We start from the raw sequence: 142,760 nt of genomic DNA, 5'->3' as shown, positions 1-142,760 counted from the left end.
TTACTACATCAAATTAAGCTATCTACACTTAATTGATCGAGGTTAATCACCTCTATATATATATATTTAAATATATTAGCCTTGGCCTTTTAAGCAGACACTCTTTCAAGTCATGATTTTATCTCCTTTACCTTTATATATACCTCTTCCTTCTCTGCCTTACCTATAGCTTCCTTAATTAAATCTATATTTATAAACTTTATATTTAGATCTATAGCCACTAGCTTATATCTTTTTAAGCCCTTAAGGTCCTTAAACTGTAATTGTAAGCTATATATTTAAGCCTCCTTATATATAATATCTGCAGTAAGTTATTTCATTGTTAAGCTACTTTTTATAAAAGTGCCTTTGTCTTCTAGTTAGGTACATACTTAATGTAAGGGCCCTAAATTATATCATATATATTACGTGGTTTTGCTAGGGTAGTAAGAATATTAAATTAATTAATTTTAGGTTATTAAATGCTTAAAGCCTCTATTAAATTTTTCTTCTAACCTATAAGGATTTAAGACCTTTATATAGGTTTTAGGGGTAAATACTAAACGCGTGTCACCTAGATTTAATTATTCTTGCGGTAAGGCCTTCCTCCTATACCTTATAGTAATACTTAATAAAGCGGTATTTTTTAATTAGGGCTGTATTATTAATATATATAAGCCTAGTAATCTGCTCTTAATATTTTAATGTAATTGGGCAAAAGTACAATAAATCTACGGGTTATAGAATATATATTAAATAAGTAGGAAGGAAGATAAGCAATATATTATTAATCTTGTATTTATATAGAAATTCTATAGTATGGTGGCTTTTATAGCTATTAAGAATAAATAATTAAGCTTTATTACTAGGTGGTTTCGTTTTAAATAAAAGGGCTTTAGTAAGCCAATTAAATATAATATAATTAGCTATTTAATTATTTTTAGAGATTGTATATATCTAATTGGGCATCTTATTATAATAAAACTAGCTTAATTAGATATACTTTCCTTTAAAGATTACTAGAGGCCAAGTTAATTGGCTAAGTATTAAGATTACCTCTATAATAGATACCTATTTACAATCTTTAGGTAATTATATTTGAGTTATCTTTTTTAATATATTTCCTAGTTTTATTAAATTTCTATATATACCTAATATAATACTAAATTTGTCTATATTCCAGCTATTTTTTTACTTATATACTATTTACCTTTTGCACCCTTTATAAAAAATCGTAAATCTCTTAAATTTGCCCATATTATGCTCTATTAGCTCCAGCGGCCTTTATTAGTTAACTATTTAAAGATTTAATTTAAGGATTGTATTATAGGTAGCTAGAGACCTATCATTTTCTAAGAAGCTTAATATTACAATTTTAATTAATTATTTAAGCCGCCATTTCTTACAGTTGGGTATATAATGGGCCAAATCCTTATAGATCTTATTTAAGCACCCAATTGGTAAGAAAGTCTTCTTATATAGAAGTCAATCGCTGTTTATACTAGTAAGCAATTTGTTGTAGCTGCTTGCTACTTGTGTTATTGTAAAAAGTCGACTGAGGACACTGTACGCTCATGTAGCTTGAGTACCAGATTCAAATTTGCCGGCATTAATATCAGTGATAGCCATTTGTAGGTTCTGCCCCTTTTGATCCATATTGAACGATTGGTGGTGTAGAAAATAGGTGGGCAAGTGGGAGAGTTGATTTTGGTGTGGTAATCGAGTTCGGGGGGCGACCGAGTTCCGGGGTTCCGATCTTACAGTGATATTTATGTGTTACCTTAGTGCCAATCCTGATAGAATCATTGTATACCCACAAAAGGCTGTCGGCAGGGCGGTGAGGTGTTGGGGGCGAAGCGGCTTGACCGAACCATGGGGTTTATATGTTCAAGATAGTGCCACTCAGTTGAAGTACATGATAGTTCTAATATTATGCTCTGATTCCCCCACACACTTAAGTCACTATACCCGCTATGCTTGCGCAACGCTGCCTGAAATCATCTGCCTTGACGGCTCGCACCATTATTCAAGTCGGATGCCCGGTGGCCAAGCTTAGCCTTCGCCGCGTGTCCACTGCTCGCAAGGCTATCCCGTGAGCTCACTGATGGCGCGGTGGATTGACACATGCTGATGTCTTGGCAGACGCTCGTTGCTAGAGAGCAATGTCCAGAACGAGAAGCGAGCCTACGCCGGCGTCAGCCCTCCCAACTCTGCTGCAGCCACCGATCCCGCCTCCCAGTGTGACGCTACTACACAACTTAAAGTCGACGTTAAGTGCGTCGCGCGTGCCCGTATCCCCACACCTCATGGCCCGGCCTTCCTCCACCTCTACCACAACAACCGCGATACGAAGGAGCACTTGGCCATAGTCATGGACCCTGCTCAGCTCTCTGCCAGACCCATGGTCGCTCCCGCCATCCGCAGCGCCTCTTTGGACTCGGCATGGGACGAAGAGACGGCTGTGGACCGACTTATCCGCGGCGCATACACCGGCCGCCTCACCGAGAACGTGCGGACGCCCTCTGCTCCACCGTCAGACGTCTCCGGGACGATCGCCTCCGCCTCCGCCATTCCTCCCCCGCTCGTGCGCATTCACTCGGAATGCTACACTGGCGAAACCATTGGCAGCATGCGCTGCGATTGCGGCGAACAGCTCGACGAAGCCATGCGGCAGATTGCTCAGCCGATTACTATTTCGACGGCTCCAGGTGTCTCGCAGACCATCCCCGGTCGCGGCGCGGTCATCTACCTGCGCCAGGAGGGCCGCGGTATCGGCCTCGCGGCCAAGCTGCGCGCGTACAACCTCCAAGACATGGGCCACGACACGCTTTCGGCGAACCTGATGCTCGGCCATGGCGCCGACGAGCGCAGCTACGAGGTCGCTGCGGCCATCCTGCGCGACTTGGGCGTGACTGAGCCCCTCGGGAGCACCGTGAACCCCAGCCAAGGTAAGCTACCTTCCATCGCGCGATACTTGCTGGTCTCTCATGACTGTCTCCAGCAACGGGCATCCGTCTCCTGACCAATAATCCGGCGAAAGTGCAAGCGATGTCCGCTGCGGGCATTAACATCCTCGACCGCGTCGAGATGGTCCCCCGGAGTTGGCAGTGCGACCACGACCACTCCAAGCCCGGTGCGCTCCACGGCGCCCGCGAGGCTGCTGCTACTATGATCGGCGCCAGCGCGGCGCGCGGCGCAGATCTTGACAAGTATATCAAGGCTAAGGTTGAGAAGATGGGCCACATGCTATCCGTGCCTATAAGCGCTAGGAATTTGGAAGACAATACAAAGTAGAAAAAAAGCTCAAGCAGCGCACCAATCCATAGATATCGGACCAAGGACATGGGCAGTATTTTGACTTTATAGTAGAGAAGGCACTCACCATACGCATTTATTGCACCCTACCTAGACTGCAATCGCCATGCCCTCTTTCGGACACGACTGTTGAAGCGCGGCCATCACGTGGAGTGCGCCCGGTCACGGTGTGGACCGTTGCATGATACAGTATACCCTGTATATAACGAACTGATTAAGACAGCGCTTGGAGTTCATTATAAAGAGGTTTCGTTATATGAAGAAAATTGCTGTTATTGTACAAAATAAGCCCGAATATCTTGCTGTTGCCGTCTTGCTATCCGTATACTCTTCAGAGCTCTCTCATGCTTGTTCAGCTTAGTAATAAGTGCTTGATTTCTAACCTCTGCTTGCTCCTTATGCAGCCGTAGCTTTGACAGTGCCTCCTGTGCCTTATTAAATGATACCTAAGGGATTATCTCAACTTCCTCATCTGATTCCTGCTTAATTTTAGGCCCGAATTGAGAGAGAATATGTTCATTAATCTGCTCCAAGCTATCCTGTACAATTTCCTCTTCTGGATTAAGGAAGCTTTCAATATCCATTGCCTCATTAATATAAGCAGATTGCTCAAGAGTCTGGATATCTCTTGAGATATCAGCAATGATGCTTTGTAAGGGTGTAGCCGGAGGCCCATTTTCCTCCTCTTTTTCTTATATACCGCAATCAGCCTTATTAAAGCAATTCTTAAATGTAGACGCCGCCATATTAAGCTCCCAAGCTTAAATACCCTATCAGATTGCTTTAAGGACATTCATGGTGGTAACTGGATCTCTGCCTGCCTTATATTCTTTAAACATATAATAGATCTAATGCTTCTTCTAGTACACCTTCCAGGTCCTAATAAAACCTTAGTTAAGAGGCTGATATTTGCTTATTAAGTTGGGAGGGAGCTAGATAATGAGTGTATTCTGCAGCTGGAACATGCTGGAGTTGATATTCTATAGTGCTAGCGCATGGGCTGAAAAATTATCCATAAGAAGCACTACTTCCCTTCCAGCCATCTGTTTATCAAACCATCGAAGCCATTCCTCCATAATATTGCTAGTTATCCAGCTTTGCGATTGTGCCTCTAGACTACTTAAAAATTCTTAATATTAACTCTAGCAGCTTTAAAAGTAAGGGGATTCTTAGTAGTCCTAATAACCTAAATTGGAAGCTATTCTAATCCATCGGTATTACAATAGAGGTGTGCTATAATCCTTGACTTATCCTTTTTTCTCCCAGGGAGGCTGCAAGTAGAGAGACTCCGATCTAGTATTCGCTTCTAGTATAATCCAGTCATATCACAGTTAAATCGATCCTTTAGGCTATAGGCACTAATAGCCTGCCTAATAGCAACTATATCTTGTTCTATATCTTAGCTAATACTCTTAACTTTACTATACTGAGGGTAGTTATTAACTAAGTGCCTAGCCTGGAATCCTTGTAGCCAGCCGTTGCTAAATATCGGTATCTCTTTTCCTACGTATGCTAGTATGTTCTACTAGGAAAAATGTAACCAACTACTAGCCTCTACTAAAGCGCTATTGACTACTAGCCTCTGCTACAAAGCCACCCTATCTCGCTTATATATTACTCCGTTTTAGCTATATATTTAACCCCCCCTTTTTATCTTATTACCTACGCCTTTTCTCGTATATATATAGAAGCTCTAGAGCTACATTCATAATCAAGTCACTTACACAATTCTTCACTACACTATAAAGCTTACAGTTATGAGCCCGGGTCGCACTACCAGCTGCACTATCTATTAAGCAATTACTACCTCATTTAAAAAGCCTTCCAAACTACATTAATCACCTTTGCAGTGTCTTAAGCTCCTTTACCTATTAAACGAATATACGATTAAGCTAAGCGTATAAGCCCGACTGACGAACAAACCGATAAATTAAATTAAAAGCTTAGAATGTTAAAATAAAGTTTACGCTGAGACGCTAATTAGACCCTGCCTAACCTATTAAATTCTGAAAATAATAACTACTAATAAATTAAAAATCAATATTATCCTTAATAAGCCATCTAATTAAATACTATAGTTCTTTATTATATAAGGCACAGCTAAAACTAATAAGGTATAGTGTATGTCGACCTATTAAAGAAGAAATACGACCTTCTAAAGCTTAAACCGCCGAAATGACCTATATTAACAAACGTACTATTTATAGCTATAATGGTTTCTAACCTAAACTAATAATAGTTTATAGCCTATAATTAACTCTATACTAAATATAAGGACAATCTATAGGTATACTAAAAGTAGAAATAAGCTATAAGTGATACTAGTAACTATATTATTCGTACTATATTAATAGCCTGCCTTCCCCTTATTAATAGCCTTAATATAGTATATAAACGGCTTTAGTCATTAAAGTATATACTAGCCTTAATTACCTTAGGTTAAAAGTATAATATTCTTGTTTAATATATAGCTCTTAAGACTTATAATAAAAAGCAGAACATTAGTAAATAGTTAAATAGCTAGAGAAACACCTATAAACTTGCTAAATAATTAGAGTTTCCAGATATATAGGGATTTAGACTATATTATAACTTCATTTAGACAATTAGGCCCATTGCTTTTAGCTTTACAGGAGCACTAAAAGTAAACTTTATTAGGAGAGAATAGAAGGATAAAGCTATACTTCTTATTATTGATTTAATTAAAAAATTTAAAGAGCACTACCGTATACAGCAAACAGCATCCTCTGCTACTACCGCCAATAACTCCGCATTTATAACCCTTTAAAGTAACTCAAATTCCAATTCTAAATGGTATAAATAATACTTATATGGCCTCAAACATTAATATAGCGACTGCTACTATATTATTAAGCAGAAGCGCCCTTAAGGATTAAAACCAAACCTGGATGTTTAGAGAAAAAAATAGACAAAATGGCCTTATTTAAATATTGGGTTAAACCTATAATTAATTAAAAAAAAATAGGAAGTAAAGAAGAATATATAATCTATACTATCTATAATTAATTTTAATTCTAAAACGCTAGCTTCTATTACACTAACCTATAATACTACCGTATTTAGTATAGGTTAAATTCTATATAAACTCTAAAATACCTAAATACTTAACCCTAGCGTAGATATATATATCTATAACAATAAAGAAGACTTTATATTTTTTTTTTTAGTAGTAAAAGACAATTACCTAATTGCTAGTAGAAAATTTGAAAATATTTAAGCCTATAGAATAGTAATATTTACTATTAATATATTTACTAGAAAGAATAAAATAAAGCTATCCTATATAGCACTAGCACTAACCTTTTTTATAAATATTGTAGTATTATTAAGAGCTACCGCTAATAATATCTATTTCGACTTAGGATAAAATATACTATATTAACTCGTAATTAGCACAACGGTCTGCTATATAAAACAACTAGGGGGCTACTAGGCACTGATGTATAAAGAGCCTATAAATACTCTAGATTTAAACTATTTAATATTTATAAATAAAAGACACCAACTAAGCTATATGGCCTGTAAACTAATTAGAGTTATAGTAATAAAATGGTATAAAATACTGGGCCATGCTAGACTTAATACTATTAAGTAGCTTTTAAGGCATGTTAATGGTATAGAACTAATTAACTAATAAGCTCCTCTAAAAATTAAAATACAAAGTCTACTTAATAGCAAAGTATATATAACAGATCTCTTAAAGACAATAATATAAATTTCCAACTATTTAACTGTTTAAATAATTAGTATTTAATATAATTAACCTTATAACACTAGGATATAATAGCGATAGATATATTATATATTTCTATTATATATATTTTAAATTAAATTTTATATATACTATTAAGAACAAGGACAAAGCTACTATCCTACTTACTATTTTAGTGCTCTTATCAATAGCTACTCTCTTATGACTGCTCTCTTACCACTATCATCACCTTCGTAATCCTTGGCATAGTGTAGTAGATATTAACTGCTCTTTAGATTCTACTAAGGCCTCCAAAACCTCTTATATCATATTCGTCGCCATAAGCCTATATTAAACAGTACTATATTTAATTCTTACTATCGCGAATAGCTTTATAAGGGAGAGGATCGCGGGCAAGCTGCTATATAGAAGTAGCTAACCAGCGCCTTTTACGAGGCGACTTTAGGGTTACATTTAGTGTAGAGTCGCTCGACGCGTCGTCGTTGTCGCCGCTAGAGTAGGTAAATTAATTAAAATTAAGCTTAGAAATAGTAGAGAAGGATATATCATTGTCCTTAATTAATAATAATTCATTGCTTAACGTCCGATTCGGATCCCTATTAGGCCCACGCGGACTACTCCTTATTTACATATAGGGAGAAAACTTAACTTAAGAAAGACTCAACTTGAGAAAACCCCATAATCCATCTCCCTGCCTCTTGGGACTCGCCTATAAGGCGCCTGCGAGGCGCCTGCGAATCACCTATAGTGCTCCTACTACCTTACTTTTTAACCTCTTTGGGAACCACTGCTGCCGTAACTAGCCTACGGACGCGCTAGTATTATATACTTTACTCTACTACTATAGAGTTATTAGGGGGCGCCCGTTGCTTACCCCCCCGCCCTCTATTATTATTTCCTTTATAACCTAGAACTAGTTTAGTATATTTTAGCTAATAAGCCACTAGGTAACCGCCTTAAGGCCTTTTTATATTAAAAGCAGTGTCTTATAATTCTCTATGCTAGCTACTAAAAGTATTACTTTTTAGTTAGTACGTAAGGGGCATAACAGTATTACGTGTTTTAGTATCTGTCTTAGCCAGCTATATTTATATCTTAGGCTACCTACTAAAACACCTACCCAGTAGAGCCAGTCTTTTAGTCCTATTATTCCTATTCTTAAAAGCGTTACCATTATATTTTCTACCTTTATTAGGCCTTTTTAGAGCCCTAGGGTGTTTACCCCCTATAGCGTTAACTATACTACGGCTTAGGTTCCTCTTACCTTAGTTAGCCTCTATACCTTTAACTCCTATATACCTCTCCAGCGTTAGTCTAGCTAGTATTATATTATAATAGATAGTTTCCCAGCGTTCTTTTATGCTCTACTTTAGCTCCTTTCTCTCTCTTACTATTATCCTTGCTGGCCTCTTACGCGTTTCCCTTCCTCCTTTATATAGGCCTAGGCCCTAAAGCAGCACTATTCTTCTTCTACTTTCTTTACCTGTTTCTCTAATATATCTTCCCTACTTTAAGGTTATTAGTTTATTCTTCTATAAGGCGCCCTAGGGTCCCTCTATAGTTTATTTAGGCGTATCTTAATATACTTTATAACATTAGAGTTATATTCCTTTTACGCCCTTTATATTGCAGCGGCTTTAATATATAGTTATAGGGGGGGAATATTAGCTTCCTTCTTAAGCAGAGCTGTGGCCGTTTGCTTATATCCGCCTATTATACTCTAAAGGTAGGCTATTTAGACCTTTTAGAGTAGTTTAAGGAGCGATTTAAAGAGGCCTTTCTTAGATTCTCTAATAGCCTAGATACTAGACCTATACGTTATAGTTGGCTAGACAACTGCTATATATAGTAGGCGTAACCTCTAAAAGCATAAACCCTATATAGAATTAACGATTCTAGATAATATAATATACTATACTTAGCCCTTATAGGCCGCTTACGCCGTATATACGCTCTACTAGAGCTTACTATCTACCTATACTCCTAATACTCTTAGGCCCTAAACTAGTTGACCCCCAAAGCCTTAGATATGAATTGTGTGCTAGAGATCTGCAGATTGGTTACGTTTTAAAGAAAAGGAAGAGTATAGGCAAGAGGGGTGATTTTTATAGTATTCCTGTTGCAACTATAATAGGGGGGCTTTAGTATCCGCTAAAGACTAGTAATATTTCTTTTTAACCCGTAAACCCTTAAATAAATTATATAATCTATTCTAAGAAGCCTTTTACCCTAAGGATATATAGGAGACGCTTGTGGGGTATATTGTTATAGGCGCCACTAATATCTAGGCTAAGCATTAATACTACGAAGTCCCTTCGCATCGCCCATGTAGATTTAATAGTGGTAGCGAGTAGCGTAAGTGCTGATAGTGTTAAGCGGTTCTTTCTTGCCCCTATTTAGCTTTATAGTAGTAGGGCGTGTTCCTTAGCCATATCTACTATGCGGTCCGCTATTACCCTTTCTAAGATCTTGCTAAGGGTATTCTTTAAGGCAATAGGGTGGTAGCTTCCTAGGAGTAAGTAGTTTACTTTACCTTCTTTACGTAAAACAAACGTTATTATAGCTCTTCCAAGTCTTAGGTAGTAGCCTATTATAAAGTATACTCTAGCTACATCCGTAAGCTAAGGTGCTATTAGTAATCCGTAGGTCTTTAGGGCTTTATTTAGAATCCTATCTAGTCCTAGTGCTATATTATTTAAAAGGCGGCTAATAGTTCTAGCCATTTCTTCGGTTATTATATCACTGTTAACCCTTAGGCGAGTTACCGGTGCTTTGCCCGTAATATTACTAAGGTCTACTAAAGCTAGTTAAGGGAAAAATCTTTCTATAAGAATCTTTGCCTTCTTATTATTATTACTTATAGCCAGTAATTTACCTAGTCTTCGTAGGGGCGGAAGGTATAGGTCTTTTACTAGACGTCCCGCCTTTTTCTTTACCCATTTTGCTATTCTCTAAAGACCTTTGTTATAGGGGAGGCTCGGGTTAGTAGTATACTTATTTATAAACCATCTCCAGCTATTCCTTACTTCTTTTTTAGGGTATTCTTTAGCTGGTTTCTTATGTCTTTATATTATCTCTCGTCTTTAGAATTATAGCTACTTATATATTTTCTTCTTGCTCGTCATTAGCTGGTAATAAGAATTACGCATTATACAGACTATATATGTCGCGCGTAGGGGCCCGGTTTTGAGACCGGGCAGTGCTTTTTTAGCCTATTTTTAATTGCTGCTTAGATCCTTTCTAGTCTTTAGTTAATTTCCTTAGGGGTAGCTAATAAGCCTCACTCGTTTAGTATTAGGTGGATTTCTTCTAGGTCTTAAAGTTGTTATTTAACTATATTAAGGAAGCTATCTATCTTAAGCTTTCTTATTGCGTATCTTTTACTATTTAGTTACGCCTTAATATCTAAATCTAGCTATATTTGGATAGGGATATAGTCTAAGGCAAGTGCCTATTCTTCTTTAAGTTTGTACCTTTTAAGTCTCTAGTATAGGCCTTTGTTTATAAATATAAGGTCAATTATACTTTTAGCGGTGCCTTATTACTATATAATTGCTCCTAAGGGGGTAGCTAGCTTAAGGCCCCCAGTATCTATAGCTCTTAATAGGTACTTTACCTATTGTTTAGCAGTAATATAAATACCCCCTTATTATAGGTAGTAGAGGTTTATATCTCCTAATAGAATAGACTCTATGCCTTTAGTTTTTAGTAAGCTTATTACTAATATAATATTCTCTATTTATGGGACCCCTTTAACCCTAGGGTTATATATATTAATAATCTGTACCGGTCCCCTATATATCTAGATTATTATTACTATAATATCTAGGTTAACTACCTGCTATAACTATAAGGATAGGCTAATAGCCTTACTAATTATAAAGCATATATATATAGCTGCTTTTAGTTTATATAGAAGCTAGAATCCTTAGGGGTAGTATATTAATTATATATAGGCATTATAATACGGCTCTTATATAGTAAGGATATAGTATTTCTCTAGGTTTAGGCTGTCTAGTAAGGGCCTTACAAGACAGTGGTTTATATTGCCGCAGTTATACTATATAATAGATAGGTAGCGGACCCCCAGCAAGGGTCCTTCGCCTCTCCTTTATTCCTCGCTTCTTCTATTTCCACTTTCTCTAGGATATTTAGAACTTCTATCTCTTATATCTACACCCTAGTTACTACTTATTTTATATAGAGCTTTCTATTCCCATATCTTATGTTCCTACTAGCGCTTTTATATCTAAATCTGTTATTATCTCTAGTTCTTCCCCTATTCTTACTAGTTGGCTATATACCCTTTAAGAGTCGGCTATAAATATTATATTTACTGCGTTAAGTCTAATTCTTAATTGTCCTAGTCTTAAGCTTACTATAGCTGTCTATAAGGGTCTTCCTATAAGGCGTCCTCTCCCTTATATTCCCTATAACCCTTATATCCCTATATAGTCTAGTAATATCGCGCGGCGTCACTTCTAGCCTATTAAGGCTTAGGATAGCTAGCTTAGCCCTCTAGTATTAAAGGTAGGAAACGCTAGAAAGGCACCTACGCCCCCCTAGCTTATTGCCTATTATTTCCATTTATATAACCTAGCGTATAGTTATTCCCGTAGCTGTTAAGCCCTTACCTTCCGTCTCCTATATTTAATACAGTCTTCTCTCTCCTACGCCTTATATGTGCTTTAGTGGTAGTTTACGCATTTTATTTAGTCTTAATTTAAGCAATATCTTATATTATAGGGGCCTATACAGTGGCCGCAGCACACCTGTACTGCGCATATGGATTAGGTATATCCCTATTATACGCAGCAATAGCATTATTTTAGGCGGAGTCTATAGTTATAGAGCCTTATATTATATATAAGGCCATTTATAATAATACCTTTTAGATAAGGAGTTTTTGCATTTCTAGTATATATATGCTAATAATGAGGAAGCTATACGTTCGACCGGCGCCTCCCTAGCGAGTCTCTAGCGACCCTTATATTCTTTTATTATTCTTATTATATACTTAGTTTATATTTTTCTATTATAGCTATTAGATTCGGGTAATCTTAAGTCCTAGTATAAGGCGTTCTATTTGTTTTACTATCTTATATATAGTTGCTATATTATCTACCTAGCGTCCCTTTTTTACCCTAAGGCTTAGGGGAACCGCTAAGACTTTAACTAGGTAATCTTCGCGGAGCACTTTTATGCCAATACGTTCTCCTAGCCTATCCCCTACCTTTATAGCTCGTTCCTTTACCTATTAGTCCCTTAAGGTAACTCTAATATCTCTACTCCTAAGGTATTAAACTATAATAGCGTTGTAAACCTCTTTATAAATCTCTATAAGGACTTCTATTTCTAATTATCCCCTAAGCCCCTCTACTTTTTCTATATTTGGTTATATTATAATTATATACCCAGATATTATCTTTAGGGGGGTAGGTTCCCTATATTATAGAAGCGCAGCTACAGCGGCCTAGGTGCGGTTCGCTGGTAAAAAAAGGTTTTATTTATTTTTAATTTTACTTAGCCATTAGAGGATTTAATTAAGGGTTTGCTAGAGGGGCGCCTAAGGTTCGCTAGACTAGCGAAGCTATTCTGCTAGCTATATTAGTTCGTTATAGCTAATAGTTACTCCCCCGCAACTACGGATACTAGATACGTCTAATAGGCTTTATATTTTATTAGATGCCTTCTTAATAGAGGTCTTTCCACTTTATAGTGTGGTATTCGCCCGTTCTTATTATAGAGGGCCATTGCTGGGCGTGGTTTTAGTAGACGCGCGCGAGTACGAACTACTGTTGTTTAACGTGTGCCTTCCCTGCGATGCGTGCATCTTAGGGGGATTCTCTAGGTGTTTTTTCGGGGTTCTTTTAGTTGGTTTTGGTCTTTTTTGGGCCGGGTGCAGCAAGAGCTTTAGTTTTTAGTGCTTTTAGCTAAGTTATATATTAAGGACATTTATTGTCCTTAATTACGTTAGTAGATAAGGGAAGTATAGCGTTAATTAAAGGTAGAGTGTATAGGGGTTAAGCTCTACGAGAGGTATAAAAATTATACGTAATAACTAGCAAGATTTAATTTAATATTTGGTAATTTTTGCTTTCTATAGATTTACCTAATAAATTTAAAACGAGTACGTATTATAAGAAGACCTAAGAGTTATTTACCGATATATCTACCTTGTTTTTACCACTTTAACTTTAAAATATTTAATATTTAATATCTTTTAGTATTGAATATGTTGGTTACACAGGGTGACTTACTAATAACGACTACTTAAGTAGGTTACAGTAATATTGGTTAATAAAGCTTATTTTATTGGAATGAGGGAGGGCAAGGAACTTAAGACTCCTCGCCACGTTAGTGCCGCGGCGACACATAATAGCAACTTGCTATCACGTGACGGCAACTTGCCTTATTCCTAACACTAGCAACTTTTCTTTTATAGTTACCATCTATATATAAATCCTTCTTACTTACTATTGCCTTTATAATATAAGTCTCACTATTTTAAAATTTACCTCTTTAGCACGCGGTACTTTCTTACTAAGGAGTTATAGGTAGATATTATGTTAGGGCCGTTAGGGCCGCCAAGGCGCTAGCTATAAGCGAGCCAATAGCGATTTTCTATCCTAGGGATAGAAAATCCTAATTAGCTGGTTAGAATTAGGGTCCGCAGATTGTTATACTCCTACTCCCTTTTAACCTAACCTTTAACTTATATACGTAAAGTATTTATATTAACAAACATTTCTAGAGCCTTATTTAGATTTACCTTTATTATTATATCTACTAGGTTATCTTAACCATTAATCTATTAAATCTTAAAGAGTTTTCGCCGTTTATAGGATTAATAAAGTGCTATAATATTAATTATAAGGCGCTTCTCCTTTATAGTACTAAGCTTAACTAAACACTTATAAAGGGAGTATAAGTCGGTATATACGATTATAGGGATAATAGAAAGTTCGAGTCAATCTATAATTATCTTTAGGGTAGTTCCAATTATAATTACCATATTAACTCCGCCAACCATTCCATATATCTTTAACGCTAAAATACTTTAAGTAATACGCTTACTCTTAGTTAAGCTCCAATAGATAAAATTGCCGTAAATTATAAAGTTATTCTCTCCGGTAGATTTATTTGCGATAATAATCTTATATCCTAGCTAGGAGCTAAAATCTTTATTATTTATAAACAATCTATTAACAAATATAAAGAGCTTAGTGGTGGGAAGATTAATAGGTATATAGAGTAGTCCCCAATCAAGATGGTTTATTTACTAGGAGAGACGCTTATTTAAGGCAAGGACGTTATCCTTAATTAGTTCCTAGTATTAGGTAGTAACAGAGAGATTAAATAAAGCCTTAGGTTAATAAATAGAAGCAACATAAGCTCCGCAAGCGCATTGCTCCATATATCCTTATTTTAGAAAGTTAACGTTAATAACGTTAATCTTCTTGCCTTAACCCTTCTAGTATAAAGCAATAGAATCCTCATTTAGGGAGAGGATGCATCCATTAAAAAGTAATAGTATTATTAAATTAAGCTTCTCCTCTAGCCCTACCATAAGATCTACCTCTACCAGCCTACCTTCCCCAAGAGCTAAGAACCAGCCGCCCCCTAAGATAATTATATTATTAGTTTATATGCCAACAATTCTAAATAAAGTTCCTATAGTTATAATAAGGAAGCATAGATTAAATATAGAAGTAGTTATTAAAAGCTTCTCTTTATAGTGCTTGCTATAGGTAGCCCACTAATAGGTTTCTACCTCTACGATGCTATATAATGGCTTAAGCACAACTATAATTATATCCTTAGGATATTAGTAACGAATTTGCTCTAGAAGGTATACTAATATTAAGCGCTAAAGGTGCATCTCTAATTAGGTATAGGCCTAAGTAATATCTCGCAAATAGACCGCTATTCTATTCTTTATTAAGGAGGGAGCTAGCGCAATAATAACTCGCTAACTAGCTCATTAAATTATAGGAGATTGCGTAAGAATTATCTCCTTACCGTTATTATTATAACCCTAAATAATAAGCCTTAATTTTTTAAATGGGGCGTTAGTAGCTTTGCCTTTAATCTCGTTAACTATTCTTAACTTAAAGATACGAACTTTATTAAACTTAATAGGGTTATACTTCTCAAATTTAAAGACTTCTCTTATAATAAGGCCATCGATCTCCTACTTATTAGATACTTAGAAAGGAGCTCCTAAAGTTATAATATAACCTTCCTTTTAGAGCTATTTTGCGAGTTTAAAGTTAGCCTTCTCCTTAGCTGTTATAAAGGCCATTAATAGCTTAACTCTATTCTTAATAGCGGCAATAAATCGCTCCTTAAAATTAATAAGATATTAGCGATTTTGTAATCCCTTTAGGCGACCTTTACCGCGTTATAGTTACGGCGTATCTACTACAATTATATTAGAATTGTGGTTGCCTTCTAAAGCACGTTAATTATAGCTTTCCTCTAGGGCATTTTCTATAGTATCCTGCAAAGGCTTAAAACTGCTATCCTTATAGTAAGGCTTAATAATAGTTAAACGGAATTAAGTGGGTCCGTAATATATCTAAATAGTATAAGTCTAACTATTAATTATAATAAGTTAATATGGGCCTAACTATCCTCCCTTTTTACGCTATACGTGTACCTTAGACTAGAGTGGCAGATTAAGTATAGTTAAGGTGTTTAGACTATTTCTTATTTCTAGTATATTATTAACCTAGCGTATAGCGTAGAGACGTTATACCTCCTTCGTTACCTTATAAATAGCCTCAGCTTATTATATAATAGAGGGAGACGGTAAAGAATTATTAGTTATTTAAGGGTAGGCGCTAAAGACTAGTAACGTAGGTATAAGTCTATCTAGGCTAGCGGAATTATTAATGGCTTTAATAGCCATTTATAAGGTAAGTTCTTCGCTAGCGTCCTTTAGTTTTAAGGAGATAATCTTATATACGCGGCGTAATAGTATATAATATTGCTCTACTTTTCTAATACTATTATATGCCTTAATAGGGACTTCCTTAACCTTAATTGCCATTGCCTTTATCTATTATTAAAACTCTATAGATAAGAAGTTCTTTCCTATATTATAGATAATTTAATTAGGGGGTCCTAGGTAGATATTAATTTAGTATAATTAAAGGGTATCCTATACGTTTCTAGCTAATATATCCTTTAAGAATCGTGCGGCTTAGAAGAAGGTTAAGAGGTTAATAACTTAGAGTACTAGCTTGCCGCTAAGATATATAACGTTAACGATAATATAGAAGTTAAAGTTATAGTTATCTTTAAGGGTAAACTTAAATCGGCTAGGGGACTTCTGGTTTATTTAGCAGTAATAGTAGTACTTTATAAGATACTTAATTGCCTTAACCTTAACTTTATAGCCTACTTACTAAAGAACCCTAAGTAATTGGTAAACGGATAGGTGGCCAAAATGATAGTATAGTTGACGTAACTCTAACTTAGTTAAATGGCTCTAAGTGTAACGGCGCTATCGCACGTTACCTGCCAAATTCTGCCATATTCTGCCGACCTGCGATTGGCCCGCCTAAAGCTAGCGCCTTGGCGGCTCACCCTATATATTTGTTTACATCGGTCCTGGCGACCCCTTTTCCTTCTCTTTAGCTTAGTATCTTCGTAATACAGCATTCGTTCAAGCTTCGGTTCAGAGGCATTTGTTCGAGCCGTGACACTAAGTAATACTCTTTTCTAGTTATTAAAGGAGCAGCTAAGGGTAATCCTACTTACGTATAATAGGCACCTAATTGTCTCCCTGCACGAGTATATTCTTAAGGTTGTTAAGCTTAACGCCTAATTTATTTATATCCCTAATATAGAATAGAAACGGAGTATTTGCGGGAATAATGTGGAAAGTAATATATCCTAAGGGGGTTTGGACCCTAATTGTGCCGAGAGAGATTGTGGTACCCTTGCCAAAATATATTATATATTAGCCTGCCGTTAATTAGTTAATCTAGATAGAAGTATTAAGTTATTAAAGAGCTCAAACTTAAGGTTCTCCTACTATAGATACTTCTACGGCTTCTGTATCTGGTATAATACTATAAAAGATATTTACCGAGTATCTATTATTAAAGGAGAACGCGGAACTCTTCTTTGGCTTATTAAAGATATTTAACTTTATAGTAAAATGGAGCGTAGATTGGTTATTAAGAATAGTAACGGTTTATATACTATCTACCTTACCATACTTAGTAAAGTATTAGTTGGGTAAGTAGTCCTTAATTTCTATATCTATAAGGAGCTGTTTAGCCTTATTAACCTTACCCTTAAGATCTTTTACGCCTTTATATTAAACTAGGAAGCTTTAGAAGTAGGCTATAGTAACCTTATAATTTCCGATATTTCTTATACTCTAGCGAAACTTATTATATGCCTCCTTTTGCTTATTAAGAGAATGCCTAGTTAACTAGCAATTCGGTTTCTTATAAACGTAGCACTTCTTCTAGCGATTACTTTAAAATAAACCTCTATAAGGGCCTCCACCTTTACCTTATAGTCGTTAATTGTACCCTCTACTATATTATCTACCCCGGCCACTATATGTTTGGTTAGTTTAGTTATAATTATATTGGTTAGGTGGGTTAATTAAAGTAGGTTAGAGTTGGGCGTTAAATTGCTGTACTTCTTAAGAGTATAAAGCGGTGCTAATAGAAGATCTTAATTAAGTATATACTCCTTTATAAGTATTTACAGGATTAAAGAGAGTAAGGTTATATTCTTTAACACCTTAGCATACGCTAATAACTTAATTACATAGGCTAAAGTCCTCTTAATATAATTTGGATAAACCACGCTAAATCGTCTAAAGTTAATTAAAGAGCTTTTAAAGATAATTAAGCTAAGGGACACCTGGGTTTATAGTAATAATTCTTAAAAAGGTAGTCTCTCTCTATTCTAATATATACTACTACTTATTCTCTTCTGTTTTAAAGTAGTATTTTAACTTATATATTATACGGTTAAAATTATATCCTTTTCCTACCAAATGATTATAATAGAAGGTACTAGCTTAGCCCTTAAGTATAACGGAATAGGCGTTATAGTATTAATTAGACTCTATTTCTACCTTCTAGTAATAGTTATAGAAGATACGTAGTTTCGAATTAAGAATATTATATAATTCCCTACTAAACTTCTTCTCCTAATCTAAATAGAGCTTCGCAAGTTCTGTAAGCAATTTTAAACTACCTCCGATTTAAGATTAAGATGGAGGAGGTAGGAGTTGCATTATAGGCTATAGTGGGGACGTAGGTCTAGTCGGTAGAGTCTAAAGGTTATTAAATTGCGAAGTAATGGGATCCTATGCCTGCTCTTATTAAGGTATAATATTTAACATTAAGGCTACGGGTTAAATTAGATACAGAGGAGTTAAAGGCGGAGGTAGGTTTGTCTCTAGAGGTATATTACCTAAATTCCATCGTAAATTAAGCTTCCTTATAGTGTATAGTTAGTGCTTAATCTCTTATAGAGTTTATTTATGTTCTTTTTTTGTATTAATAACCTGCTCCTAAATATTGTTTTTAATAATACCCCTATTTATAGGTATAAACACTCTATACTCTCGCAAGAAATTACGGAAGTCTTATATAATATCCTTCTTTATAGGAGTCTATATTTCCTTTATCCATCTAATAAAGTCCTCCTTTATATAATACTATAGCATAGTATTATTATATTCGCTGTCTTTATAATATACTATACGGTATAATAGGAATCCGTTTAGGTCCTATTACTTAGCGGTTATAGGGCTAATGTCTCTGTTCTATATCTCTGGGTTAATATTATTCTTATACTTCTTTAGGTAGGTTAACGCTATAGTAGGTATAGAATTAACAGGGTATCATACGTTAAAGGTAGGTAGGATTTTCGGTTTTATAGGATCTCGTAGGTTTGCTGTTAAGAGGTAGGTAATTTAAGATGTTATTTGACGCGTTTTGGACGTCGTTTGACGCGTTTTGGACGTTAACTTAGGACCCTAGGTTTAGTAACACTTCTAACCTAAAGTATAACTAAATCTTTATAAATGCGATTATTCTGCGTAATAGACGTAACTTAGTATCTCCTAGTACTTAGTGACACTTCTGTTACTAGTTTTCCGTAAGTTTAAGGTAGTACAGTATTGCCGGGATCTATTCTATATAAGCGCATATAGCACCCCTACGCGAGACTATCTCTTCTGTTCGAAAACCTAGCTGCTCTATAGTTAACTATATATTTAACCATTAATCAGTATTAGTTATATAGGGTGACTCACCAATAGCGACTACTTAAGTAGGTTATAGTGATATTGGTTAATAAAGCTTGTTTTATTAAAATAAGGGAGGGCAAGGAACTTAAGGCTCCTCGCCACACTAGTGCCGCGGCGACACGTGATAGCAACTTGCCATTACGTGACGGCAACTTGCCTTATTCCCGACAGAATATATTATATTAATATTCAATATTAATAAGAGCACTATACTGTTTATAAGACTTACTAACTAATTAAAATACAATTCTACTAAAAAAAAAAAATTCTAGAGTAATAATAAATACACTTTTAGGTAAACAGAAGACAGTTTATATATATAGTGTGCAGATAAAGGCATTACCTTTAAACATTAAGTACTATATACTAAAAAACAAAATAGTAGAGTAGAATAATCTAGATAAACCCTTATAAAACAATTAAGAGCTATATAATTAGAAACTTCTTTACTAATATATTACGGAACGCCGCCGTAGGAGCCTCTATACTAGGAGACCCCCTAGTGGAACCCTATGCCCTCGCGTACGCCTCGCGTATAGCTTACGTTAGCTACGCGTTGTATACTACCCTACTACGCCCTCAATCCTTACAATTATTCGCGTAACGTCTTGTAGACTCCTTAAATACATACGTTTAGCAGCTACTATTCCGCGTCTCGTAATATAATATCTTTAGGATTAGAAGCTTTCCTTACTACTAATTATGCACTTAATTAAACACCTAATAAATAGCTAAAATAAAAGACTCTATATAAAATTGCCTATAGTAAGCCGCTATTACTTACCTATATATATATATAGTTATAAGACCTATATACTAGATAAATAAATTAAAAAGGGTAATAAACTGGCTCCTTATATACTAATTAGATACCTAGCCGGCTATAATTTAATTAATATCTACTATATTTAGATTTTAAGTCTCTATAAAATCATTTAAACTAAAGATATTATATTTAATAAAAATTCGGTCTATAACCCTAAGGCGATCGCCCGTAGAGCATGCGGTCACTTACTAGTTTACTACCGTAATACTGCCTAGTAGCCCAGATTACAACCTATAATTTTCCTTACCTCCTCTTAACAGAGTAGTAACCGTTAGAGAGGGCCTAGCAACTAGGGCTTAGGTATAAAAGATACCTAAAGTATAAATATATATATCCTACTTGCCTTTAATATTAGTTAGTTAGAATAGATAAATCCCTCTTACGCCTTTAATAGGCCCTTAGGGAGGGGGGAGGTATAGCGTATATAGTAATATTTAATAAGAGATAGCATATAGGGGATGGTTAAGATATAGGAAACAATAATAATAAGATATAGTAATTATTAGCGACTTAGTTAACCAAGGCACAAGCACGGTAAGAGGGACGCGCAAGCCTATATAATTGGATTGTCTATAAACGAGGATCTAAAGCTAAGGAAAAGGAAAGGAAAAGACAAGTAGTAACGCGAGAAGTTATATACAATCCCCTAGTTACGTAAGAGTTACGTAAGCTCTGCGTCTACTATAACGTCTACTATAACTGCTGCTTTCTACTAGTGCTATAATATTACCCCCCCCTTCTGTAAAAGCCTGCCCTTAGGCTTTATATATCCGTATTATACCTATAGGGTATTTTTATCTTTATACTCTTCTAGTAGCTTATTATCTTTATTATACTAGTATTCTATCCATTTATCTAGGTACTTTAGCGATTTAGGTTTATTAGGGTAATAGTTATAGAACTCCTAAAGCTTATAGGGACTACCTATAAAGTTCTATATAGGGTACTAGATAGGGTCTAGATTTTATCCTTTCTAACTTACACGGTACTTTAGCGTTCCCCTTATAAGCCTATAGGCTAATATCTATTTAATTTTCTACTTATTTTTGCCGTTAACTTAAATTAGTAGCAGGGGTAGGTTTACTTGTCCTAGCAGAGGGTCCGTAGTGGCCTTTTATAGCTTATCTAGTAAAAAAATAGGATGGACTTTAACTAAGTCTAGGAGCTTAACCTTATATAAGTTTCCTACTTTACTAAGGATCTTATACAGTCCTTCTATTTAGTAGTTAAGCTTACGGCTAGGCCATTCTATCTTTTAGTTCTTTATTATAACCTAGACTCTATTACCTATAGTAAAATTAGGCTCTCGCCTATGCTTATTTACCTATTATTCTATTAATTTTTAAGCCTTTATTAGATTTGTACGGGCTACTATCTAGGCTTCTTCTAAGCGCTTAGTATACTACTAGGCTTCCTTATAAGACAATTTCTCGCGTATAGTCTAGGGCCCTTTTAGTCTTTCCTAATTAAAGCTTATATAGGGTAAATAGCCCATTTTTAGTTAAATAGGAGCGAATCCTGTAGAGTCGTAAGGTAGGGTTACTTAGGCGTAGTTTATTAGGGGTAATAATTTAGCCTAGTTATCTTAGAAGTAGTTAATAATGGGCTAGAGTCTCTAGTCTAAATATTAATTTATAATCTCCGTCTAGCCATCTATTTAGGGGTAGTAGGCTATAGAAAGCTTTAGCTTAATACCTAAGATCCGGGTAAACTCACCCCAGAAAGTTAATATAAACTATAGTCTATAATTAGATATAATAGTATCTAGTAGTTTATAAATTTGGTAGATATAATAGATATATAGTTAGGCCGCCTCTTTAGCATCAATATTCTTATAATAGGGGATTAAAAACGGGCGCTTACTAAAGTAGTTAACTAAAATTATAACTATATTATATCCGTCGCAGTCTATAGATAGTTTATAGAAGTCTATAGAGATATACTACTATAGGCGTTCTGGTATTGGGAGTGGTTTTAATAGTCCTAGGGTTTTGTCTCGTAGAATTGTAGACCTATAGTAGCCATTATAGTTTTATATATAACGGTCGATTTCCCTAACTATTCTAGGCTAGTAGTAACGGTTACTAATAATCTTACTAGTTTTGTTTTTTCTAGGGTGGGCTATAGAGACCTATATATATGCTTCGGCAATAAGCTAAGTCTATAAGTTCTATTCCTTTACTACTACTAGCCATTTTTAGTGCTTAAGCAGTCCGTTTTTAAGGGACTATAGACTAGTGTTATTCTTTACCTTTTTACAATACTCTTGTAGAGAAGGGGCCGTATATTACAGAGTAAGTATAAGCGACAATAATATATAGCAAGGTAGATATTATTAAGCTATATACATAAACTATATAAGGAGGTTAAGACGTTACGTAAGGAAAGAAGGTAGGAAAACGGGAAGACAGGGTATATATTATAGACTTGGTTACTTAGTTAATATATATATAAAGCAGAATAGGATTTAGGTAGTAGTCCTAATAGAACTTAGCAGGATTTAGTAAAACTTAGTAAAACTTAGTAGAACTTAGTAAAATATAGTAGAATACGGCAAATTGCCATTAGATTGCCATAGATTGCTATTAGATTACTATCTTATAGTTAGTCTCTGGTTACTAAGTTAGTGGAAATAGGTAGATATATATAAGGTGTTATAGGAGTATCCTATAATAGTACCCCCCTTTTAAACTCGAGCTTCTGCGAGGTAGGGCTACAGTAGTTCTAGGTAGAGTTTATAAAAGTCTTTTACGGCTTATATAAGTTCTATAGAGTTAACGGGTTCCCATAAGGGCTTAGTAAAGCCGCTTTATTTTATAAGGTATATATATTGCCGTTTTTATTTATTATATTTAATATTATTAATTCTTTTAATAAAGTACTTATTTTTACTATCCACTTTAACTAGTAGGGGAGGCTTCTATATTTATTTTAGTAGGGTATCTAATAAGGAGGTAGTAGGGTAAAGGACTAATATATAGAATATAGGGTGGATTTAAACCGTATTAGGGAACTTTAGTTAGTAGGTATAAGAGGAGACGACCTTCTTAACTTTATAAGGGCTAGCGTTCTTCCAATTAAGTTTCTTAGTAGGTCGTTTTATATTTAGATTTCTTATATCTAGCTAAATAAAGTTACTAATATAGTAGGCTAGTGCTAAGGTTTATTTCTTATTTGCTGTGGCTTTATAGATAAATTAGGCCTATATTATTTTGTTAGTAAGGAACTATTATTAGTCGTTTGCAAAATAAATTAGAATCTTTGGCATATAGATCCCCAATTTTTGCGCCCAACCTAACGTGTAAAACCGTAAGATAACTAACCCATTTCCACGTTAAACGCGCCTTATTATCGATATAACGTCCCTATTATTAGTTAGTAAGTTAAAGCGGACGTTGCCCTGCTATTTGCCCTATCTTAACGTATTTCCTAGTGTTACAGTGCCTCGGATTAACCCTACTTGTCGCGCGGATATAGACTGTCTTCGTGCCCTACACATCTTGCCCCCCGTAGGGCCTTAATATTCCACCTCTTACGACCTGGCAACTGGCTTCGCGTTCTTATTACGTAGATCCGATCGTCCAGCTACGGCGCGCATAGGAGGCTTAATAAAGTTCCAGTGACAGAGCCGCATGTAGGTGGGCCCTGTAGTTGATTTAGAAACCACCCAAAGAATATTTAATATATATAAATTAGTTAAATTAAGCTGAATATTAAGCCTCTCTGCAGCCTTAATTATATGCATAAGATTCGTACCTAATCTACGTGAAATCTACGTGCACTATGTATTAAAAACCACTGTATTTTATATATAAAGTCTACGGATAAGACAGCCCATTTTATATTTAAATCTAGCTCTATATATACTAAAAATCTACCTAATATATATACAAACTTAATCTAAGATGCATTAATTTTAGATGTATATTGTAGAGCGTAGAGACCGTAGGGTTTGTAGGAGGTATTATAATATTAGGAAATGTGTTAAGATAACAGGGCAACGTTGGCTTAAACTTACTAACTAACGATAGGGACGTTATACAATAAGGGGCGTTTAACATGGAAATTAGTTATCTTACGGTTTTACACGTTAGGTTGGGCGTAAAAATCGGGGATCTGTATGCTAAGGATTCTAATTCATTTTGCAAACGACAAATAGTTCCTTTATCTTTTTTATAAATTAATTTACTTCTGTAACTTATAAGGCGTAATAAGCGGGGCGAGGAATATTACTAAAGGGTTTAAAACCTATTTATAAATACTAGCCGTAGTTAGCTAGGAATAGGGAGACATTTATAGTTTCTAAGATAGAATTATTTATAGTAAACTTAGTAAATATAAGCTAGTCTATCTAGCTGTCCTATAGATATAATGTATATATCCAGATATACTGTTCTATTATAGCGTTTATCCGTTTTATTTAACCGTCCGTTTCCGGGTAATATATAGTAGACAGTAGTACTTTAATATAGAGTTGGGTAGTTAGTTCCTATTAAAATATAGAGATAAACTAGCTGCCTCTATTAGAGGTAATTATTTTTAGAGAGTTTATAAAGTTTTTATACGTAATCTAGGAACAGTTAGGCGACGGTAGGCGTTAATATATTAACACATGAAGCATTCGGATAACCTATGTAATTGCAATCCTTGCGCAACTTTGCCATGGTTGACCATCGCCTTCTTCTAGATCTCCATCCCCTCACGTTGCATAGCCCACTTAACCGCCTCTTCCACATTTTGAAGCTCGATGGTAGGTTTATTAGTAGGCGGAAGGCCGAGTGCAGGGTCGTACACGCCAGTGTGCACCAGGATCGACGACCAGTTCGCAGCGTTAGCACCTGTCAACAGGTAAGATGGTGATCGCTCAGATGTTTTTGTCGGCCTTACCGGCTATGTCTGTGTAGGAGTTAGGTAGATAGTACTATAAGAGAAGGGAATGAGATCACTAACCTGACTCGGGATTATCTGATAGAAGAAAAAGCAATGGTGAGCGAGGTACAAGGCATATCAGTCATTAGCTAGCTCACCGCCGACCATGTAGCTGAGCAGGGGCATGAGCATCAGAGATCAGGATGGTGCTTGGACAGGAACTTACACGCTCGTCTCGGGTGCTCCAGGTTCTTTGGGTCCTCCCAGCTCAGTAGCATGGGCTAGCAGCAGCTCTCTTGCGAAGTCGTACGTCTCCGGCGTTGGCTTGCCGAATTGCTTGTACGGGTATGTCTCCCCCGTCATGAGCTACGCATGGTCAGACGCGCGCCACGGTGCCTAAACTAAGATACGCACTTTATGCACCGCTTGGAACGACTCCTTGAAGACGCCCTGCCCGAAGCGATGCCGTGGGAAGTCGTTCCGCCAGAGCAGGTCTGGGTTGCAGAAGACAAGTTCGACCACGGGCGGGTCACCTTTGACACGGTACGGCGCCCCGATAACCCCACCTCGCGCGCGAAGCACGTCGATCATGACCTGGATGTCGAGGCCCCAGTTGCGCGAGTCGCAGAAGACGAAGACGGCGCGGAAGGCCGTATTCGGGAGGTCGAAGGGCTAAGGAAGTTGTAAGTTGGACTCTCAAGTAGAGCACCAGAAACGAACCTTAGCAGCCACGAGCTCTTCAGGCGTCATGCGATGGAACGGGAATACGCTACGTGCTCGGTTAGTGATGTCTGCAATTTGGTGTTGGCGTCATCGTACCTCGGATTCGACGCGTGAACGTCGAGAGCACTATAAGCCTTCTTGAAGCCGTACCTGATGCGGGTTCAGTGACTGTCTTAAGTGTGCGAATGGACGAACTCGCCCTTCCGCCACCTTGCGCACTGCATCGTTGATACCACCCAGGACGAGCACCGGTTCGTCAGCGTACTTGTGCGCAAGCGAGCGGAGTACGGTATGTGACTGGACCATCTGGCTTGGATGCACCTGAAAGACAATTAATATCCACTTCAACTACGAGTGCGAGAATGACGCTCACTGGGATGCCCAGCTCTGCGCTTAACCTCGCAACACGGTCCGCTTCCGTCGAACCACCTCCGTTCGTCATCTGGCATCAGTCTTAGGAAACGCAAATCAAGAGGACGGTACGACCGCACCATGATGTATGGAATCTTGCTGCCGCGCTGCTCAGCATTCGTTCAAGCTTCATATGACTTGTGACTTACATTCCTTGCTTATTCTCGCCGTTCAGTATTGCAAGCGCACGCTTTGCCTCCGGAAGTACGGAGGGTCCGTGGATGAGCACGCCATCCTGTTCGTGGTCAGTGATGTTCGCTGCAACAGCGGAGCTGGTCGCGCACGATGTCGAAGGCAAAGGCCAGTGGTGACCTGTGTCGCTGAGCTACAAGCTAGCGTGAGCGCGACGATGCAAGAGTTGGTTTGCTTGCTTACTGTGTATCAGACGACGACCAATATTGTGGCTTAGTGGTCTCAAAGACATTGTAGTTGTGCGAAGGGACAGCATGTGGTGCTAGGTAGCGTTTCGTCCTGGGAATCGCGCGAGGACGGTGTGACGTCCCGCTTTATATCCGCGTTTTCACGGGAAGTTTCGTAGATACGTATTGCAACGAAAGCCGCTTCGCCCCCAACACCTCACCGCCTTGCTGACAGCCTTTTGTGGTGTATGATAATTTTATTGGGGTTAGGACTAAGGTAATGCATAAATATTGCTGCGTCTGTGGTTCCTAGCAGCTGAGTATTAAATTGCCCATTTTTTTAATCTAGAGGCTATAACTAAACACAAGTCATTAGCAATTAGGTACCCTATAAATACTTTAAATAAAGGAAATAGTATTGCCTATAGGCTTATTATTTTAGTTAATATATATATATATAGTACTATATACAGTACTGTAGTAATAATTTATATATAACTGTAATTATATATATATAGCCTGCCTAAGCTATTAATAATAAATTATATTAAATTTAGTTAATTAATTAGCTATAAAATATTTAAAAGCCTTTATAGGGGAATTAAAAGAGCCTTTTATAGGCTTAACTTTTTTTTTTTTAATTTTATATTAAAATTAACTTATTTATACATATTTATTTGGTTTATGTCACGAATAAGGACTCACCGCCTCAGTCAGGGCCCAAGTGGGCCCGAATGAGGCTAACAAGGTATACCTGGTCCAAGTTGTATATAGAATCGGAAGGATCGGAGGCTCTGCCTCCATTTGGAAAGTCCTGACTTGACATCAGGAAATTGCTGATGCCTACTGACAGGTTCCTGACAGCTCCTGTCAGGGCTGCCAGGAGCTCCAGGAGACACTCACACTCGGTTTCACACTTCGCTTTCCTCGAACCTCGACACCTTTCGCGCTCTGGTCTTATCCGCGTTCACCTCCCCGCAAGCACGCCAACCCGTAAGCCACCATGGCCGACGATGCTGCGCGTTCCCAACACTCTGAGGTCGACAACGCAAACAATGCACCGATCGTGACACCATCGAGCGTGGACGACAGCCATCTGCTGACTGGCAAGAAGTTATCCGTCGCATTCGCAGCAATGCTACTGGCCCTGTTGCGTACGTTCACTAAACCTGATCTTCGAGCGCGCGACTGAACAATGCAGTAATCGCGCTGGACCAGACTATTCTATCAACTGCTCTGCCGCGCATCGCGTCAGACTTCAACGCGGTGAGTTATGCAGGACAGGCTGACGTTCGTGGACTTACAACGCTCGATAGTTCTCCCAACAAGGCTGGGTCGCCGCCTCGTTCGTCCTCACGCAGACTGCCTTCATCCTCTTCTTCTCCCAAGTCCTTCGCGTCTACCCAGCCAAATATGTGCTCATAGCGTCTGTGGTGATTTTTGAGGTTGGATCTGCCTTGTGTGGTGCCGCCCAGGATGTCAACACACTCATCGGCGGACGCGCGCTCTCTGGCGTCGGCGCCGCCGGCATTCTCACTGGTATTCTCCAAGTGATGGCTCAGGCCACCCGGTTAGAGGATCGACCCACGCTGTTTAGCCTCTTCGAATTGGTATTCGCGCTGTACGTTGCGGCTTTGGTAAACATGATAGACTGCTGATCGTATTTCAGTGCCTCGATCATTGGGTAAGACATGTCTCTCCGCCCGGTGTGCAACCGAGCTGATGTCATCAGACCTCTCACAGGCGGCGCCCTCACGGACCACGTCACCTGGAGGTGGTGCTTCTACATCAACTTACCCATCGTGCGTCAGCCACAGTTGCCGTTTGCCCCTTGCTAAATCCCCCCAGGGCGGCGTATCCATTGTAACGATTACATTGCTCGTCGACGCTCCACCACCGCTCGGATCTGAAGGCTATGATCGCTCTTTAAAGACTATGTTGCGGCGCACGGCTGCCTTGGACTGGATTGGCGCTGCGCTCAATCTCGGCGCCGTCACAAGTCTTGTTATAGGCCTCCAGTGGGGCGGAAACGAGAAGGCATGGAACGGCGCAGACGTCATCGTCGTATGTATTCCGAGTGTATCGCACTCGTGAAAGGCCCGCTGATTGACTCGCACCAGTGCCTCGTTCTTGCACCCGTGCTGACTGCTGCATTCGTCTTTTGGGAGCGCTATATGGGAGATCGGGCTATGGTTCCGTTGGCCATCTTCAAGAGGGGCCTCTCCATTTACTCGATCTGCTCCTTCGCGATCTTCAACCGCTTCATCTACCTGATCTTCACCTACGTGCGTTTCGTCCCGGTCGCGCTTGTGGGGCAGCCACTGACGTCCTTCCATAGTATATTCGTGCGTCGTGTTCCAGCTTCACCAACCCCGAACGTCGTCGGCTGACCATAGTATACAGCCATCTACTACCAGGCAGGCCGCCACCATTCTGCGACGAAGAGTGGTGTGGACTTGCTCCCGCTCATGCTGTCCGTCGTCATCTCGATTGTGGTGTCTGGACAACTCGTCGGTATGTGTTATGTTTTCCGTTGGTGCCGGACGACTGATAGACTTTATTGACAAACAGGTCGCTACGGCTGGTACTGGCCGTACTTTGTCGGCGGACCGATGGTTGGCGCCGTCGGCGCTGGACTAATGTACACTGTGACCGCGTCCACCTCGAACGAAGCTGTGATCGGCTACCAGATCCTCGTCGGCGTAAGCACTTTCTCGTATATTTCGTATAGTCCTTCTGATACGAGCCGTATGACAGATCTGTATCGGCACAACTCTGCAGAACATCCTGTTCGCCATGCAGGCTGAGTTCGACAACACACCAAAGCTGATCAGTCAGGCGACCGGTATGGTGAACTTCTGCCAGGTGCGCCCATCACACTTATAGCTCGCGCCCGCTGCTCATAATTTATCCCTATCTTACAGTTCCTCGGTGGCACGATCGGTCTCGCCATTGCCGAAGCCACCTTCTCGTCCGAACTCGTGCGCAATTTGCGCAGGTACGCGCCGGACGCGCCTTTCGCGGCGATACAGCAGTCGCCGCTGTCGATCTACAGCGCGGTCCCAGACGCACTAGTCCCTAACGTCGTACGCGCCTACGTGTGAGTCTGCTCTCGCTCGTCACCGTGGATGATGACTTGACGCGTGCCTGCAGCAAGTCCCTCTCGATCGTCTACATCATTGGCGTCCCAGCGAACGTTCTCTCGCTGGTGTTCGCACTCTTCATCTCGAATATCAACATCAAGAAGAAGCCGGAAACGGAGACAGAAAAGAATGTGCCGCTTCGTGACAACGTGGCTAGCGGAGAGCGGCCAACGACCTCCGACGGGCAGCCGCCCATAGCGGAGAAAGCGCCCTCACGCCGGTCCAGCTAGGAGGGTTGGGCTCCATTCTGTGCAACGTAACGTGTTTCAATGAGCACTATCCCGAAAGAGGGTGGACCACTGGATGTCCTTGTTCGAGCACGGTACGTGGTAAAGCCTCAAGCTAGGTAATCAATGGATCGTGGAGGAGGGGTACAACAATACCGGGGATCTGTGAAATGCGCGGCATTAGCTTTTCAGCGAGTTTATTAGTTTTGATGTGCACCCTAGAAACGAGTCAGGGCTCGCCTTCATCAACCAGCTTCTTTGTCTCTGCGACGAGAACGTCGAACAGCTCGTGTATGTACTCCTCCCGAACCGCTGCGCCACCGGTACAGACGCGGATAGCGAATCTCCCGTCTGTCACAGTGCTAGTGAGATAGAACTTTCTAGAGTTGTGTATGCTATCGAATAGCTTTCCGTACGCTTGTTTATTTCACAGTTCCTCTAACACGGAGGGTCACTAGCGCAAACCGTGCGGCGGTGAAGACCGTAAACAGACCCTGCTTTTGACGTAATAGTTTTCCCAGCTTTTCTGCCAGCGTGATTCCATTCAAGAGATGCCTCAACCCGGAAATACCGTAGCTGCACAGGACGAAACACAGCTTCAGAGAGCGGAATCGTCGGCCGAGGGATATCTGCCAGTCTCGTTAGTCTGTCACACGCGACTTACCACTGAATTCGTTCCGTGAGATATCAGGGCCATGACCCTGACTTTACCCGGGGGGGTTCCTCCCGGCTACAAGACATGCTATTGGCTCCTAACACCAGAACATTCCGTTTCCTACATCGTATATACAGGTAGCCAGATCGGCTAATAGCTTGCTAGTCTAGAGGAATATTTACTACCAATTGTAAATACTCTTATATTTAAATACTGTTTAGTACAAGATATGGAAAGTATATTGTAGAATAGCTATAACCTAAAGGCGTCCTTAGCGGCTCGAAGACCTACACAGACATCCTAAGCATATTAGCAGTTTTTTATAACAGGCGAGCATTCCTATATACTCTAGTCTGGCTATTTATAATTATAGTTATATCTAAATCGTACACATCTATTAGCAGTACGTAACGGTATAATTCTAGTAGTAGTATTATATCTAGAAGAATAAGGAAGATAGTTACCTAAAATACTCTACTCCTATATAGCTGGACCGAGATGTAAAGCCTTATATATTTTGCCCCTTCCCCTATAAAATAAAAGTAATAACCTATACCTTAAGACTTATCCTAATAATTACGGACCCTAGTACCTCCGCTTTAACTTCTTATATTATATACTAGGTACCTTATACTATCGGCCTTAGTAATATTGCTAGGATAGCTAAGGAATAGAAATAGTATATAAATTTGCTAAGCCTTATATAAAGCGCATTATAATAGAAGGAAGAGCCCCCTAGAAAATCTCATCTCTATATATATTAATTAAAGTTTATATAATAAAGCTCTAAAATAAAGCTTTAGGTTAACTAATTGGCTTATTACACTTAAGTTAAAATTTGCGTTAGGGGACTAACGTTCTATATATTATATATTAAGGATTTTTTTAAACTCCCATCTGTCTTCTATATTGCCGTTATTATCTCTCTACCACTTACCCTTGTATATTATAGCGCTCTATAGTATTAATATTTACTTAGCTAGGGATTTCTTTAGCAGCGTAAAGGCGGACCTTAGATATAGTTTAGGAGGTTTACTATAACTACCCCTTAGTATACTGCAAGTACGGGGTATAGGTGTTACGGCACTGGCAGAACTTGGCAGAACTTGGTTGCAGAACTTGGCAGAACTTCGCGGTCATGTGACTAGAAGACCGCATAAAAAGAACCCTACTTCGACCAGCGCTGCTCTTCTTCTCCTTTCCTTTCTCTAGCTTTAGATCCTTGTTTATAGACTACCAATCGTATAGGCTTGCGCGTCCCTCTTGCCGTACTCGTGCCTTAATTAACTAAGTTGCTAATATTATCTAAAGCTTAACTACCCTTTCTTCCTAAGAAGGAACTTAAATATATTTACGGACTATAAACTAGAATAGAACACAGAATTAGACCTAAAGAATATTACTAGAACTAGAAGAATAGAAAAGAATAATAAGACCTATAGAATATGTATAGACCAGAACCCCTATAGAATCCTACTAAAGGTTACCCTAATAACCGTACCATAATGCCAAGAAATATAGCAGTTAGCAAAGTAGCTATAGGACCCTTAAATACCTCCAATAGTAAAACAGTAACTAACTTAAACTCCCAAGTAGAGCTCGCAGCAGCCAATGCCAAAATTAAACGACTTTAAGAGCTGCTTAAAGCTAGAGAACCCCCTACGTCTAGTAAGGAATTATTAAACACCTAGAGACTTACTACGGTCCTTAAGGCTCTAGCCCAACATATAGTATTAGTATTATTGCGGTCCGTAAAGGTCGCGGACCCCCTATTACTTATAAACGGAACCAACCCTATATTTAATAATTAGAAGCTTTAATTATAGGATAAGCTTAAAGTTAATACGGACTACTTCCCTACCACTTAGGCTAAAATAGCCTACGTCTTCGGCTGTACCGGCGGGGATATATAGACGCACTTACGTCCGCAGTACGCACAGGACTTAGCAGAGCCCTTCCTCTCTAAAGAAGAAATAATTGTCTACCTGTCTTCTATTTATAAGGACCCCTTTAAAGTATAGAACGCCTAACTTAATTATAAAAGCCTAAATATAAAAACAACAGAGACCTTCTTAGCCTTTTAGACCCGCTTTTTGTACCTAGCCGGCTAGGCTTAAATTCCCTAGGAAGATCTAATGCTAGACCTATTTAACAAGCTTACCCTAGACCTGCAGCGAGCTATACTACTAGTTTTTACTACTATATAGACGCTAAAGGAACTTATAGACTAGTGCTTAGCTATTAACTAAGGCCTCCGCCGAATTAAGGCACGCGCCAAATAGTATAAAGCCAGAAACCCTTTAAATTAGACAACAAGCAATATAAAAACAGCCCGCAATGCCCTAACATAATCGGCAACCCCTATAGTACCACCCGTATAGCCTACCGCCAATTTAGCAGCTAGCTATATAGCTAGCCCTACCATAGGTCCGATAAATGCTCGGCCTATATATAGTAACCCCTATATACAGGCCCTTAGTAATTAAGGAGCTTGCTTCTCTTACGGATAGAAAGGTTACTATATAAAGAATTACCTAATAAACATAAAAGTAGACGAGGTTCTATTAATCTAGGAGGATAGCACAGAGTCGGAAAAAGAGGAACCCTAGAGAAAGACTCCTCTTTAGGGTTAAAAGGGATTAACATATTAGATGTTAATCTGGGTTAGCTAGTTAGTAGAAGAAGCTACACTATCCCTTATACTTTATTCCGTAATAAATACTAAGTTTTAACCTCTACTTTAGCTAACTTTAGAGTAAATGCCTTCGCCTTAATAGATACCCAGTATACCGTAAAGCTGGCTAACTTTCTAAATATACCTATTAAAGAACTACCCAAACCAATTTCTATCCGCGGGTATAATAGGCAGATAGGACCACCTATTACAACTATCTTATGAATTTACCTCCGTATTAACGGATAAAGGCAGTATAACGCCCCCTTCCTTATTATAGACCTAGGTAGCTATAATATAATCTTAGGGCAAAAATAGCTAGCCTATTTAGGCTTATAGCTCAATATACGGAGTAAACGGCTTACCTAGCCCAAAACCCTACCCCCAACCCCTTCCTTTATAAAAGAAATCAGCATTATAATAGAAAACCTTATACGGCCCTAGATTAATACTATTTACTAGGCTAATACTATACGTAGGGACTAGGCCTTTAAGAAAGATATATAGCTTAATTCGTAACGGATTTATATACTATATCGCCCCCAGACTACCTATATTACGCCACCCGCATTAAAGACTTAGGAAGTTAGTAGTGACCTAAAAAAGCCCTCTATAGAGAGCTTAGGCCCTATATAGCTACAAAGAACAGCAAGGGATATTAGACGTTACACTAAACTAATAGATTAGAGAAATAACTTATAGAAGATAAAATAGGAGCTAAGAAAGATTATAAACCCTAAACCATAAAATACAGTTTAGAAAACGGCTATAAGGAAACCAGCGGACCTCCCACTAGTTAATATCTACTGCATTAGTGCCGTAGGATTCTACTAGAACTTAGTTTAGCCTAATACCATTACCTTTATAACAAGCTTATACAAAATTAATTAAATAATTAAGAAAAAGGGAAATAAGCTTAGCGGATAAGAAAGCGAGCTTATAAATAAGGAACTAGTAGAATAAAAGCTACCCTATTAACACCAGAAATTTAAGGATGTATTCTCTAAAGCAGCGTCTAATATACTTCTACCTCACTAACCATATAACTATAAAATTAAGATTAAGCAGGGCAAAGAAAATACCCTTAGCTTTAGCCCCCTCTATAAGCAGTTTATTACTAAATTATAGGCTATAAAATAGTATCTTATTAATAACCTAAATAAGGGCTTTATTAAGCCTAGCTAAGCCCCTTTCGCCTCGCCTATTCTCTTTATTAAAAAGCCAAATAGAGGACTCCGCTTCTGTATTAACTACTATAAGCTAAATAATATAACCCGCAAGGATCGCTATCCGCTACCCCTACTTAATAAGACTCTAGCCTAAATAAGTAGAGCTAAGGTCTTTATAAAGCTTAATATCCGCCAGGCCTTCTACCGAATTAGGATAGACCCTAGGTCTAAAGATCTTACTATATTTTGGACCCGTTACGGAACGTATAAATATAAAGTACTTCCTTTTAGACTAACTAATAGACTAGCTACGTACCAGCGGTATATAAACGATATACTCTTTAACTACCTTAACAATTTCTGTACGGCCTATTTAGATAATATTATAATCTACTCTAAGAACGAGCTAAAATATAAGGAGCACGTCTATAAAGTCCTACAACGGCTCCACAAAGCTAGCCTCTAGATTAACATTAAGAAGTTAAAGTTTAGTATTAAGCGTATAAAGTACCTAAGTTTTATTATTAGTATAGACGGAATTAAAACTAACCTAAAGAAAACGGCCGTAATTAACTAGTGGGCACCCCTACGGACTGTAAAGGGGGTATAATCCTTTTTAGGGTTTTATAACTTCTACTAACGCTTTATTAAGAACTATAGTAGGATTACCTAGCCTCTTAACCATCTTACTAGAAAAGACTAGCCCTTCCACTTTAACGCTATATATAGGCAGGCCTTTAATAAGCTTAAGAAACGGCTAGTATCGGCTCCCCTATTTGCCTATTTTAACCTAAAACGGCCCTTAATACTAGAAACTAATGCCTTAAACGGCGTAATAGCTAGTGTTTTTTCCCAGAAGTAACTAGATAGAGAGTGGTACCCTATTACATACTATTTAAAGACTATAATAGATGCTAAGCTAAATTACCACATCTATAATAAAGAAATGCTGGCTATTATCTCTAGCTTTTAGCACTAGCGGATATAGCTAGAGGGGACCCCTAAGCTAATTAAGGTAGTTTTAGATTATAAGGCCCTAGAATACTTTATAATAACTAAGGCCCTTACGGCCCGGCAGGCACGCTAGGCGGATACCCTATCTTAGTTTAACTTCTTAATTATATATAGACCAGGCGCTATAAACCGTGCGAACACTCTTATAAGGCGTAAGTAAAACCTAGATAACCAGATAGCTGTAAAGATCTTACTATAGACCTAGACGCTACTATAACCAAAATACCTTAACCCCTAGATACGGGCAGAACTAAATATAAACTCCTTAGGCGCCAAGATATATCCTATTAACTCCTCTAAACTTAACCTTATTAATAAACTACTACAGGCCAACCAAATAACCCCCTCTCTACAGGAATACCGTAAAAAGGCAAAGAATGTTACTAGCCTATAGTCCCTTAAAAACGGACTACTTAAGCACTAGAAACGGCTAGTAGTAGCTAAGGAACAGAATTTACGGACCCGGCTTATTACCAAAGCTTATACCTAGGTCTCTACGGCCTACCCTAGAAAAAATAAGACCTATAAAATTATTGGTAACCGCTACTACTGGCCCAGAATAATTATAGATATTAACCGTTATATACGGAACTGCGATAGCTGCCGTAGATCTATAATTCCACAAGATAAGACCCTAGGACTATTAAAACCTCTCCCAATACCCAACCGCCCCTAGCAGCATATCTCTATAGACTTCTATAAGCTACTAACAGACCGCGACGGATATAATATGGTTATAATTCTAGTTAACCGCTTTAGCAAGCGCCCGTTCTTAATTCCCTGTTATAAAAATATTAATGCTAAGGAGGCGGCCCAACTATATATCTATTATGTCTACCGCATTTACGGACTACTAGATACTATTATATCCAATTACGGCCTATAATTTATATTGGCCTTCTAGAACGAGTTTACCCGGATCCTAGGTATTAGGCTAAAGCTCTCTACAGCATACTACCCCCAGACAGACGGCTAGATAGAGATTATAAATTAATATTTAGATTAGAGACTCCGGCCTTTTATTAACTACTTCTAGGACAACTAGGGCAAACTACTACCCCTAATAGACTACGCCCAGGCGACCCTACCCTATAACTCTATGGGATTTGCACCTATCTAACTAGAAATAGGGTATTTACCCTAAATAAGCTTTAACTGGGATAGACTAGAAGGACCACGGACCGTACGCAAGAAACTGTCTTATAAGGAAGCCCAGTAGTACGCCAAGTGCTTAGAGGAAGCCTAGATAGTAGCTCGTACAAATCTAGAAAAGGCCTAAAAATCAATAGAATAGCAGGTAAATAAGCATAGGCGCGAACCCAACTTTACTATAGGTGATATGGTCTAGGTTATAATAAAGAACTAAAAGACGGAACGGCCTAGCTATAAGCTAGACTATTAGATGGCGGGACCGTATAAGGTCCTTAAGAAGATAGGTAACTTATATAAAGTAAAGCTCCCGGATTTAATTAAGGTTTACCCCATTTTCTTACTAAATAAGCTATAAAAAGCTACAAACGACCTATTGCCTAGATAAAAGAACAAACCTCCCCTACCGATTTAAGTCAATGGCGACAATAAATGGGAAATTAAAGAAGTACTGGCCTATAAACTAGTAAGGAAAACGCTAAAGTACCGCGTTAGTTGGAAAGGCTATAACTTAGATCCTACCTAGTACCCTATATAGAACTTTATTAGCAGTCCCTATAAGCTTTAAAAATTCTATAACCGCTACCCTAATAAACTAGGACCCCCAAAATACCTAGATAAGTGGATGGAGTGCTAATATAGTAAAGATAATAAGCTACCGGAAGAACATAAAGATAAGAACGCCCTATAAGCATAATACAGACTACAAAGCCTAAGGGCAGGCTTTTGCGGAGGGGGGGGTAATGTTACGGCACTAGCAGAACTTAGCAGAACTTAGTTGGCAGAACTTAGCAGAACTTAGTTAGCAGAACTTGGCAGAACTTCGCGGTCACGTGACTAGAAGACCGCATAAAAAGAACCATACTTCGACTAGCGCTGCTCTTCTTCTCCTTTCCTTTCTCTAGCTTTAGATCCTCGTTTATAGACTACTAATCGTACAGGCTTGCGCGTCCCTCTTACCGTGCTCGTGCCTCGATTGACTAAGTCGCTAACAATAGGCCGTCTTATTTATCGTCCTATTTCTTCTTAAGTCTATTTATATTTATATTTTTTAAGCTAACTATAACTATATCGCCTTTATAGAATAACGCGTTCTTATCCTTATAGGTATTAGTATTATCTTTATAGCGTTACTATAAAATCCGGGCTAGGGCCTTAAGCTATATTAATATCCGCTTAAAGCGGTTAGCTATAAAGTCTATGTGGAAGAACCCCTTCTTTACTTATACTAATAGTATTAGTAGGTAAGGGCTAGCAGGCTTAATTCCGAGGTAAGGGTTAAAGCTATAGCATCAGGAAAATATTCGCAGGATAAGATTCAAGTTGACTTTGGTTTTCGCGTTTCGCGTAATTGACATGCAATTTGACCAACTTGACACGCAATTAACCAACTTAACACGCAATTGACTAACTTAAACATGCCAATTTGACTAACTTAAATACGCAGTTAAACCCTACTTGAACAACTTTAAAAGCTAACTATATTATTTCCTATAACAACGCAGTTAACCTACTTAGCAACTTTTAAAAGCCTAACCTGCCATATTTCTTAACATGCAGTTAACCTACTTAAAAGTTAAATAACACGCAGTTGACCTACTTGGACAACTTAAAAAGCTAACTATATATTCCTTAACAATGCAGTTAACCTACTTAAAAGTTAAATAATACGCAGTTGACCCTACTAAACAACTTTAAAAGCTAACTGCATATTCCTTGACAACGCAAGTTAACCTACTTAGCAAACTTTAAAAGGTAAACTGCATATTTCTTTGAACATGCAAATTAATATATTTAAACTATTATATATTACTTGGGAGGCTCTACACAAGGCTCCTGCACGAGGCTCTCTACACGAAGCTCTACATGAAGCTCTACACGAAGCCTCTACACGAAGCTTCTGCACCGAAGCTCTGCGTACAAAGGCTCTGCACGAAGCTCTGCGTACAGAAGCTCTGCCACGAAGCCTCTGCGTACAAAGGCTCTGCACGAAGCTCTGCGCATAGAGGCTCTGGCACGAAGCTCTTACGGTAATAGAGGCTCTGCGCGAAGCTCTGCGTACGGAGGCTCCTGCACGAGGCTCTGCACGAGGCTCTGCAACGAGGCTCCTGCGCGAGGCTCTGCGCGAAGCTCTGCGTACAGAGGCTCTACACGAAGCTCTGCATCGGGTCCCCGCTAATATTCCCGATAGCCTCTACACGTGCCTCTGCCCTATGTAGCCACCTTATTTTTTACCCTTCCTTCCTTACATCCTCCCTACCTAGGGAGGCACCAGAACGGCAGCCAGTAGAGGACCGTCGCCAGAACTGTCGCCAGAACTAGACGACTGTCGCCAGAACCAGACAACCGTTGCCAGAACCAGAACGACGACCGTTTGAATAACCAGCTAGCAAACACCACGAATAATTTAATTGATTGATCCGAATTGAAACCAGAGCTTTTAATATTGGCCCGTCACCAAATCAAATCAAGGCCTCCTAGGGAGGCACCCTAGACGACCACCGTTTGAATGTAATCAGGGCCTTTAATCGGGCCGACCCCTCCCCAAAATGAATCATACACTGACACAGGCAGGCAGGTAGGTAGGTAGGTAGGTAGGTAGGTAGGTAGGGTAGGTAGGTAGGTAGGCAGGCAGGTAGGCAGGCAGGTAGGCAAGGCAGGTAGGAGACGACCGTCGCCAGAACCAGACGACCGTCGCCAGAACTAGACGACCGTTACCAGAACCAGACGACCGTCGCCAAAGCTAGACGACCGTCGCCAGAACCAGACGCACCGTCGCTAGAACCAGACGACCGTCGCCAGAGCCAGACGACCGTTACCAGAACCACACGACCGTCGCCAGAGCCAGACGACCGTCGCCAGAACCAGACGACCGTCGCCAGAACTAGACCACCGTTACCAGAACCCAGACGACCGTCGCTAGAGCTAGACGACTGTCGCCAGAGCTAGACGACTGTCGCCAGAGCCAGACGACAACGACTAGCTAGCGAACACTATAAACGATTTGATCGATCGATCGAATCAAGGCAGTACAGACAGGTAGGCACAAATAGGGAGATGCTGACGGGTAGGTAGATGCAGACAGGTAGGCAGATGCAGACAGGTAGGCAGATATAGACAGGTAAGCAGATGCAGATAGGCAAGCAGATGCAGATAGGTAGGCAGATGCTGACGGGTAGGCAGATATAGACAGGTAGGCAGATGCAAATAGGTAGGCGATGTAGACAGGTAGGCGATGCAGACAGGTAGGCAATGCAGACAGGTAGGCGATGCAGGTAGGTAGGTAGATAGGCAGGTAGGTAAGTCAATAGGTAGATAAGTCAATAGGTAAATAGGTAGAAGAGAACCATCGCTATATTATATTAAATTATCTAAAATAATATTTATTTTGCTAGCCTTATAAATAGCCTTAAAGTAGCTTTTGTTTATTTAAAAGAGGTAAATACAATTATAGTTGCCAAATGCGCAGATTGCTGGCATGCGCGCAGGTTGCGCGCAGGCTGCGTGTCAAAAAAACACGACATAGGCTAGTCGGTCGAGTTGCCAAATGCCCTCAACTGCGCGCCAATTGCGTCAACCACCAACCATTGAGGCCATTGGTAGGGTACCATATTTTGCCGATATAGTTTACAAAAAAGGGGAGATGCCGATACTCTTATTAACTTAGTTATTTATAGCAAACTTAGTAAGCGGTAGGTAGTTAACCTAGTCGTCCTATATAAAGCTAATAAAAGTATAAAGGTATTTATTTACGTCAGCGTTAATAATTTTAACCCAGCCGTTTATTTTTAGGTACTAAGCTAAGCTTAGTTATAAAGTTGTCTTAAGGCGTTTACTTAGTCGTTACTAAAAGTTACTAATAAATTATATACCGCGATTAGAGATAATCGTGCTTAGTATACTATAGAGCTTATATACGCTGTTAATAAAGCTATTAACTAGCTCCTTTATTAAGAGTCCTATTACTAAAATAAGGTATTATATTTTAGTTAGGCGGTCTATAATAATAAGGATATATTTATATACCTTACTATAGCATTAGCATACTAGCAGCGTTATAATATAGTTAATTAAAATATCGGTCTACGGGCGGGTAAGTAGTTTTAGTAGCTTTAAAAAACCGGGTAAGGTAGAACGGGGGTCTTAGTATAAAAGTATAGGGTATAGTCTTTAACGAAGGTAGTTATAAACTAGGAGATTCCTAGCTAACGGTAAGCTTTCCAATTATATAGGGCCGCTACTATATCTCTTATAAGTTTGTTTTCCTAGTATTCTAACTAAATTAACTTATCTAGTAACTTTTCGGCTATTTTAGGGTCTAGAGCGGCTATAAACTTTATATTATTAAAGTTATAGAACTTATATAGTAATTCTTCTAAGATTATAGGGTTAACTTTCTAGGGCGATATAATAACTCAGGCTTAGTAGCAGAGGCGTTTATTATTAGTATCCTTAGGCCTTATTTCTAGTAGCTAGCTTAAGGCATTAAGGAGCGTAGCTTTACTACTAGGTCTGTATATAATTATAAAGTTAAACTATAAAAGGAACTCTACCTACTAAACTTAGTGCTAATTTAGCTACTTAGTAGTTATAAACGTCTATAGGTTCTTATAGTTGGTAATAATTTTAAATAGCTCCTTAGTCCCTTATAGCTTAGGATGCTATTCCTCTAAAGCCTTAATAATAACTAAGAGTTCTTTATTATAAATCTTATAGTTATACTCTAGCGCAGAGTACTTTATAGAGAAGAATGCGACCAGTCTTAATTTACCATTATTATTATACTAGAAAAGGACTTTGCTAAAAGCCTAATTTAATACATCTATCTCTACCACTATTTTCTTTATATAGTTATAGTATGCTAGTACTAGTGCTAAAGTAAAGGCTCCCTTAAGGGCCTTAAACAATTTAGCTTATTTTAGTCCCTATAGCTATCTAATATCCTTCTTTAGGAGTTTTATTATAGGTATAGCGATAGCAAAGAAGCCTTAGATAAATTATTAGTAGAAATTCGCGAAGCTAAGAAATTATTATAGTTCTTTAATTAATATTAGGTCCTTCTATTTCTATAAGGCCTATACCTTCTTAGGGTCTATAGTTATGCTATTAGTTAAGATAATTAAGCTAAGGTATTTTGTTTTAGTAGAGTAAAACTTAAACTTATTAATATTAATCTAAAGTCCAGCATTACTAAGTCTTTAGATAACTTTATTTATATACTTAGTATACTTAACGCGTATTTTAGAAAAGATAAGGATGTTATTAAAGTAGGCAGTATAGTAGTTGTTAAGGGCGTTATATAGAATATAGTTAATATAGTTTTAAAACGTAGCGAGTGCGTTATAAAGGCTAAATAGTATAACTAGTATCTTATAGAGTCCAAACCGGGTAATAAATACTATAAGCTACTTATCGCCCTTTATAATCCAGATCTAGTTAAACGTAATAATTATATTAAGTTTAGTAAAGTACTTAGCACTATAAAGCGCGCTAAGTGTCTTACGGATTAGTAGCAGTAGGTACCAATTCTTAATAGTAACTATATTTAGGCCTTAGTAGTTATAATAGATTTATATACTACTGCTAGGCTTAGCAGCGAGAAGGAGTAGTATAGTAGCTAGTAAGGTTAATTTGTGGATAAAACCTTTATCTAGTATCTTATTAATCTACTTTTTTATACACCTAAGTTTAGTAGGTAAGAGTGGTCTATTTTTATAGTATAGGGCCTAGTTTCTAGGGGTAATCTTAATTTTATAGTCCTATAGTTGGTAAGGGGGCAGCTTATCTACGTTTTTAGGGAGAAAGTGCTTAATATATTTATAAAACTCCTTTAATAGGCGTTATAAAATATCTCCACGGGTTAATCCTAGTTTGCCTTTTAGGAATTTTTTAATATTAGTATTAACTATCTTCTAGTATAAAAGCTTGGGCTTAGTTTTTAGATTTATCTTAAGGGAGTTATAGAAATAGGGGGGAAGTACTTTATAGGCTTCCTCTATTATATAGTTGCCTTTTACTAGTTAGTAAAAAGACCTTTCTAATAGGTTTAGTACTTCTATTAGGCCTACAGGCAGCTCTTTAAGCAGCTATTAGTACTTATTTTATTTAACTAGTTCTACTAGCTCTACTATATAGATCCTTATTACCTTTATATCTTTTTATTTATAGAACTAAGTAAAATTAATAGCATAAGTATATTTAATATTGTCTAGGTTAGGGTATATCTAGTTCTCTAATGCTATAGCTAGGCTAGCATAGCATAGTTAGTTTAAGGGGGTAGAAATAAGGCGGCGGCCTTATATAATACGCGCGGGAGATAGGTATAAGGTTAGGCGTTACGGTAGCGCGGTTTCTATTATCCGGGTCTTAGTAGTTTTATAGCTAGTCCTTACTATAACGCGAGCTATAGTATACGTATATAGCATATAGCTTAGTTCTAAGTATTAGGCTAGGTAGCTAGGGTTTAAATAGTGCCTAGGTTAAAGTTAGATTCTTAATAGTAGCGGCGCAAGGCAGACCTTTTTCCTTAGTCTTAGTATAGCTAGCTAGCCTATTATTTTAGTCTTAAGTACTAGGGTAGTCTAGTCTTCTACTATTTTATTGCTTTATAGCTATATAGGCTCCTCTTTATTAGGAGCGTCTTCTACTATTAAGGCTTTATATATAGTCCTAGGCACTAGGCTTAGTAGTACTAAGTATCTATATAGGGCGTCCCTACTACCATTAGTTATCCCCTATAGGAGGTAGTACTTAGAGTAGTAGTCTAAGTTAAAGCAGATCTTAAGCTTCCTAAAGCTAGGGTAAGGCTTATACTTTTAAAGCTAAGGTATACCTAGGATAACTAGGGTAGCGGGTAAGAGTTTAGTAATAAAAAAGAGCATAGCTTTAGTATGGAGGCTAATTAACATTTAGGTAGTAAAGTAGTTTATAATAAGTAAAGTCAGAATACTATTTATAAGGCGTAGTAGCCTAGGTGCTAATAGCTTCTTAGTTATAATATTATACTTTCTTATAATAGACTCTGCGTTAGTAAATGCTATTATAGTACTACTAGAGTCTACTAGGCTTACTATATTAATATAAACTTAGGGGTATAGGTTATATAATAAGGAGAGTTAGGTTTAAATAAGGATTAATTTCTTATTACTATTTACTAATTTAAGATTAAGTAGCAGCTTACTAATAAAAAGGACTAATTAATCTAGTAATAAGGACCTAATCTTCTCGTCTTCCTCCTTATATAGTTTAGACCCTTAAAGGCAACTTAGTCTAAGGGTTTGCCTTTTAATAACTAGGGTATAAGGTTGTTTTAGTAGGGTAGTCTAGTATCTATCTAGCTGGCAGTGTTGGTTTTAGTCTTAGTTAGGGTATAGAAAGATAATACCTCGCTAATAATATGGCCGTGTTTATATTTGCTAGCGCGGAGTCGCTAATATTAGGTATTATTAATAGGTTAGGCTCCTATATAGGGTATTATTTAGAGTAACTAAGCTATAGGGTTAAAGGGGGGGGGTTATCCGCCGCGGCCATAATAGACTCTATAGTTACCGCGTCTGTAATAGACTCTATAGTTACCGCATCTATAATTATTAGTTCGTGTCCTTTAATAGACTAGTATTAAGACTAGGTTTACTATCTTAATAGGGTTATAAGCGTCCTTTTAGTGGCCAGGTAGGCTATAGGTAAGGTATAGTCTATTATTAACGCGGCGCTTACGCTCTATATCTAAGATTTTATTAAGGTCTATAGGTTTTTTAGTTGCTACTAGGGTTAAGATTAACATAGGGGTAGGGGCTTAAGTAGGTAGGTAGTAGTTAGCGTTCTTCTTAAGGTTAGCTTAGTATGTATAGTTCGCGAGGTTTTTAGCGAATATATTTATTTACTTACTCTAACTTATATAGTTATTGTTATTAATTTTATAGGTAAGTCTAAGTACCAGTTCTTCTATCTTTAGAGAAATAAACTTTTAAAGTAGGTCTACCTTTTATTTATCTATTTTTCTAGCACAAACTATTAGCTTATTAAGTTCTCCCTTTTAGGACTAGTAATTACGCTCGCTTTAGGGGAATTAGTTAAGCTTATTCTTTATAACCTAGGTTATATTAAGGACCTTATATTAGGTAGTAAGGTCTTTAAATATATCTTCCTTAACGGGCCATTTCTATATAGATATATTGTTTAAATTCTCGTATATAAGCTTTAAGCCCTACTTAATAAACTTATAGGCCTTATCTTCTAGTATATCTAAGATGTAAAGGATCTAGGACTAGACTATATTAAAGTAGTCCTAGTTATAGTTAAAGACTCCCTTAATCTTAATATGCTAGGTTTTAAAATTAGCTTATTATTCTAGTAGGGTGCCTTTTCTATTAAATATTAGCGGGTTTTTAGACCTCCGTTTTTTCTGCTAGGTTACTACTATTATTATAGGGGTTAATTGTTTTAGGACGGCGATAGCCTCTATTTAGGAATTAATAGTTCCTATTTAAGAAGCAATAAGGGCACTAAGGTTTTCGTTAGCTTTCTTATTGGCGGTATTTATATTATATATATACTATAGTCCTACTTTAATATTATTAAGGAACTTATTGGTATAGTTAATAAGGGTAAGGTAAGCTTTACTAGGCTTAAAGGTCTTAGGGTATAGTAGGGAGCGGCGGATTGTTTACGCGATATTAGAGTATATCTATATAAAGAGGTCTATAAAAATATTGTAGGGGTTCTAGGTTTCGGCCATTTTAGTATTATTAGTGTCGCCTATCTAGGCGCTAGGTAAAAACTAAGGATCGTTTTAGGACTGTACTAGGGACGTATTAGTTTTAGTAAAGGCGCGCGTAGGTCGCGATTGCTTTAGTACGGAGGTTAATTAACTAGGGTATAGGGAATTAGTGATTATAATAGGGCGTAAATTAAAGATACCACAAACTGTTATAGTGCTATAATAAAGTAGACTAAATAACTATATTATAGTATAAAGAGGAGAAGAAGGTAGAAAGGGGGTATTATATATAAATAGTAGGGCCGGCCGCCAAGGCACTAGTAGTGGGCTAGCTAATAGTAGAAAACAGTATAAGACAGTATAAAATAGTATACGTTAGCTTAGTGCCGTAACACTAATAGTGGCTATTATATAAGAGTGGGCCTCCGCCCGCTTCTACTTATAGGTATAAATAAGCTTTACTGTTTTCTAATTACTGTATACTAGATATAATCGGTCCTAGAAATCATTATTAAAATTAAGCTGTAGTTACTCTAGGAAGGTTGTCTTAAGTATATAGTAGTTACTATTTATAGAAGCCTCGCTCTCTATAATAGGGCCTAGGTTTATATAACTTGTCTTTATAAATAGCAGAATATTAATCTTTAGTATTCGCGGATATTTAAGTTCGGTATTAGATTTAAAAATACTATTTATAGTAGCTGGATACGCGCTGTTAGCAACTTAGTCAATCGAGGCATAAGCACGGTAAGAGGGACGCGTAAGCCTATATAATTGATAGTCTATAAACAAAGATCTAAAGCTAGAAAAAGGGAAGGAGACAGAGGGCGGCGCTGCTTAATGTTATATACAATCCTTTAGTTATATAACGGTAATTATCTAGAACTATATAAAACTATTTATAACTATTTACTATAATCTACTAATATCTATTAGCTATAATCTACTAGTTTTTACTAGTTTTTACTAGTTTTTACTAGCGCCGTAACATTACCCCCCCCCTCTAAAAAAGCCTGCCCTTAGGCTTTATACGTCCGTATTATATCCATAGGGTATTCTTATCTTTATACTTAATAGGNANCTTATTATCTTNGCTATTCTAGCACTNTATCTANTNNTTAAGGTACTTTAGGGGTCTAGGTTTGTTAGGGTAATAACTATAGAACTTTTAAAGCTTATAGGGACTACCTATAAAGTTCTATATAGGGTACTAAGTGGGGTCTAGGTTATACACTTTCCAACTAATACAATATTTTAACGTTCCCCTTATAAGCTTATAGGCTAGTATTTCTTTAATTTCCTATTTATTATCGCTATTAACTTAGATTAGTAGGGGAGGTTTATTCTTTTATCTAGGTAATAGGTTATTTATAGCTTTCCGTAGTTTATCCAGAGAGAAAATAGGGTAAACTTTAATCGAATCTAGGAGCTTTACCTTATGCGCGTTGCCTATCTTTTTAAAAACCTTATATAGTCCTACTATCTAATAGTCTAGCTTATAGCTAGGTCGTTCCGTCTTTTAGTTCTTTATTATAACCTAAACTATATCTCCTACGGTAAAGTTAGGCTCTCGCCTATACTTATTTACCTATTATTACATTAATTTCTAAGCCTTTTCTAGATTTATATAGGCTACCGTTTAGGCTTCTTCTAAGCGCTTAGCGTACTGCCGTGCTTCCTTATAAAATAGTTTTTTATATACAGTCCGGGGTCCTTTTAGTCTTTCCTAGTTAAAGCTTATATGGGGTAAGTAACCCATTTCTAGTTAAATAGGGGCAAATCCTATGGAGTTATGGGGTAGGGTTGCTTGGGTATAGTTTATTAGGGATAGTAGTTTAGCCTAGTTATCTTAGAAGTAGTTAATAAAGGGCTAAAGTCTCCAATCTAAGTATTAATTTACAATTTCCGTCTAACTATTTATTTAGGGGTAGTATACTATAAAAAGCTTTAGCTTAATGCCTAAGATCTAAGTAAACTTATTCCAGAAAGCTAATATAAATTGCGGCCTATAATTGGATATAATAGTATTTAGTAGTCCGTAGATTTGGTAGATATAGTGGATATATAGTTAGGCCGCTTCTTTAACATTAATATTCTTATAATATAGGATTAAGAACGGGCGCTTGCCAAAGCGGTTAACTAGAATTATAACTATATTATATCTATTACGGTCTATAGGTAGCTTATAGAAGTCTATAAAGATATATTATTAGGGGCGTTCTAGTATTAAAAGTAGTTTTAATAGTCCTAGGGTCTTATTTTGTGGGATTATAGATCTATAGCAGCTGTTATAGTTCTGTATATAATGGTTAATATCTATAACTATTCCGGGCCAGTAGTAGCGGTTACTAATAATCTTATAGGTTTTATTTTTTCTAGGGTAGGCTGTAGAGACCTAGGTATAAGCTTTAGTAATAAGCTAGGTCCGTAAGTTCTATTCCTTAGCTACTGCTAGCTATTCCTAGTGCTTAAGTAGTCCGTTTTTAATAGCCTATAGGCTAGTAATATTCTTTACCTTTTTACAGTACTCCTATAGAGAGGGGGTCGTTTAGTTAACCTATAGTAGTTTATTAATAAGGTTAAGTTTAGAGGAGTTAATAGGATATATCTCGGCGCCTAAGGAGTCTGTATTTAGTTCTGCCTATATCTAGGGGTTAAAGTGTTTTAGTTATAGTAGCGTCTAGGTCCGTAATAAGATCTTTACAGCTATCTAGTTATTTAGGTTTTACTTACGCCTTATAAGAGCGTTCGCACGGTTTATAGCACCTAGTCTATATATAATTAAGAAGTTAAACTAAGATAGGGTATTCGCCTAGCGTGCCTGCCGGGCTATAAGGGCCTTAGTTGTTATAAAGTATTCTAGGGCCTTATAATCTGAAACTATCTTAATTAGCTTAGGGGTCCCCTCTAGCTATATCCGCTAGTACTAAAAGCTAGAGATAATAGCTAGCATTTCTTTATTATAGATATAGTAGTTTAGCTTAGCATTTATTATAATCTTTAAATAATATATTATAGGATGCTATTCTCTATCCGGTTGCTTCTAGGAAAAAACACTAGCTATTACGCCGTTTAAGGCATTAGTTTTTAGCATTAAGGGCTATTTTAGGTTAAAATAGGTAAGTAGGGGAGCCGATACTAGCTGTTTCTTAAGCTTATTAAAGGCCTGCCTATATATAGCGTTAAAGTAGAAGGGCTAGTCTTTTCTAGTAAGATAGTTAAGAGGCCAGGTAACCCTGCTATAGTTCTTAATAAAGCGTTAGTAGAAGTTATAAAAACCTAAAACTAATTATACCCCCTTTACGGTCCGTGGGGGTGCCTACTAGTTAATTACGGCCATCTTTTTTAGGTTGGTTTTAATTCTTTTTATACTAATAATAAAACCGAAGTACTTTATACGCTTAACACTAAACTTTAACTTCTTAATATTAACCTAGAGGCTTGCCTTATAGAGCCGTTATAGGACTTTATAGACATGCTCCTTATATTCTAGCTTATTTTTAAAGTAGATTATAATATTATCTAAATAAGCCGTATAGAAGTTATTAAGGTAGTTAAAGAGTATATTGCTTATATACCGCTAGTATATAGCTAGTCCATTAGTTAGTCTAAAAGGGAGTACCTTATATTTATACGTTCTATAATAGGTCTAAAATATAGTAAAATCCTTAAACCTAGGGTCCATTTTAATTTAGTAGAAGGCTTAGCGGATATTAAGCTTTATAAAGACTTTAGCTCTACTTATTTGGGCTAGAGTCTTATTAAGTAGGGGTAGCGAATAGCGGTCCTTATGGGTTATATTATTTAGCTTATAGTAGTTAATATAGAAGCGAAGTCCTCTATTTAGCTTTTTAATAATAAAAAATAGGCAAGGTAAAAGGGGCTTAGCTAGGCTTAATAAAGCCCTTATTTAGGTTATTAATAAGATACTACTTTATAGCCTATAATTTAGTAATAAACTACTTATAAAGGGGGATAAAGCTAAGGGTGTTTTCCTTACCCTACTATTATAGGACACCCCTATAATACCTTACATATATTTACCTATTTCCACCAACTTAGCAATTAGAGACTAACTATAAAATGGCAATCTAATAGCAATCTAATGGCAATCTAACGGTAATCTACAGCATTCTGCTATATTCTGCTAAGTTTTACTAAATTTTACTAAGTTCTGCTAGAACCACAACCTAAACCCTATTCTACCCTATATACGTATTAACTAAGTAACTAAGTTAACAATATATGCCCTTTCTTCCCATTTTCCTACCTTCTTTCCTTATATAATGTCTTAACTTCTTATACAGTTTATATATATAGCTTAATAATATCTACCTTGCTATATATTATCGCCGCTTATACTTACTCCGTAATATTACGTTATATTAACTTTATATACTACCTCTAAAATATAGAATAACTCTAAAGCCTCTATAACGGCCACTAGTATTATATTTACACTTTAAGAATAACTAGTAGAAATATAGAAGTCTTTTATAGACACCCTTATATAAAACTAAGCCACTTTAAATTAATAATAAGCTAAATAAGAAGTATAATACTAGCGATTAATTAAGGACCTCTAAGAAGAAATCCGCATACTTAAGACGCCTACGTTAGGGCCTTAAGACTAAATACTATCTCTAGAGATAAATACGTAGAACGTAAGCCCTAAACCTGTAGCAGCTATCTACCTTAAACTAACTACTATATTGAAATAATCTAAATAACTACTAAATCCCCTAGTATTTACTAGTAAATAATAAGAACTCTAATTATTTTTAAGCTAGCTTAAAAATAAGCTAACTAGTAACGCTAACCATTACCTAACTAAAGCTAACTAACTCTGTTACGCCCTAAGTTAACTAAAAGGAGAGATAGCTAACCTTATTAAACCTCTTTAGCTAACCTTAGTATAAAGCCTAGTTATACTTCTTAAAGCCTTATATAGTAACCTAAACCACTAAGCTACTGCCTAAAAAAAGATAAACTATATAGCTTAAGGAACAAAAAGTTTCCTAGTATACTTCTCCGAATTTAACTATTACGTAAGCAAAATAGGCTAGAATAACTCCGCACTAATTAATAGCCTCGTTAAATCTCTAAGCCCCAAACTAAAAACCTCCCTAATAGGCGTAGACCTACTAGGAGCCCTTAATGCCTGCGCAAACGTTATTAATAAATAGTATAATAATATACTACGCCTAACACCGAAACACGCTCCTTAATACAATATAATAGCCCTATAAACGTCTACTAAGTCGTCTTAGCCTAAGCACCCTAACGCCATAGATATTAATACTAGAACCCTAGAGTACGCCCTACTAGAGTCCTCTAAATAAAAAAGACGTATTAAGCTAGGCCTCTACTTTAAATGCGGAAGTAAGGACTATATCTTAAAATATTATCTTATCCCCTTACCTATACCCCAAAATAATTTACGAACGGCTAATACTAGTAATTATTTACCGTATTAATCTTCTAGTTACTGCCCCTAATCTTTACCTAGTTCTAGCCCTATATCTAGTAAGCACTACTTATAAGGGTAAAGCTATAACTAACGTTCTATAGGAACCCCTTCTCGCTCACTACTAAAAGGCACGTCTTAGAGTTAAGTTGCTCTCTAGAACGGCTCTGCCTTAGGATCTTATTAAATGCTTTAGATGTTATAAACTTTAACTTTTAGGATTATAGTATAACCGTTAACTGTTATCTTTAGTAAAATAATTAATAGGCTAATACTTAAGTCCTAATTAATATAGGAGCTAGTGGTATAGGATTTATTAATAAGATCTTTATATAAGACAATAGTTTTACCCTAATTCCCCTTAACCGGCATATTAACGTATTTGGATTTAATAGTAAACGCACAGTCTTAGGCTAAATTACCTATGTAGTATACCTAAGACTCTAATATCTAAACCATAAAGAACTAATTAAGCTTTTTATTACTACCTTAAGTTACCTAGTAATTTTTAAACAACCTTAAATAAAGCTATATAAGGTAACTATTAATTAGGACAACCTTAAGCTTCTATTTACCGCCTTTTATTATAAGCAGAAGTGCCTTATAACGCACTGTCCTAACCCTAAACTAAAATCTAGTAAATCTACTAGATTCCACTAGTATAAGAATTCTACCAAATTCTACTAATATAAGAATTCTACCAACATCCACTAAGGATCTAAAAACTCTACTAAATTCTATAAGTTATTACTAAGTACTATACCACCCTAAGCTAAGTAGAAGCTTAAGCTTAATATACAAAAATACTAGAAGGACTAGTATTCTACTATAAAAAGGATTTTTAAAGAACCCGAACCTAAATCTAATACTAACTCCGTACCTAATACTAAACCTAAACTTAAATAAGAAACTATGGACAATCTAAGTAAGCTTAGCACCCTAGATATCCGTATAATTAGAGCTACCCTACTAGCGCAACTTGTTAAGAAACCCAAATATATAATCTTCGCTATTACTATAGCTAATATTAAGAAGGCCTTAGTACTAAAGAAGTATACTAACTCTGCTATAAAGGTACTAGTAGAGTACTATAATCGCCTAGAGGTATTTTTACGGAAGGAAGCTAATAAGCTACTAGAATACTAATTGTATAACTATAGGATTATACTTAAAGAAGGAAAGCAGTTTAGATTTAGACCCTTATTTTATAACGGAACCTTATAGCAAGTACTACAATAGGCTTGTTATTAGGCTAGGTGTGTAGGTAATGCAAATTAAAGTTAACAACGTAATAATAACTGGTAGAGTGGTTGCCTAATAGATTAACTCTAATTATATTCTAAGAATTACTATAAGGAAGGAACTATCTAGGTAAGGACTAAGGGTCCTTAAATATACAACCGTACTCCTATAAAATCCTTCTTATACGTAATATACGTATTATACGTATTATACATACGTTCCCCTTATACACTGCGTATACTATGTACAACGTTATATAACCTTAGTTACTATTCCTTATTATATAGCTCTATCGGCTCTATCCTAGACTATACCTAAATTAACTAACTAGCTTCTTTTAACTCCTTTCTAAGTAGTTATAATATTATACTTAAAGCGTCCGTAATACTATCTTCCTCCTTTTTATCTTTATTCTTAAAGATTCCTAATATCTCTAAGTTATTTACTAGAGGTGTAATATCCGTCTAATTAATTTGGTTAATATTATTACTTATTATACCTAAAGTTCTTTCTTCCTCGCAAGCGCAACGTCGTGCTTATACTATTACTATAATATTATCTCTTAGTGAGATTATACTATCTCCGTGTTCTTATTATCTAACAGAGGGGTTAATTTATATTACGTTAGCGAACCCATCTTTATAATAACTGTCCTCTTATTTAAAGTGTACTAAAGCGAATATTTATTTATTCTATAATGTTTACTTTATCTCTAATACTAAATATACGCGACCTATTACTCTTAATAGTCGTCTAGTTCCCTAATTAATTTATCTTAGGGTTTTATATTTAATCTACTACTATACGGCTAGATAGTAAACTATCCTAAGCCCTTACTAAGTTGGAATATTCTTATAATATAGAGTAGAAGGCCCTTAAAGCCCATATCGCGGCGTCTACTTAATTACTCCGTCTTAAGAAGGTTTATAAGAAGGTTTATTCTAAGGAGTAAAAACTTATAAAATAGGGTTTATAGGAACTTGGCGATAAAAAAACAGATTTTCTTTTAGCTAAGAAGGAAATAAATCTAAGTAGTTCGGTAACTGCTCTTCTTAAGTCCCCTTTAAGTAACTTATTTTTTAGCAATTTTTTTATATTAATACTGCCTAATCTAATTTCTTTTAATACTCCTATACCTTTCCTATAGCATTTTTTAGGTTCTCTAGTAGCTCCTAGGTAGTCTTATTATAGCCTATCTACTTTACCTTATACCATATTTTATTGTTAATGTCCTTATAGCTAATAATCTTTAAAACTTACTGTTTGTCCTCTTCCTATTCTCTATATATGTCTACCTTATAAACTAGTGGCTTAATATTCCTATATACTAGCTCTAGTATTATAATATACTATATAAAATAGATCTTTATTTTAGCTAGTAGGTTTAACTTAAACATAACTAATAAAATTCTTTATTTAATTTTAAAAGGTCCTAGTCTAATATAGTCTAACTTCTTACTTAGTTATTAACTTTTAAAATTTTTATATAGTAGCCGTACTTTATCTCCCTCCTTAAGATCTAGTCCCTTAGATCTCTTAGCATTATAGTACCTTTTTATTCTTTGTTATACTATTTTTACTAATTCTGTAAGGTTTATATAAAGATTTATTAACATCTTTATTCTTTTTTTTAGCTATACTACTTATTTTCTTTACTTATTATGGTAATAATAATATTCTTAGCTTATATCTATAGTTTGCCTTAAATAGTAATATGCCTATTCCTTTTTATAGCGTTATATTATATATAAACTGCGTAACTGGTAATAATAATACCTAATTATTCTATACATAATTAATATAGTGCCTTAAATACTATTCTAGTATCTAATTTAATCTTTCTATTTAACCGTCTATCTGCGGATAATATATAGTAGAAGTTACTACTCTAACTTCTTATTCCGCTAAAAATACCTCCTAAAATACTGCTATAAATCTTAAATCCCTATCCAATATAATCTTACTTAGTACTCTATGCCTTATAAACACTTCTTTAATATAAATTCTAGTAACATCTTCTGCTAATATTTCTTTTATATATGCTATAAAGTATCCCCACTTTATAAGCTTATTTACTATTATTAAGATTATATTATAATCTTATCCGGTAATAGGGTCTCTTAACTTTAGTAGCTTAATAATAAAGTCCTATAATATAACTTCCTATAGTCTCTCTAGTATTTTAATAGGTTATAGCCCCCTATACGGATTATACCTTATTAATTTATTCCTCTAGCAATCTAGATATTCTTTAGTAACTTTCTGTGCTAAGCCCTAGATTCCATTAATAATATACTCCTCTTAAAGTTTTAATACTAAGCCTATAGCTCTATTATGTCCTTAAGTTAATCTCTTATAGAAATTTTCTATAAAGTGTTCTACTATGCTTCTTAAGATATACTTTGCTTCTCTATATTTATATAGTATTTCTTCTCCTAGATATTCCAACTGTTCTTTTAGCTGTACTTTAAAGATCCTTTAAGCCTAAAAGCTTTCTAGTAACTTATAAATTCTTTCTAGTTTTTTCTAAGTTGCTATAATTTTTAGATAATTATATCTAATTAATCCGTCTGTATCTTTTCGCAGTAAAGCCCCTAATAGCCTTTCATTATTTTATAGTTTAGCCTTTTAACTTAGAGCATCTACTCGTGTATTATCTATTCCTTTAGTATACTAAATCTTAAAATAGTATTCTATAAGCATTTCTGCCTATCTAACCTATCTTTAGTTAAGTTCCTTTATTATTAGGAATCCTATTAAGTTCTTATAATCTATCTTAACTATAAATAGTTTTTCTATACCTTATAAGAATACTCTTTATTCCTTTAGTGCTATAAATATACCTAATAACTCCTTATTATAGATATTATAGTTTAACTCTAGTAGTGTTATCTTCTAACTGTAGTATACTACTAGGTGCTATTCGTCTTAATATTTCTATATAAAGTATACCCCTAGTATATAGTTTAATATATCTATTTTTATAACTGTTTCTAGTCCTAGTTAATAGATTTTAAGAACTAGCTCCTAGATAAACAACTCTTTAACTTTTTTTTAAATAATTTTTACTATTCCTCTCCCTATGCCTATAGTTTCTTTTTCTTTGTTAATTGCGTAAATGGCTTAATATCCTTTAACTATTACGCTATAAACCTTCTACAGTAATTATAAAACCCTAGGAATAATTTTAACTACATAACGTTCTCTAGTTTTTACTAATTTACTATAGCCTTAATCTTTTTTAGATCTATACTAAGTTGGCCTAGTTTAATAATAAATTTAACGAAATCGGTCTTCTTAGTAAAGAACTTGTATTTCTTAATTACTACCAGTATCTATTCTTTTTATAGTCTCTTTAAACCCTATTTAACGTGTTCTTTATATTCTTCCTTAGTTATTAAGTAGATAATAATATTATTAAGATATGCTATAACAAATTTATCTAAGTGTTCTTCTAATACGTTGTTAATACACTTTTAGAACATTGCTAGTACGTTTATAAGCCCGAATTATATAACTAATAGTTTATATAGTCCTTCCTTTAACCTAAAGGCTGCCTTTTATTTATTACCTTCCTTAATCCTAATCTAATAGTACGCCTATCTTAGATCTATTTTTATAAAGATTTACGCGTTGCCTATTCTGTCTTAGATTTCGCTAATTAAGGGTAAAAGATACCTATCCTTTCTAGTAATGCTATTTAACTATCTATAGTTAATATATAGTCTTAATTTGCTATTCTTTTTTAGTATAAATAGTACTGGATATCCTACTAATAACTACAATAGTCTAATATATCCTTTTTATAGGTTTTCTTAAACAAACTCTTTTAGCGCTCTTTTTTCTTCTTTAGTAAGCTTATAGATTAGAAAGAACTTTAAACTTATTCCTAGTTCTAATTCTATCTTATAGTCCTATAACTATAGTTTCTTACTATACTTATAGTATCTCTTTAGTATATAACTTAGTCCTTTTTCTATTTCTTTATAGGTTGCTCCTACTTAGTACTATACTAACTTAGCTTATTATTATATCTTATTGTCGGTATCACCTAGGGGGGTACTGCAATTGCAATATAAGGTAACTGGTTCTTGGTTTATTCGTGTCTTCTTCGTCTACTAAAAGAGAAAGAAAGGGGTAGTAAAGGTCGGGCTATCTATCGGGCCGTAGGTAGTCAGGTGACCTACGTTACGCTATGCGGCCCCTACCGCATACGCTCCACGTCAGATATTTATAACCTCTATTTATACAGACACTGGCGACATTTATAAAAAGGAAAGAAGGTAAGAAAGTATAAAGGAGAAGTATATAGGTTAACGGGTGCTTAGGGTAGTAATCGCGGATGTTTTAGGTATTGCGAATATTATGGATATTGCAGACGTTGCGAATATCGTTACGGATATTGCGGATATTGCGGTAGAAACAGGTAGGCGCGTACAAGGTATTACTAAGGTGTCCGTAGGGGAAAATAGGTGGAAGGGCTGAGTCCTATCCGTTATCGTTAAAATAATAGTTAAGGAAGTTAATATTAACGGTAAGGTCGGGAGGGTTATTGTTATAGAGGTAGGTGGCGCTCTTACCCTTATTGTTGCTACTCCTATTGCCATTATTACCGCGTCTTACTATACTGGGTTTAGTATCACTAGGTTCTGCGCTACTAGTAAGGCTATAGGCAAAGGCGTTGTTATTTATAGACGTAACTATATTCTTAGCGGTTTCAATTAGTATTGGTCCGTTTGAAGTCATAAAGTGCTTAATACCGTAGTCGTTATAGAAGAAGTTGCTGCTAGAAGTTAATGTATTAAGTGCTATAGCCGTTATATCCTTATTAAAATCGTTGTTAATATCGTTATCTATAAGGTACTAGTGGACACATCTCTTAAATCCTTCTCTTACTTTATTATATTCTTCTTTAGTGTGCTTAGTTAACTAATAGTCTCCTTTCTTGCGCATAAAGCACGTCCTAGTATTATTGCCGTAACAATTATTTAATGAACTTGGTTAGGATATTGGTTGGTAGTAGTAACGGTTAGTAAAGAATACGTCCGTAGGCTGTTCTATAGACTATAAGAACATATTAGTAGGTTGTTCTATAGTACTATTAATCTTTTTATAAGTAACAATTAATAATTATAGGCTATTTATAAGGCCAGTAAGTGTAATAGGTAGGTTTAAGTAAGCTGCCTAGTAAACAGCAACGTCTTAATAAGCGACGATGAGCTTATTATATAGAAAATTATTGTTATAAAGGTTAGTATTAAGACCATACTATAAATAACGGAGGTTGTTAAGTAGTAGCTGTAGGCAGTCCTCTATAGACTTGCCCTTGCTCTTTATTATTACTATCTTAAGAGTTATAGCGTTCTACTTTATTAGAACTCTACGCTTGTATTTTAGTCCTTTAAAGTGGTTGCGTATAGCGTTATAAATACTGTTAAAGGTGGTATAAGTTGCCTTATTCTTATAGTAGAAGTTAAAAGTAATACCACATAGCATTATCAGAAAGCCTTTAATTTTTGCCTCTTACGGTATACCAACTCTATTATAAAGGTCGTTAAAAATCGTAAGCTTGCGGTTAAAGTTATTATCCTCTCCGCTATATTTACTTTCCTCTATATATATCTCCACTAGGGTTGCTAAGTCTCTACCGTAGTTAATAGTGGCTATAACTTTTATAGAAGGAGCTGCGGCGTTTATAGGGGAAGCTATAATGTTTATAGAGAGAGCCGTAGCGTTTATAGGGGGAGCCGTGACGTTCGCGGGTAAGGGGGGCTCGGCCGTAGGGAGGTTATTTAAGACAGCTGGGGTTAGGGTAGGTGACGTTAAGGGGGTTAATAAACGTGATTTAAGACGGCGGTTGATAACACACGAATTAAAGGGTCCTTTATTGTTAATGTATAGCTTAATTTCTTTATCTAACCATTCCGTAGGGTCGTCCTCGTGGGCGACATTGTATAGTGCTTGTAGTACTAACTTGCTCTTTTTATTAAAGACCCATACTCTATTACGTTAGAGTAGTTGTTTAAGTTCCTTAATTACGGACCTATAAGCGTCCTTAAATGTCTATACCTTAAAATTATTAAAGTCCTCTTAGTATAATTCCTATAAGCTTTTATCCTTAAAGTTACGCTTAGTATACTTATTAATTTTAAAGTTAATATAGTTAGTAATGTCTTTTGCGGTAGTCTTATTAGTTAGGGTAATCCCGTTGCCCTAGTCCGGACGTTAAATTCCTATATTGGACATAATTGACTAGTGTAGATCGTGGTGTAGGTCGTGGTGTAGGTAGGGGTGTAGGTAGGGGTGCTGCTGACGCTGCTAGGTGTACTAGCGCTTAGTAAAGAGGTTGTACTAGGTATTGATTTGCGTGGTAAACGCGAACCAAACGAAGCCTTGGTAGGAGTCGGTTCTTAAGTTCCTAGGGCCTTAGTAGGAAGGGTTCTCCTTATTAAGTAGTTGATTTGCGTAATAGACGCGAACTAAACGAAGCCTTGGTAGGAGTCGGTTCTTTAAGTTCCCAGGGCCTTAGTAGGAAGGGTTCTCCTTAGCAAACGCGACACGATTGACGGGCCTTAGTAGAAGCAATCGCGTGTTGTCTCTCTTCGTAATAACACCGGATTCTGATCTGTGATATCACTAATTAGTGTCGGTATTACCTGGGGGGGTACTGTAATTGCAATATAAGGTAACTGGTTCTTAGTTTATTTGTGTCTTCTTCGTCTACTAAAAGAGAAAGAAAGGGGTAGTAAAGGTCGGGCTATCTATCGGGCCGTAGGTAGTTAGGTGACCTACGCTACGCCATACGGCCCCTACCGCATACGCTCCACGTTAGATATTTATAACCTCTATTTATACAGACACTTATATTATTAAGTATCTCTAATATTAACCTAACCTATAATCCAATTAATCTTTAGATTATATTCCTATAANTAAGGTATTTCTAGTACTGCCTTATTATTTCCTAATAGTAATATATTAAAAGATATCTTAATTTATCTCCTTTTAATAGTTAACTAAATAGGTCCTATTTTAAGATTAATAATAATAATAATAATAATAATTCATTGCTTAACGTCCGATTCGGATCCCTATTGGGCCCACGCGGACTACTCCTTATTTACATGTGGGGAGAAAACTCTATTTAAGAAAAATGAGAAAACCCCGTGATCCATCTCCCCGCCTTTTGGGACTCGCCTGCTTAGCGCCTGCGAGTCGCCTGTGGTGCTCTACTACCTTACTGTTTGACCTCCTTAGGAACCACTGCTGCCGTAACAAGCCTACGGACGCGCTAGTATCACAAACTTTTACTCTACTACTGTAGAGTTACTAGGGGGCACCTGCTGCTCGCCCCCTTGCCTTCTTTAAGATTAATAATACCTCCTTTATAGGCTATCGGATCTCCTAAAATTATTACTAATAGGTAAGGATACTCCTTTTTCCTATATAGTAACCCTATCCTTTTAACTGCTGCTAGTAAGATATAGTTCCTTATTACTCTACTATTTATTAGCGCTTTAAACTATTAATCTTACTACTTAACTTGTAAATTTAGGTGCCGTCCTTAAATTCCTTTAAGGGTTTAAGGCTCTACTACTAGTTCCCTTTAGTCCTATAGGCCTCTACTTTTCCTAACTATTAGCTACTTAATCCTATTTATACTTAGTCCACTCTTAGCTAATACTTAGTTTACTTTTTATTTTTAATATACTATAGATATATATTCTTTAGGCATTCCCACTACTATTATCCATCTAGGTATTTTTCCGTAAGGAATCTTCCTAGCTAAAGTATTAAGTCCCTTTAGCTTTATACTTCTACTAGGTGCTAACTATATATATACTTAACATTTCTATATTTTGCCTTATCCGGTGCCTAATATATCCTTACTAAATACTTCCGGTTCTTATCTTTAGATACTCTATATATATTATATATATTATCTATATATACAATCTATACCAATATATAATATGCTTAGTGTCTTAGGTTAACTCTTAGCTTGTTTTTATTCTTAAGTTTAAACCTTTCTTATATTAATCTAAGCGTTACAACTTTATTTACGGGTACTAAGATTTACCTCTTACTTCTCTAGTCCTCTAATTGCTCCTTTAGATCCTTTAACATTATAATTAAGGCCCCTTTAATATAACTTATAGCCTTTTCCATAATTAAGTAGTCTTAGATAACTTTTTCGTCTAATTATATATAGAAATCTTCCCACTCGTTATTGTGCCTCTGCCTATACTATCTTTAGTATAGCTACTAGAGTATATACAGCTCCTCCGTAAGGAAATATCTTCTTATTACTATATTATAACAGCCCTTTATATATCGTTCTTTAAACCTAATTAGAATCCCTAGATTCTCTTTTTATTCTAGTTTAGTAAGCCACTTAGCTCTTAGTATGCCTACTCTAGCCTATTAGTAATTCTTTATATAGGTGCTCTATCCCTTATACGTCCTAGTATACTAAATCTCTTATTTAGTTTCTAATTTTGCTATAAGGTAATTCTTACTCTAAATTCCTTTATAGTTTCTTTCTTTTTATATCTTGCGAGTAGATTCTTAAAGTCCTCTTACTTCTTAATCTTATTAATAATCCTTATTTATATCTTAAAATCTTAATCCTATAGAATTCTTAATCCTAAGCTTGCTTCTATCTTAAGCTTTACTCCTACCTTAGTCTAGCTAGGCTTAGGTGTTCTTATTTCTTCTTAAGAGTCTTAAATCTTACTTATTTTACCTTAAGAATCTTACGCCTAAGGGAAACTCTATCCCGAGCTTATTCGTATATCTTTAAACTAAGCTATTACTCTACTCCATCGGTTTCTATCCATTATAGGTCCTTAAGCTTACCTTATCTTATCTTAAGAATCTTAGTTATCTCTTATCTCATCCTAAGAATCTTAAGCCTTTAGCCTTTTGCCTTTATTAAGTAATAAATTAGCACTAGTAGTTATCTACTTACTTAATCCCTATGGGATACTCTTCCTTTTATCTTATAAAGCGATAGATGCCATATCTAACGGTATTATAATACCCGTTACTAAACTTTGCTCTATAGCGGTCTTAGTCTCTACTTCTAATATAACTTCTTTAAGGTTTACACGCTCTTAGTAAGCTGCCTTTATTACCTTATTATCTATAAATATTTCGCCTATATTAAACTTATTATCTTTAATATCCAATCTGCGTGATAGTTTATTAGTTCCCCTATATTTTAAGGATTTTAGCTCCTATAGCTAATAGCTTACGCCGTACTTAGCGTCTTTATAAATTTGGTATATATTATTATAACAAAACGCAAAACTTCTAATTAAATATTCCTTTGTTCCTTATAGTATACTATTATTCCTCTATATATATATGCTTTCTGCTATTAGTCTAGTTCCCTTTATTATATAGTAATTCTAACTATTTTTATAATCCCTTATAAAATAACCTTATTTCCCACAATTTATATAAGCCCCGTTTTTAAACTACTAACTTTACTATAGAGTCTGCCTAAACGTCTTTTACTACTAAGATCTCTGGTTTAGCCTCTGTTCCTTAGTCCTATAATTACTAAATTCTTAACCTTTAGGTTTTTATAGTTTCCTACTCTATCTCTTATAGGCTTCTTTAGTACCACTTAGGTCTATTAGCTCTGCGCCATACTACAGTTTCTAATTTAGCTTTAGTTATTGCGTACTCTACGCCTTATATAACTATAAAACTCTACCCTAACCTCTTTTAGCCTATTCCCTTTAGTAGATCCAATTATTAATCTTAATCGCTTAATCTATTAAATTTTATAGGGTATCCATATCTTCTATTAAGATAATTATATCCTAGACTTTAGCCTTAAGTCCTTATTTATACTATACTATAAGCGCCTTATTATTCCACTTAACTTATATAGCTAGCGTTTAAAACTACGTTATATACTTAATTGCTAAGGTTCGTTACATAATGTCTTAGAGTTTTTTTTCGCTATAGTTACCGCCTCCGGGTCTCTAAATATTTATATAAGTTGCTCTATAAACCCTTCCTAATTAAGAATATAAATCGCACCTCCTAATTAGTAGTCGTTATTCCGTTTGCCTATATTTCCATAAAATAAGGCTTAAACTATTTAAGTGCCCTTCCTAATAGGAATAGTCCCGCATAGGCTATTCGATCCATTAGTATTAGCAACTTTACCCCTTCTTATATAACTTTAAAGTGCATTTATATAAGAAATTCTTTAAGTTTTAATCTTTCTCCTAAGTACCTCTTAATTAATGGTAGCTTAATCTTTACTACTCCTATTCTATTAACCCTTTCTTTTAATACTACATTATTAGTTATTAACTAGTTAACTATCTCTTATAGTTATCCAACCGTTACAGGTTGCTGTAAGTTAGTATCTGCTATACTAGTGTCACCTAACCTTAAAGTAGTTGCCGCCGTTAATAGCGTTATAGTGGCTGCTTTTAGTGGCATATTATTTAACTTTCTATATTTAATATTGTAACTAGGTAGTAATTATATAACAGAACCTTGTAGTAAATACTACAGTAGGCTTATTATTAGGCTACGTGTATAGGTAATACAAATTAAAGTTAATAACATAATAATAACTAGTGGAGTAGTTGCCTAACAGATTAACTCTAATTATATTCTAAGAATTACTATAAGGAAGGAACTATCTAGGTAGGGACTAAGGGTCCTTAAATATATAACCATACTCCTATGAAATCCTTCTTATACATAATGTATATATTATACGTATTATACGTACATTCCCCTTATACACTGCGTATACTGCGTACAACGTTATATAACCTTAGTTACTATTCCTTATTATATAGCTCTATCGGCTCCATTCTAGACCGTGCCTAAATTAACTAACTAGCTTCTTCCGACTCCTCTTTAAGTAGTTATAATATTGTACTTAAAGCGTCCGTAATATATATGGGATATCCTAAAATAAACTCTAAGTACTATAAAAGTATTTAGACAAGAACCTAAGTAAAGGATTTATTAGAGTAAGCTCGTCGCCTATAGCCGTATTAGTAATCTTTATTAAAAAACCTAGTGGCGGTCTGCGCTTCTATATAAACTACTAAGCTCTTAATGCTGTTACCGTTAAGAACTAATATCCGATCCCGTTAATATAAGAGATGCTAAACTAACTAAGTAAGGCTTATTACTATATAAAGCTTAATATTATCTCTATATTTAACCGTCTCCGTATTATAAAAGGAGATAAATAGCTTACTGCATTTTGTATCCAATATAGACTATTTAAGTACTTAGTAACACCCTTTGGATCGATGGCAAAAGCAAAGGAAAACACTATACTAGAATCTGTAAAGGAAACTACCCCTTTTCTTTTAAAGCCCCTAAGGATAAATATCCTAAAAGGCTACAATCAGCTCTCTTCCAACTAAAAGTAGGAAAAGGCTTCTTTAAATCCTTTTCTAAAACAATAGGGAAGGATAAAGAAGGTAGATGCTTTAGGGACTGTACCGCGGTACAAACCCCTACGCATCTATTACTAGAATGCAGACTATATTGGGAAGATAGAAAGGAAATNCAAAGACAAATAGGCTCTTCTCTNTCCCTAGAGAAGCTTTTTTNNANAAAAAAAGGAAGAGGGGCGCTTTTTCTATTTNTAAGNAGGACAAAAATAGCTACTAGAAAGTGGCTAAGAGCAGCAGGATCTCTAGAAGGAGGTAACTCCTACTAAAGTCCTAGTAGATAGACTATAGAAAGCAAAAGGACAGAAATAAACTACAAATAGGACAGGGACAGGCGTTAGGATTACTTTTATTTCAATTTTTTTTTACTATTTTCCTACCGTTTTCTTACTACCTAATAGTTGCTAGCAACCTAGTATTTACTAGGAAGCTGTAAATCCCTAATTTAGGGATTTATAAACTACTAGGACATAGCTACTAGTACATGTTAAGCTGCTTAGAAAGGATTCATGTATATAGAACTATAGCGCCATAGCCTAGAGGCTGCATGCGCAGTATTGTACGTAGTATAATACAATGGATATAAAATAAAATAAAAACACCCTTTGGCCTTATAAACGCTCTAAGCTCGTTTTAATATTATATAAATAACACCCTACGCCCCTACCTAGATATCTTTTATACTGCTTATATTAACAATATCCTAATATATAGTAATAACCTAACCGAATATTAGAAATATATTAACTTTATTTTATAAGCCCTATATAAAGCTAGTCTATAATTAAATATAGATAAATATAAGTTTTATAAAATGGAAGTCCTATACCTTAAACCCCTTATTTTTATAAATGGTATATAAATAGACCTAAAGAAAGTTAAAGTAATTATAAACTGGTAAGAACCTAAAAATATTAAGGACATAAGAGCCTTTATAGGATTTGCTAATTTCTACTAATGGTTTATTAATAACTTCTCCGCCCTAGTTTTACTCCTTATAGCTCTAACTTAAAAGGATAAAGTTTTTGTTTTTAATAAGGAATATAAGAAGGCCTTTACCTATCTAAAGGTTATATTTACTACTACGCCTATACTCTAATACTTTAACTTAAACTAAATAAGTGTTATAGAAGCCGACTTATCTAACTATATTACTAGAGGCATCCTGTCTTAATATAATAAGGATAGAGTATTATACCCTATAGCATACTTCTTAAAATAACTAAGCCTAGCTAAATATAACTACGAGATCTACGATAAGGAATTATTAGCTATTATTAGATTTTTTAAACAATAGCGACCTAAACTAGAAGGCGCTGAATTTCTAATTAAGGTCTTTAGTAACTATAAGAACCTATAGTACTTTACAACTATAAAACAGCTAAGTTATAGTTAGGCCCACTAGTTAGAATATCTATCTCGTTTTTGATTCTTAATTACGTACCGCTTAAGCGTTTAAGGTTAAAAGCTTAAAGCCCTAACCTAACGCTTATAAGACGCGCCAGTCCTAAAAGAAGCGCGCTCTTACCAAAATTAGACCCTACTTTACCCTAAACTATTTAACCCTCCTACTAAAGACCTTATGGTATATATCCTTAAAATAACTAATTAATTAATTAAACAGATTATAGTTAACGAATACCTAAATAACGAGTTTATTTTTAAAAAAACGCTTAAGCTAATATACAATAGTATTAGACGCTCTAAAAAGATTTCTCTAAGTAAATACGAAGCCTATGGAAACCGCTTATATTACTAAAACCGCCTAGTTATACCTAACTATAATAAACTTAAGCTTAAGCTCCTTAAATATGTATATAATTTACTAGTATCCGGCTACCTAAGCCAAGGAAAAACCCTAGAACTGCTTTAATAAGAATACTATTAGCTAAATATATATAATATAACACGAAGGTACGTCTTTAGCTACTATATCTGCTAATAAGCTAAAGCTTCGTATAAGATATATAACGGCCTTCTAAAGCTATTACCTATTCTAAACCAAAGATAGAAGGACATCTTAATTAACTTTATTATTAACCTCCCTATAAGTAAAGGCTGTATAAATATTATAGTAGTTATAGACCAACTATCTAAGATAAGGTACTTAATCGCCTGCCCTAATATATTAACGCCTACCGTCGCCTAACTATTCCTAGATTACGTATAGAAACTCTATAAACTCCCCAAAACAATTATCTCCGATAAAGGTAGCTAGTTTATCTCTATATTTTAAAAAGAACTAACTACCTAGCTTCGCATTAAAGCACTACTATTTACTATATATTACCCGGAAATAGACAGTTAAATAGAATATATAAACGCTATAATAGAACAGTGTATTTGGATATATACGTCGTATTTATAAGATAACTAGATTAACTAGCTTATATTTACTAAGTTTACTATAAATAATTCCGTCTTAGAAACTATAAAGGTCTCCCTATTCCTGGCTAATTACGGCTAGCACCTATAAATGGGTTTTAAACCTTTTAGTAATGTTTCTCGCCCTGCTTATTACGCCTTATAAGTTATAGAAGTAAATGAATTTATAGAAAAGATAGAGGAACTATAACGGTTCCTTATTAATAAAATAATATAGGCCTAATCTGTCTATAAAGCCGCAGCGAATAAGAAACAAACCCTAGTACCGGCCTATTAGATTAGTAACTTCGTCTAGCTAGATATAAGAAACCTAAACATAAAATAACCTACTAAGAAACTTAATTAGAAGAACGCTGGCCCTTATAAGATTAAGAAGATTGTTTCCTCTTACGCCTACTAACTAAAGCTCCCTAATATGGTTAAAATCCACCCTACATTCTATATGTCAGTCCTTTACCCTACTACCCCTATATTAGACGCCCTGCCTAAATAAATATAAGACCCTCCCCTATTAGTTAAAGTAGATGGTAAGAATAAGTACTTTATTAAAAGAATTAATAATATTAAATATAATAAATAAAAACGGCAATATATATACCTTATAAAATAGAGCGGCTTTACTAAGCCCTTATGGGAACCTATTAACTCTATAAGACTTATATAAGCTATAGAAGACTTTTATAAACTCTACCTAGAACTACTATAGCCCTATCTTACAGAAGCTTAAGTTTAAAGGGGAGGGACTATTACGGGACACCCCTATAATACTTTGTATACATTTACCTATTTCTACTAACTTAGTAATTAAAGACTAACCGTAAAATAGCAATCTAATAGTAATCTAATAGTAATCTAACGGCAATCTATGGTATTCTGCTATATTCTACTAAGTTCTACTAAATTTTGCTAAGTTCTACTAGGACTATAACCTAAACCCTATTCTGCCCTATATACGTGTTAATTAAGTAACCAAGTTAACAATATATACCCTTTTTTCCCGTTTTCCTACCTTCTTTCCTTACGTGACGTCTTAACTTCTTACACAGTTTATATACATAGCTTAATAATATCTACCTTAGTATATATTATCGCCACTTATACTCGCTCCGTAACACCTACTTAATCTTAATCTTATAGTTATATAGTTAGTAAGGTAAAAGTATATTAAACGCGGCTTTAGAAAATACGTCCTTAAATTTCTAGTATTAATAGGGTAGCTTTTATTCTACTAGTTCCTTATCTATAAGCTCGCTTTCTTATCTACTAAGCTTACTTCCCTTTTCCTTAATTATTTAGTTAATTTTATATAAGCTCGTTATAAAGGCGAGTATATTAGGCTAAACTAAGTTCTAGTAAAATCCTACGGCACTAATATAGTAGATATTAACTAGTAGGAGGTCCGCTAGTTTCCTTATAGCCGTTTTCCAGACCATATTTTGCGGTCTACGGTTTATAATTTTTCTTAGCTCCCATTCTATCCTCCGTAGGTTATCCCTCTAATCTATTAGTTTAGTATAACATCAAATATCCCTTACTATTCTTTATAGCTATATAGGGCCTAAGCTCTCTATAGGGGGCTTTTTTAAGTTACTACTAACTTCCTAGGTCTTTAATGCGGGTAGCGTAATATAGGTAGTCTGGGGGCGATATAGTATACGGATCTATTATAAATTAAGCTATATATCTTTCTTAAAGGTCTAATCCCTATATATAGCATTAGCCTAGTAAATAGTATTAATCTAAGGCCGTATAAGGTTTTCTATTATAATGCTAATTTCTTTTATAAAAGAAGGGGTTAGGAGTAGGGTTTTAGGCTAAATAAGCCGTCTACTCTATACGTTAAGCTATAAGCCTAAATAGGTTAGCTATTTTCGCCTTAAGATTATATTATAGCTACTTAGGTCCGTAATAAGGAAGGGGATATCATATTACCTTCGTCCGTTAATATAGAGGTAAATCCATAAGATAGTCGTAATAGGTAGCCCTATCCGCCTATTATACCCACAAATAGGAATTAGTTTAGGTAGTTCTTTAATAGGTATATTTAGAAAGTTAGCTAGCTTTACGGTATACTAGGTGTCTATTAAGGCAAAGGTATTTACTCTAAAGTTAGCTAAAACAGAGGTTAAAACTTAATATCTATTACGGAATAAAGTATAAGGGATAGTGCAGCTTCTTCTACTAACTAGCTAACCTAAATTAATATCTAATATATTAATCCCTTTTAACCTTAGAGAGGAGTCTTCCTCTAAGGTTCCTCTTTTTTTAACTCTACGCTATCCTTTTAGATTAATAAAACCTCATCCGCTTTTATATTTATTAGGTAATTCTTTATATAGTAGCCTTTTTAACCGTAAAAAAAGCAAGCTTCTTAATTACTAAGGGCCTATATATAGGCTAAGCATTCGTCGGAACTATAGTAGGACTAGCCGTACGGCTAGCTGCTAAATTGGTAGTAGGCTATATAGGTAGTGCTGCGGGGGTTGCTAATTATGCTAGGGGATTATAGGCCGTTCTTATATTGCTTATAGTCTAATTTAAAGGGTTTCTAGCTTTATACTATTTAGCACGTGCCTTAATTTAGTAAAGGCCTTAGTTAATAGCTAAGTACTAGTCTATAAGTTCCTTTAGCGTCTATATAGTAGTAAAAACTAGTAGTACGGCTCGCTATAGGTCTAGGGTAAGCTTATTAAATAGGTTTAGTATTAAATCTTTTTAAGGAATTTAAGCCTAGCCGGCTAGGTGTAGAAAGCGAGTTTAAAAGGCTAAGAAGGTCTTTATCGTTTTTATATTTAGGCTTTTATAATTAAGTCGGGCGTTCTATACTTTAAAGGGGTTCTTATAAATAAAAGACAGGTAAACAATTATCTCTTCTTTAGAGAGGAAGGGATCTACTAAGTCCTATACGTATCGCAGACGTAGGTATATCTATACGTCCCTACTAGTACAGCCAAAAACGTAGGCTATTTTAGCCTAAGTAGTAGGGAAGTAGTCTGTATTAACTTTAAGATTATCCTATAATTAAAGCTCCAATTATTAAATATAGGGTTAGTTCCGTCTATAAGTAATAGGGGGTCCGCAACCTTTATAGATTACAATAATGCTAATACTATATATTAGGCTAGAGCCTTAAGGACTATCCCTTGCATTGATAGTGTACTTAGAGATGTGGCCCGTGCACGCGATCAAAGAACATCAACTTCCTCACGTCAAGTGGAGAATAGATAACTTTATCAATTAATTACACCACCACAATGGTTCGTAACTACATTTCTATTAATATAGATCTTATACAGCCTACTCAATATCCTATTTCCAAAAGGGTCGCGAAAAGGGTCGCGAAAAAGCCACCGCCAGCCCCGGCCTTGGTTATCTGACAGAATGGTTAACCGCCTGCGTATGCAGCTTCCTAATTGGTGCGCACGGAGCACAGCTCTAAGGACGCGTTTATCAATGCAAGGGATAGTAAGTCTTTAGGTGTCCGGTAATTCCTTACTAGGCGTAGGGGGTTCTCTAGCTTTAAGTAGCTCTTAAAGTCGTTTAATTTTAGTATTAGCTGCTATAAGCTCCACCTAGGAGTTTAAGTTAGTTGCTGTTTTACTATTAGAGGTATTTAAGGGTCCTACGGCTGCTTTACCGGCTGCTGTAGTTCTTAGTATAGTAATATAGTTATTAGGGTAATTTCTAGTAGGATTCTGTAGGGGTTCTAGTCTATGCGTATTCTCTAGGTCTTATTATTCTTTTTTATTCTTCTAGTTCTATTTTTATTCTTTAAGTTTTAGTAATAGTCTTTAGGTCTACTTTTATATTCTATTTTTATTTATAGTCCGTAGATATATTTAAGTTCCTTCTTAAAAAGAAAGGGTAGTTAAGCTTTAGATAATATTAGCGACTTAGTTAATTAAGGCATAAGTATAGTAAGAGGGACGCGCAAGCCTATATAATTAGTAGTCTATAAATAAGGATCTAACGCTAGAGAAAGGAAAGGAGACAGAGGGTAGCGCCGCTCGACGTTATATACAATCCTCTGGTCACGTGACGGCAATTGTCTAGAACTGTGTAAAATGTCTGCGACTGTCTGCGACTATCCACTATAATCTACCAATATCTATTAGCCACAATCTACTAGTTTCTACTAGTTTTTACCAGCGCCGTAATACGCGCTTTAGAGAGCATTTATAATTATAAAAATTAATATCCGATTTTAAACGCTATTATATATATTACCTAGCGCCTTAGTAATATCCTTAATTTAAAGCTACACCTAGTTATATAGTATACTTTAAAGAAGGCCACTAGGGGGAATATAAAATCCGTAGATAAGTTTTCTAGTAGTATAGGAATAGAAAACACTAGTGTCTCTAACTAACTAATATCGCGATCGCTTAAGGTAGTTAAAATTGTTATATATAATATAGATATTATTAAGAGTAGATATTAATTAGAGGTAAGTCTTTAATAATATTAACGCTAGTATATCCGCCACTAATATTATAACCTTCCTTAGAGCATTTAGCTAATCCTATCTTCTAAAAGTTAAGCGTTTAATATCTATTAATAAGTCCTAGTCTATAAAGCAGTAATAAAACCTAACGCTTTATATCTATACCTTAAAAATAAAGACTAAGAAGTTAAGTAAAATAGTTAGTAGAGCTTTAAGCGCGGCCTAATAAAAGGATAAATATAAAAAGAAAAACCCGCCCTAGATGCGGATTTCGTAATTTATTACTTTTTAATTATATTAATAATCCTTTTATTAGTTAGTAAAGTAAAGGGGTATATTAGCTAATTGCTTTATAGCCCTATAAGAGTTAAACGTCGTTAAACTTAAGATCTAACTTCTATAGGCTAAAAATAACCGTCTTCTGTTAAAGATTATAAAGCTCCTTATAAAGAATATTTATAACCGTATTAACCAGTTCCAAATAAATATCTATAGCCTCCTTAATCGCATTATAGGTTTTTTATCCCTTAAAAGGGTAATAATAAGCTCCCCTACCTTCTTCTTTTTTAAGCGTTGTCTTTTACTAGTACTATGCTATAGCTACGCCAAAGAAAGGTTACTAAATGACCATCTTTAGCCCCGTAAATGCTCTGTAATAACTCTAGCCTTCTCTTTCTTTATTACTAGGCGCGATATCCGCGTAGCAGATACTCTAGCTAGCGTTTAAACAGGCGTCTACTAGTTAACTAGTATTATATTTATAGTGGGAGTAGGGGATTTAATTGTTAATATATTACCCGTTTAGTAGCGCTTTCTACTTAATATTGTGGGGGCTAATAGAGTAAATATATTAATTAATTATAGAGCCGCTTCTATAGATTAATTTAACGGTATTTTTAAGATAATAGCTATTCTAGGGGTGTAGATTAATTTTATTAAAGAAGGTAACTATTCTATATATAAAATAAGTTGGACCGCTTAATAAATCTCGCGAAAGTCTCTCAGACCATAGAATCAACTTTTTGACAAAAAAAGGTTAGCGATATCCGCTTGCGGATAACGTATTAGCCACCCAGTCGAGCCAGCCACCCGGTCGAGCCACCCCAAAACACACCAAAATCTACCAACTTTAACCTTTTATAACTCCACCCCTATTAAAGATATTTAAATAAAAAATTTTAATATGGCTCCTTATATATCGAAGTATTCTATTTATAATATTTATTAAAAAGGATTATATATTTAAGCTAATAAATACTTAATAAAGGCCTATATAGACCTAAAAGGGACCGAATTAGGCAATGAATAGAATTAATAATGTAATACTTTTTTAAAAATATTAAAAATAGAAATCTTTTATATATAAGCAGCTATATTTAAATTTTTATTTAAATATCTTTAATAGGGGTGGAGTTATAAAAGGCTAAAATTGGTAGATTTTGGTGTGTTTTGGGGTGGCTCGACCGGGTGGCTGGCTCGACTGGGTGGCTAATACGTTATACGTATGTCCGCTAATTAATTCTATGGTCTGAGCTTGCTGAGGTAAGGGAAAAGCGCCGTCACAGACCCATGAGATAATGCCCCACCAAGATTTCATCCAACTCCGATTACTGAACCACACCTTATAAGCCTACCTAAGGAAGTCGAGCATGCCCAATAAATTCCCAAGGCGTAGTAATCATGAAAGCTAGCTATCCCTTGGAGAAGCCTATGTCCGAGGCATGCAAAGCGGCTGCGAGTTGCTTAGAAAGGAGACTGACAGCACATTCCGAGGCCCTTAATCCTCGGATGAATAATTACTGATTGTGGCAATAAAACAAAACCAAGATGCACATACATGTAAACATGATGTTTTCTTACCAATCCATTGCCTATATAATTGGTTTACTCCCAGCGTTTGGCACTTAGACTTTGAAATTCCAACCTGAGCATCTCAGACAACGGTCACATATCCTCTCTAAGCCTTGCTCACTCTAACCACGACAATTCATCAAAATACTTCTGCCCTTATCATATCAAGGAAAAGGCAGCTAGCAATGACTAGAGAACTTGTTTTCGTATGTACACTTGGCAAGGTCCAGGACTCTTATTTGAGATTAATCAACCCCACAGCTCACTGGCGCAGCTGGTTTCGTCGGCGCTCAGTTAGTCAACGAATCTCTCAAAGCGGGCTACCGCGTTCGAGGCAGCGTCCGTAGAGATGCCCAAGCCAAACAACTTAAGGCACATTTTGACCCCCAATATGGCGACAAGGCCGAATTTGTGATAGTGTCAGATATGACTAAAGATGGCGCATATGATGGCTTTTTAGACGGCGTTGACTACATCTTCCATGTAGCTTCACCTTTGCCATCCAGCGTTAGTTCTACCTCCATGATACTGTAGTTGCCTGTCTTATTAACATTAGATAGGGTACAAATTGGAAGAAAGACTACATAGAGCCTGCTATTCTCGGCACTACTAATATTCTCGAGGCTGCCACAAAAGTTCCCAGTATCAATAGAGTGGTCATTACCTCTTCATTTGCAGCCCTCAAACCTATCGATGGCTTCCCTGAAGGTGTTCCGGATAAAGGTTCGTTTGTCACGGTAGATCCTTAGCAGACTTTCATCAATTCTGCGCTAAATATGCTACATGTTTTTAGTCGCTAAAGTTTATTAGAATCAAATGCCGCGAACGTCCATTTGTCCCCGGACTTCCCCTTCGCTAACAGCGGGCAAGCATATGCCGGCTCCAAGATCCTAGCCGACAAAGCGACCACTGAATTCGTACAAGCAAAGAAACCACATTTTACAGTCACAACGATCCACCCCTCATTCATTTACGGGCATAATTTGCTACAGTCTTCCTTTGCGGAGCTGTCCCCTAATAGCACCAACGGGTGGCTATGGAAAGCTCTGCAAACGCCCAACCCAACCCATGGCAACCGCGGTGTTCATATCGCTGATGTTACCGAAGCTCACTTAAGAGCTCTAAAAGTAGCTACGGAGTCGGATCCTGATATGGACCCGGATAGTTGGAGCAGTGGAATCGGAAAATTCATGCTCTCTGTGCAGCCTTTTGATTGGAATAAAGTCGGTGATTTTGTTAAAGAGAAGTACCCTCGAGTGGGGTCTAAGGTTGAAGGCTGGGAGATGAAGGGAGGAGTGGTAGATACGACTAGGGCGGAACAAATTCTAGGGCTGAAGCATTTTAGATCGGTAGATGAGATGGTTGCTGAGGTAATTGAGCAGCAACTGAGTTTTGCTGATTTCCCCCAGAGTTTGTAACTAGAGCCCTCAGTATGTAATTTTTAATAGTGTAATCAGTACTTTAATTATAACTCGAGAAGCATTACAACGATAAATCTTGAAAAGGTAAATATCCATTATTCTCAAAGGCTAATACCAGGGTTGTCGATGATGAATGAATGAATAAATAGGCCAAATATTATATTCAATTCATAAGCCAATCAAAATATCGCGATATCAATGAATAATTGCGATATCTTAGATGAAGGTAATACCACCAGTCTTAGCATGGTGTATTACTAAATCGATATAGCCGACTCCTCCCTAGAAGCCTCTACCCCCTCCCCCCCTCTAACGTTCACTAAAGGCTATCTCCTTTAGCCCGATACAAGTCCTCCTCTTACCCACGACTTTAAGTGCTCCGATCGCTTAATATTCATTAGCCTAAGCTTTGCCCGTTACTAGGTAATTATCCTTTGGGCTTCTAAAAATATTTACTTTAGTTTAAATAATATAAGTAGTATAGATAGGGTATCTATCGTTATATAGTAGAGCGCTAGGTAGTTAATTTAATTACTTAGATTAAGCCACTAATTAAGGGTAGTAGTACTGGTAAGAAGATTGGTAGAAGAGACGCTGATAAAGTATTTAAATTTATCTTTAATTATATTAAGAATTAACTACTTCTTATTCTAAAGATTATACTCGTTTGGCTCGTAATTGCGAGCGATAGCTTTCTCCTCTTGTATACTTATCCTTATCCTTATTTACTTAAAGCCTTTAGGCTATATTAACTATTAGCTCCCTTTAAACAGCTTTCTAGTTATAATTAATATAGGCCTTCCTTCAGTAAGGAGCTAATAGAAAGACTATACTATATATAGCAATTTTATTAATCTTAAAGTAGTATTTATTAAAGGTGTACAAGCTGGTTTAAATATAATTACAAAGCTTTAAGTTAGTTACGTACTTATATAAAGCTAATTTAAAGCATTTTATTATAAAATCTATTCGCTAAGTAGGCGGGGCCTAAAGGTGGAGAGATAGAATACGGGGTTTTCTCATAGAGTTTTCTCCTCACATGTATATAAGGCGTAGTCTGCGTGGGCCCGACAGGGATCCGAATCGGATGTTAAGTAATGAATAAATAATAAATAATAAAATAAAATCTATTATACAAATGATCTTATTAAAAGTAGCTTTATTACTTTCTATCTCCTTTATAACTCTCTAAAAGGGCTATAGAGAATCTCTAATATTTTTAAAAGCTCTTTAATTAGTAGGGAGCAAGAGAGTCCCTAAATAGTAAGATTACGCAAAACTAGGATAACTAGAGCAGCTAGAAAACAAATAGTATTAGACTAATGAAGGGAACTGGGGAGTCCCTAAAGGGAAGGATTATAGAAAAAGGCGGCGGTTAGGGCCTCATAGAAAGGGTGGTCGGTTGCACAGTATTCTATGGCGACCTCCCCATCTCTTGGAATAGTAGCGATAGCGTATAGGTTAGCTCGAGGGACCACGGCATTCAGCCTGCATGAATGGTTGGTGAGAGATATGTCATTGAATACCGTGATGATTGTTCCGTTTTCACTATTTTTCATGTTCTAACAGTTCCTCTCAACGCGACCGACGTCCGTGTTCGCATTAGAGCTTGTGTGGAGAACCCCGAATTGCTGCTGCTTTTCTGTACTGAGGCGATTGATTGCATCTCGAATATGGGTAGTGCCACCGGCTGACTCATTTAGAAACCAGGCCGCCTGCGCTTGGTCGGTCTATTGAGCCCAAGGTGTTATGACTGGTATTGAGAGCAAAGCTGCCTCTCCTACGATTAACATTCTAGGTTTGATCTGCTGTGTGACTGCTATCATGCCCCGGCCTTTGGCAGTGGACATGTGTTATATGCGATATCGGTGCATTTTCCGTATCGGAGCGGAGAGATTAGTTTTGATCTTGTTATCCCAATTCTGGCTGGGTTCCTTAAGCTGAAGCCTTTAGCGGTCCCATTAAATAGCTGTTTTCCCGAATAAACGGAATATTCTAGCTTTTCTATTCGACAAACACTGGATTAATCGCTGGGAGAAGCACAGAGGAAAACTTTGCACGCAGCTGAAGTATTATATTTTAGAAACTAGAAGGTATGAAAAATATTTTGAAGGAAGCTTGATGTCGATATCTCGAATTGAAATCGACAATGCCTGTTGATAGTTTTCGTAATTGAATCAGATGACGAGTACGAGACGTAAAGAATAGGCATAATCTGAACGTTCTTATAATCGCAAGACTTTATGAATCGTAGCTTGGGAATGAGGATACTGGCTTATGTAACTTATCTTGGATAACGAAAAGGGTTTGATAAGGCTTCTATAGACGTATACGAAGCTTTTGACTGAACCAAGATACTCGAGAATACTACGACGCAGTAAACCCTTCTGTAAGCACAGTGATGACTGTACATCGAGAGTATCTAGAACGACATACCTACTGCACCAGACTCCATAACTCTTTTAAGAAAAATAAACGATGAGTACATGCAAGACATAAGATATCCCGTCATCACACCTTCACATTTTTTGACGCCTTCGAAACAAGCTTCACTAAATCCGTATAAGTCTCCTGAAATTCCTCCTTATCCTCATCCTTCATCTCGGCGCCCCTCTTCCCTGTACTTCGGTCCCGTCCAACCATAACAACGCTTGTCGGCCTCTTTGTGCTGCCCGCTGCGCCTAGCTCTGCCCGTGATGTCACGTAGATGTAAGGGATGTTGTGATCTTCGCAGAGAACAGGAATGTGTGATATGACGTCCATTGGAGAAATGTCGGCGGCGATGACTACGACACCGAGGGGATCTGTGACGGCAGACGATGAGGGTGCAGAGGTCGGGGATTTGCGCAGTGCCTTGACAACTTCTTTGACACCGCGTTTAAGAGTCTTGTGTTTCGCGGCTGTGAATAGGAGCGGTTATTAGCTCTCGAGTCATTAAAGAGAGACAAGGTAAGAAATGCGGAGCTAGAAGAAGTTGAAACAGAACGTAGTAACTCTGAATTCTAACACGACAAAAAGAGAGACAAAACGTACATTTCTTAACACATTTCATAACCTTCTTTGCTTGCTTCTCATCCGCCAAAGGATTTGCAAACGGCACTAGCGCGCCTGTGATGGCGACCTCTCCATTCACATTGCCGTCCATATCGACGTCGCCATCCTCATCCATGGCTTCTTCAGCAGGCACAGGCTTTGCCGTTTCCTGCTTGGCCAGATCTTCCAGAAGCGCATCCTTGACATCACCCGTGGACTTTCTTTTCTCTTTCTTATCCTTCTTGGACTTTTTCACCACACCGTCGGTCCCGGACCGCTTCTCCTTCTTCTCTTTCTTTCCCTTCTTCTCCGATTTGTCTTTGCCCATTATGGATGCTCTCGATTGAGAATGTTCCGTAAATATGAATTGAGGAATATGGGTGGAGAGAGGTTAGGGTGAAGCTTTGATTCTAAGCTTTTCGCGGATCCAAAATTTCGAGGTTGATGCGAGCTTGCCGAATTAGGATTAGCGGAGAACTAAGCTGTTGATTATGAGCCGATTTTATCAACTGTTTGACGGAACAGCAATATTCACATCAGGAAGACTTTAATTTGACAATGTTTATCCTTATTGGTATACTTACTTGTGAAGTGAGAATTTCATCTCCATGGAGCAAGCCGTGCTTCGCTATCCAACTATGGCGTTTTCACGTATCACCAGTCACTCAAGGGGCGGCATGATGCGAGAAGACCGGTACCGCTGTAAGATAACTATTTATACAAGACTATTCCGAAGAGACCCGCGCCAGTCCGTTCTTTCAACTTTGAAAAGTAAATTCGAGCGCAGTTGCGCGTAAATATGACTAAAAGATGCAACGCACTGAGCGAATAGACACAAGAAAAGGAGTCAAGCAGACAACGCGCAGCGAACATGGTATATGCAAGAAAAGCGGTCCAAGAGAAGAAGGGAAATAGGACCGAGAGGAGACGAGTATTACTGTGCAGCTTATATGCTGGCTAGAGAACAGGGGGTGAAGAACACGCGCGTGGGGCCAGCCAACAGAAGATGCCTTGTAGAAAGGCAACGGGGGTATGAGAGGAAGAGAGATATTAGTGAGGTCCACCAAAAGTCAATGAGGAAAGAGCCCGAGCCCGAGTATGGATAGAGCCCCAGACCAGCCCACCCCATGTTCGCCATTATCCCCTAGTTCTTTGAACAGCCTAAAGAGATCAAGAAAAGGAAAACGCGCTTCGTGTATGCAGATAAAAAAGAATAAACCCGAACTCCGGGCCATGCTCCAACCAGCAGAGAGGAGATGACTGGGAGACGGCAATCAAAAATCCCAGTCTAGGTACGGAGAAAGTTAAAGGTAATAAGAGAATAAGAAAAGAGAGCAATCATGAGGGTCATTAAATCAACATTAGGTGCAGCGGCTAATAGGCCACTTGCATCTCCAGCGCTTGGACACCTTGGGATGTCATCGACGGTGTGGGAGATCCAGATCGGGAGGAAATGGCATCCTCATAGCCCACAAGAGCCTGAGAATGAAGCTTGAAGGCTTCACCCATGAGCTTGGTGATACTATAGACAGATTAGCTATGCCCGTGAGCGAAATATGAATATTGTACGTACCCCCAAACAACAACCTCATCAATCATACTCCCCCAAAGCCTAGCAACAGTTGAGCTCAATTTCGCACCGTATACGTCGACAGAGTCGTCATCGAATAGGTTGCGTAGTTTGTTGTACATGGCAAGTTCTTCCTCCGTAGCTGGCTCTTCGTCATGTTCCAGACGATAGAGCCAGAGAGTAAGAATGACCATGAGATCCATGCCACATAATGGGTGTTCAATACTCCAATTTGTGGCGGAGGTCCTAGCAACCCAGCGAATGCCTTGCACTGCAGCGACTTCAATGCAATCGAAGCATTCTTGAATGACTTTGATCATTTCCTGAGATCGATGGACTTTATCACGTGCGTTGGTCATCGCAGCAGCAACTTCGTATGAATCGTGATAACGAAGGGCCTCTTGAACGGATTTTAGATCAACAACCAAGCGCGCACGAGCGTTTCGATACATTGCCATAGCGTTAAATATCAAAGGATGTCCTTTGTGGGGAGCGCTTAGTTGGACAACGACAGTTTCAGGCTCGCAAAGATCGAGAGATTTCTCCCATGTCTCAAGTGCGAGTCGGAGCTTGTACTCAGTCACAACATCTTGGAGGGCTTCAGGACTGCGTTTGTGATACCACACCTCGAGGAAGAGAGCGTTGATCATAACACGCGTGGCGAAGGCGCTGTAGCGGGCAGGGTCTCCTTGGAAAAGGTTGTCATGTGCTTGGCGGAAAGTGATGGTGGTAGACGCCGTTAGACTTTCACGCCATGACTCGTCGTCAGAAACTTCCACATTCCAGAGGGACTCAGACGATGGAAGCTCCAGGGTGTCAAACTCATTGAAGCCCATTGCGGGAGTGTGATTGTAAGTGAGCGTAAGCAGTCCGAAGAAGATGTATACACCATAATATGTTCGGCGACATTGTTCATCCTCAATCCACTCTTCGTGATTGGGTTGAGCTCCTTCGCGAGCCTCCGATCGAAGTTTGAGTTCGTACCTGTTACCGGCGACCATCTAAATGGAGTTAGCAAAGGAATATCAGAAAAAATCATATCGAATACATACATTAGCAAGCAAACTTTTGATGGAGCAAGCCCACTCCAACCCTTTAGGATCACCACTCCAGCTTGCGAAAATCATATTGAGTAGCGTGCTTTGCATTGTCCATAGTGGGCACTTCCGTGAGCTGAAATTCTCTTTGTTCTGCAAGAATTGGCTGACAAGGACTTTCGAGCCAATGTGGAGCATGTACGCTTGATCTTGGTCAAAAGTATATAGCGCACCAATCGAAAGGACAGCGAGTAAAAGAGGCGCAGAGACTTCGGTTGGTTCGAAGGATGCAGGATGCAAGAAGGGTAAATGATGGTGGAACAGGTTGAAGTAGGTAGATAAGTAACGATTCAACACTGTCATGCTAGGCAGACGGAAGGTGTCCAGAAGAGCGGTTTCGCTATCAAAATTCTTGATATTTTCATAGATCTTTGCGCATTGGTCCTCGGAGTTAACCTGAGGAGCTTTTGTCATGGTCAGAGCTTGAGATGGACCAGGTGATCTGCGGTAGTCGACTGGGGAGACAGGGCCAAGCATAGATGGGTACGGCGACAGAGCCCCGGGGGTTGCGAGACCAGAAACGGGTAGAGAGCTGTTCAGAGAGTGAAAGGAAGGAGCTAATGCATCACTCCCAGACATCTGTCGTTCCATGATAGGCGGTAGCTGGTGTGGATGTGGCTGCATTGTACTAGCGCTGCTGAAGGTCAGGTGCGAGTCTTGCGACCCAGATATGCTAGACGAAATCGAGTGCGCTTTGGGCTCGGTCACCGAGTGGGGGAGCATAGAGTCCCAAGGCATCTGGGGTAATGACATGGCTCCAGGCGCGTACCCCACCGATGGTTCGAGAAGGGCTGGACCGTTGGGCGAAATGACTGTTTCTGGCCCGTCGCCTACGATTTCTGGCTCCTGGCTCGCCATGGCCTTGTGGTGGAAGTCGGTCATCAACATTGCGGCAGTCTCAATATCAACCATCCCATCGCTGCTGGCCTCGATCTGTTCAAGTGTCGCAGTATCGATAGGCATGGACGATTTCGACGGTCGCGGGACCGACAACTCTGACGCCTTTGTGGTTGCCCGTCGCTTGACCTCGCTGTGTAGGGGGACTCCGCCATCTTTCGCATGGACTGTTCGGTCATGTCGCAATAAGAGATCGCGACGAACAAAGGTACTACGACATTTGTCGCATTTGAAGGGACGTTCCTTGGTGTCTGTTATGGATGAGGGGCATTAGCAACACGGTTTCTCTCTTGTCGCCCCGCATCGCGCCTCGCGACGTGCGACAACCACAAACGTCAAAAATCAAGGATGCTGTACGACTTACGCGATCTCTCATGCCTGCTGCGATGCTCACTCCGGCTGAATGCGCGGTTGCAAAACTGACACTTGTACTTCTTCTCGGGCGCTGTGGTGGATTTGCGACTCGCCGAAGGCGACGAGGTGGCGGACACGAGGGTCATGTCGGCGGCTGGCATCGAAACTGCGTTCTCAAACTATGGTGACTCGGGCCGTGGTGTGGTTATTGTCTTGCCGGCCGGGCGCGCGTGGGCGTTAAATTGGTGATGGTTGATTGCACTGGCAGGTGTACTCTTTCATTCCGTGCTGTGTTGGGTTGCATACAGTAGAAAGCACCGGCGAGGCCCGGCGAAAGGTGAAGACGAGGGTGAACAAGCCGCAAGGGCGGGGATTCACGATGGGAAGATGAAGCGGTAGGGTGGGATGAGGAGAAGGGTGCAGGGCAACGAGATGATAGTTTTGTTGGAAGGACCTCGTTTAACGACCTCGAAAGGGGGCGAGCGGCGGGACAGTCGGGCTGAGAGGGCTTCGTCGACACGACAGTAGCAGCGCGGGGCAAAAGTAACGAATCAGTGACTGCTTAGGTCAGCGGCCTCTGTGGCTGTGGCTGGGATAGCTAGGTAATTTTCATTAATTATTGGGTAGGGCTGTCTCAGTTGCGAAGCTTAGCTTCCGGGCTTTGTTCTCCTGCGCAACGAGAGAGCGATGGTGTACTCTGCTGAGCATCCCTTCTCTTTCCGTCCTCGCTGCATTTCCCCTTTGAGCACCGATATTCTTGGGATGTTTATTCTTGGTGTTGTTGCGCTGCTGACGTTGTACTGCAACATGGCACCGCCCTGGCCAACCAACTCGTCCTTTTACATGGGGTGTTTTGACAGATAGAGGATATTGAACTTGTACCACCCCGTGAGCGTTCGGGTGCCACTGTCCCTCATGCAAAGAGCGGTATGTCTGTTGGGCTAATTCCTGCACATCCTCCAAGCATTTCCTTTGAAGGCGTAGCATATTTGCTTCTGCCAGCGGAGCAAGTGCATCTGCTGGCTGTCGCGTTGAGCCACCCCACACCGCCAACTACCAACCGCCCCCCTGGTTGCTCTAAGTCCCGCAATAAGTTACAGTAGGTTACGGTAGAATACAGAGGGGTTGATTGTGGCTGATGGGAAAAGTCCCCCGCGAGCCCGTCAGCCCGCCAGCCCATGACGGAAGCAATGAAAGGGGGGGGGGCGCTGGAGGCGCCCGGGCAACTTCTCACAGTGACGCCAGACGAACGGAATTGCAATAGGGAGTGTCTGCCAGAGATTGAACCCGAATATTGACGCTATTTTGGCGTGCATAGCCACGATCTAGACCTAATTAAGGAGTTACCTCCGAGAAAAACACCAACCTCAAGATTAACGAGTTCAATATGGTTAGATCTTAATAACTAAGCAGTTTGGCATTCCCCGTGTTGTAATTATTTGCCCCTTTTTATGAGTGATGCTATATAAAGATGTATTATTTCTCCCTATAGCTTTTAATACGTAGCTTCTCTTAAAAAAAGTTATATTATGGAAATATATAGCTTGTTAACGCGAATTTAGTCATATAAAAATGATAATTTTTAGAGGTTTAGTTATTAAGATATTCTACCTCTCCATTTCTACTACTAGCTTTATAAGGCCGTAGATCTACCTCTACTATATGTATCGCGTATACAAATTCTATAGAATCTCTCATTTTAATGGGTTAGATATTGCTGAATAACCTTTGTGCATGGTTGTTGTGGCTCGTCAATCTCTAGTGTCGATATTGGGACTGTTCCTACACCCTAGCGCATCTAGTTGAAAGCGCGTGTTGATCTTGGTGATCAAACAGCAGTGTTTACACCTTTTGAAGTAATACGCACGGCCATTTCAACGTATTTTTTCCATTTTTTTTAGGTATAAATCTACGCATTTGGATTAGCGTGATTCAACACGCGCTTCCAACTGGATGCGCCAGGGTGGTGTAATTGCGAGTATGGTCAAATCTCTCTATTACGATACAGTTGGTTCGGCCGCGCGTATCATACTAACATGTTTTACCACTCAACGCCGCACCTCACCAGGTCTTCATAAAAGTAACTATAACATCAACACCAAACGCTCGATTACTTTAGAAAGAGGCTAAAATACTTCTTGTAAAGCAGGTCTTTTAAAATAATTAATTTTCAAGTTAATAAAAAGCCCCAGAAAGTGGGTTGCGGCGGTGAGTGGTAAAACATGTTACCAAGGGTATCGTTGTGTTTTATAATCGGATGTAAAATGTACCCAAAATTAAAATTAGGTAATAATATTATATATCTACGCTTGTGAAGTCATAATTACGTCTCTAGGGCAAATCTAATAAATTAAAAACTGCTTATGCCGATATTAGTGGTAGGTGTTTAACGATATCATCAAAAGTCACATTGTCGTAATATTACACCAAAAAGGGCTGAATTAATGGGTGGGGATCGTAATATAGAGTGTATCATTATATACCCAATATCGTAATAAGGAGATTTAACTGTAATTTCGCAGCTATGCTGATCGACACTCTCCTCTTGTTCCTGGCACAGCACATCCATACTAGCGGTCTGAGATCAACTTCCCCGGACCCACCGAATGATTTTAGCTTCTTCCAGCGCTGCATGAAGGCACCAGGGAGCTCTCGAGTTTGAAGAAGCTTGAGATGTCATTCGAAAATCATCTCTTTTTGAAGCGGTGGAACAGGCAACCCGGATTGGGAGGGGCACCTCATGCAAATGCCGGCAAATCGCCTTTCTTTTCTCTCTGCCCCGCTCCGGGGATCTCGGGAGGGGGACCAACTGGGGCTCTCTTTTCGATTTCACGTGGGCCACACGCGGAAAAAAAATCGATCGAAAAAGGTCTCACAAGAACTCTCGCACACCGAGGGCGTGTCGGCAAAATAGCATGCGACTCAACCCACCCCGGGGCAGCGTTTCAAACCGATGCATTGAATAATAACCACTCCACCACTTCACCACTCCAAGAGCTCTTAGCCCCTCCATTATGATTATCTCTCATGTCGCTATCAGACGGGATGGTATTTCTCATGTCTCGACCTCCGCGCTAGAGCATTTCTCGCAATGCTCTAGAATAGGAGTTTCTGCCTGGGCCTCATTGTTTTAGACTCGCACGCTGCTAAAGAATGAGTATGCTTTCGGTGCCCTCGGTGTCTGGGAAGGTGGTGAGGGGATTTTCGTGTCATGATAGGGCCGGATTTGCCTTCCAGAAGGCTGAACAATCCCACGTTCTTCCACCCCAAGCCGTCCATGCCCCAGCTTCCATAGCAGCGCGGGCTTGGAAATGACTCGGGCTTTTTGTCCGGCGATGGCTGTTTTTTGAACCCAGGGCTTTGGAAATTAGCTTCCATCGTTTGACGCCACCGTCGCAGGGGTCCCATTGCTTCCGTTTCCACGCGAAAGTCAATGCGGTAATGCCGGACTTGGCAAAGAACGGGGCTCCCTTGCCTGACTCTTAAGTTTTCCGTGCCATCAGCCCTTTACCCTTTCCACGGACGAGGTTCGTAAGCTTTTCTCTAAAATGAATCATAGCACTTGTCAACTTCTCTCTAGCACCCTTTGACAGACTTTACCTGCGCTCATAAGTTTTCTGTTACAGCGTAAGGCTGGGGTCGATTCAAGAGGATATCCGGACATACTTCCTCGTTGGGAAACCATTGAACTCGTCCGAGAAAACACAGCTAGCCTCACCGATCAGAACTCGTTTACAGGACGCGACGACCTTTGTTGTCAATTCTCAACCCTGGTATTCTAGATACATGAGATGAACTGCAAGTCTACTGCCTCTCCAACTGCGCGTGTGCAGAAGGCCAGGCGAGAGATTGAATGGGGGCAGCCTGAACGAGATGTAAGGTCACAATCTTTGATGATTCTCGACATCCCACACGCGTCAGACAATCCTGACGTTTCTTTGAGCTGACGAAGACAATGAACATGTCCTTGATGTGCCTCATATCCTCCGGGAGATTGGCGTATGCGTTAATCCTTAATGCTTGGCACGAAAACTTCCCGTTCTCCCGCTAAACGGGAAGTTTTTGTGCCAGGCATTAAAGGGATTAACGCATATGCCAAATCAGCGAGCGTTGGACCGTTGCGTGAATCGCGTGGAGTGCACAACATCAGATGCGGTGAACCTTTAACTATGAGGCGAGGGTGCAAAATAAGTCCATCGGTGCTGCCCCCGGCCTTGTAAAGGAATGCTGCCGAACTTATGATACAACGTTGTGCTTCTACCTAGGTCACGTGTATGGCAACAGTTGGGCAATCTTAGAAGTCCAATAAGCCAACGTCCCTTTCTAGCGCCTAACCAACGACCACTCACACCTCCCCTACTACCATTTTTACCTTCGACTGTGCGCTTTAGATTTTTATTTGCCATAGACCTCTCTATAGGCGCGTAGACAACAGCTTTCCCCCCCATGCAGGAGTCCTAATTCAGCTCTTGAGCGCCCAGGCGGTGCCACACCCCCAGCCCAGTTGCTCCCTTGGCCTAATTGCACAATCATCGTGAGCGGAAAACGCGCGAGGCAAGATTTCCATAACTGTCGCGTCGTCTGTACGAAACCCCGCATTCTGAAAGATCTTTGTCGAGATTCCGCTCTAACCGAGCGGAGCGCCTTAGAAGGAGTCAAAGGACACGGTGAAGGTCCACGACGCCGATAGTTATCGACCCTTTTGCCCGACATGAACGGCTTCAACGGAACCGTTGCTCCCCCTGGCGGGATGTACGTGCGGGCTTTGTACGATTACGACGCCGATGATCGCACCAGCTTGAGTTTCCGACAAGGCGATATCATACAGGTAATAACACAACTTGAGAGTGGATGGTGGGACGGCGTGATAAATGGAATCCGAGGATGGTTTCCAAGCAACTATTGTGCTGTTGTGCCTCGTCCGACGAACGGCGAAGAGGAGAGAAATGGCGGGGATATGCAGGAAGATCCTGAGACTACCTCCCTAGGTGGGACAGAGTATAGCAACTCGGATTCAGAGTCGGTGAATGGAAACGATACCTCTCAGCTTCCTATCGAGGGAGCCGAGAGCAAGGAACAAGAAGAAGCTGCGTTCTGGATTCCGCAGGCTACTCCCGATGGAAGGTTATTCTATTTTAACACCTTAACTGGTGTGAGCACTATGGAACTTCCATTGGAGACACCAACCTCTTTGACTGAGAATGGTCCAAGGGACCGCACTAATGTATACATACCAGATCAAACCCGCCCGCCACCAGAACTTATGGCTGGAGGATACAATGTAGAGGATACGGACGACGAAAATTCGGCTTCGGATTTCGAAGGACATGCGGGTATGACGGGTTCACACGGCTCTCTGGTGAGTGCAATGTGATTTGGAAATACTTGAGATATTGCTGACAAGAAATTCACCTAGCCTGGACGGCGGCGTTCCTTCGTATCTGATGGCGTGTCACCTGCGACATCCATGGACTCTATGAATGCCACTTCACCTATTACTCGGTCTCTCGACACCAACGGAACCAGCTTCTCGGCCGCACAATCGACGATACCCCCTATCGGGACTACCACAACCTCTTTTGCAAACAACCCCCTCGGCACTCCTATGGCATCTGCAATGTCTCGAAAGTTCTTTGACGATTCAAATCCTGTGCCTCTTACATGGAATAGGATGGTAGAAGATATGCGACGGGCTGTTGAGCGGTATCGGCAGTCAATCAATAATGGCGATCGTTCCGAGTTTGTAAAGAGGGCAGAAGACATATCGGATCACCTCCGATTATTGCTTGCTGCAGGCTCTGGCACAACAGACAATCATTCTGGTAATCCTTCAATCATTTCCACCAATAAGGCTCTTTACCCCCACTTTCGTGAGACTATGTCGAGATTTTCTAAGCTGGTCCTATCATCTCATATTGCAGCCGCGGATTGGCCTCCTCCAGATTCGTACTCTAAGTGTCTAAAAGAGGCTGATGGGGTTTTGAATGGTGTCTATGGATTTGTGGAGGTTGCCAGGCAACAACGGGGTGAAGACATCCCGCGGCTGATTCCTGGTTTTGTTGTAGGAAGCTATTCGGGAGGGAACTGGCAGAATAACGGCTTGGACGACCGCGACCCGGCGACATCAATGTCATTCATTGATCGGGAGGATTATGAACCATACGTTGAGCCGACTGTTAAGCTTGATGCTAGGCTCCTCGAAAGATTAGAGGACCTTAAGCGTATGATCGCTTCGAGCATTCGTCGCTTGGATGAGCATTTGGTACTCCGTGAAAAGATTATTACTCCGTACAGGCATCAAATTATTGGCGATACTATTTGCACTGCTGGAGGGAAAGTGCTCGACATCTATAAACCATGGATTTCGACTGTAGAATCTACCAATCTTTCCGCTCTCGGCTCGACGTTGCAAGGGCAACAGTTGGGTGAGTTCAGCATTCAAAAGCAAAAGATATACGACCTAGTATCTGAACTAGCTATCGCCTGCCAGGGAGTCGCTGCACCGCTCGCTGACGAGTGGGCGGAAACCCGGGGAGATTCTCTTGAAGACCGGATAAATGCTGTTAGGTCGATATCGAGAGAACTCGAAGCGAGCACGACACAATTATTTAATATACTCCAGCAGCTATCAGATGCGATGCCGCTGGCAGACATGGCGATACAGAACCATCCGCGTCGGAATACTGACAGCGATGTTACAAATTTCCATCCTCGAGGCGCTTCTGGAAACAACCGCCCATTATTGAAAGATATGGTCCAACCGAATTCTTACACAGAAGGAACATCAATCGAAGATGCAAGGACTGAGGGCTTTAAACCTAATGGCAGTAAAAAGATTGAGAAGTTCTTCGGAGAAGTCCCCGCTCCGATGGCTGTTGTTGAGGAAGTGCCTGAGTTTTTAAAACTTGATCATGAAGGAGAGATCTCTTACGATAATAAAGCTAACCCACCACAAATCCGGGGAGGTACTCTTACTGGGTTGGTAGAACAACTTACTCGGCATGATCGACTCGATCCTGCTTTCAACAACACTTTCCTTCTCACATATAGGTCTTTCACTACTGCCTCAGAGCTTTTCGAAATGCTGGTGAAAAGGTGGAGCATCCAGCCTCCTTACGGTTTAGCAAAGGAGGACTACCAGATTTGGGTGGACAAGAAGCAAAAGCCGATCAGATTCCGGGTTGTGAATATTTTGAAGAGTTGGTTCGATAACTATTGGATGGAAGGCAACGACGAAGACGCTAGGGTTCTGATCCAGAGGGTGTACAGCTTTGCGAAGGATCACGTGGCAACAACTAGCACTCCTGGCGCTGCTCCTCTTATGACATCTGTGGAACAACGGTCGCGTGGCCCAGACATGCCAACGAAACGGCTCGTCCTGACGCTTAACACTCAGACTCCACAGCCAATTCTTCCCAAGCACATGAAGAAGCTGAAGTTCCTCGACATCGATGCCACAGAGTTTGCTCGCCAGTTAACTATTATTGAATCACGATTGTACGGAAAGATCAAGCCAACGGAATGTTTGAACAAGACCTGGCAAAAGAAACTGGCTCCAGGCGAATTAGATCCAGCCTCCAATGTGAAGGCTCTCATTCTACACTCAAATCAGTTAACAAATTGGGTCGCTCAGATGATTCTTACCCAACAAGATGTTAAGCGGAGAGTTATTGTAATCAAGCATTTCGTAAATGTTGCAGACGTAAGTGCTAGGCTACTCTATACCAGTTTCCAGACTAATTGTTTCAGAAATGCCGGGGGCTTAACAATTTCTCTACTCTGACCTCTATCATCTCTGCTTTGGGCACAGCGCCCATTCACCGTCTTAATAGGACATGGAGCGCGGTTAATGCTCGTTCGATGAGCACATTAGAGAGCATGCGAAAATTGATGGGCAGTACAAAGAACTTTGCAGAGTATAGAGACACGTTGCACAAAGCAAATCCCCCTTGCATACCATTTTTTGGTACACACATACCTCCCTGACCTTTTCCTTGCTACTCTAATTTTATTAGGTGTATATCTCACGGATCTTACTTTTATCGAAGACGGCATCCCTTCGCTTATAAAGAAGACCAACCTTATTAACTTTGCGAAGCGTGCAAAGACGGCGGAGGTCATCCGCGACATTCAACAGTATCAAAATGTGCCATACCCTCTGCAGCCGGTTCCGGAGCTGCAGGATTACATATTGACGAATATGCAATCGGCTGGTGATGTTCATGAGATGTATGACACGAGCTTGCAGGTTGAGCCTCGCGAAAGAGAGGACGAGAAGATAGCAAGGTATGCTGAATTTGTAGCGTCAATCCGGCCACATCGCTCCTCAGTCTTTGATTGATTGGCCGGAACATGCTAACTGGATGATTTCTCCCACTTCAGGCTTCTCTCAGAGTCCGGATTCCTGTGATGATACCCCCGAAGCATCTAGTTGATTGACTTTGTTGGGCGTTGGTTATTTTGGTGCGATATTCTTGGCGCGATCGGCATGGCGTATTCATCTTCAGGACGGGGACATGTATTTGTGATGCATGTTGATCTATTCTCGGATCCCTAGTCTGTACGTAGTTAAGCCTCTATTTTATGCCCCTGATGTAAACTCCAATATTAAGGCACTGTGCCGAGCTTCTTTCTCTTGAAATGCTTGGTATTCCACGTGTGAAAGGAAATCCACGTGCTTGTTTGAACATCCTGTCCTTCTGCTAGGCGGTTACAGGCCGGGCCACGGGCTTGCCTTGCTTCTGAAACGCAATGCGTAGCCGCGTTCTAAGGGTGATTGGTGCATTTTCTGCACATAATCTACCTGGATGACGTTTTGCGAGTTCGTTCCTGCCACACCCTGGATTCCCATTTATATATCCATCACAGAAACCTTTTTTATTATAATTTATACTCTACAGGGGTAGATTAAGGTCTTTACTATGGGACCGTCAGATTGAATCTGAACTGAAAGTCTGGCAGAAAGAGCGCGCTCATTGCTAATTTTACAGTTTTTTTAAATTAATTTTGGTTGTTTTAATGGCGCGCCTTAACCGAACTAAGCATCACCCGGGTGGATCGCTGCTTCTAGCTCACGGTGCTCCTACTCTGGTCTCCTGCCCGCTGCCGATCCCACTTCAAGCTAGTTTCCCCTAGATTTCCAGACACCAATCCGAACTATCACGTAAAATTCAAATCTTTTCTTTCGTTCGCACTACAATTTTCTGTGTCTTTCTTTCAGTCGCTCCTTAATTTTTCCTCATTCTCTCATGTCGTCATTCTTTCACACATCCATTGACCTACTGTCATGGCTTCTTGTAGCTCTTGCAGGATTATGTGAGCACTCTTGGGTTTCTTGCGGCTTTTAAGAGCTCTACTAAGACACGTACAGCTTCAGGATATTGCGAATGCGGCTACTCGGTCAATCAGACAACTGCTTCCTCCTTTGAAATCTTCACCGACCTCCTCGAGACCGATTTCCTGCATAGTGCAAATCTGACCGGGGCTGGCTGGATTCCGCAGCAATACAATGTGACCTCCAAGGCCGCTCGAGGTCCATACGGGAAGCAATTCATGATTTCGAATGTCGTGGCAAACCCACTGAAGGACAAATATTCCTGGACGGGTAACAGCATCAATGGAGGTGACGCGGGCCTCCAGCTTTGGGTACGGGCCAATGATAGCGACGGCTTGATCGGGTCTGCGGAATTGGCAGCACAGCGGACAGACTTGTTGTACGGAAGTTTTCGAATTGGAGTGAAGATGTCTGGTGATTCAGGGACATGTGGTGCCTTCTTCTGGGTAAGGGGATGGTAAAACGGCCGACATTATTCCCGCAAGGATGACTGACTTATGGTTGCAGTTCAGAAACAACTCTCAAGAGATCGATATGGAATTCCTCTCGAAACAGTTCAATGACTCAAGCAGCGCCGTAAACCTAGTACTTCAAACGCCTCTTTCTATGGCAGCTGGCTTTGACGCGTCCAACACTGCAGATTTCAAAGTCGAGGCACTGCCGTTTAGGCCAGATGAAGAGTTTCATGAATATCGATTCGATTGGTCTCCGGAAAAGGTATCGTTCTACGCCGACGGTCAATGGCTTCACGATATGACACGTTATTCTCCAAACAGCCCTGGACACCTAGTACTGAACCACTGGAGTAACGGAGATTCGTTGTGGTCAGCGGGCCCTCCACAAAGTGACGCAGTTATGACTGTTTCCTATATCAAAGCATACTTTAATTCGTCAGACCCCGCACGACAAGAAGCATATGCAGCACGCTGCCCAACCTTAAATCCAAATGAAGTCTGCGAAATTCCTAATCAAACAACACCGCCTGACTCTTCCGGCGCAAATGGCAACCAGACTGCGCATACGTACTTTTTCTCTCTGGACACAGGTCATACGCCGAACCAGACTGTTTATAATGCAACGAATGCCACACATAGTGGAGCGACAAGCATATTAGGAGCCTCACGATCGGTTTCCTTGTTGGCTAGCATGCCCCTGTTCGTGGTAATTCTTACCTGGACATTCGCTCTGTGAGCGTTCTAGAATCCGTTTGGCGAGCCAGCGATAGAGTCGTTTGGAAACGTCAGATCGGGTTTGTGTTTTACATGAACAAAGCGATGTTCTATTTTACGGAGTAATGGCGTTTTTAATGACTAAAAGCGGGATTGTGCTCTGGGTTCTGTTGCTCTCGCATGCTGTGCTTGTAAGAGCGGCGAACTTGCTGCGTGCCATTATGTCCAATGCGTTTTAGTAATTTCGCTGTATTATATTCGGGAGGAATGTCTTCTCCTATGATTATTGCTAGCAGCTTGCTGTCATGCCTTTTTATTGTGGCAGTTTTCTTTTCCGTCACATTAGCTGGCGTGGCGGGTGAATGCTCTATGCTATCATGGAGGTTACGCTTTGTAAGTACTTGAGATATGTAGTTGTACTATTGCCTTCATTGACTTGCAGAAGAACTACACCATCTTGCCAACTCCGATTGAAAGCGCGTGTCGATCTTGGTGATCAAACGGCAGAATTTATCCCTTAACCTAGTGTCCTACGAGGATATGCGTAAGCCTTAGGAACACCAAACAAATCTAGCTTTCTAATTGGCCAGTTCCTTATCGATAACTACAGGACGAATTCCACCGTGTTAAGGATACCTTTTGAAGTAATAAGTATAACCATTTTAACGTATTTTTACCTACATTTGGGTACAAACGTACGCATTTTGGTTAGCGCGATCAACACACGCTTTCAACCGGATGCGCCAGGATGGTGTAACATGGTTCTATGCACCCCTGGCGGCCCGTTTTGGCACTATGGCGCTGAACCCTGCGACACATCTTCGTGTCCAAAGTTTCCGACAGAATACGAGCGATTTGCGAGATCTGGGAAAACTAAAATGCTTGTGCTGACGCCATGAGGCGCGAAGTTTAGCCATGGACGCCAGCTCTGCCATATTCGAAGTCTCGCTCAGGGGGGGCGTTGTTGCCGTCCCCTAATCGAGACGGAGATTTCAGGTGGACTCCAGGGTGAAGGAATCAGCCAACCGGGTAGCAATAGGTGGCGGAACGGATTTCGCTTGGCAATAGATATACCGTCATGACGGTTACAACCGTCTCTCCAAGCTGAGATTGGGCTTGACGCCGACGCTTGGCCCTTGATCAGCCAGTAATGCTGCTGTGTGCAGGTGCCCTAATGCAGGTGTATTTGTATGCTCTTCCTCCTTTCATATCCATCAGCCTTCCGACAGCGATACTGCCAGGTATCCACTTTCCAACATAATGTCCGCCGTCTTCTAGCGTTGCTTCTCTCCTCCATCGTCCATGCTTTGATTGATTCTCTGCGCCTTGCGACTCTTCCGTTGACCGAAGTCTTTTCACTTTTTCCAGTCGCTCTCAGTCACTCATTGTTGTCTTCCCCTAAAAAATACTTCCGCTCCTTACCGTTCCCCCGCTCCGACTCCGAAGCTGTCTACGCAATCCTGTGTTACTGTGGAAATATCCTGGTTGCATTATTGAGACACTCGTTGCATTTTGTCGCTCGCTGAATTCCCGGTGCTCAATTTTGGCATCGCTGGGTTACGACAATAGATTGTAACCGTCCACTCATTCTAACGGAGATACCCCTGGCTTGGACAACGTCGAACGCTTTCTCCCCCTCAGATCCAGACCTAAGCAATCAAGCTTTCACTCACTTATCAAACTCCTGTTTTGATTCGGAGAATCATATCAGGACTGACATCACCTTGGCGGCGTGTAACCCAAGTACCGCCCAACCTTAACGGCGCCAAAAAAAGTGAGCCCAGAGCTCTTGAGCCTAGACCAATCCAGCTCTACCACCTTACAACTGTACATTCTTTGGAGTACATAGGACGCCCCCTGTTAGACCTTTGGATAGTCCTCCGATCGAAACACTTGGATAATTTATTAGCATTCATAACCACAATGCGGTTCTCAACTTACACATCACTCCTCCTACCTACCCTCTCGGCCTGCTCAGTCTTATTTCCTCGCCCGGCATACTCTCCCTCAGTCTCAACAATACCAAGCACGCCTACCGCCTCTCTAGGAAATGCGACAGCACCTCCTATTGCGGCAGCCACGGCTGATCCTGCTGACCCGAACCTAGAGTAAGCCTCCTTACTCTAATCCCTTAAGACCTCCCTTCCCTAAGCCGCACCACTAACACACCCGCCTCACCAGACTCCGCGAAATCGTCGCTGGCGCCGCAGCCACACTCACGCAGACGGCCGCGCCGGACGTTACTACGCAATGGGTCGAAACCACCATCGGCGGCGTCGTCACCTGGGTCGCACACGTCTACACGCAGACGTTTGTAGAGACCCCCAACCAGCTGCCGGGGCCCGGCAAGGGCGAGATCGGCATGGGCACGCTTACGGGGCAGGTGGGCGTCACGAAGACGGTGGATGCCGGGGCTGTGGAGACGGCGAGAGGCATGATGTGGAAGAAGGGTGTTATAGCTGCTGGAGCGATGGTGGTCGGGCTAGTGGTGTAGCAGCGGCCTCTGAACCGGTTGCGAAACACGGGAGGGTGTGGTTTTGGATACGCGGGCCCTCTCGGATCAACCCAGCCTAGCCCTGATATATTGATGGGGCTCTTTGTGATGAGGAGAACGCGACCTGCCTACCTGCCTTTGCGGGACTCGGATTGAATGCATTTTCCGCAATGACGGCCTTGCTCTTCCGCTCCTAGACTTTGACGACGGAAACGCAGCAGCTTTTATCTTCGCTTCGGGAAACTGTCTACATGTTTTACCTGCGACGGCTGGCAGCTTTAGATCCGACGGCGCAGGCTTTTTGATTTAGACCTTATATGTTTATTATTATGTCCCTGCGTTTTTAAAGCGAGGCGTTGAAAGACTAGGATTCTACAGCTGGGTTTCTCTATCAATAATTTTTTCTCTCCGTCTCTTTGCGTGCTTTGAGCGTGTGCCGAGTGTCTGGCCACAGCGACACGAGCGCCTGCTGGTGCGCTGCGTGGTATCAGACGCCTGTCTCGCACTGAGACTCGGATAGTCTGGCAGCGCACTAGTTATCGCTCTTATGGGGTTCTCACGGCGCACTGGCATGATACTCGGCGTCATACCCGGCATTTTGTGTACGGCTGTATCTAATAGCGCCATCCTTTCCTCCACATCGGCATTTTGAGGTGGATAGCTGGATCAAGGTGGGGTGGTACTAGGCGTCGAAAATAGTTCATGGAGATAAATCAAACCCATAAATATTAACGTAAACACAAACATAACCACGCATAAGCTTACTATGGTATCAGACTAAAATATTGTTAGTGCCACGCTAAGCAGAGGTCAACACACTAACTAGACAAAGCAAGGGAAATGGGTAATTATCAGGTTTCAGCATTCTATAGTAAGCACTAATACTTTTATATTACGCTAAAACCTAATAATCATTGGTTTGTTCCTGCTTTGTCTGGTTAGCGTGGCACTAACAGTATTTCGGCCTGATACCATAGTACGTCTGACAGCTGGTGGACAGCGCGCCATGCATGCATCTGTGCATCCAATCCATAGCGCGACTACCGAAAGCGGTCTCTGCATGTCTCTCGGTGAGCCGACCTCGAGCTTGGCATAGGGGATGCCCGCCACGGCGTTACTTTGCTAGGGCACTCCCGAGACATGGCGGAGGGCTTGTATAGTGGCGCGGTCCGTTTTTGTGCGGCATGAAAGATTTTGAGACACGGGTGGGCCCGGCACGGATTGTGGATATATTGTATTCGCATAGGTGCATAGGGGAAGTGGCGGGCGCCTCAGGAGACTTTGGCGTCCTGTCGCGCCACATTTTGGTAGGAGGGCTGCCTTATCGATTGGGCGGCGTGGGGGCAGGAGGTGGTGAGAGCGGTAGTGTGAGAGGAGGGGGTTAGGGAAGGGTATTTGAGGGGCTAAGAGAAGGATGTTTGGAGGGAGGATTTGAGGTGCTGAGGTACTATTTTTTTTGATTACAAAAAGGGAGTTGATGTGAGAGCAATCGTTCTGCTCAATTGACCAATAGAGCGCTGCCAAGGTTCGTTATCAACTGCGTTGGACTTTGTCCCCTCAGTATATCACATCAACGACCTCCACGACCTCATATTATAGAATATCAACTTCCTCACCTCCAATCATTTCAATCTCTCAACAGCAACACCTCCCACCACCACCGCCTTCGAACCCTCCACCCCCCGATCTCAACTCCTCCCTTCTCCGACCCCTCCACGCTCACCAACCACCTCCCCCGCTCCTCGATTCCACCCACAACCACACTCCCCCTCCTCCGCCTCCCCGCCTCACTCCGCAACCAAATCTACACCTCCTCTGCCCCTCCGCAACCCCTACAGCCGCAGCCGCAGCCACAGCACCACCGGCACCCCCTCTTCCCCAGGAACCCTCCACCCCGCACTCCGCACCTGCGATCCCCCGCGCGCCCGGCAGCCGCTCCTCCCACCTTCGCGCGCATCAAGCGCTGGCGTGTAGCCGTGCGGCTGGGTACGGATGCCGGGTTTGGTGCCGCGGAGGCCAGGGGGGTGTTCAGTGGGGCGGAGCTTTGGAGGTCGGGGTTTGGCGGGGTTTGAGGGGGTAGGGGAGGTGAGAGTTTGTGGGTTGGAGGGGAGGATGAGGTCTGCTGAGGGGGAGAGAGAGGAGGGAGTAGGATCTGTGGGTTCAGGGGGGCAGTAGGGTGGGAGAGTGGTAGGAAGGGGAAGTGGTGGTGAGCGGAGACGGTGGGATTTGATTTTGGGCTTTTGAAGGGGTTTGGGAGAGGTGGGAGGAGATGGGTAGAGGTACGTGCTGGAGAGTTCTGGGAGATAAACAGGTTATGAGATGGATAGATCGGAAAGATGAGTATCTCATTTATGTATGGAACTGATACAGTATAACGTTATTTGCAGTATAGACATCTCTCGCTCACCCCACAAACCCTCCAACTCCAATTCCACTCTCTCGTCTCGCTCCTACCTCACCTCACCTCATAACTCATCGCCTCTCCCACTCGCACATAATAATTTCTAGAACAGTCTCGGAGCTCGCTGCCCCCCAACCCTTTTTTCCCTCGATTCATGTCTCACAATCTACATCCTTGGCAATGTCAGTAATGCCCTCCCCCGAAACCCGAGACCAGCGCGGGTCCCTGCACGTAAGCGGCGCTGATCTCCGCTCCGCGCCCTTACCGACAAAAAAAAAAAACCTCGCGGCAGCCTCCAGATGCGGAAGTTCTCCTTCGTGGCAGCCCTGCTCGAGGGTTAGCACTTTAAGGTTACACGCGGCGCTAGGCTGACGGGGTTCTGGGTTTGGGAAGAAAGAGACTTTTTTGGAGGTGCTGGTGCTGAATTTTTACCTGGTGGAGTTGGGGGGAGGGGCCGTGGATAAGCGCTGTGTGAGGGATGGGGGAAAGGGCGTGGTTGGTGGAGACGACACTGATGTGGTTTGGGAGTCAGCTGCCACTTTCAGGTTGTGAGTGAATTGTGTTTATTGAGCATCACCAGAGTTGCGGATATCCCCATGTTTAACTGATCACGAAGAGAGTTGTAGAGCAGGCTTGACAATAATAATACACTATCGATTGGACCTGTACGAAGTTACTTTTCCTCCACAGCGCCCGACATAAAACCCAAGACCAAGAGGAGCTCATATGTGGCTCAACTCATGCTGCTTAAAACAAACGCACACAACTCGCCCGCTGATAAATCGCCCAAGAACGCCTGGACAAATGGCTCAATTCCGGAAGTGAGTCCATATACGATGGCCTCTCAGAGCGCCGGAAAATGGTATTCAGCACGGAAGATTGAGCATGAAATTTGCAAGCAAAGATGTTGAATAAGAAAACAAGGAAGCGAATACGCTGGCTTGTCCTGCACGGCAGGAGTGCGAGTTGGGGTATATCCTCCGAGGCCGACCGAGAACATGCATGCGCTTTGAACGTAATGAGATTCGTGAGATTGTGACCGTTGCGGGAAGGTGGGAAGATAATCGTCAACGATTATGTTTGATTAAGGGATTTGCGATGAGTGCGAGGCGAATTGGTCACTATAGGTGGAGACGATCGACTTCGTTGTCCAGCTCCTCGATGTTGAAGTCTTCCATCTGGGTGTAGGTTGGCGGAGAAGCAGGGACATCCTCGTACATTGGAGGTTGCTCCTCATCCCATGAAACACCCAACCCACTCCGCTCGGTGAGGACGATATTGAATTGCATGCGCAAGACGCGTGCAGCTCCGGTCGGTGTGGCCTGGTTCGGTTTCTTCAGCGGTGCCCACTCCTCCGCAACCACCATCTCGATGACAAGGTTGTGAGTGATCGAGAGGCCATTCGGGCTCTCGACGTCGCAGAGGGGTTTAAGGGCAGTGTTTAGCGCAGCCTTGAATTCGACGTCCGCGTTTCCCTCCTCGAAGTCGGTTTTCCACCCGCTCTTGACTTCCTCGTGGGCAATGATGCGCATTTCGTCGTGAAGGACACCCTTGCCCTCACCACCGACCTTCTGGGCATGCTTGGGGCAGGCGGGAGAGACGAACTTCTGGTTTTCCTCAATGCGCCAGCTCATTTTCCGTAATCTCCACCGCGTCAGCGCATCCTTTGTCTTGGTGTTCAATCCCGACAGGCGCATCCCCATCCCAAAATCGCCAATGGGGTGGATGACAGGCGGGAGGGTAACGTGAGCAGTGAGGTCGGTAGGAGGGAATACCCGAATTGAGTGCTTGTCGTTGCCCGGCATGACTGCGCGTTTGATGTTGATGCTGCGCTGATAGGTGATATTCTCGCCGGTCGAGGAAGTGGCAACCGCAGCAAGATGATAATCGAGACTAGCTAGAGAGCCGTGCGTAGTAGCTGGCAGATGGCCGGGAAGCAGGTAGGAGAAAGGGAAGGAGTGATCGCCGTTTTTGAGCAGTGTTGGCGCCTTCAGGAATTCCCATTTATATATTTCTGTGGTTTGCGTGGTACAATCAGGACAATTGTGCGAAACTGGTTTCTTTGTGGTGACGGTCGCCAGCAACCGCATTTCAAACATCTCAAATGTCACCGTCGGATCGGTAACTTGAACTTTGAGTTGTCCTGAGAAGAGGGCGCCGGTGGAGGATTGGGGCTGGTTGTAAAAGACCAATGGCGGTGACTCCACCTCCATGTCCATTTTTGCTGGTCTTTTTGGATCAATTTTTGGACTTTTCTTTTCAGAGTAGTGTCGCCCTGTAAGGGTGTGGCGTTTTAGGTGGTCCATTTTTGTGCGCTCCTGAGATCGTTGTGGTGGTGGTGGGTGGATTGAATATGGAGGAAGCAGTGGCGGGTCGTGAGCCTTGATATCAATTTTTGTTGACGATGACGAAGGCCCTGCCCTCACAAATGCAAGGAGTCGGCCAGGCATGGCTGGGCAGGTTGATCCGGGGAAGTGCAGGTGATTTTCTTTTTTTCTTGCTGGCGGAAATGACCAGGCGCGTTAGCGGTTATTGTGGCGGCGAAATCCGATGTGGCTCAGTTCTGCAGGTGAGTTTTTATGCTAGAGTAATTGGTGTAAATGGTGTAAACGGTGTAAACACGCGGGGAGCAAGAACATATTCTGGAAAAGAAATCAGAGTCACAGTGAGCACCGAGGCTGGGGAACTGGAGCTCTTGTATCCTCTGCAGCCACACGTACATAATGAAAACTCGTGAGTGGTGTTGGGGCTGTCGGTGAGAAAATGTGATGACACTCTGATGTGATCCTTGGTTTGCAGTACGCTTGTCCACAGCTGCTCTACGCCCGCCTGATCCAAGCTTTTTGCCAGCTGCGCCTTGACCTTCAAGCAGCGTGCACATAGCTGGCCCCGAAGCTGGCCCCGGGCCATAGCCGGCCTCACCGCGGCCTATGAATTGTGGGAAGAATGTCCTGGGCCCCTGGCAACCTACCGCACTGAATAATACCAATTCCCCCCTTCCGCGTACTACAGCTAACCACCTGATCACCAACCACACAGGAATACTGCTGGTTGCCGGTTGCTGGTGCATGACCTCGAAAGAATTGCCTCCCGTCAATTTCCCTCAGCGCGCCCTGGCGAGGCGGTACGTCGTCCGGACTCGCCAGAGCCGTTGGCTTCGTGCTTGCCGGTGGCTTGACCCTTTTGGAGTCTCCACCCGCTGGCTGTGAATGCTACAGTAATTGTCGCGGCCGACGGGAGGCGAGAGTATGATTGCAGTCTGCTTGCTTGCTTGCTTGCTTAGATGACGCTCGTCTGACACGTTTGAAACTCTCTCGGACTCTCTTCCCCGCAATATGGCGCTACTGGCCCGATTCGGCGTTGCTGATGCCATCTCGACAACTCCACGGAGACAACCAAGCACAATACTCTTTCAGCCTGCTGACAGCACTGCGAGGCTCGAATTCGTGCATCCCTCCACCTCATCCATTGCCTAATGCAGTATGGCGACATTGACATGTACGATGACTCTATACTGCAGGCACGTGCTGTTAGGTAATAGAAGCAAATTTTCTGGTCTTCGTGTCCAATGCCTCGTGCACGCCTCCGTTCATCATCTCAATCAATTATTCACGGCAATTTCACCCGCCAGCAGTTGTATCGGCTAGAACGGCATTCCGACTCTGGTCTTCCGGCTGGTGGAGAGGTCGAGTAATAGCTCCATTGCGGATATACCCTCCCCTGTAATCCTGGGCGGGTCTATTAAACTATTACTCGATTTTGACTGCATCCATCGTATCAGCATCCTCCAATTCAGAGCCGAATTTCCGTTTCCATTTACCTGTTTCTGAACATATTCTCTACTTTGGTCTAGAAGTTTCTTTTCATCGCTTCCCTCTCTGGACATCTATTTGTCTGCCGATCCAACAACATCTCAGCTTCGTACGTGTATACCACACCAACGAACTACTGTGATTTGTTGAAGAGTGGCAATGAAACTGAATTGAACGGTTTCCCTTCCAATTTGGGGCATCGATTTTGTTGAGCTGTCTTGCAGTTTTGAGGACCTGAAGAATCCTCCAACACATCTACCGCCTTCGCTGACACGTAAGACATGGTTTCGGGCATTCAGGCAGCATGTAACTTGAATGGATCGTAGAATTGTCCACTAGCCGAGTCATCCCTTGCAGTTGTCTGAATCAGACATTTCATCCACATCTTTAGGGACAGCAAACATGCTTTGAATCGTGGCACATCCAAAAATATGCAAAATCAAGAACCTCACAAGTATAGTCTCCTCGTTCTTATCATCTCAGCCTATCAGCGTTGACTATGTTCTTTCCTATCTTCCAATCGCCATCCCCGCATTTCAGCTCAGCCAGCCTTACCAACGAGCATAAACCAAACCCAACGCAATTGGTCCAACGCATTAATGAATGCCCGACCCCAATGAACTGTGGCTAAGCTTAAAATTAGTCGAAGTCTACCTCAGCTTTGGAGGTGCAGGTGCAGTAACACAGCCTCATATGCTGCATTATCACCTAAAAGGCGTTCCGCCCCCAGCTCAGCTGTAGAAAGGGTCACCAAATCAGAAATTCCACCAACACATTGGGATGAAAGGGTTGAAATCTTGCAACGCTACGCTTACACCGCTCAGCCAACAATGCAACAGCCAAGCAGCAGCCAAGCAACATTGAAGCAACACTGGGGACGGCTCAGCGGAAAGACGTCTGGTTCTTCCCATCTCGATTGCCTGCGTAAAATATTCCGGTTGGTGGCTCCTTACTTAGATTGCTGGGATATAACTCTCCGTGTGTCAGCCGGCATTTGAGGCTATATGTTGTCCTAATTGGCGCTGCCAATAGGACCGGTTCTTTTGGTGCCCAGTTAGGGTCAGCACCACCATAGAACAAATGCCACACCCTCCTAAACATCAGCACAATCAGCGAATTAACTATAAGCGAAGTCTAGGCGCTGCTTACTCAATATTCTAATTATACGGCTCTAGCTTAAGTCATTCCTAAGGCTCCTCAGCTACTGTACGCCCAGTCACGTGAGTGTCAGAGCGGGGATGCCAAGCTGCGTGTCTCGCAACACAGCGGTGACGTCTTTTTTATAGAGCAATTGCGACAATTGTAGCATGCTGATTCTTAGAAAACTGCAGCAAGGGTACCTTCAAACCACATGCATCACGCTGACGGAGTGGAGCAAGCCAGAGCGGCGTGGACATGAATACTATATTACTAAAACAGCCATTCTTTCTGCTGACACGCGCTCGTCCTTAATAACAGTTTGATTAAGGGAACCATCCGCTTAAACCTACTATAAAGCTTCAAACGTGTCTAAGCCATAGCTCTCGGTTCAACTGACGAAGAGAAAACAGGGCCGACGAGAATCCCTAACCAGTCCACAAGGTACCCGTCAAGATACGACCTCCATCGTTTCTCTCATCGAAGCACACTCTCAACACAGCACGCCGGAGCCAGCGAGCCCACCCCAACATTCCCAGAATATGAGCTACGAAGACGCCTTTCGGCATCACTTGGGTATCGGCCCAAGCCCATCTAATCAGTTTTCAGTGTTACCATCCCCTAAGGAAAAGGAATGCGCATCCTCAGATCGAGCAAACGTCGCGTCAATCACCGCTTCACCATCGAACCCACAACACCAGGAAGCGAAGATGGAGGTCAAGTATTGCCGCTTAATCCCTTATATACAGATTTCCCTGGAAGCGAGTAGAACCAGCCTAGCCCAAACATACAACAGCCCAACCCAGCCAGAAAAAAGCGAGCGGAAAGGGGGAGGTATCCTTAAAACCAAGTTCCAGCTATTATCCGCACGCATTGCCCCACCTCAAGGAAGCCTCCAAGCCGCGCAGGACAGTTGTAGGTGTCGTTTGCTGTCTCCTCGTGTCGTCTGCTCGATTACCCCCATTACGCTCGTTTCCATCTCCAGTCGCTCGTTCCAGTATGCTCATCTCACTCATCCCATTGCACCCTCCATCCCTAGTCTAATCCAGTCCAATCCAGCCCAATCCAGCCCAATCCAATCCAACCCAAACCTCACTCAAACCACCCCGCCCTTCCCACTCTCCCACCTCCTCCAATCATTATCATCCTCCTCATCCTCCTCCTCATCCCCCCCAACCTCCGGCTTATGAATCCTCACACACCACAAGAACCAATCCTCAACCGGCAGCAAATTCAACAAAACCCCATTCCCGCGCCACGCGACCCCGCACACCACCGCGCCCGCCACAGCATCCAAGACGAAATGATTCGCCGTCGCCACAATCGCGACCAGAATAACCGCCGGATACGCCACCCCCAGCGCCACGCACGCAGCGCGCCGCCAACTCGGGACCCTGCACCGCAGCAGCCGCGCGCCGGTCCACGGCACCCTGAGCACGAGCACTCTCCCCCGCGCCTGCGTCTGCGTCTGCGTCTGCGCCAGCGGAATCGACATGACCGTCAGCCCGATCAGCAGCGCGTACCCGAAGTGCAGGCTCGGCATCGCGGCGTACTGGTTGCAGAAGCGGTTCTGGGTCCAGACGGAGCTCTCGCCCGCGCTGCCGTGGACGGTGTCGACGAAGCCGTAGCTGCGGGCCACGGCGCCCGAGGGCCCCGTGACGTTGGGGGAGGACAGGAGGCGGGGTGGCATGCAGGGCCACAGCGTGAAGATGATGAAGGCGAGGAGGTTACAGGTGGCCATTGTGCGGCGGCGGGCGGCGTAGAGGGCGGGATTGGCGCGGGCGGTACTGGTTGCTGGTGCTGGTGCTGCTGGCGGCGGTGGTGGTGGGGGAAGGGGGGGAGGGGCTTGTTAGCGAGGGGGAGGGTGCGGTGCGCGCGGGTGCGGGCTTGGGTGGTGGTGGTGTAGTAGTAGAGCCCGACGAGGAAGAGGATGGTTCCCGGAATGTGGATGAAGGAGTAGATGCGGTTGGTCCAGTGTAGGAGGGTTGGGTGCGCCAGGAACCAGCGCTGGACGGCCAGCTCGTGGAAGATGTGCAGGGATTGCTCTAGTTGGATCAGCTGCAGCGCGTGGCGGCGCGCAACGTGCACGGTGCCTTCGACCAGCGTTACGGCGGTGAAGGCGCGGCCGAGCTGGTAGACCTGCAGTTCCCGGGAGAAATCAGCTCTTGTTCAACAATTGGACTTGGGATGTGGACTTGGAGTGTGGAATTCGGGAGTTAGAATGGAGGGGTTTAGTGTGAAGTCGGAAGCAGCAAGAGGCGAGCTCTTGGGAACGCCAGAGCTCCAGAAATAGTTTGGGGAACGGGGAAGAGAGCACGCACCCAGTATATCAGCGCCCAATACCACGCCTCGACTAGAAACGGAAACCGCCGCAGCAACCTACTCAGCAGCCTCCCCCGAAACACCCGCGTATTCGGCGTCACGACCTCCCTCCTCCACCCCAACAGCCCTATCTCACGCTTCCGCCACCGGGCCTCTTGTCTCGTGAGAAGTGATGGTGAAGAGCACCGCGCGCCGTCATCGGAGGAGTAGGAGGAGTCGCTCAGCAGGCCGTCCGTCGTCACGGGGCTGCTCTGCCCGCTCTCGAGACTGTCGGGCGAGGAGCAGCGGACATCTACGAATGTCTTTGTGGTATTGCGGCTGTACCGGCGCCGCGAGAGGCGGTAGGCTTTGTTGCGGTTTATCCAGGTCCCGCCGAAGAGTAGCATCACCACGACGAGCGGCTCTATCAGCCCGCCGAGGCNCATGGTGGGTGGTGTGTGTTGCCGGTAGCGGAGGTGGGTGGGAGTGGTACGAGCGGTGGAGTGAAGAGGATGATTTGAGGAATTGTAGGACGTGAGAATAGGTATATGGCTCTGGTAGGTTTAATTCCCGTGATGGGTCTCGAGGTAATGTTTAGTTAATTCCTGCTGGTGGGGCACGTTACGGCAGGGTAGCTGATCCCGGTCGAAAAAGATGTGGTAGGGATATGCAGGCTCGCAAAGACTATCGGGAGTGGTGATGTATAAGAAAGAGGTGAGGTGAGGAGAGGATGAGAGAGAGCTGGACAGAGAGAGGGAAGTGAGTAAGTGAGTAAGTGGTAAAGGAATAAGTTAAGAGGTGGGAAGCAAGCGGAGATTAGAGCAGTAGTCACAATTAAGGCCGCTGAATGGTAATTGTTTAGTCAAGTTGGCTCGCTAGCTGGCTGGCTGGTCGGCCGTTATTCTAAGCAAAACCTCCGGGGGACCAAATCTGGTCGGCGTTTGATATGACCAATTGGATCATAGCTATTGTCTTTCACTTCAGTCAGGCAGCGAGAGGGCGAAGGATCAGGAAAAACGGCGTTCGTATCTTCTCGTCACGGCCTCTGCAGCTGCCACATGCCGTGAACAACGCCCATTTGCCTGCGCCATGGCTGGGCCATTGAGGCTACTAGTGGTGGTAGTCGGGGGGCCTGGGGTTGTTTGTTGGCAAGAAGGCAGGCCGGTGACATGGGCAATCATGGGCAATCATGGGCAATCATGGGGAGTCATGGGGAAGTGGTAAGGCCGGTTGGAGCTCGGTGGTAGTCGAGCACGCGACCAGCTCTTGCCATCCTTGTATCTGATGCATCCGATTAACCTCTCCTGGTCTAGCGGCCGACCTTCCCGTGCCAAGAACCCCGAGCCGGGTTCTAATATCGACCAGGAAAATCTCGGACGAATCAGCGGAGGAGAGATCGGATGGATTAGTTAGATCGGATTAGATGGGAGGGCCGTCTCCTCGGTGGAGCTTGCTTCCGCGCTTCCGACTGTCAGAGTGTCGTTTTTATCCCTTAACCCGTCGGCGTGCGTCCAACGTTATCGATAAGGATCTAGCCAATAAGAAGCTCCTGTTCAACCTGATTCTTACGCGTTCCTGTCTGTGCAGCCTTGGCGTTGGACGCAGACGGGTCAAGGGATACATGGCTCTTTGTAATAATGCAAACCCTAGTGATTTGCTCTAGCTCTATGCACGCCTGTGCGATGTGATGCCCAATCACACCCCCGCTGTCGACGATCTCTGGCAGCGCATGTGGCTCTGTACATGTCCACTTGTAGCTCGAGCAGCTCTCAAGCCTTTGTGGAGGGTAGCAGGTGGGCTTCTCGAGCGTCGATCCCCACATCAAAGCTTTTTTCCGCCCCACTACTTTTGGCGACCTCGGATCGGGGATGCGATTAGACAGCAGAGATGGCGATTAGACAGCAGAGATGGTGCTTAGAAAGCGCGTTTGCTGTTTATGGCGCGGATGCCGCATATGGATGCTGGGATGCGTGCTAAGGAATCCCTTGCTCTGACCGCCGTCCTCGCGACTGCTGACTGTTCGAGAAGATAGATTGTTAAGCTATGGCACGGTCGAATAGTGGTCACAGCGTGCTGCTGTGGCCTGATCTGAGAGTCTTTGGCCAGGTTTTGCATGTGAGAAAGTGCCTTAGGCATGACAGTTGCCTGAGGTGTACGAAGAAGCGCTGGGCTGTTCTTTAAGCTTTATTCGTATACACGCCTAACCGTTCGTCTACCGTCTGTCATGCTGTCTTCCCATTATAAAGTTATCTGCTTTCAATTCTCTGATTCTCCTCAGTTCGGTTTCTATATCTCATGCGTCACTAAAGTGTGCACCCGATTTCCAGTCTCACCTGCATCCTCGTGAAATGGCTTCAGATACTCAAGACAACTGCACAGGGGCCTTCCTACATTACTGCTGGGGCACTTCAGGTGCTTATCCCAAGTGGGGTCAGTAAATGAATAGCTCGTCACACGTGCGTCTTCATCAACAGCGTATGGAATGCTATGTAAAATTTGGAAGAGCACTATTACTACAATTCTGAGATTTTTTACTGGCTACTCGCTCATCGCTTAACATTGTCAGCCGCTCTCCCTCCGCAGCTCCTACCTTCATATCTTCCGTTCTCTATAGCTCGAGTGTAGCCTGAGCCATCTAGGATAAGGTGGAATACAGTGTTATGAGATTAGATCGCCAATCCAAACATGTTTTTAAACGAGCAGCTCAAAGAGTTTCTCTTCCTACACATTGGGGATATTGACGTACAGCATCACGAAGAGATATGTTACCGTTCGTAATAGCATCTAACATCGACAATCAAGAAAGGCATAAACCAACTGCAAATAAGGTTTAATAGCTTCATCTCTTCCTACTAGACTGGAGGAAAAGCCTTCGACTTATGAGAAAGGTACCAAACACGTCCACTCATGGACATTAGCCATCCTCGCACCGCCGGAACTCCAAGTGGCTATTATACCGTCCACCGACATGGCGCTATGCAAACAAAGGAGATGAATGAGAGACTTAGGAAAAAATAAAGAATAAGCGCCGGCCAGATGCTGCCACATGTTACCCACGTCTTAGCACAGTAAGAAACAAACCGCCGCGAACGCCAAGCTTGCTGAAACGAGGAGGCGCTGAAGCAGTAACAAAAGAGAAAAAATTAGTATGAACACCGAAAAAGTATCCTCTCAACTCTCCCGAACAGCGGAGTCAGATCCCCGACTCATCGACCGGACAGGCGCTCAAGCACCCTCAACACACCATCTCGGCAAACGGCGCATTCTCCCGCAGGTCCTGCACCAGATCCTCCACGTTGCTCAAATACCGCCCCAGCATCCTCTGCTTCTCCTCCGTGCTCCGCGTCCCCTCGCCCTCCTCCACCCCACCGCCGCCGCCGCCCTCCGCCCCACCCACCGTGCTCCGCCGCTCGAACGCGCCGAGCGGCTTGCTCGGGCTGCAGCGCTGCAGCGCCGCAGCCGTGTTGGGCGCGCTGGCGGCGGCGGGGGTCGAGGGCGTCTCGGGCATCAGGTAGAAGTAGAGGAACTCGATCAGCTTGAGCTTGACGCTCTGCGTGGTGTTTGGGCTCTTGAACAGGCTCGTGATGGTCAGCAGGCCGTCGATGCGCTCGAAGGCGCGGGCGTTGTGCGGGTGCGCGAGGAGCGTGGTTACGAGGACGAGGAGCGTGCTGGATTGGATGGCTGGGCAGTTGAAGGGGTCGAGGAGGTCGAGGAGCAGGTTCATGTAGATTTCGCGGGAGAAAATGGTGCGCGAGGGGGGGTGGAGCAGGAGGATTCCCTGGAGGTTTGAGAGCGCGGAGAGGATCAGGATGTCGTTTTGACCGCCTGGGGGTTTGGTTAGTTGTGATTGGGTTGGGTGTGCGGGATGGGGGGTTGGGGGAGGCGTACTGCTGCTCATTCCGAGGAGGCGCTCGAGGCAGGATACTAGACGTGTTGCGACTAATAGTCGTGATGTCAGCTCGATTCGTCTGGGATTTGTAGTTGTGGAGCTTTTACCGTTCCACTCGAAGCCCTCTTGTAACCTGAAGAACTCCCTGAATGCAGGATCCTCTGATAGTGCGCTCAGCTTCTTTGGTGACGTTGCGGCTTGCGGTTGGCTAAGTGTGATGGCAGATGCTCTCCGCTTGTGTGATGCTGCTGACGACTTCAAGCTTGAATTCGAGAGGCATATTTGCGCGAGCAGTCCCTCAATCTGCCGTAGCCCTTTCCGAGTCTTTGTGCTGTCTTTGGAGGAGATGTTGTCGAATGCGAGGGAGAGGAGAGCCTCCATCTTGAGAGTCACAAGACGAAGTCTTCGTGGGGGATGTGGGTCTAATTATGTAGGTGTGGAGATGCCTGTATGATGTTGAGGTTGGGGTTAGAAAGGCGGGAGGCCTAGGAGGTGGAAAGTCTGGATACACATGCAGCTGCAACTTGCTAGCGAATTTCGAGCCTTAGTATTTCTCCGCAATTTTTGATGTGTGGGATTGGTAGGTGGGTGTTCTAGAATATTGCGTGGAAGGCTTGCGTTTTGGGAGAGTAAACACATTCGTTGTCATGGTGATAGATGAGGTGTCTTGCAACAACCCCTAATATCCACTACATTAAGACTTCATCCCTTATTTTTCACCTACATCTGCCTTACTCATACGGGAATTAATTGCACGGCTATTTTTGGGTCGTGTTTGGCGTTTCTCCCTTCTGCAAGTCGAAATGTCTGAAACACAGCTGGACTTGGCCTGCGTCCACCGAGATCCTCCGCCGTTATTGTACCCACCCTCTCATAGGCAGAGACCCGCTGACAAAAGGCCTTGTGACAGAGGGCATCAATGCGCACAGTAATTAAAATGCTTCCTTTTCTCCGTTGAGCACCCACTTGCGAGGCTCTTTTGTACTTATCGACGAGGCTGAGAAACGCTTTTCCTTAAGTGCTCCCAGGTCACTGCAGTCTTTCCCTAGAGAGGCAGGTGAACATCACCGGCAGAGTGACTCCAGCGAAAGCGTGTGGCGCGGTCACCTGCGNCATGGCCTGAGTGGCTTCAACTTGCAGTCGACTAAGGCTAACTCGTACTTCAGCCGCTCTGGTTGGCTGTGCTGTGCAGCGTTCCTAACTAGTCTCAAACTACCGTCAGAGAGGTAGTCAGTTGCCTGAAACTATGCCCTAGGTGGCTCGCAGAGTAGTTCTGTGCAGTTTCCCTTTAAACATGGATTATTGACATTGATTGTATCTTCGGTTCTTGCCTACCAAAGCCTTTTACATAACTTTTCCGGACTCTCTTTCATTGGTTCTTTGGCTATCAGAAACCTTGCTAACCCCTCAATCTTGTTTTCTATCAAACCAGACTTTCGTTACCAGAACACACAACACCCAAGAAGGAACATGCAACCGTGGCGGATGCCGAGTACGTTGTTCTGCTAGCTCAAACATCTATCACCGTCGTTAAACGATGTGGGAATTAGGTGCTAGAGCATCTTCGTTCATCATTCGATTTGCTGTATTTGTACCATTAGCTCTATACTCGGCCAACGCCAGCAGCCATTGGGATCTCATCCAGCAAAATGCCGTACTCCAGCAACCTCCTTTTAGTCCTAATATTGCCCATGCAGAACGCCTTGCGGCGAAATGGGTAAGTAATCTGTCAGTCTTATTTTTTTTAAGGCCATTCACTCTGCATAAGGTCATCCTAATTCTTTTACCAGGGGGAAATTGCGTTTTACTGGAACTTCACAGTGTGGATACCATCTTGCTTATTCCCAGGGCCACTAGTATTCATCGTTGGGGTTTTCGACCTGACCCTCGCCATTATCATCGCTATCGCTGTGCACTTCCAGTCAGGCTACAGTCCCCATACCTATTCAGGATGTCGTTATGGTAAAGCGGAGGCTTGGCAGGTGCCAGAAGGAACTCCCAGCTTCTTCACCGTTGCAGGCCAGGTAAATGCCACCAAAGTGTCAGCAGAGAAGATGTGTCTTAACTACGTCGAAGAATGGAAGTATGCAATTGCTATGGTGTAAGCGTCCCTACTATTTATCCTTCAGACGAATTACCGTTGGTGGACTATGGCTAACTTTAATGAAAGTGTAATGTTTGCACTTCTCGCAGCCTGCAATATTATTTTTAGTTTGGCAGTAATGGCTGGTGCATTCGAGGATGGCTCTTACCGACGAAATAGGAGTATCCGCCAATGGGTTCTTGATACAATTCTCGCTATCCCGAAAGCTATTGTTGCGATCTTTTGTTGCCTCGCACTGGTTCCGCCCTGCCTCTTCCGTTGCTTGCCCACTTGTATCAAGTCCAGAGCGCGCTTCGGTGCCCGCTATGTTGTGAAGACCGGCCGAAGAGTACCTTCTCCACGCGAGATCAAATTACGGCATATGCGACCGAAGAACTCAAAGTCTCGTTACGAGGGAAATTATGAAGGGAAAGGCACTACCTTTACGGATTTTCTCTGCTACGACGTGCTAGTACTCATAGCCCGGGATCTGCACTATGTGGATCTGGTCAACCTGAGTTTGGCTTCAAAGAGCGTCCGGGACGTCGTATTTCCTCGCTCAGATTTCGCCACTCGCTCCGAGCACTTCAAGATATACTCCTGCGACGAACTCACCAAGACCCAGTGCTGGGTCTGCATGATACAAGTCTGCAACGTAAGCCTGACGCCCAGATCCTCCCGTTCACCCACAAGCTAACACCGACCCGCAGTCCTGCGAGATTCAACGCCCGATCCGAGAAACCTCACTCACCTTCCACCTCGACGTCTGCAAAATGTATTGCTCGAGCTGCTACTACACCCACGTGTGCCGCTCCACCCTCAACTCGCACACCAGCACGAAATGCGGCTGCGCGCCGCGCGACCAGCCACCGCCAGCCTGGTCCGCGCTATGGCGCACGCGGGCGCCGCATGTTCTGCCGCAGCTCCGCTACCCGCACATCTGCCGCCTGTGCAACATGCTGGGCGACCAGACGCTGCTGTCGCTGCGCGAGGCGCGGTCGAAGGCCGAGATGCGCGACCTGGCGCGGCAGCCTGACTGCTCCAAGTGCGCGCAGGTCCTGCCGCCGAAGGGCCCGAGGTGGTGGGTCTGCACGCGCTGCACGAAGGAGTGTAGGAGCCATGTGCACCCGCCTTGGGGGTCTAAGACTGTGAATTGAGGGGGGTAGCCTTGGTGATGTGTTATGATTGATGCTTTTTTTTCTTTGCTTTGTGGGCATCACGGCTTTGCTTGATACGCGGCATTTAGGAGAGAAGCGTTTCGCTTTTTTTTGGTCTTTTTCGTATATGGTTTAAGAGTGGCTGGAAACGGGACCGGGTTTTGCGAGGTCCTGAACCGTGGGATGGGATGTCGATAGGACTTGGGATAGAGCTTATGAGTTATGATTTTCAGACTGGTCTAATTTAGGGGGATTTGAGAATTGAGAAACTCTGTAATTTCTGATGAATCTTTGATTGGTATTGGATATGTAATTTGACGAGATTCATGTCTTGCGGTACTTCCGCATTTCCGTCCAGAGCGGAGAATGAAATGCCGTCGTGGCATTCTTTGCCGCGGCCACCAAAAATCCAGCGAAACTGCAATCCTGAGACCAATTTCCAGCAGCGAGAGCGTGACGAGGTCCTGTCCGGACGGTTTGGGAGTCCAGGACCAACGACGAAGCCGGTGTCACGGCTATAGTAAATCTCACTCCGCAAAACCTCTCGTGTTCTTCAAAAGCAGCTCAACCACCACTTCCTCCCCCAGAACCACCTCCGAAACTCACATCCCCCCTCCCGCACCAATATCTACCTGTCATCCCCGCGCCCCCGCCTGCGTACTCTCCACACTCCAAATCCTAGATTATTATTACGGTCGGTACGTTCATTTTCTCGTACTTCGTCGAGGGTTGATTCTCACGCTTCTTTCGTGACAAGCAGCAGAGGCACTCGTGATACCAGAGCGCGAGGAGCAGGATGAGGAATACGGTGACGCCGAAGACGATGGCGATGATCAAAGTTTGTTTTGCGGTTGCGGGTTTGCAATTAGAAGAGGATTGATCGCAGGAGCTGGAGCGTCGGGGAGGAGTTTATGAAGTGCGAGACGGTGGGACATGGAGGGTGCTTCTTTTTCGGCATGGATTTGTGGTGCTGCTAAAATATGGAAAAAATAGTGCAATAGTAAGGTGACAAGGTTGATACGTTTCAAAACGAATTTAATTTGGCTGATAGAATCCTCGGACTTGGAGAGCTGAGATTTTTGAAAGTGTAATGCAGCTGTGTTGCGTCTATTTTGTCAATTTATCTTGCCGAATTGAGCTCACTGTGAACTGAGTTGCCAAGAGTCACGGGTTGCGACTGTGGCTCGTAAAATGTTACTGTGGCTTGCCTCCAGGTCGACTCCGAAAAGCATATCCACGAGCTGAAGCTATGGAATCAATTTTTGGTGGTGCATTTCATAACCGCGCCTTGGCGTTGGTGGTCCGTCCAATAAATGAATGCCGAGAGAGACACCATCGCGAGGAACTCTTCGATGGCCCTTCCATGTTTCTTAGCTGCAGGACGAGGCTTGAACTTGGAATTCTGTGGTCGGTTCTTATTGCAGAACTGCCGAAACTGTAGGTCGAAACGGTCGGTGTAGGAGTACAACTGTCTCTGCAGCTCCGGAGCACATTCGCAAGTCCTATGGCAGACCTTCTCCTAACTCTGTAAAGATGTTAACGATTCCCGTTTAAAATGTCTCTCTCATTCCTGTTTTTCTTTTCCTTGGTTTTACCAAAGATGATCTTCGATGCCGACTATGTGTTGTAATTCCCTCTATCACTAAAAGCCAGGTATGTGACGTTGAAGTAGTTTTTGTACACAACTAGCCTCTAAAATTTCCAAAGGCAAAGCAACCTGTCGTAAAAGCTTGTGGACACAAAAAGCCTCTTTCCACCTTCATCCGCCGGTTGAAAATCGCTGCCGTAGTTCATGCTTTTATGCTCCTCGAATTTTGCGAGTACCTGAAGGCTCCAGGTTCCGTCTTCAGCCTTTGCAACCTCTACAAGTCTAGCACCAGCGTGCATACAGCTCACCAGCAGTACCACTTTTACAGTACCATCTGGGCTCTCTTGTGGTACTTGAGTCCGGTTGCCGACAATCTTCAACCGCCACACCCCTCCACCAAGATTCATTGCCGCAAGCACGGTTCTGCGGCTAACAGATGGCGTTTGGATGATTCGGATATGATCATCATAACTCCCGGTCACTACCACGTCGTCCTTGAGTGGTAAAATTGCAGTAACTCCTGCGTCGTGAATTTTCTTGTCTGTCCAACATGTTTTTGGCCGATTCTCATCTTTGAGATAGGTCGATAGCGAAAGTAGTGCATCTTTTTCCTCCTCTTCTTCTTCTGAGGTAGTACCTGAGACGTAGCCTGCACAGTGGTTATGTAAGCTTTGAAACCTCAAAGTGCTGTCATCACCGCCGGATATCAATCCTATGCCTTCTCGCTGGAATGCTAGGGTCCAAGCTTCCAGATCGTGCGAGTAAAGTGTTACAATATCATGAGAACCCTCACCGCCGATAGTCGAACATAATACTACTGCACCCGAGGAAAGTGTCAATCCGACAGTGTCAATAATGGTTGGATGCCACGCAAAAGCCGTGACGAGAACATCATGCTCGAAATACTGTATAGTTCGAAGGTGTAAGAGATATACTGGGCTGTCTCCTGAGGAGCTATATGAATCAGGAGCCGGTTTCTTGAGTTCGTATAAAGCTACGGATCCTGTGGAAGATGCAACGCCAAGAAGGAATGGTTTTCTATACGCAATAGGGCAGAAATGGACATCGAGGATTGCAAAGGGCGTTGCTAGTATCTGGATGATCGTACTGGCAAAAAAGAAATCAGCCACGTGACATAAGTTGTCAAAAAAAATATTGAGGGCTCCATTCCACGGGCACAGACGACGTTCACAGAATGTCTAGGTAACCCACTTACTAATGAGCCACGTCAGGAGTTAGACATCCAAGCATGACACTCCGATAGGGCTAGAACGGAACAAATTCTAATGGAACAGTTGATACAGGAGGCACATAATCTTATGCAACTAGTAGAAATTGGAAGGAAGCGCAGTTTTAGCAGGGCAGAAATACTTACATGTCGTTATCGGCAACCTTTAAAAGAACTAGACTACCACTCCTTTGTTGTTTTTCATCCTCCTTATCTTGCTTCTCGTTGCCGGCCTCTTCCCTCTCAAGATGATATGTCCCGACCATAGCATATTCGGGGTCATAAGGCCAAAATTCTATACAACTAGGAGGTAAGTCAAGCACTAAAGACCTAAGTGAGTTGATTGATGCCATTATTTCCGGCAAAGAGTTAGTCGGGATCTCAAGGTCTATCGTAGATGCTAATATCCACCCAATAAATTTTGTGGCCAATCAGGGAAATAGCTCATATGTATGCCGTAGTTTGTGGGGTGTCGGTGATTTATGTACTCTTCGAGAATTTCGTTCTGCCAAGGAGTCTTCCATCAGGTGTAGCTCCTTGGCATTCCGCTCGGGTGAAAGTTTCACCGCTCAACACCTTGCCCTTGGTCTCAATTTAAACTCCATTCTCGTTCATTGATTTCATAGCTCTATTCGTCTCTATACCAGGTTAGCTCTTTGATATTCGTATACTTAATATCTACTAGTCTGAGTAGCCATGATTTTCGGGAGTGGCGTTAAAGCCAAGCATGCATTGCTTCCAGCATCAAGCCAAAAGCTCAGCCATGCAGCCTACCATGACTCTACACCACCTTGGCACATCCGGTTGAAAGCGCGTGTCGATCAAGGCTCCTACTAGCCGTATGTAGATTTATCGCCGATATTAAATGGAAATATCCGAACAATTTTAACTTGTGATCGTAGAGCTAAAGAAAATGAGGTTAAAGGCGTCGCGATCGCATTAGGTGGTCACTTCCAGTTTTGTTTTTGCAACCAAAGAGCTCCAAGCACACACGATGGTATTTCTTGTTTGGAGTACTCTAAAAATGTTGCTGCCTACAACGCCGAAAGATTCAAATCTTTGGTCAATTTCACACTCAGATCTGTTTCGAGGAAGACGCCATAACTTTGAATATTGCTAGGCTTCATGGCTCATCACCTGGATATCAAATTCCCGCAAGAGCTGGAAATGAGTCTTCATTAGCAAAGAATTTCCTCACAGCGGAATTCGCTCACCTCAAAAATCACCTTGTTGATCTCCATGAGAGCTATGGATTTTCCAGCGCACCCCATTGACCATAACCAAACGCAAATCCAACATCACGTTCCATGCCGCGACGCTTTTCTTCATCAAGCGCCAAGAAGCGTTCTGGTCTGAAAACATCTACATCTGCGTCGAAGAGCGCCTGCGAACGCAAGATGGCTGAGACGTTCATACAAATAGATGTTCCTGCTGGGATATGCTTCCCGTGAAAAAAATCACATATAACTAGTACACCTATAGGTGATCCAATTGAGGCAAAGTCGCTGGCTCAGACATTCGGCAAGTCTAGAGCCCTAGGCGATGCTGTCCATGTTGGTTCTATCAAGCCCAACATTGGCCACACGGGGCCTGTCAGTGGTCTCGCATCCATTATCAAGACAGCACTCGTACTTCAAAAACAGCTCATTCCGCCGCACATAAACTATGAAAAGCCAAATCCAGCTATCCTGCTTGGGGCTAGAATCTGTAAGTGGCGAATTCGCTGACCCTATGGCCTCAAGGCATGCCGTTAAGAGCATCTGTCAATAACTTCGGCTATAGAGGAACTAATGTTTGTATCATTATGGAAGCCCTTTCGGGTGCCACAGCTACAAATGGCACCAGCTATATCAACGGCATCAATGGCGTTAAAACCAGGGTTGGCAATGATAATTTTATTCATTGCTTTATAACGATATATTCATTCATAAGGAGTGATAATAATTAAATATTTTGGCAGCCCTTATGAATAAATATTCATAAAATTATGAATATATAGAGAGACTTAAGGCTCTCGTGGTGTAGTAAAAGGATACTAAGGTATAAACATAGGACCAATTATACACCGCACGTTCTGATATATACGCAAGAGTCAAATTTTTTAGACTCGCCCATAGATGCTTCCTATCTATAATATATTTAACCTCCCCCCCCCAAACTAACCACAATCTAGTACCATGCCTCCCTCTCTCTCGCAGCCTATTCTTATTGACTCCGATAGTAATTCTAACACCCAGTCAGAATTATCTAAGCTCAAAAGTGAGCTTTTTAACGACCTAAACTTAGACGAAGAATCTAACGCGTTACTATCTACCAAATCCTCTACCGAATCCTCCCCTCAATCCTTTAAACAGGCCTATAAAAAACGGAAAGTCCAGGCTGTAAATACATGGGCTCTCTCACGTAAGCCTACTGGTAGTAAGCCGCTTGTAAACAGTAAAGGAAGGCAATATGTTGAACGGACGATCAGGAATGAGAACTCTGTTTATTAAAGAGGGCTCTAGAAGCTCTCTTATATACATCAGGTAGGTCCAAATACAATNACNANGACGTCGTCATNTAGTAGGTCATAGTTNAGNGAAACAGGTAATGAGACGTTCGATGAGACATACGAGCTCAAGATACGAGACAACTGAGACATAGTTCGTATAGACGATCTAGGTCGTCAGACAGTATTACGATGGTAGTAAGGAACTTCGATTCAGGTCGACACACCCCCCCAGCTGCACAGAGCCTTCTGGGCTGCTGTAGAAATACTAAAAAAAAGTCACGATAGCAATTTGGTGTTAAGTCAAAGGAAATCCTCCATATATTTACCTTGCCTAAATATCATTTAAATTAAATTAAATTAGATCCTTAATATTAACGAGGTTTAATTACTAAACGAACATCTCGTGCTTTTGACGAGGCAGAGCCTTTGTTAGGCCGTCTGCTGTTATATCCGCAGTAGGCACCTATTTAATATTAATGCTTTCTTTACGAACTTCCTGGCGGAGCTAGTAGTAATAGATATTAACGTGTTAAAGCTTAGTGTTAAGCTCCGCGTTACTTTTAGTTAGTAGTTAAATAGTTTATAGGTTGTTGCAATATATTATTTACTTCTTATTAGGGTTAAATCTAATTTCTTTAAAGAATCGCTGCCACTAAATTAACTTGGTAGCTGTATGCGATAGGGCTAGGAGCTCTACTTCCGTGCTTGATTTTATTACTAACTTCTACTTCGTAGATTGCCAGTTAATTGGTCCCCTAAATAAGGTAAACAGGTAGCCTTCTGTGCTCTTCCTACTCACTAGATCGTCGCCAAACGACGCGTCGCTTGCCCTTGCGAAGATCTGGTTTATTATATTCTCCTTTAAGTACTTAATCGCAAGAGTCTTGGTTTAATTAAGGTAGGCAATTACCCTTATAGCAGCTGCGTCGTGAACTAGTAACGGATTTTGTAAGAATTCTGATAGCTTACTTACTGTTCTCGCTATATCTAAATAAGTAATATTAGCTGCATAGAGCATAGATCCGACTTTCCTCTAATAGGCGTAGGTATCCTACTTAGAGGCTTACTCTGGATTAGGCTTAAGTTCCTTAATACCCATTAGTATATATATCTTGTAATAATCTTTAACTTTAAAGCTTATCGCAATTTTGTTAATATAGGAATCCTAGCTAAGCTAGAGCTTTCTATTCTTTCTATTATAAATAATTTAAATTCCTAAGAACTAGGTAAGGTCACCTAGGTCTTTTATCTCGTACTTTCTTATAAGGTGCTCCTTAAAGGTTTAAAGCTTAAGTAGGTCTTTCTTCCTAAAGGTAGCTATAATATCGTTAATATAGAAGAAGACTATTAGCCAATCGTTGTGATATAGGCAAGGCTCCTCCGCTACTGGCTTTAAGCCTTCCTTTTTTAGCGTTGTTATTAAGTCACCGTGCTATAGTAGAGGTAATCGTCGCAATCTATAGAGCGCTCTTTAGAGAAGTAGGCACTTATCCTTAATTAGAAATCTATCTAGATATTTAATATACACGACCTTGTTAATTACGCTGTTTATAAATATATTAACAGCGTTACCTTACTAGCAGTCTAGGTTAAATATTGCGATAATAGCCATTAAGGCTCTAAATAATCTTACTACTAAAGTTGCGGTATAGGTATCCTTATAAACTAACTCTTATAGATTACCTCGTGTATAAAGATAAGCTTTAAATCTTGTTAGATATCTATTAATATTAGTCTTATATATAAATACCCAGATAATAGGCACTGTTTTAGTATAGATCGTCTTATTAATAACTTAAAACGTTCCTTAATTTTAAAGGTCTATATACTTTTTCTAAGCAGCAGCCGCAAACTCTTCCTTATATTAATATCTTTAAAGCTCCTTCTAATTCCTAGGCTGCGGTAGGAGCTAATTATAGTGTAGCTTTTTATGAAATGTAAGCCCTATATTAAAGGCTAATCTTTAAGCTAGAAGGCTCTGGTCGGTGACGTTAGTAAGAAAGCCTATATAGATCTTTAATTGTCCTTTAAGTCTCTTTCCTTTAACTATATTTTGCTCTCCTATATTGCTATTAATCTTCTTCTTTAGCTTAGCTTTATTAGTTAGAACTAGAATATAATACGGCTTCTTTACTAAAGTATTTAAGGACGGTAGTAGAGGCTCCGGTAAGTTAGATTCTAGTATCTTATCTAGGGTAAGAAGCCCTAAAGCTAAGTCATCTTTAGAGCTTAAATCTTATTGCTTACTACTCTTAATATTAGGCTCTTCCTTATTTCTACTAGATTCCACCTATTATTTTCCTTTAGTATTAACTTAAATCTCGTCTTAAGTCTTATCGCTTTTATTAGACGACGATTCTAATTTATCTCGGAGATCCTATATTTAATAGATATTAATAATTTCCAATATTTAGTTAGTTCTAACTTAGAGTACATTCGCTAAATCTGGCTATAAGTTATTATAAAGTAACCGCTTATTAAACTTTACATCTCTTATTCTAATAACCTTTTTCTAACTAAAAATATAGATTTGGAATATATTCGTTAAATTATACCCTACTAAATATCCTATATAGGCCCTTAGCGCGAGCTTATTTAGGCGTAGAATATTATATTTAAGAGGGTAGGCCCTATAGCTATAGACTTATAGGTGGCCTATATTTGGTTTTAGTGGTAATATACCTATAGCTAACTAGATTCTTTTAAAAGGCGTCTACCACCTAAGTCTTCTACTAGGCGTTTAATTAAGTAGATAGGTAGCTGCTTTATAGACTTTAGGATATAGCTCCTCTAGTAGATAAGCCTTAATTTTTATACACCAAGCCTTCTATATAATTACCCCCCTAGATTATTCCGCTGGACCGTTCTATAATTAAGTATTAGGTGCTAATCTTTTAAGACTAATTTCTCGTTCAGCTACCTATTCCTTAAATTCGCCTATAAGAGACGTCTCTCCATTTATATAGATAATGGCTACCTTAAAGCCATATCGTCGTCCGATAATATTGCAATATTTAATAATAATTTAGATAAGGGACGACTTTTTAGCTATTGTCTCTACCTTATTCATTTACGTCGTATTATTAAGGAAGTATACCGCGTACTTATTGCCATTAAATGCGACTATTCCGGGTATTAAATTAAGGTAGATTTTATAGAAAGGAACCAGCAACTAAGTTAGAGGTCTTTTAGATATCACCTTATAAGCTTTACTTACTCTATATAATTCGCATTCTACTATTATCGGGCCTTTTATAATCGCGCCCGTTACTAACTAAGGTAGTTACTTAATTACGTCTTTTCCTATATGGCCCAATCGCTAGTACTATATATAGCCTTCCGCCTAATTTAGCAAAGGCTTTAATAAATGCTTTACTGGCTTTAATTAAGTTATAAATAAAGCCTCTTATAAGTCCTTTAGCTTATTATATTTAACCGTTTTCTAACTATAGTAGTAGCTATAGCGGAAGTACGTCTTGTTGTTACTAGAGAAGATAGTGTTCTCTTTATTGTTCTAATAGACTCCCTTATTATTAAGCTTTTAGAGGCATACTAGGTTAGTATAAAAGCTTAATACATAGGCTACTCATAAGAGCTGCATCTATGTCTTGCCCATTAGGCGGTTAATTATAACTATAGCTATGCTATAGCCCACAATCTCTTTTATATTTAATCCTACGTAGAGCCGATCTAACGTAGGCTTAATATTACTAATAAATCTGGCTTAATTGTTGACGACGTATACAGTGGTTTCTGAGTTAAGGATAAAGCTGTTATAAAGCTTATAATCGGAGGTTATATTATAGGCTCCTGCTTAATAAATAGCAAAGGCTCCTCTACTAGGCTCTTAAGAGCTCTGCTTATTACTATCCTTTAGCTTCTTATTAGCTCGATTGTCCTTTTTAATTTGCTTAATATAAGCCTTAATTTTAGGCGTTATATTAGCAATCTTCTTATCTACCTTCTTCTAAATTTTATTACTTAGTTTAAACCATAATGGGTAAGGAATTAACTCTACGATATACTAGTACTTATTAAAGTAGTAATGTTTTCCATATAGGCACTCTAGCGGCGGTCGCCTTTCCTTCTTCTACTTATCTGCTAACGATTAAGGTTTTAATTTAGGCTTTAAATTTAGTAACTTGTCTTTAAAGGTAACTCTAAAGGATCCTCTTTATAGGGTTTTGCCCTTCTAGGCAAGGTCCGTATAATAGTGGTTTTAGTATATTTTAACTAGTTTAAAGAAGGTAGGAAGCGTCTTTTTCTCCTACTTACACTTATTAAGCTCGTTCTTCCAATATTCTAACTAGCTTGGTGTAATTAATTCAACTATATATATAAAGTCTTTCACTAAACAATTACTATCTACCTTAGGTAGAGCTTACTCCTTACACTTAGTATATACCTTCTCCCACTCTTATAATTAGACCTTAAAGTTCTAGTTCTAAGGCGCCTTTTTTAGCTTTGTATACTAAGTGGCTATTTAAAGCTTTTAGGCGTAGTTAGTTAGAGTAATTCTCTTCTTAAGAAATACTAAGACGTTATAGGTGGTAGTGCATTTAAACGTATAGATAAGGTAGGTACGTAAGATAGAGCTTAGAATATGGCTGTGTAACGTATTAAAAGCTAATAGCTGTTTTCTATATAGCTTTATATTATCCCTATAGTCGGCTTTAAGCGTATAAAGCTCCTCCTTCTCCTCCTTATCTAAGTCCACGAGCTTCGTCTTCCCCTAGCTATTAGCATCCTTAGGTAAGGCATAAATAGGTTTTACAAGCTATAGCAGATCGGTCTTAGGTATTAATAGGTCAACATACTTCTAGAGACGATTATTATTCGCTTTTAACTTAATAACCTTAATCCATTTGTCCTAATTATTTGGGCTTATAAGGATAACGGATAATATAATAACGAGAGGGGTTTCTTATTAAGAAGTTATTATAGGTAGTTATCTATAATTAAGATAATAATTAAAATTAATAGGAATAAAAGCTTTAGAATTAAAGATAATGCAGTAAACGGCCTGGGCTTATAACTGTTAAACGGACGATTAGGAATAAGAACTTTGTTTATTAAAGAGGGCTCTAGAAGCTCTCTTATATATATTAGGTAGGTCTAAATATAATAACAACGACGTTATTATATAGTAGGTTATAGTTAAGAGAAATAGGTAATAAGACGTTTAATAAGATATACGAGCTTAAGATATAAGATAACTAAGATATAGTTTATATAGACGATCTAGGTCGTTAGACAGTATTACGATGGTAGTAAGGAACTTCGATTTAGGTCGATATAATACTAGTACTATAAGCAATGCATATCTTGGCGTAATGTGGTTACTATAAATATACGCTCTTATCTATTTAACGCCTACGACGTAGTTATTAAGGAGGAGGACTTAGTTATTAAGTAGGCCATAAAGTAGAGTCTTTAAGGCCTATTTTATAAGTAAGGAGAGCTTTATACGCAGAAGCTTAAAAGGTAAAAGGAAGCTATATTAAGAGAGAGTATTAATCCAGCTCTAGTACGCGACGCTTTTGCATAGCTAATTGTGGTTCGAAATCTACCGTATAACGTAATAACTTGGCTAGAGCTTTAAGTGCTACTTCTTATAGTAAATTACACCTGCGAGGATACTCTAATAGACTCCTATAATTCGATGCCTAGGATAATTAAGGAATCCTATATACTTAATAAGGAAGTTCTTAAGCAAAAGCTCCTTTCCTCTCTTACGCTAATATACCTCTTACTTAACGCCTAGTCTTCGCTAAATTAAAAGACTTTTATTATAATCTGCGGTTACTTTATTAACGATACTAGCGTACTTTAGAAGGCTTTATTTACTCTACCTTTCCTTCCTAGTAGATACGGCGGTAATAAGTAGGTAGAAGTCCTCTGGTAAGTCCTTAAAGACTACTAAATACTTAATAAAGTTAGATACTATATAGGCGACAATTACGGCAGCAATGATAAACTTCTTAAAGGGCTATCTAAGAGGCTTTAAGAGGCAGAAAAAAAAGCTTAATACAATCTATAGTAATACTAAATTCGTTACTACGGGTATATACTTAATATAGCCGTATAAGCTTTCTTCTTTATAGAGGATAAGGAAGCTGTTAATGCTACCTTTAAGGAGGCTCGCGAGAAGCTTAAGGCAGAGTTAAACCTTAAAGACAACTAGATTAAGGAGCTCCTTACTAAAAGGTTTAAAAAAGGGAAGGCCAGCAAGTTTACTTATCGCGAGCGTTAGGAAAAAATTTACCAGCATCTAATTTTACTTTTCTGCCATTTCAGCATTTTCTAGCATTTCTAGCATTTTCTAGCATTTAGCAGCTAAATGTGGCATTTATTACTAAGTACTAGCATTTAGCGCCAAATGCCGCATTTATAATTAAGTATTAGCATTTAGCTGCTAAATGCTAGAAAATGCTAAAATGGCAGAAAAGTAAAATTTGATGCTAGTAATTTTTTCCTAAAGTTTTATACAAAGTTTGAAGTTCTGCACGAAGTTCCGCACGAAGCTCTGCGCGAAGCTCTACACAAAGCTCTGCACGAAGTTCTACACGAAGCTCTACACGAAGCTCTGCACGAAGCTCTACACGAAGCTCTGCACGAAGCTCTACACGAAGCTCTGCACGAAGCTCTGCACGAAGCTCTGCACGAAGTCTGCACGAAGCTCTGCACGAGGCTCTACACAAGGCTCTACATAAAGCTCTGCGTACAGAGGCTCTGCACAAGGCTCTGCGCGAAGCTCTGCGTACGGAGGCTCTACACGAAGCTCTGCGTACGGAGGCTCTACACGAAGCTCTGCACGGGTCCCCGCTATATTCCCGATAGCCTCTACACGTGCCTCTGCCAAGTATACCCCCTATATACACCTAGGTAGCCACCTCATTTTTTACCCTTCCTTACATCTCCCTACCTAGGAAGACACCAGAACGACAGCCAGCAGACGACCGTCGCCGGAGCTAGACGACCGTCAGAGCCAGACGACCGTCGTCAGAGCTAGACGACCGTCGCCGGAGCCAGATGACCGTCGCCAGAGCTGGACGATCGTCGTCAGAGCCAGACGATCGTCGTCAGAGCCAGACACCCGTCGTCAGAGTTAGACGACCGTCGTCAGAGCTGGACGACCGTCGCCGGAGCCAGATGACCGTCGCCAGAGCTAGACGACCGTCGTCATCGCCACACGACCGTCGCCAGAGCCACACGACAACCGTTCGAACGCGACCAGCCAGCGAACACGATAAACGATTCGATCGATCGATCGAATCAAGTGACATAGACAGGTAGGCACAGATAGGTAGGCATAGACGGTAGGTATAGACAGACAGACAGACAGACAGACAGACAGACAGACAGGTAGGTAGGTAGGCAGGCAGGCAGGCAGGCAGGCAGGCAGGTAGGTAGGCAGGTAGAAGAGAACCGTCGCTATATATTAAATTATCTAAAATAATATAATTTATTTTGCACTAACTGCGTAGGAAGAGTAATACTTATTTATTGCTTAAAGTGAGTAAGATATATAGAATGCGCGAGGAGGGCATTATGTACAGAATGCGCGAGAAGGGTAATTAGCTGCACTGCATTATTAAATATAGTAGTATGCCGCACTACATTATTAAATATAGCAGTATGCCGCACTGTATTGTTAAATATAGCAGTATGCCGCACTATATTGTTAAATACAGCAGTACGCAGCAGTATGCCGCAATGTATTGTTAAATATAGCAGTATGCCGCACTGCATTGTTAAATGCAGCAGTATGCCGCACCTTAGTCGATACTATACGCTACACGTTATAGTGCGCGGAATGCGCATTTGGCCGCCAAATGCTGCCAAATGCTGCAAAAATGCTGGTAAATTTTTTCCTGACGAGATTAGGCCTCTAGGAAAGGTGCATAACATTATTATATATATTTAAAGCTCGAACGCCCACTATAATAACTTCGTCGCGACCGCTCTTTAAGCTCTTCCTATAAATAATAACACGTAGTAGAACTCGTGGTATAATATAATCTTAGTAGCTCTTAAATTAAAAGACGCAATTATAAAATATCAAGAGCAGTATATTAAGGAGTTTAATAAGGAGGATATCCTTAACGCTACCGATTAGAGAGCTCTTAAAAATATTAAAGACTTTCTATAGCCCTTTTAAAGAGTTATAAAAGAGATAAAAGGCGATAAGGCTATACTTAATAAGGTACTTTATACAATAGATTTTATAGTGAAGCACTTTAGCTTAGCTTTATAAAAGTACGCAACTAACCTAAAGCTCTGCGATGTATTTAAACCAACTGGCACGCCTTTAATAAATACTACCTTAAGACTGACAAAGTTACCGCCTACGGCGCAGCCTTACTATTGGCCCCTCACCAGAGGAAGGCCTATATCGATTATAACTAGAAAGCTAGTTAGAAGAAGCTAGTAGTTAATACAGCTTAGAGGCTTTAGGTAAATAAGTATAAGGATAAGTATACAAGTAGAGTAGAAGAGGAAGCTATCACTTATAATTAGGAGCCCGACGAGTATAATATATGGAATAGGAAGCAGTCAATCCTTAATACAATTAAGGATAAATTCGAACACTTTATCAACGCCTCCCCTACTAATCTTCCTGCTAGTACTACTGCCCTTAATTAGTGGCTTAATCCGAGCAACTATATACACTACCCATCACTCTACCGTATAGCAATAGATATCCTATCTATACTACCTATATCATCTAAACCGGAGCGAATATTTTTAGAAGCCTAAAGGACAATCACCTAGCAACGAATAAAGCTTGGGCTAGTAAATATTGAGCGATCGGAGTGCTTAAAGTCGTGGGTAAGAGGGGGAATTATACGGGGCTAAAAAAAAGAGTTATTAGTAAATATTCCCCGGGGGGGGGGGGGGGGGGGGGTGGGGGAGTAGAGGCTCCTAGGGAGACGTCGGCCACATTAATTTAGTACTACACCATGCCAAGACTGGTGATATTGCCTATATCTACAATATCGCGATTATTCATTCATATCGCGATATTCTGATTGGCTTATGAATTGAATACGATATTAGGCCTATTTATTCATTCATTCATCATTGCCAACGCTGGTTAAAACGAAACAAATTCTTCCTTGCAGTGATCCCTTATCGTACGTCTATGTTATCAGTTTAAAACACCTAACGGGAACGCTGGAAATGAATAGAAAACTGGCTGCATATATCCGAGATTCAATCTCGCAAGGCAAGGAACTACGGCCAGTCGACCTGGCATACACTCTGGCACAGCGCAGGTCTCGCTTTCTATGTGCGACAGCAGTGAGGGCCACCAGTCTTAGAGAGCTAGCAGGTTGTCTAGAAGAGCCCCTGTTAAACGGAGCAGTTAAGAAGAAGAACTCTGTCGAATTAATGTAGGCTGTTAAGCATTAATATATACAGTCAAGTCAAATGGCCAAGACACCCCTGGTCTATACCCACAAAGGAAATAGGACGATGATCGCAATTAGCGTGTCGTTTGACACCCCCCCCAGCTTTAAGCTTTTAGAGGTCAAAGCTGCATCACAAGTCTTGGCATGGTATTAAGTTAAACAGAGATGCACATAACTATTAGATTAGTTACATAAGTTATGATTATTATATAGCCTAACTAATCATAATCATAATTAACCCTTGTGATTATGATAATTAATATAATCACCCGCGGTAAGAACGCGTAGGAACAGAATATGGTGATAAAGCTTTGGTGTTAAGAGAGCTGCTTCTTAATTTTCCTTATAATGATTAGCGCTTACTAGAAAGCGCCGAGCCCGTACTTTTATATAAAAAAACGTCCGTGCGGGCTTTTAGAAAAAGCTAGTGTACACGCGCCGACGCGTATCCCCTTTTTAATTACCATCTACCTGTATTTTTACACCCATATACTACCATGTTTTCCTTATAACGTATATTTGCGCAAGCCTCTACCCAAAAGCAACTCAACGCGCAGAGTACCTACGCCTCTTACAAATGGCCACTGATATCCTCTCTATACCAGCTATATTAGCTAAAGTAGAACGCGTCTTCTCTAGCGCTCGGCGAACAATATTATGGGAGCGATTAAGGCCTAGAGCAAGAGTGGTAGAGCGATTTAAGTGTTTGGAAAGCTGGCTTCGGCAGGTCGTTAAGTTAGGAGGCTTCGCGACGGTAGATGTAGCCGTCGAAGTTATTAATACGGGTAGGAGCACGGAGCAAGTAGGAAGCAAATAAGGCAGTAGATTTAATAAGAGAATGAAGTAGTAAGGGCGACTTATAGAGCCTCTCTTAAGCCCTAATTAATCTAATCCTAATTAGGAAATTAGTACATAACTAATATAATTAATATAATCAATTATAATCAGATGGGGTGATTATATAATAATTAAAATCTATAGGCTGATTACGATTACGTTGATTATATGCAACCCTGAAGTTAAATATATATTATATCTTCCTTGCTTACCTTTATTAATTTAGATCCTTTCCTTAATATTAACTTATATAGGTAGCTTAAAAGCTCCTTCCAGTTCTTAGATAGAGGTAAAAACTTATCGCGGTGTACTTGCTGGCTAACGTTAGTTAGGTAAGTTTGGTATTGCATTAACTACTTCCGTTATCTTTCTCCCCCAGTATTTCTATTGCCTTAGATCTCCTGCCTTAGGCGGGCTTCCTTTTTTAAAACATATTTAAATTGTGGACCTTAATCGGTTAATGCATTTATTATATTTAATTAAGGCATTAGTAACTAAGCTAGGGTAGAAAAGCTAGGTGGAGGATCGTCCTTTAAGTTTTGCGGGCCTATTGCGTTATCGTCTTAAGGGTTAAGCTCCTCTTAACCGATTGCTTAATCTTAATTTCTACCAGAATCTACTTGTTAACTTCTACTAAATAAGTCGTAGTAGTAAACCTAAATTAAAATTTATAGATAAACTAATATTAAAAGCTGCTCTGCGCTTCTTTCCAATGTTTATAATATTAGGTAAGGCTCCTAAAGGTCTTTTTCTTATACTATAGCTTAAAGGGAATATAAAGACTCTAGAAAAGATAATAGACTTAATATAGGATAAAGTAGTAGAGTATAATAAGGTTTCTAAAGGTAATAGTTCTAGTGAGGCTATATAAAAACCCTCGCTATTAATATATCGTATAGTAAGCTACCCCTTATTGCTTCTATATATACTAATATAAAATAGATATATAATAGTATTAGCTAGTTCCGGTCTTACCTATTAAAACGTATATAAGATTGCGTAGAGGCTAAGTACTTATTTAAAAAGCTCTTTAAGTAGGAAACAATTACTAAAGTAGAAGAGCTACTCTATATAGATAACTTTTAATACTCTAAGATAGTACGTATAACTATACTACCTTAGCACCCTCCTAACTATTTATAGGGCGAGTAATTCCGTTTTATAGTACTGGTTATTATAGCTAATCTCTCTAAGTTATTCTTTAAAGAAAAGTGGTAATTTAGGTTTAATATAGATATGTAGTACTTTCTGCGCGTAATTAGCCCTAGGGCTGTTATACTAATTTATATAAGAATCCGCCACGTTATTAATAAATAGAAAAGTAGTAGTTATACCTAATAAAAGTTTAAAGCAGGTGCCAATCTTAATAGGAATTAATTCTTTCTCTACCCTCGTTTTAACTATCTAGGCTACGCTATAACTAACTCTAATATTAGCTATATAGGAACGGATACAAGCTATATAGGCAGATTAATTAATAGAGCGCTAAAACCGGATTTTAGGGCTTCTATAATAGGGCGTTTAAAAAAAAAACTTTAAGTAACTATATATAGCAATAACCCTACTATATAAGCAATTCTAAATTAATTTAAATATAATCTTAATAATCTTTTTAATCTAGACTCTAACTATAACGTAAGATTTAATAAGTAGCGCTTTAATATATTTCCACTAGTATATAACTACTTATAATAACAGTTCTAGACTAATACTTATATCTAGGTACTTAATGCGTCCATTTCCTTAAACCTAAATACCTCCCGTCTTTCTAGTACTATTACTTAGCCTTATATACCCTATAATATATCGCCTAATTAAACTAACTATAGTATCAATTACTAAGGCGGTAAGCCTAATAATATTAGTGACTTTAATAGTGGTATAGATAGCTGGACTAATATAAATAAGTGTTATAATAGATATAGTAGAGTTAATATAGGTAAAGATAGTAATGCGGATAATAGAACGGATATAGCTCTAGGTGGAAATATAGATAATTAAAAAAGTATAAGAAAGGGAGGCAATAAATATAATAGAGTAGATATAGGTAATAATACTAGTATAAATGGCGGAGAAGATATAGATAAGGATAGTGGCGCTGGTAATAATTTTAGAAATAATACCTATAAGTTTATTTTTAAAGGTATAAAATCGCGGAATTGGAAACGTACTATTAATATACTATATCGCTATAATTACGAATAGTTAATAGTTATAGTTAAGCTTTTTAAAAAGACGCTTAGGGCTAAACCTAATATAAGTCTTTAGTATACTATTAGAAAAGGGGTTAAGTCTATACTATTTAAAAATAAGGATTTAGATATCTTTAAAACGAGGGTAAAGAAGGGGCTAGGTAAGGCAAATGCTTTATAGTCTATAATAGGTTTAAGGAAGTAGCTATTTTATATAGTGGTTATAATATAAATATATATTTAAAGGTATAGTATAGCAATCTATAGCAATCTATAGCAGTATATTATAATTTAGAGAAATATATATAGTTTATACAGTTTATATAGTTTATATAGTTTATATAGTTTATATAGTTTGTATAGTTTACGCGCTATTTATTTATAGGGTAGCAAAAAGCTAGCATTAGTTTAGTAGTTAAGCGTTTTACGGCAATTTGCTATTAGATGCTGCGAATTTGTTATAAAACGCGCGGTTTACACAAATCGCTAACGACTATATACAACCGCCGCGACCGCACAGTTTTCGGCAATTTGCTGCAAACCGCAACAACTAGCCTAAAAAAAATCCTGATGTACTACCTATATTATAGTAAAAATTGTAGGTTATTGGCCTTATAAGCAGCCCTAGTACTACTATATTAAACTAGTAAGTAGTATATATATAGTATATAAGTAACCCTTATAAATATAGTGCCGACGGACTAAAGTATCCTACCAATTTTACTAAGACCTCTTTAACTGGCCTAATAGCGTCTAACCCTAGAGAAGATCCCTTACCTATATAATAGTCCCCTATAATAGCCTAATATAATAGGGCTAGCCTAGTTATAGTAGGGATATCTTAATAAAATACTCAATAGATAAAACCTAACGCTTTAACTAAATTCTGCCAAATTTGCTAGCTTAATTAATTCCTACTAAGTTCTACTAGATTAATTCTACCAAAGTCCATTAAAGACTACGTGCATATATACGCATATATCGACCGCTAAGACACTAACTATTTAATTATAAGATTTTTATATTATTCCTTTCTCTTTATAAGAGCTATACCCCTAAATTTAAATAGAATATATATTATTTCTTTAAATCTACCCTAAAGCCTCTTTAGGCCCTTATTGTCACGGGACACCCCTATAACACCTTGCACACGTCCACCTATTTCCACCGACTTAGCAATTAGAGACTAACTACGAAATAGCAATCTAACGGCAATCTAATGGCAATCTAATGGCAATTTACGGCATTCTGCTATATTCTGCCAAGTTCTACTAAATTTTACCAAGTTCTGCTAGGACTATAACCTAAACCCTATTCTGCCTATACACGTATTAACTAAGTAACCAAGTTAACAATATATGCCCTTTCTTCCCATTTCCCTACCTTCTTTCCTTACGCAACGTCTTAACCTCCTTATACAGTTTATATATATAGCTTAATAATATCTACCTTGCTATATATTATTATCGCTTATACTTACTCTGTAACACTATATTACGTCAACTACTTACACTACTATCGATATACAGAACGAACCCGAAGCCCCTATAACGGCCGCTAGTATCATATCCGCACTTTAAGAACAATTAGCAGGGATATAGAAGTCTTTTATAGACGCCCTTAAACAGAACTAAGCTACTTTAAATTAACAATAAGCTAAACAAGAAGCACGATACTAGTAATTAATTAAGGACCTCTAAGAAGAAGTCCGCGCCCTTAAGATACCTACACTAGAACCTTAAGACCAAACGCTATCTCTAGAGATAAACACGCGGAACGCGAGCCCCGAACCCATAGTAGCTACTTACCCTAAGCTAACCACTATACCGAAACGATCTGAACGACTACTAGATCCTCTAGTATTTATTAGTAAATGATAAGAGCTCTAATTATTTTTAAGCTAGCTTAAAAATAAGCTAACTAGTAACGCTAACCATTACCTAACTAAAGCTAACTAACTCTATTACGCCCTAAGTTAACTAAAAGGAGATATAGCTAACCTTATTAAACCGCTTTAGCCAAACTTAGTGTAAAGCCTAGTTGTACTTCTTAAAGCTATATATAGTGACCTAAACCGTTAAGCTACTGCTTAAAGAAAAATAAACTATATAACTTAAGGAACAAAAAATTTCCCAATATACTTCTCCGAATTTAACTATTACGCAAAGAAAACAGGCTGGAACAACTCCGCACTAATTAACAGCCTTATTAAATCCCTAAACCCCAAACTAAAAACCTCCCTAATAGGCATAGACCTACCAGGAGCCCTTAATGCCTACGTAAACGTTATTAATAAACGATACAATAATATACTACGCCTAATACCAAAGCCCGCTCCATAATATAATACAGCAACCCCGCGAACATCTACTAAGTCATTATCTTAGCCTAAGCACCCCGATGCTATGGATATTAACACTAGGACCCTAGGGTACGCCCTACTAGAGTCCTCTAAACGAGAACGACGCATTAAGCTAGGCCTCTGCTTTAAATATAGAAGTAGCTTTTACCTCTCCAACTATTACTTCGTCCCTATGCCTAAATATAAATTATAAACAGCCAATACCAGCAGCCGTTCACCGCATTGATCTTTTGGTTACCGTCCCCAATTTCTATCTAGTTCCAGTCCTGCATCTAATAAGCACTATTTATAAGGATAAAGCTACAGCTGACGCCCTATAAGAACCCCACCCTAATTACCTCTAAAAGGAAGGTCCTAGAGCTAAGTCGCTCTCTAGAACAGCTCTGCTATAGAATCTCGTTAAACGCATTTAATATTACAAACTCCAACTCTTAGGACCGTAGTATAACTATTAACTACCATCTTCGGTAAAATAGTTAATAGGCTAACGCTTAAATCCTAATTAATATAGGAGCTAGCGGCATAGGATTTATTAACAAGATCTTTATATAAGATAATGGTTTTACCCTAACCCCCCTCGACCGGCATATTAATATATTTGGATTTAATGGCAAACGCACCATCTTAGGCCGTATTACCTACGTAGTATTCCTAAGACTCTAATACCTAAACTACAAAGAATTAATTAAACTTTTTGTTACTACCCTAGGTCACTCGGTAATTCTTAGATAATCCTAGATAAAGCTATATAAGGTAACTATTAATTAGGACAACCTTAAGCTTCTATTTACCGCCTCCCGTTGCAAGCAGAAGTGCCTTACTACTCGCTACTTAGACCCAGAACTAAAATCCAAAAAATCCACCACAATCCACTAGTCTAAAATTTCTATAACTGTCCACCCCGTACCTAAGGAATCCACTAGATTCCACTAACCTAGGAATTCCACTAAATTCCACTAATATAAGAATTCCACCAACATCCACTAAGGATCTAAAAACTCCACTAAATTCCATAAGTTATTACTAAGCACTACACCGCCCTAAGCCAAGCAAAAGCTTAAGCTCTATACACGAAAATACTAGAAGGACTAGTATTCTACTATAAAAAGGATTCTTAAAGAACCCAAACCTAAATCTAATACTAACTCTATACCTAATACTAAACCTAAACCTAAATAAGAAACTATAGACAATCCGAGCGAGCTCGGCACCCTAGATATCCGCATAATTAGAGCTACCCCACTAGCGTAACTTACTAAGAAACCCAAGCATACGATTTTCGCTATTACGATAGCCGATATTAAGAAGGCCTTAGCACTAAAGAAGCATACTAACCCTACCACGAAGGTACTAATAGAGTATTATTATCGCCTAGATACATTCTTATAAAAGGAAGCTAATAAGCTACCAGAACATCAACTATACAACCATAAGATTATACTTAAAGAAGGAAAGCAGCCCGGATTTGGACCCTTATACGGGATGTTCTAAAATAAACTCCAAGTGCTATAAAAGTATTTAGACGAGAACCTAAGCAAAGGATTTATTAGAGTAAGCTTATTACCTATAGCCATACTAGTGATCTTTGTTAAGAAACCTAGCGGCGGTCTATACTTCTATATAGACTACTAAGCTCTTAACGCTATTACCATTAAGAACTAATATCCAATCCCGTTAATATAAGAGACGCTAAACTAACTAAGTAAGGCTCGTTACTACACAAAGCTTAATATTATCTCTATATTTAACCGTCTCCGTATTACAAAAGGAGACAAATAGCTTACTGCACTTCGTACCCAATATAGACTATTTAAGTACTTAGTAATACCCTTCGGCCTTATAAACGCTCTAAGCTCGTTTTAACATTATATAAATAATACCCTACACCCCTACCTGGATATCTTCTGTACTGCTTATATTAACGACATCCTAATATATAGTAATAACCTAACTAAACATCGGAAATACGTTGACCTTATCCTATAAGCCCTACACGGAGCTAGTCTATAATTAGATATAGATAAATGCGAGTTCTATAAAACGGAAGTCCTATACCTTAAACTTCTTATTTCTATAAATAGTATACAAATAGACCTAAAAAAAGTCAAAGCAATTATAAACTGGCAAGAACCCGAGAACGTTAAGGACGTAAGAGCCTTTATAGGATTTGCTAATTTCTACTAACGGTTTATTAATAACTTCTCCGCCCTGGTTTCACCCCTTATAGCTCTAACCTAAAAGAATAAAGTCTTTATCTTTAATAAGGAATGTAAGAAGGCCTTTACCTATCTAAAGGTTATATTTACTACTGCGCCTATACTCTAATACTTTAATTTAAACCAAATAAGTGTTATAGAAGCTAACTCACCTAACTACGTCACTAGAGGCATCCTATCTCAATATAACAAGGATGGAGTATTATACCCTATAGCATACTTCTTAAAATAACTAAGCCCAGCTAAATGCAACTACGAGATCTACAATAAGGAATTGTTAGCTATTATTAGATATTTTAAATAATAGCGACCTAAACTAGAAGGCGCTAGATTTCTAATTAAGGTCCTTAGCGACTATAAAAACCTACAGTACTTTACAACTATAAAACAGCTAAGTTATCGTTAGGCCCGCTAGTTAGAATATCTGTCTTATTTCCAATTCTTAATTACGTACCGCCTAGGCGTCTAAGGCCAGAAGCCTAATACCCTAATCCGACGCTCGCAAGACGCGCCAGCCTTAGAAGAAGCGCGCTCTTACCAAAATTAGACCCTACTTCGCCCTAAACTATTTAACCCTCTTACTAAAGATTTTATAGTATACGTCCTTAAAATAACTAATTAATTAATTAAACAGATTATAGTTAACAAATACCCAAATGATGAGTTTATTTAAAAGACGCTTAAGCTAATATAAGATAGCATTAGACGCTTTAAAAAGATTTCTCTAAGTAAATATAAAGCCTATAGAAACCGCTTATATTACTAAAACTGTCTAGTTATCCCTAATTACAATAAGCTTAAGCTTAAACTCCTTAAATACGTATACAATCTACCTATCGCCGGCTACCTGGGCTAAGGAAAGACCCTAGAACTACTCCAACAGGAGTATTATTAGCCGAATATGCATAATACGATACAAAGGTACGTCTTTAGCTGCTACACCTACCGATAAGCTAAAGCCTCGCATAAGACGTATAACGGTCTTTTAAAGCCACTACCTATTCCAAACTAAAGATAGAAGGATATTTTAATTGACTTTATTATTAACCTTCCTAAGAGTAGAGGCTGTATAAACATTATAGTAGTTATAGACCAACTATCTAAAATAAGACACTTAATCGCCTGCCCTAATATATTAACGCCTACTATCGCCTAATTATTCCTAGATTATATATAGAAACTCCACGGACTCCCTAAAACGATTATCTCTAATAGAGGCAGCTAGTTTATCTTGGTATTCTAGAAAGAACTAACTACTTAACTCCGCATTAAAGCACTATTATCTACTACGTATTACCTAGAAACAGATAGCCAAACGGAACGCGTAAATGCTATATTAGAACAGTATATTTGGATATACACGTTATATTTATAGGATGACTAGATTAACTAGCTTGCATTCGCCAAGTTTACTACAAATAACTCCGTCTCGGAAACTACGAAAGTCTCCTTATTCCTAGCCAATTACGGCTAGCACCTACAAATAGGCTTTAAACCCTTCAGTAATATTCCTCACCCCACTTATTACGCCTTATAAGTCATAAAAGCAAATAAATTTATAGAGAAGATAGAGGAACTATAATAGTTTCTTACTAATAAGATAATATAGGCTTAATCTGTCTATAAAGCCGCAGCGAATAAGAAACAAACCCCAGTATTAGCCTACTAAATTAGTAATTTTGTCTGGCTAGATATAAGAAATCTGAATACGAAATAACCTACTAAAAAACTTAATTAAAAGAACGCTGGCCCTTATAAGGTTAAAAAGGTTATCTTTCCTTATACCTACCGATTAAAGCTCCCTAATACGGTTAAAATCCACCCCATATTCTATACGTCAGTCCTCTACCCTACTACCCCTATATTAAACGCCCTGCCTAAACAGATATAAGACCCTCCCCTACTAGTTAAAGTAGATAGTGAGAACGAGTACTTTGTTAAAAGAATTAATGATGTTAAGTACGATAAACGGAAACGCTAATATATATATCTTATGAAATAGAGAGGCTTTACTAAGTCCTTATGGGAACCCGTTAACTCTATAGGACTTATATAAGCCGCAGAAGACTTTTACAAACTCTACCTAGAACTACTATAGCCCTATCTCGCAGAAGCTTAAGTTTAAAGGGGGGGTACTGTTACGGGATACCCCCGTAACACCTTATATATATCTACCTATTTTCACCAACTTAGCAATTAGAGACTAACCGTGAAATAGCAATCTAACGGCAATCTAATGGCAATCTAACGGCAATCTACGGCATTCTGCCATATTCTGCTAAGTTCTACTAAATTCTGCCAAGTTCTGCCAGGACTATAACCTAAACCCTATTCTGCCTATATACGTATTAACTAAGCAACTAAGTTAACAATATATGCCCTTTCTTCCCGTTTCCCTACCTTCTTTCCTTACGTAACGTCTTGACCTCCTTATATAGTTTATATACATAGCTTAATAATATCTACCTTGCTATATATTATCGTCGCTTATACTCACTCCGTGACACTTATATTATATTACGTTAATATAACTACTATTAAAAGAGTAGACAAACTTAAATTCCCTATAATAACTAGCTATATAAATTCCCCACGACCTACTAATAAAGTATTAGCAACCTACCTATATAAGCGAGTTTTAAAATATTTTTAATAGTCTACTAAATTTAAACGAGCCCTAAATAGGCTAATTAGGATTTTCTATCTTAGAGATAAAAAATTACTATTAGCTTAGTAAAATGCGAGGAAGTCTTAGTAAGGCAAATCTAACTAATTAGATAACTTTAACCAGTGGTTAAAGTTCTTTAATATCTTTATGCCATGTATATATACTACCTATCTCTCTCTATATAAAACTAGAGCACTCTTTTCCCTTTAATTTTTTTTCTTATTAAGGGTTTTATAGGATTTTATTAAGGCCTAAGTATATAAAGGATTAGGGATAATCCCTATTACAGGTATAGGGGGGGGGTATTATTAGGTGGGGCTTAGGTAGATAGTTATATAGCCGTAAGGTATAGGCGACCTAGGGGCGACTTAGGGGTAACTTATCTATAAGGTACGTGCGTTATATATACCTAGGGAAAACTCTTCCTTACCTCGCATATAGACTCCTTCTTTCCCTTAAGGATTTGTTTATTTATAAATTATGCCTTATTATTCTATTAATTAGACTCCCTATCTATATCCTTACCTTATAATAATAATTTTTAATTTTTTAATAATTTTTTTTTAGTAGTGGCCTTCTATAATATTTTATTAGTATTATAGTATTAACGTATTTTAGTAGGACTTGCTAATAAAATCGCGCTAGCTAGGGTGCCTATAGCATGCTAACCGAAGCAAAAGCGCCAAAAGCGCCAAATACGAAAAGTAACTTCTACCGCACGAAGGGATATAAAAAGTGTAAGAATTCGTTGCCACACAAAGAGATAAATCACGCCTGTTTTGAAGTTCGAGCCTGCTTTGTGAAACACATGCAAGGATGCCTAGGAAATATGAGGCGAGGAAGTCAATGCGTATCTCTAGAACTTCATGGTACCCCCTAACAAGACGGTGTTTTCTAGACAGGATGGCGCGATCACGTCGCCTATGACTTCCGATAGAGCTTCTTTAAAGACTTCCCTATCGTCTCATGGTGCTTCTACTTCGATAATGTCAATACTAGAAATCTGAAACGCACTGCCTTGTCTGCTTTTCTTGGCGTAAAATACTGCCGTGCAGACTCTCTTCTCGTGGAATTCTTGCCTTCATTATGTCGATGGAATGGCTAGGAAGCAGCGATCTCTCCGACCCCGACATTGTCTGGCACGGGCGCTTTGATGTGGAAAACAGAGCATCGTGGATACGAAGGCTTACCACTTACGGAAGCTCCCATTCCAATGACGAGAAGAAACCTCTTTCGGTCGATTGGGATGGCCCATCAGATCCGACCAACCCTAAGAACTGGTCGAATGCAAGAAGATGGTCTCAGATATGCATTCTGGGACTGATCGTTCTTCAGACGTGGGTATCTCATCCAATTCCATGATCTACTAAACATCAATTAAATCTGATATAGCCCTCTAGCCTCCTCTATCTTCTCCCCAGCCCTAGACCAAATCATGTCCGACTTCAACATCAAAAGCCCCGTTCTCGTTGACCTCTCCTTATCCGCCTACGTTCTCGGCTTCGCTATCGGCCCTCTCGTCGTCGCACCCTTATCCGAAGTCTACGGCCGCCTCTACATTTACCACACCTGCAACATCCTCTTCGTCATTAATAATGTTGCCTGTGCTACCTCCCCGACCATCTGGGTCCTGGTCCTCTTCCGCTTCCTGTCTGGCTGCGCGGGCTCGTGCCCTCTAACTCTGGGCGGCGGTACTATCGCGGATGTTATGGAGCCCGAGAAACGGGGGAGGGCGATGTCTGTTGTTGCGTTTGGGAGTGTAGGGGGCCCAATTCTGGGACCGGTATTTGGCGGAATTATTGCGGAGAGGGTAGGATGGAGATGGGTTTTTGGGATGCTGGTTTGCTTTGTGTGTCCAACGCCATTCTAGACTTCCTTTGACATTACTGACGGCTTTCTAGGGCGCTCTAACCACCGCCACCGCACTCGTATTCATGCGAGAGACATACGCCCCTCGAATCCTCGAGCTCAAAGCCAAAAGGAAGGCGCGTCTCACTGGCGACCCAGGCACCGTATGCACGTCTTTATCAAACGCTACACTATCAGAACGTCTTAGGCGTGCCGCAACCCGCCCCCTTAGGCTCCTTCTCCTATCTCCCATCGTCCTCACCCTCTCCCTCCTCTCCGCCATAACATACGGCCTGCAAATCCTGCTCTACATCTCCCTCCCCAGTGTCTACAAATCCCGCTACGGTTTTACCACCACTCAATCTGGTCTCGCATTCCTAGGGATCGGGACTGGAATGGTTATTGGATTGCTCGCGTTCGGGATAATCAGCGATAAAGTGCTGGTGATTCTGGCGAAGCAGAATGGCGGAGAGAAGAAGCCGGAATATAGGTTGCCGGTTATGTTGTGGGGATCTTTGTTGCTGCCGGTGGGGTTGTTGGGGTTTGGATGGGGGGCGGAAAGGGGTGTGAGCTGGGGCGTGCCTATGGTGGGAAATGTGGTGGCGGGGGTAGGGATATATTCAGTTTCTGTAAGTACACTGCATTTATCTCTCAGCGTTTTGTGGCACGGGATGTTCGACCTTGGCTAACCCTTTAATCCCGCAGATACCAGTGCAGATGTATCTTGTCGATTGGGCACCCCAGTATGCGGCAACGATGTCTGCGTCCACTTCTATTCTGCGATCGCTTGTGGGTGCGTTTTTGCCACTGAGCAAAGACGGGCTGACGACGAGTCTGGGTCTAGGCTGGGGAATTACGGTACTCGCTGGTATTTCACTGGCGACTTGGCCTGCGACATTTATCTTGTATACTAGAGGAGAGAGGATTAGAGATAGATTCCTTATTGAGATGTAAAAATACCACCGCGAGATCAAGGAAAAATGACCTACATTTATATGAAATAAGAGAAAGGAGCTTTTTAAGCTAAGCCGAGGCCTAAGTTTTCACGCAAACGCCTTGTACAACCAATTATATATAATTTAGCGCAACCTAGCTATATTAAAGTCGTACTCTTAATTTAAGATATATATAGTCTATAAGTAAATATAGCTATATATACTATATCCCCTTAACTTTATAACCGTTAGGCCTTAAATTCGCTCTAGAGGCTATAAAAGGAGGCTAAGGGGGCTTTATTTAACCATAAAGTGGACTATAGAGTAAGAAGATTCCTAAAAGACTTTATATCCACAAGAGGTAAGGGGAAGACGTATAAGCGCGGTCTAGGTAAATAAAGCCACCAAACGCGTAAATATTAAAGGAGAAGAAGAAGAGGGCTCTATATTATATAATTAGAATTATAGTAGGCCTTTTTATATAAAATTAGAAGCCCTATATAAGCTAGCGCAGGCATAAGAATAGGGGAGGGTTGGAAAATAAACTGTTAAGGCGATAGTAAAGTCGAAGGCGCGCTAAGGCCCTCTATACTAACCTAGTACTAACCTAGGCCTTAAAAACGCGTCTAAAAAGTAGGGGCTACTACTAAGGGGGGGGGGGTAATATTTAGACGATATATTGCGGACCTTAGGGGGTCGTACGTAACCTAAGGTTATGCTAGGCTTAACCCGGACCTCCAATACCTAAAAGTATTAGGTTTCCTATCTATTCTCTATTAATTTTCTTAGAAAATTTATTACTTTTAAGACAAACCTTATAAGCATAGAAATAGGAGACTGCTATATATATTATTTACGTATATAATTAGGTTCTATTCTTACTTTCTTATAGTAACTAAAAAGATAAGCTAGGTTCGGCCTTTTTATAAATAGACTAAATCTATAGATATATTAATGGTAGAACGTCTTAATTTAGCTTTTTAATAAACTTTTTAAGCTTTAGGGCTTTCTTTTTTATAAATTTAATATACTTTTTAATTTACCTAGAATTACCTTATTAGATATAATTGTTTTTAACTAAATTCTTAAAATATATAAAATATATACCCTATATAACCTAATAAAGTTATAGGCGCTAATATACCCTCTATAGCCTTTATTAGTCACATAAGGTAACTTACCAATAACGACTACTTAAGTAGGTTATAGTGATGTTGGTTAATAACGCTTATTAATTGGAATAAGGAAGGGCGAGGAGCTTAAGATTCCTCGCCACGCTAGTGCCGCGGCGTTACGTAACGACCGCATGCCTCATTCCCGATACTAACAACTCTTCTTTTATGGTTACTATCTATATATAAATACTGCTTAACTAGCGTAATAAATATTAATACTTTTTACTTACTATTGCCATTATAATATAAGTCTCGATATTCTAAAAGTTGCCTTTTAGTACGTGGTGCTTTCTTACTTAGAGTTATAGGAGGATATTATGCTAGGGCCGCTAAGGCGCTAGTCGTAAGCGAGCTAATAGCGATTTTCTATACTGGGTATAGAAAATCCTAATTAGCTGGTTAAAATTAGGGTCTGTAGAATATTATACTCTTACTCCCTTTTAACCTAACCTTTAACTCGTATATATAGAGTATTTATATTAATAAACGTTTCTAAAGCCTTATTTAGGTTTGCCTTTATTATTATATTTACTAGGTTATTTTAACCGTTAATTTATTAAATTTTAAAGAGTTCTTACCGTTTATAGGATTAATAAAGTGCTATAATGTTAATTATAAGGCACTTTTCCTTTATAGTACTAAGCTTAACTAAACACTTATAGAGGGAATATAAGTTAGTATATACGATTATAAGAATAACAGAAAGTTTAAGTTAATCTATAATTATCTTTAGGGTAGTTCTAATTGTAATTGCTATATTAACTCCGCTAACTATTCTATATATCTCTAACGCTAGAACGCTTTAAGTAACGCGCTTNCTNTTAGTTAAGCTNNAATANATAAGATTNCCNTAGATTATAAAGTNATTCTCTCNAGTAGATTTNTTTNNNATAATAATCTTATATTCTAGCTAGGAGCTAAAATCTTTATTATTTATAAATAATCCATTAATAAATATAAAGAGCTTAGTAGTGGGAAGATTAATAAGCACGTAGAGTAGTCCTTAATTAAGATAGTTTATTTACTAAAAGAGACGCTTATTTAGGGCAAGAACGTTATCCTTAGTTAGTTTCTAGTATTAGGTGGCAATAGAGAGATTAAATAAAGCCTTAGGTTAATAGATAGAAGTAACATAAGCTCTATAAGCGCGTTACTCCATATATCTTTATTTTAGAGAGTTAACGTTAATAATATTAATCTTCTTGCCTTAACCCTTCTGGCGCAAAGCAATAGAATTCTTATTTAGGAAGAGGATATATTTATTAAAAAGTAATAGTGTTATTAAATTAAGCTTTTCCTTTAGCTTTGCTATAAGGTTTACCTTTACTAGCTTATCTTCTTTAAGAGCTAAGAATTAGTTATTTCTTAAGATAATTATATTATTAGTTTATATACTAACAATTCTAAATAGGGTTTCCATGGTTATAATAAGGAAGCATAGATTAAATATAGAAGTAGTTATTAAAAGCTTCTCTTTATAGTGCTTACTATAGGTAGCTTACTAGTAAGTTCCTACCTCTGCGATTTTATATAATGGCTTAAGTATAACTATAACCGTATCCTTAGGATACTAGTAGCGAATTTGCTCTGGAAGGTATGCTAATATTAAGCGCTAAAGGTGCGTTTCTAATTAGGTATAGGCCTAAGTAATATCTTATAAATAAACCGCTATTCTATTCTTTATTAAGGAGGAAGCTAGCGCAATAATAACTCGCTAACTAGCTTGTTAAATTATAGGAGATTATATAAGAATTACCTCCTTACTATTACGGACGCTTTAAGTACAATGTTACGACTACTTAGGGAAGAGTCGAAAGAAGCTAGTTAGTTGATTTAGGCACGGTCTAGAATGGAGCCGGTAGAACTATGTGACGAGGAATAGTAACCGAGGTCATGTGGGGTAATCTGTATAATCTGTGGAATCTATATAATCCGCAATAGAGTAGATAGAGCACATATATATTACGTATAAGAAGGATTTTATAGGAGTACGGTTGTGTATTTAAGGACCCTCAGTCCCTACCTAGATAGTTCCTTCCTTATAGTAATTCTTAGAATATAATTGGAGTTAATCTATTAGGCAACCACTCCACCAATTATTATTTGTTGTTAACTTCTATACTTGTATTACCTATATACCTAGCCCAATAATAAGCCCACCGTAGTTCCTACTATAAGGTTCCGTTACACAATTACTACCTAATTATGGTATTAGTATAGAAAGTCGAATAATATGCCACCAAAAGCACCAGCTATAACGCTATCGATAGCGGCAACTACTTTAAGATTAGGCAACGACACCAGTATAGCAGATACTGACTTACAGTAACCTGTAATGGTTAGATAACTATAAGAGATAGTTAACCAGTTAATAGAAAATAATGTGACGTTGGAAAATAGGATTAATAGGATAGGCGCAGCAAAGGTTAAGTTACTATTAATTAAAAGGTACTTAGGAGAGAGATTAAAGCTTAAAGGATTCCTTACGTAAATGCACTTTAAGGTAGCATAGGAAGGAGTAAAGCTGGTAATATTTATGGATCAAACAGCCTATATAGGACTATTCTTAATAGGAAGGGCACTTAAATAGTTTGAGCCTTACCTTACAGAGATATAAGTAAATGGCATAACGACTACTAACTAAGAGGTGCGGTTTATATTCTTAAGTTAAAATAGATTTATAGAGCAACTTATATAAATATTCGGAAACCTAGAGGTAACAACTATAGTAAAAAGAAAACTCCAAGATATTACGTAATAAACCTTAGCAATTAAGTATATAACGTAGTTCTAGACGTTAGCAATGTAAGTAGAGTGGAATAATAGGGCGCTTATGGTATAGTATAAATAGGGACTTAAGGTAAAAGTCTAGGACGCGATTATCCTAATAAAAGATACGGATACCCTAAGGGAACTAATAGATTAGGCGATTAAGATTAATAATTAGATCTACTAAAGGGAACAGGCTAAGAAAGGCTAGGATAGAGTTTTATAGTTATATAAGGCGCAGAGTACGTAGCAATAAAAGCTAAGTTAAAAACTATAGTACGGCGCAGAGTTAATGGACCTAAGTAGTACTAAAGAAGCCTATAAAAGATGGAGTAAGAAACCATAGAAACCTAGAGGACAAGGATTAAGTAATTAGAGGTCTAAAGAGCAGAGGCCAAATTAGGGATTTTAGCAGCAAAAGACGTTTAGGCGGACTCTATAGCAAGAAAGATGGTTTAAAGAGGGAGCTTATATAAATTGCGAGAAATAAGGTTATTATATTAGAGACTATAGAAGTGGGCAGAGTCACTATATAGTAAAAGGTATAAGACTAGTAGACAACGTATACGTATAGAGGGATAATAACGTGCTATAAGGAACAAAAGAATGTTTAATTAAAAGCTTTGCGTTTTATTATAATAACGCATACTAAATTTATAAGAACGCTAAGTATAGCGTAAGCTATTAGCTATAGGAGCTAGTACCTATAAGATATAGAGGAACTAATAAACCAGTTCGCAGATCGGATATTAAGGACGATAATTTTAACATAGGCAAAACATTTTATAATAATAAG

General features: G+C 40.1%; 19 protein-coding genes across 19 annotated transcripts; 11 read left to right on the top strand and 8 right to left on the bottom strand.

Moving 5' to 3' along the window:
- Positions 1-1,915: 1,915 nt before the first annotated feature.
- K441DRAFT_618367 (uncharacterized protein) lies at positions 1,916-3,724 on the top strand. Its single transcript, XM_067645832.1, has 3 exons — positions 1,916-2,071; positions 2,122-2,927; positions 2,981-3,724. Exons 1-3 carry the CDS (start codon positions 1,953-1,955, stop codon positions 3,271-3,273), a joined length of 1,218 nt encoding a protein of 405 aa, XP_067499664.1. The 5' UTR covers positions 1,916-1,952; the 3' UTR covers positions 3,274-3,724.
- Positions 3,725-24,511: 20,787 nt separating this feature from the next.
- On the bottom strand, positions 24,512-26,673 carry K441DRAFT_666591 (HAD-superfamily hydrolase). Its single transcript, XM_067649679.1, has 14 exons — positions 26,524-26,673; positions 26,433-26,473; positions 26,298-26,383; positions 26,229-26,247; positions 26,111-26,179; positions 25,937-26,058; positions 25,834-25,887; positions 25,735-25,783; positions 25,429-25,686; positions 25,241-25,380; positions 25,173-25,186; positions 25,096-25,110; positions 25,033-25,041; positions 24,512-24,983 (listed from the first exon to the last, which is right to left on the bottom strand). Exons 1-14 carry the CDS (start codon positions 26,570-26,572, stop codon positions 24,829-24,831), a joined length of 1,080 nt encoding a protein of 359 aa, XP_067499663.1. The 5' UTR covers positions 26,573-26,673; the 3' UTR covers positions 24,512-24,828.
- Positions 26,674-27,330: 657 nt separating this feature from the next.
- On the top strand, positions 27,331-29,880 carry K441DRAFT_618362 (MFS general substrate transporter; the record flags this gene model as incomplete). The annotated part of the gene is made up of 13 exons (XM_067645831.1): positions 27,331-27,661; positions 27,709-27,773; positions 27,824-28,128; positions 28,177-28,191; positions 28,240-28,309; positions 28,356-28,571; positions 28,628-28,792; positions 28,846-28,852; positions 28,911-29,021; positions 29,079-29,209; positions 29,265-29,372; positions 29,432-29,607; positions 29,661-29,880. The coding sequence occupies exons 1-13, from the start codon at positions 27,511-27,513 to the stop codon at positions 29,878-29,880; spliced, it is 1,740 nt and encodes a 579-aa protein (XP_067499662.1). The 5' UTR covers positions 27,331-27,510.
- Positions 29,881-30,106: 226 nt separating this feature from the next.
- K441DRAFT_699332 (uncharacterized protein) lies at positions 30,107-30,864 on the bottom strand (the record flags this gene model as incomplete). Its single annotated transcript, XM_067653146.1, has 3 exons — positions 30,542-30,864; positions 30,343-30,506; positions 30,107-30,257 (listed from the first exon to the last, which is right to left on the bottom strand). Exons 1-3 carry the CDS (start codon positions 30,572-30,574, stop codon positions 30,107-30,109), a joined length of 348 nt encoding a protein of 115 aa, XP_067499661.1. The 5' UTR covers positions 30,575-30,864.
- Positions 30,865-72,354: 41,490 nt separating this feature from the next.
- On the top strand, positions 72,355-73,511 carry K441DRAFT_580498 (NAD(P)-binding protein; the record flags this gene model as incomplete). The annotated part of the gene is made up of 3 exons (XM_067644382.1): positions 72,355-72,600; positions 72,654-72,820; positions 72,896-73,511. Coding segments are annotated over 3 exons (1,029 nt in total), but the record flags the coding sequence as incomplete, so codon positions are not given.
- A 2,514-nt stretch (positions 73,512-76,025) lies between these two features.
- Positions 76,026-76,659, bottom strand: K441DRAFT_580524 (L30e-like protein; the record flags this gene model as incomplete). The annotated part of the gene is made up of 2 exons (XM_067644384.1): positions 76,026-76,414; positions 76,548-76,659. The coding sequence occupies 2 exons, from the start codon at positions 76,657-76,659 to the stop codon at positions 76,026-76,028; spliced, it is 501 nt and encodes a 166-aa protein (XP_067499659.1).
- A 1,262-nt stretch (positions 76,660-77,921) lies between these two features.
- On the bottom strand, positions 77,922-80,626 carry K441DRAFT_689623 (uncharacterized protein; the record flags this gene model as incomplete). Its single annotated transcript, XM_067652321.1, has 4 exons — positions 77,922-78,069; positions 78,121-79,118; positions 79,170-80,362; positions 80,476-80,626. 4 exons carry the CDS (start codon positions 80,624-80,626, stop codon positions 77,922-77,924), a joined length of 2,490 nt encoding a protein of 829 aa, XP_067499658.1.
- A 4,589-nt stretch (positions 80,627-85,215) lies between these two features.
- Positions 85,216-88,806, top strand: K441DRAFT_580551 (ras GEF; the record flags this gene model as incomplete). Its single annotated transcript, XM_067644387.1, has 4 exons — positions 85,216-85,824; positions 85,882-88,167; positions 88,215-88,431; positions 88,481-88,806. 4 exons carry the CDS (start codon positions 85,216-85,218, stop codon positions 88,804-88,806), a joined length of 3,438 nt encoding a protein of 1,145 aa, XP_067499657.1.
- Positions 88,807-89,713: 907 nt separating this feature from the next.
- On the top strand, positions 89,714-90,990 carry K441DRAFT_580534 (glycoside hydrolase family 16 protein; the record flags this gene model as incomplete). The annotated part of the gene is made up of 3 exons (XM_067644385.1): positions 89,714-89,780; positions 89,836-90,245; positions 90,307-90,990. 3 exons carry the CDS (start codon positions 89,714-89,716, stop codon positions 90,988-90,990), a joined length of 1,161 nt encoding a protein of 386 aa, XP_067499656.1.
- Positions 90,991-92,693: 1,703 nt separating this feature from the next.
- On the top strand, positions 92,694-93,648 carry K441DRAFT_248246 (uncharacterized protein). The gene is made up of 2 exons (XM_067640754.1): positions 92,694-93,076; positions 93,150-93,648. Exons 1-2 carry the CDS (start codon positions 92,892-92,894, stop codon positions 93,460-93,462), a joined length of 498 nt encoding a protein of 165 aa, XP_067499655.1. The 5' UTR covers positions 92,694-92,891; the 3' UTR covers positions 93,463-93,648.
- Positions 93,649-95,727: 2,079 nt separating this feature from the next.
- Positions 95,728-96,378, top strand: K441DRAFT_248176 (uncharacterized protein). The gene is made up of 2 exons (XM_067640753.1): positions 95,728-95,848; positions 95,976-96,378. The coding sequence occupies exons 1-2, from the start codon at positions 95,818-95,820 to the stop codon at positions 96,233-96,235; spliced, it is 291 nt and encodes a 96-aa protein (XP_067499654.1). The 5' UTR covers positions 95,728-95,817; the 3' UTR covers positions 96,236-96,378.
- A 606-nt stretch (positions 96,379-96,984) lies between these two features.
- Positions 96,985-98,313, bottom strand: K441DRAFT_580521 (uncharacterized protein; the record flags this gene model as incomplete). The annotated part of the gene is made up of 1 exon (XM_067644383.1): positions 96,985-98,313. One exon carries the CDS (start codon positions 98,311-98,313, stop codon positions 96,985-96,987), a length of 1,329 nt encoding a protein of 442 aa, XP_067499653.1.
- Positions 98,314-101,908: 3,595 nt separating this feature from the next.
- K441DRAFT_689617 (uncharacterized protein) lies at positions 101,909-103,559 on the bottom strand (the record flags this gene model as incomplete). Its single annotated transcript, XM_067652320.1, has 3 exons — positions 101,909-102,599; positions 102,659-102,951; positions 103,134-103,559. The coding sequence occupies 3 exons, from the start codon at positions 103,557-103,559 to the stop codon at positions 101,909-101,911; spliced, it is 1,410 nt and encodes a 469-aa protein (XP_067499652.1).
- Positions 103,560-106,348: 2,789 nt separating this feature from the next.
- On the bottom strand, positions 106,349-107,383 carry K441DRAFT_680556 (cell division control 14, SIN component; the record flags this gene model as incomplete). Its single annotated transcript, XM_067651381.1, has 1 exon — positions 106,349-107,383. The coding sequence occupies one exon, from the start codon at positions 107,381-107,383 to the stop codon at positions 106,349-106,351; it is 1,035 nt and encodes a 344-aa protein (XP_067499651.1).
- A 359-nt stretch (positions 107,384-107,742) lies between these two features.
- On the top strand, positions 107,743-108,386 carry K441DRAFT_247986 (uncharacterized protein). Its single transcript, XM_067640752.1, has 2 exons — positions 107,743-107,930; positions 108,022-108,386. Exons 1-2 carry the CDS (start codon positions 107,806-107,808, stop codon positions 108,230-108,232), a joined length of 336 nt encoding a protein of 111 aa, XP_067499650.1. The 5' UTR covers positions 107,743-107,805; the 3' UTR covers positions 108,233-108,386.
- A 153-nt stretch (positions 108,387-108,539) lies between these two features.
- K441DRAFT_580734 (uncharacterized protein) lies at positions 108,540-109,782 on the top strand (the record flags this gene model as incomplete). The annotated part of the gene is made up of 3 exons (XM_067644393.1): positions 108,540-108,719; positions 108,793-109,103; positions 109,173-109,782. 3 exons carry the CDS (start codon positions 108,540-108,542, stop codon positions 109,780-109,782), a joined length of 1,101 nt encoding a protein of 366 aa, XP_067499649.1.
- A 38-nt stretch (positions 109,783-109,820) lies between these two features.
- On the top strand, positions 109,821-110,497 carry K441DRAFT_666570 (uncharacterized protein; the record flags this gene model as incomplete). Its single annotated transcript, XM_067649678.1, has 1 exon — positions 109,821-110,497. A coding segment is annotated over exon 1 (379 nt), but the record flags the coding sequence as incomplete, so codon positions are not given.
- Positions 110,498-111,934: 1,437 nt separating this feature from the next.
- Positions 111,935-113,411, bottom strand: K441DRAFT_689615 (uncharacterized protein; the record flags this gene model as incomplete). Its single annotated transcript, XM_067652319.1, has 3 exons — positions 111,935-112,937; positions 113,047-113,085; positions 113,206-113,411. 3 exons carry the CDS (start codon positions 113,409-113,411, stop codon positions 111,935-111,937), a joined length of 1,248 nt encoding a protein of 415 aa, XP_067499647.1.
- A 22,707-nt stretch (positions 113,412-136,118) lies between these two features.
- Positions 136,119-138,070, top strand: K441DRAFT_707895 (MFS general substrate transporter). The gene is made up of 4 exons (XM_067653745.1): positions 136,119-136,574; positions 136,630-137,086; positions 137,139-137,714; positions 137,803-138,070. The coding sequence occupies exons 1-4, from the start codon at positions 136,324-136,326 to the stop codon at positions 138,037-138,039; spliced, it is 1,521 nt and encodes a 506-aa protein (XP_067499646.1). The 5' UTR covers positions 136,119-136,323; the 3' UTR covers positions 138,040-138,070.
- Positions 138,071-142,760: the final 4,690 nt, after the last annotated feature.

Source organism: Cenococcum geophilum, assembly GCF_001692895.1.
Source record: "Cenococcum geophilum 1.58 unplaced genomic scaffold K441scaffold_49, whole genome shotgun sequence".
NCBI lineage: Eukaryota > Fungi > Ascomycota > Dothideomycetes > Gloniales > Gloniaceae > Cenococcum > Cenococcum geophilum.
Note: the sequence above shows the minus strand (reverse complement) of the source record. Positions and strands in the feature narration are given on the sequence as shown.

Coding starts and splice junctions, on each gene's coding strand:
- K441DRAFT_618367 (XM_067645832.1), top strand. CDS start 1,953: ATGCTTGCGCAACGCTGCCTGAAATCATCTGCCTTGACGGCTCGCACC. Junction 2,072..2,121: donor ACTGCTCGCAAGGCTATCCC/GTGAGCTCACTG, acceptor ATGTCTTGGCAG/ACGCTCGTTGCTAGAGAGCA. Junction 2,928..2,980: donor CACCGTGAACCCCAGCCAAG/GTAAGCTACCTT, acceptor GACTGTCTCCAG/CAACGGGCATCCGTCTCCTG.
- K441DRAFT_666591 (XM_067649679.1), bottom strand. CDS start 26,572: ATGTCTTTGAGACCACTAAGCCACAATATTGGTCGTCGTCTGATACAC. Junction 26,474..26,523: donor TGGTCGTCGTCTGATACACA/GTAAGCAAGCAA, acceptor GCTAGCTTGTAG/CTCAGCGACACAGGTCACCA. Junction 25,784..25,833: donor GTTCACGCGTCGAATCCGAG/GTACGATGACGC, acceptor CCGAGCACGTAG/CGTATTCCCGTTCCATCGCA.
- K441DRAFT_248246 (XM_067640754.1), top strand. CDS start 92,892: ATGCGGTTCTCAACTTACACATCACTCCTCCTACCTACCCTCTCGGCC. Junction 93,077..93,149: donor CCTGCTGACCCGAACCTAGA/GTAAGCCTCCTT, acceptor CCGCCTCACCAG/ACTCCGCGAAATCGTCGCTG.
- K441DRAFT_248176 (XM_067640753.1), top strand. CDS start 95,818: ATGGAACTGATACAGTATAACGTTATTTGCA. Junction 95,849..95,975: donor ACAGTATAACGTTATTTGCA/GTATAGACATCT, acceptor TTTCTAGAACAG/TCTCGGAGCTCGCTGCCCCC.
- K441DRAFT_707895 (XM_067653745.1), top strand. CDS start 136,324: ATGTCGATGGAATGGCTAGGAAGCAGCGATCTCTCCGACCCCGACATT. Junction 136,575..136,629: donor GGACTGATCGTTCTTCAGAC/GTGGGTATCTCA, acceptor AATCTGATATAG/CCCTCTAGCCTCCTCTATCT. Junction 137,087..137,138: donor TTGGGATGCTGGTTTGCTTT/GTGTGTCCAACG, acceptor ACGGCTTTCTAG/GGCGCTCTAACCACCGCCAC.